Source organism: Homarus americanus, unplaced genomic scaffold (genome assembly GCF_018991925.1).
Source record: "Homarus americanus isolate GMGI-L3 unplaced genomic scaffold, GMGI_Hamer_2.0 scaffold54332, whole genome shotgun sequence".
Taxonomy (NCBI): Eukaryota; Metazoa; Arthropoda; class Malacostraca; order Decapoda; family Nephropidae; genus Homarus; species Homarus americanus.
In genome coordinates this window covers 548861-693039 of record NW_024744014.1, presented here as the reverse complement: position 1 = coordinate 693039, position 144179 = coordinate 548861, and the positions used below count along the sequence as shown (strand labels likewise).

Below are 144179 nucleotides of genomic sequence, written 5' to 3'. Positions count from 1 at the left end.
CTTCCTCCCTCTAGTGGTGAGGGGGAGGGAGGGGAGGAGGGGAGGAGGAGGGAGGGGGGAAGGAGGGGGGGAGGAGAGGAAGGATAAGAGAGAGGGGGTGATTACGGAGAGCCGAGGGAAGAAGGAATGAAAAAATAAATAGATAGACAGATAGATAGATAGATAGATAGATAGATAGATAAAAAAATAGACAGACACAGATAGATATAAAAAGACAGACAGATAGGACAGAAAGACAGAGACCTAGAGAGACAGATATATACAGACAGACAGAGAGACAGATAGTCCCCGTATGGTCAGCAGTAATAACAATAATCTATAACCCATCTGTACCCTGAGTGAGACGCTGGCCCCTCTAATACACCCCTGGGGACCTTACCTTACCTGTCTCCCCTTCCTCTTCCTACTGTCCTCTTCCTCCTCTTCCTACTGTCCCCTTCCTCCTCTTCCTACTGTCCCCTTCCTCCTCTTCCTACTGTCCCCTTCCTCCTCTTCCTACTGTCCCCTTCCTCCTCTTCCCTACTGTCCTCTTCCCTCCTTCCCACTGTCCCTCCTTCCTACTACTCGTCCCTCCCAACAAAGAGAGAGAGAGAGAGAGAGAGAGAGAGAGAGAGAGAGAGAGAGAGAGAGAGAGAGAGAGAGAGAGAGAGAGAGAGAGATGCAGTAATCTCCCCTTGTTAGTAGCATCGTGTACAAGCCAGACAGCTCAACACACGCTCATGCACGCGAACACGCAACATCCGCTACACATACAAGGGCGCGCAAGCATGTGTACATCTTAACGTATTATAACATCCAAGCACAAACACGGACATATGTAAGCACAAACACGTACATAAGTAAGCACAAACACGTACATATGTAAGCACAAACACGTACATATGTAAGCACAAACACGTACATATGTAAGCACAAACACGTACATATGTAAGCACAAACACGTACATATGTAAGCACAAACACGTACATATGTAAGCACAAACACTAAATAAACACTTAAGGTTGGTTTTACAGACAAACATGAACTACTGTAATAATCATAAATGCACACACAACCACACGCACACGCACACACACACACACACACACACACACACACACAAAACAGGACACACACATAAATAACTACACACACAACAACACACGAAAACAACAACTACACAAACAACAACATAACAACATAAACAACAGCACGTAAACAACTGACTCTTCACACATGCCTTCCTCCCCTACTTTTTTCCCACAAACACACTCAGGAGCCGGTAGGGGGGGGAGGGAGGGAGGGAGAATGTAGATGGAAAGGGGGAAGGAAAAGGTGAGGGAGGGAAGGAAAGAAGGGAGAGGTAGAGGGCGTGAGGGGAAGGGAGGAAGGGGAGGAGGGAGGGAGGAGGAGGCGAAGGTGGTGCTACGGGGTACTCCATATGTAGGATCACTGCACACAGCCGAATAATAGCTGGGGGAGGGGGGAGTGGCTCCCCTGGGGACCCCTGGGCGTGTGTAGGGGCCTGCCTGTCTGGGAGGAGGCAAGGCTAGGGGAGGGGAGTAAGAGGCAGGGGGGGAGGGGAGAGACGAGGCAGGGGGGGAGGGGAGACGAGGCAGGGGAGGGAGAGACGAGGCAGGGGGGGAGGGGAGAGACGAGGCAGGGGGAGGGAGAGACGAGGCAGGGGGGAGGGAGAAGAGGCAGGGGGAGGGGAGAGAAGAGGCAGGGGGGAGGGAGAGATGAGGCAGGGGGAGGAGAGACGAGGCAGGGGAAGGGAGAGGACGAGGGGCAGGGGAGGGGAGAGAAGAGGGCAGGGGGGGAGGGGAGAGATGGAGGGGCAGGGGGGGAGGGGAGAGAAGAGGCAGGGGGAGGGGAGAGAAGAGGAGGGGGGAGGGAGAGATGGGGAAGGGGGAAGAAGAGGCAGAGGGAATGGGAGAAAGGGAAGGGGTGGAGAAGGGAAGAGGAGGAAGGAAGGAAGGAAGGAAGGAAGAAGGAAAGGAGGGAGAAGTGAGAGAAAAAGTGAGGGGATGACGGATAAGAGGAATGAGAGGGGTGGGGTGGGGTGGGGTGGGGTGGGGTGGGGTGGGGTGGGAATGGAGAGGAGAGAAGGTGGTGGGAAATGGAGGGATGGGAAGTTGAAATGGAGGGATGGGAAGTTGAGAGGCAATTGGAGAAGGAAATAAGACAATGGGGAAAGAAGAAACGAAGAAGATGAAGAAAAATGAGGAGGAGGAAGAGATGAGCCTTAGGGGAAACGGAAGAGGAGGAGAAAAAAGTACGGGGAAAACCAATTACAGGTGTACACAACCAACTACAGGTGTACACAACCAATTACGGGTGTACACAACCAATTACGGGTATACACGACTAATTACAGGTGTACACAACCAATTACAGGTGTACACAACCAATTACAGGTGTACACAACCAACTACAGGTATTAACAACTAATTACAGGTGTACACAACCAACTACAGGTATACACAACTAATTACAGGTGTACACAACTAATTACAGGTGTACACAACCAATTACATGTGTACACAACCAATTACAGGTGTACACAACCAATTACAGGTGTACACAACCAATTACATGTGTACACAACCAATTACATGTGTACACAACCAATTACAGGTGTACACAACCAATTACAGGTGTACACAACCAATTACGGGTATACACAACCAACTACAGGTATACACAACCAATTACGGGTATACACACTCACAAGACAATATACTGCACCGGGACAAACACAATTACGGAGAGAGAGTGAGTGTGTGTGTGTGTGTGTGTGTGTGTGAGAAATGACATTTCTGAGTTTGTTCACGGACACATACATACATACATACATACATACATACATACATACATAGGCAGACAGACGGACATACAGACACACCGACGCACAAACGAACAGACAGACAGACTCACAAGCACACGGACACAGAGACAAACATACAGACAGATAAAACAGAGGCATAACACACACACACACACACACACACACACACACACACACACACACACGTAGAGACAGACAGACAGACACCACTATCCCCCTCAGGGTGTATGGGACAGTGTGACATAAGTGACAGAAGATGAGAGTGATAAAATAGAGGGAGAGGGGACAGAGAGGGAGAGAGGGAGAGGGAAGAGACTAGAGAAAGGGAAAAAATAGATGGAGTAGTAAAATTTAATAGAGAGAGAGAGAGAGAGAGAGAGAGAGAGAGAGAGAGAGAGAGAGAGAGAGAGAGAGAGAGAGAGAGAGAGTCTGTATGTGTTTGTACAGTACATATGTATATAAGAGTGTTTTTGCGTGCGTGTAAATGTCCTTGTATCAGTGTAGTAATAATAATAATAATAATAATAATAATAATAATAATAATAATAATAATAATAATAATGATAATAATAATTCACGGTTTATTGAAAGAGCATGGCAGCCGGAAGGATGAAAATATACAGTTACATAATTGGGGAATGGGTCTCTTGATTGACAAATAATATACAAGTAACATAAGTGATACAAATATATATAATAACTAGGTAGGGAGAAGGTCATACAACAGGGCATTTCAACATAGTGACAGTGCAAAAAGGTAATACCTGTATTGACTGGGAGTGAATACACTGCATGTGGTTGATTACAAGTTATTGATATTTTTTCAATGGTTGGGACTGGGCTGTTCTTATAGCGATCAGTACGTGCTCGTATGGGCTGGATGCAGTTGTGGTGTCGAACAGCAATTGTAGGACGAGGGATCTCGGGTGGTAGTAGGAGCAGGTGTCGAGGATGGTGCATAAGCTTCTCACCAGATTTGCAGATGAGGTCGTGGTGATGGTCAGTGAGAGCCGAGAGGGTCAGTGTGTTGAGCGCTTCTTGATATGTGGAGTAGGAAGGGGAGAGAATAATCTTGCCTGCCCTCTTTTGCACTTTTTCTAGGTGTTTACGCTGTGTGTGTGTGTGTGTGTGTGTGTGTGTGTGTGTGAGCCACCATAAGGTACGGGCAGGAGGTCACAACTGTTGTGGGCGTCACTATGATCATTATCTAAGTGACAATTACCACGATTCTATCCCCTCTCCTCTTTACCCCTCACCTCCCCACTCATCCCTCACCCTCCCACCTCACCTACCACTAACCCGTCACCCCCTCCCTCCCCTATTTTCCCTAACCCCTCACGCAACTTGCCCCGGCCGGCTGTCATGCCCGAGGGGAGGGGAAAGGGAGGGGAGGGAGGAGGAGGGGAGGGGAGAGGAGGGGAGGGAAGGGGGAGGGAGGTTAGGAGTAACAGAAGGTCTCTGATACGCCCCATAAACGGTACAGCAGCAACAGTGGGTTAAGGGGAGACAGCGGCAGTACACATGAACGGTGAATTGTTATATTACCTGCAGTCCTCTCTCTCTCTCTCTCTCTCATATACACACACACACATGCAAACCACCTCTCAACTCCCCCCCACCCCTCACTTCCCCTCCCTCCACCCCCACCCCACCCCCCTCAGCAGTCGTCCCCCAAGCGTCTGATTCAACACTAACTAATCGCTGAGATAATAAGCACCTCCCTTATCACCTCCCCCCCCCTGCAACACGGAAATCTCTCCCGGGGATCTCTAAGTCAACAGGGCAGTAATCAAAACGCTTTAGGTAATAGCTTGGAGATATTCATTTGCCGTAGAGATAAGAGAGATAAGGACGGGAGACACACACACACACACACACACACACACACACACACACACACACACACACACACACACACACACACACACACCTATTTTGGCGAGGCGTTTAATTTTTTTTATCTGATTACGCTGCACGCCACACGGCAATCTCTTGTTTATATTCGTGTTAGTGTGGTGTTCGTTTTATGGCTGACTCACGAACGAACGAACGATCTCTTGATGCATAAACGATAGGTAAATAAATCCTGTATGTGTGTGATAATTATTATATAATTATTATCTCTCTCTCTCTCTCTCTCTCACGAACGCTGCTTGATGAACACAATAAATATACCAATCCCGGAATGACGTCACTGTCAGTCACGAACGAGCAGCACCTATCACCCCACCTGAGAGAGAGAGAGAGAGAGAGAGAGAGAGAGAGAGAGAGTAAACACATCACAAGCCTCATATCTTACTACCAACATCACGCATAATTACCAACATATTTTCCTGCGATTTAATTCACAAATACTGTATGTATAAATGAATAACTTTGTATATCTATGTATAAATATATAACGCACGTATAAATGAACAGCTACAATATGTATAATTATGTATAAACGAATAAAATACAAATACATGAATAATTTATGTATGTATATATCAATAAAACACGTATCCATGAATAACTATGTATATGTATGTATAATGATTGATAATAAATAAACCAGGGAATAATTTATAAATAAGTGAATTAAACAAATATAAATAATACAAATAAAATCACATATCATAACAAACACAAACATATAATAATACAATAAACCAACAAATACAAACAAACAAAATTTCAATCACAAACACAAAAAACAAACGAAAATTCAATCATAAACAAACAAAAAACATTCAATCATAAACAGACAAAAAAAAATTTACCCACAAACAAACAAACAAACAAAAACTCACCATAAACAAACACTCAGAAACAAACAAACAATAACAAACAATATCCTCCCCCCCCCCACAAACAAATGACTTACGACTTCCTGAACTTATATACGACAGGTGAGGAGGAAGACGGACTCACCTGTCACTTACACACTACTCAAGGTACAGTAATTAAGGCTTAGGAAATAATGGAGAGAGAAATATATATATAGTGTATAATGATTCGGTTTTTATCACCCGAGGAATCTAGAACAAAATTATGGGCGTCAGTTTTAGTTAGAGGAATCAGAATTATTGAAGGGGTGGTGGTGGTGGTGGTGGTGGTGGTGATTATAGGAGGAACGGTTGTCAGGTGGTGGAGGGTGGTGGTGGTGAAGTGATGGTGGATTATACAGTAGAAAGGAGAGTTGCCTGGTGGTGGAAGCAGTAGCGATGGTGGATTATAATCCACCACTATCGCTATTATTGCTGGTACGTTGTCAGTAGTATATGAGATTGTTGTTAATAGTATTGTTGTTATTGTTATTTTATTATTATTTTACTATTGTTATTAATAGTATTATGCTAACATCATTAATACAATAATTACTATTTTCACCACTAATAGGCAAATAAAGGGCCAAACGTCGTGTTTTCCGCCAAATTAAAAAAAAAAGCCAAATTAGTTTTATACCGCCAACTTGAGCAAAAACCCGCCACTGAAGACGGTGATTGGTGAGGTGAGCCCTGATGGTAATAAGGAAGACGGTGATTGGTGAGGTGAGCCCTGATGGTAATAAGGAAGACGGTGATTGGTGAGGTGAGCCCTGATGGTAATAAGGAAGACGGTGATTGGTGAGGTGAGCCCTGATGGTAATAAGGAAGACGGTGATTGGTGAGGTGAGCCCTGATGGTAATAAGGAAGACGGTGATTGGTGAGGTGAGCCCTGATGGTAAAGGATGACGGTGATTGGTGAGGTGAGCCCTGATGGTATAAGACGGTGATTGGTGAGGTGAGCCCTGATGGTAATAAGGAAGACGGTGATTGGTGAGGTGAGCCCTGATGGTAATAAGGAAGACGGTGATTGGTGAGGTGAGCCCTGATGGTAATAAGGATGACGGTGATTGGTGAGGTGAGCCCTGATGGTAATAAGGAAGACGGTGATTGGTGAGGTGAGCCCTGATGGTAATAAGGAAGACGGTGATTGGTGAGGTGAGCCCTGATGGTAATAAGGATCACTGTTGCTTTATTTACAATACAGTATTTTCAGAATTAATTACTGTTTATTACTACACACAATTCTCTTCCTGGAAAATGACACAACGAGGTGATTAAAAGATTTCCTTAATTAAAAGATAAATATCAGAAGAAAATACAATATATACATCACCCAAGGCGTGTTACAGGAAGTGTTACAGAGGGCGTTACAGAGGGCGTGTTAGAGGGTGTGTTACAGAGGGTGTGTTACAGGACGCGTGTCACTGAGGGCGCGTTAAAGGTGTGTTACAGAGGGCGTGTTCGAGGGTGTATTACAGAGGGCGTGTTACAGGAAGGCATGTTACAGGAAGGCGTGTAACAGGAGGGAGTGTATCCCTTCTCGCCCTATACTCCCTCAAGGTGCGTTACAGAGGACGTGTAACAGGGCGTGTATTACCCCCTCCCCCCCACACACCCTCCCCCCACCCCTCACCCCCCTCTCCCCCCTCCTATCACACTAGTATCAACGCCTGTATTTACTAGCCATGGCGTGTTACAGGGAGCAGGTAATCTAAGTGATCTCATTTACAGGACAGACACCGATTACCGTCTACACAACACTCGTACATGCAACGATAAACAAGAGAATTTATCCTCACTCTGACAGCAATTCCGTGGGTTTGAGAATTTTTTGGTTAATTTTTTTTTAGGTTTTGTCAAGAATTTTTGGTTTGATTTAAGTGTTTTGGGGGTCTTCTTCTTCTTCTTCTTCTTCTTCTTCTTCTTCTTCTTCTTCTTCTTCTTCTTCTTCTTCTTCTTCTTCTTCTTCTTCTTCTTCTTCTTCTTCTTCTTCTTCTTCTTCTTCTTCTTCTTGTTATTGTTTTTTTTATTATTATTGCTATTTTGTTTATTTTAGGGAATGTTTGTTGGGTGGATTTTAAGCGTTGGGTGAGAGTTTGACCATAAATTAAGGCGCTTTATTAATTCGTTTGGTCAAGATTTTAAGTAATTTTTACGATTTTATTCAATATTTTGGTATTTCTTTTTTTATTAAGAATTTGTTCAAGATTGTTCGTGTTCTCTTCCTTCCCTCTCCCACTCACTCTATCTTCTCACTCATTCTCTCCCCTATCTCTTTCACTCTCTTTTCCTTTACTCTCCCTCCCCTTCATTCTCTCACCCCACCCCCCCCCCCGCCTCTCACTTCCTTTCCCTCACTCTCCCTCACCCTCACTCGCGACAGGGACAGGTTGGAGTAGGTGATGAAGTGTCCAAGTTTTGCTCAATAGGTGGCGAGGCGAGGCTCTAAGTTAACTGTGGTGGATGTGGTTGGTGGTGGTGGTTGTTGTTGTGGTGGTGGTTGTTGTTGGTGGTGGTAGCTTTGGTTGTTGGGGTAATGGTGGTGGTAGCTTTGGTTGTTGTTGTTGTGGTAGTGATCTGGGTGCAGTAGTGAAGACGGTAATAATAATAACAACAGCAATAGTAGTAGTAATGTCATAATAATTGTAGTAATATTAGTAATGATGCAACCAAAACCGTCGAAGAAGAAGAAGGGAGAGATGCAAGAAGAAGAAGAAGGGAGAGAGAGAGGGGAGGAGCAGGAGGAGAAGGAAGAAGAAGAGAAGAAGAAGAAGAGGAGGAGGGGGAGGAGGTGGAGGCGGACATAACTAACCAGGGCGGCGGGCAAGTTAATGGTCATTTCACAAACTAGTGGGCTGCAAGCTGGGAGGCGCCACGCCGGTGTTGGACCCAGTAAGTAGGATGTACACCAACATACACTGTGCTGCCGCCTCCGTTATGTACGCCCTGGCTGCTCGAGGAGGAGGAGGAGGAAGAGGAAGAGTAGGAAGAGGAGGAAGAGGAGGAAGAGTAGGAAGAGGAGGAAGGTGTATTAGCAGAAGCAGTGTGGAGGGTGTTGGAGGATTTGTATAGGAGGAGGAATTAGTGGATGTGTGGTGTAGAAGAAGAAGAAGAAGAAGAATAGGGGGAGTAGGAGGAGGAGAAGGAGGGTGAGGAGGATGAGGAGGAGTCGAGAAAGATGTATTAGCAAAAGCAGCAAGGAGGGCATTGGGGTATACAGTATGTACAGTACAGCAGGGAGATCTTCTAGGGTTTGTGTGAGGAAGTGGGAGGAGGAGCAGGAGGAAGGAAGTAACAGGAGGAGGAGGAGTAGTAGCAAGAGGAAGGAAGTAGGAAGAGGAGGAGGAGTTGTAGCAGAAGGATAGAAGTAGGAGGAGGAGCAGGCAGCGGTGGCGGAGGAGGCTGGTGCAGGGTCTCGCGGGTACAGTTAAGATTACACGGGCCGCCGCCTGGACTAAAAACCCGCCTCGTTCGTCTAACATACATTATTCAGAGGCGCAGCAAGGTAAAGCCAGATTCTTTATAATACCCAGGGGAACACAGCGCCGCGCCCACACCCATAAGGCGCCACCACTCCTAACGGGGGAGGGGGTGCCAAAGGGGTGTCAAGTGGGAGGACACTAGAGGATGCCAAAGGGGTTCCAGGGGGACACACAAAGGGTGGTGGCGGGGGGAAGAACAATTACCATGCTCATATCCAGAACTGGTCACGAGAGGACGAGAGAACCACTTTAGAGGGAACTAAGAGGTCTCAGGGTAAGGGGTCCCAGGGTAAGGGGTCCCAGGGTAAGGGGTCCCAGGGTAAGGGGTGCCAGGGTAAGGGGTGCCAGGGTAAGGGGTCCCAGGGTAAGGGGTCCCAGGTGGGGGGTGCCAGGGTAGGGGTCCCAGGGTAAGGGATGGGTAAGGGGTCCCAGGGTAAGGGGTCCCAGGGTAAGGGGTGCCAGGGTAAGGGGTCCCAGGGTAAGGAGATGCCAGGGTAAGGGGTCCCAGGGTAAGGAAATGCCAGAGGTAAGGGGTCCCAGGGTAAGGGGGTGCCAGGTAGGGTCCCAGGGTGGGGTGCCAGAGTGGGGTGCCAGGGTAAGGGGTCCCAGGGTAAGGGGTGCCAGGTAAGGGGTCCCAGGGTAAGGGTGCCAGGGTAAGGGGTCCCAAGGTAAGGGTGCCAGGGTAAGGGGTCCCAGGTAAGTCCCAGGGTAAGGGGTGCCAGGGCAAGGGTCCCAGGGTAAGGGGTCCCAGAGGAGTGCCAGGGTAAGGTGCCAGGGTAAAGGTGCCAGGGTAGGGGTGCCAGGGTAAGGGTCCCAGGGTAAGGGGTGCCAGGGTAGGGTGCCAGGTAAGGGTGCCAGGGTAAGGGTCCCAGGGTAAGGGGTCCCAGGGTAAGGGGTGCCAGGGTAAGGGGTCCCAGGGTAAGGGGTGCCAGGGTAAGGGTGCCAGGGCAAGGGGTCCCAGGGTAGGGGTGCCAGGGTAGGGGTCCCAGGGTAGGGTGCCAGGGTGGGGTCCCAGGGTGGGGTGCCAGGGTAAGGGGTCCCAGGGTAAGGGGTGCCAGGGTAAGGGGTCCCAGGGTAAGGGGTGCCAAGTAGGGGTGCCAGGGTAAGGGGTCCCTGGGTGGGGTGCCAGGGTAAGGGGTCCCAGGGTAGGGGTGCCAGGTGGGGTCCCAGGGTAAGGGGTGCCAGGGTAAGGGTGCCAGGGTAAGGGTCCCAGGGTAAGGGGTGCCAGGTAGGTCAGGGTAGGGGTCCCAGGGTAGGGTGCCAGGGTAGGGGTCCCAGGGTAAGGGGTGCCAGGGTAAGGGTGCCAGGGTAAGGGTCCCAGGGTAAGGGGTGCCAGGTAAGGGTCCCAGGGTAAGGGTGCCAGGGTAGGGGTGCCCAGGTAAAGGGTGCCAGAGTAAGGGGTGCCAGGGTAAGGGGTCCCAGGGTAGAGGGTGCCAGGGTAGGGGTGCCAGGGTAGGGTGCCAGAGTAAGGGGTGCCAGGGTAAGGGTCCCAGGGTAAGGTGCCAGGTAAGGGTGCCAGGGTAAGGGGTGCCAGAGTAAGGGTGCCAGGGTAAAGGGGTCCCAGAGGTAAGGGGTGCCAGGGTAAGGGTCCCAGGGTAAGGGTGCCAGCGTAAGAGACACCAAGGTAAGGAGTATCAGTAGATTATAGAAAGGGTGGTCTAGAGTACTGCTAGTGCCACTAACCTAAGAAGGGTGCCAGGGACACAGAGGGGCACCCGCAGTGGTAAGGGCGTACCAAACGGGGATTAGGAGGGCAAGAGAGGTTGTTCTAAGGGCAGTAGAGGATGGAGACACTAAGGTAAAGCACTACAAGATTGAGGAGTGCCAAAAGTGGGTGAGACACTACATTTGAGGTACACTGGGAGGCAGGAGGAGAGGAAGGGGAAACAGGGGTAGGGAAGGGGAAGAGAGGTAGAAGGGGAAGGGAAGAGGTGAGGAAGGTAAAGGAATGAGAGAAGGAAGGAAGGGAAGTACCTGGGAAGGAAGGGATGGGGAGAAGGAGGGGAGGAGGGGGGAGGGAGGGAGGGAGGATGGAGGGAGGAGGGAGGGCCAGGAACACCCAACAGCAGCGTTTAAAAGATTGAAGAGGTGGATGGTGGCGAGGCTGCCGTCTTATGACCATTCTTTATGGTGCAGACCCCAAGCCAGCCTGCTACACCCCTCCCCCACACACACCGCCCATCTACACCCAGGCCGCACGCACACATACACACACACACACACAGGTATACACATCGGTTAACTCCATATCAGATCTACACACACATATCCACATCCACACTGACACTCGGCCGACGATCACCGCCCTACACCACCTCACACACCCCTACACCTACACCTCACACACCGCCCTACACCTACACCTCACACACCCGCCTTACCTACACCTCACCCGCCTACACCCACACCTCACACCCGCCCTACACCCACACCTCACACCGCCTACACCTACCTCACACACCCGCCCCACCCACACCTCACACACCCGCCCTACACCCACACCTCACACCGCCCTACTACCTCACACACTGCCCTACACCTACACCTCCACACCCACTCCTTACACACCTCACACACCGCCTACACCTACACCTCACACCGCCCTACACCTCACACACCCGCCTACACCACCACCTCACACCCACGCTCATGAAGACAATCCCTCATAAAGACAATACGCTCATGAACAATACGCTCATGAAGACAATACGCTCATGAAGACCTATATGCTCATAAAGGCAATACGCTCATAAGACAATACCCTCATGAAGACAATACGCTCATGAAGGCAATACGCTCATGAAGACAATACGCTCATAAAGACAATACGCTCATGAAGACAATACCCTCATGAAGACAATACGCTCATGAAGGCAATACGCTCATGAAGACAATACGCTCATGAAGACAATACCCTCATGAAGACAATACGCTCATAAAGACAATAAGCTCATGAAGACAATACCTCATGAAGACAATACGCTCATGGGAACCAATACCTCATGAAGACAATACCCTCATGAAGACAATACGCTCATGAAGGCAATACGCTCATGAAGACAATACGCTCATAAAGACAATAAGCTCATAGAAGACAATACCCTCACAGAAGACAATACGCCCATGAAGACAATACCCTCATGAAGACAATACGCTCATGAAGGCAATACGCTCATGAAGACAATACGCTCATGAAGACAATACCTCATGAGACAATACGCTCATAAAGACAATAGCTCATGAAGACAATACCCTCATGAAGACAATACGCTCATGAAGACAATACCCTCATGAAGACAATACGCTCATGAAGACAATAATTCCCTCATGAAGACAATACGCTCATGAAGACAATACGCTCATGAAGACAATACGCTCATAAAGACAATACGCCCATGAAGACAATACGCTCATGAAGACAATAATCTCTCCTTAACTGTGAAATACCTTAAGACAATAAAAAATAAAAATAATTTGTTCTTCAACTTACCTTACTGAAGCCGCCATTCTCGTCCTGTAAAACAAAACAAAAACGTAAATTAACTGGGTTCTCTTGTAAATTGTAAAATACAGTGCGTACTAATGAATTTAAGTAAACATTAGAAAAAATTCTTCTCTGTTTATTTTATCTGAGATGTTTCCTTGGGGTTAGGTTTGGTTAGGTTAGGTTTGGTTAGGTTTGGTTTGGCTTGGTTAGGTTGGTTTGGTTAGGTTTGGTTTGGTTAGGTTTGGTTTGGTTAGGTTTGGTTTGGTTTGGTTTGGTTTGGTTTGGTTGGTGGGTTTAGTTGGGTTTGGTTTGGTTTGGTTAGGTTTGGTTAAGCTTGGTTTGGTTTGGTTAGGTTTGGTTAGGTTTGGTCAGGTTTAGTTAGGTTTGGTTTGGTTTGGTTTGGTTTGGTTTGGTTAGGTTTGGTTTGGTTTGGTTTGGTTAGATTGGGTTTGGTTAGGTTAGGTTTAGTTTGGTTTGGTTTGGTTTGGTTTGGTTGGGTTTGGTTAGGTTGGTTTAGTTAGGTTTGGTCAGGTTTGGTTTGGTTTGGTTTGGTTTGATCAGGTTTGGTTAGGTTTGGTTTGGTTTGGTTTGGTTTGGTTAGGTTAGGTTTGGTTAGGTTTGGTCAGGTTTGGTTGGGTTTGGTTTGGTTTGGTTTGGTTTGGTTAGGTTTGGTTTGGTTTGGTTTGGTTTGGTTAGGTTTGGTTTGGTTTGGTTTGGTTTGGTTTGGTTGGGTTTGGTTAGGTTTGGTTTGGTTTGGTTAGGTTTGGTTGGGTTTGGTTTGGTTTGGTTTGGTTGGGTTTGGTTTGGTTGGTTTGGTTTGGTTAGGTCAGGTTTGGTTAGGTTTGGTTTGGTTTGGTTTGGTTTGGTTAGGTTAGGTTTGGTTAGGTTTGGTCAGGTTTGGTTAGGATTTGGTTTGGTTTGGTTTGGTTTGGTTGGGTTTGGTTTGGTTTGGTTTGGTTTGGTTAGGTTTGGTTTGGTTTGGTTTGGTTTGGTTTGGTTGGGTTTGGTTAGGTTTGGTTTGGTTTGGTTAGGTTTGGTTGAAGCTTGGTTTGGTTTGGTTGGGTTTGGTTAGGTTTGGTCAGGTTTGGTTAGGTTTGGTTTGGTTTGGTTTGGTTTAGGTTGGGTTTGGTTTGGTTTGGTTTGGTTAGGTTAGGTTAGGTTTGGTTTTGGTTTGGTTTGGTTAGGTTAGGTTAGGTTTGGTTGAGGTTGGGTTTGGTTAGGTTGGGTTTGGTTAGGTTGGGTTTGGTTAGGTTAGGTTTGGTTTGGTTGGGTTTGGTTTGGTTTGGTTTGGTTAGGTTAGGTTAGGTTTGGTTAGGTTAGGTTTGGTTGGGTTAGGTTTGGTTTGGTTTGGTTTGGTTTGGTTAGGTTTGGTTTGGTTAAGTTTGGTTTGGTTTGGTTTGGTTAGGTTTGGTTTGGTTAGTTTGGTTTGGTTTGGTTTGGTTTGGTTTGGTTAGGTTAGGGGGAGAGGCGGTGAATAATAAGAATGACTAAAATCTGATCACTACACAACAACTACACAACAACTACACCCTAACAACTACACACAACAACTACACCCTCACTACACTACACTACACCTTCAGTATCAGCTGTCAGGTGCAAACAAAGCATGCTACAACACAACACGTAGAGAAATAGTGTAGCCTGTGACACCTCTCTCTCTCTCTCTCTCTCTCTCTCTCTCTCTCTCTCTCTCTCTCTCAGATAACCTAACTCTCACTCACTCTCTTTTCACTTACTCTCACTGTCATTCAAAAAGTTATGTTGTTGTACCACCATTAAGCTTCTTTATAGCTGAGAGTTCTATACCATTAAGCTTTCTTTATAGGTGAGACCTCTATAACATTAACCTTTCTTTATAGCTGAAACTTCTGTAACATCAAGCTTTCTTTATAGCTGAGACTTCTATACCATTAAGCTTTCTTTATAGCTGAAACTTTATGCCATTAAGCTTTTTTTATAGCTGAGAGTTCCATACCATCAAGCTTCTTTATAGCTGAGACTTCTGGCAATATAAGCAACACAAACTATAACAGGAAGTTTCTCCATTATAGGACAAAGTCGTCATCTGCTACACCTGTGGTACACCTTTACACCTGTGGTACACTTTTACACCTGTGGTACACCTTTACACCTGTGGAACACTTTTACACCTGTGGTACACTTTTACACCTGTGGTCACCTTTACACCTGTGGTCCCCTTTACACCGTGGAACACTTTTACACCTGTGGTACACTTTTACACCTGTGTACACCTTTACACATGTAGTACTTTTACATCTGTGGTACACCTTCACCTGTGGTACACCTTTACACCTGTGGTTACACCTTTAGACCTGTGGTACACCAACATGTAGTACACTTTTACATCTGTGGTACCTTTACCTGTGGAACACTTTTACACCTGTAGTACACCTTTACACCTGTGGTGCCTAACACCTGTGGCACACCTTTACACATGTAGTACACCTTTACATCTGTGGTACACCTTTACACCTGTGGTACCTTTAGACCTGTGGTACACCTTTACCTGTAGTTCACCTTTACACATGTAGTACACTTTTACATCTGTGGTACCTTTACACCTGTGATACACCTTTACACCTGTGAAGCACTTTTACACCTGTGAGTACACTTTACATCTGTGGTACACCTTTACACCTGTGGAACACTCTTACACCTGTGTTACACTTTACACCTGTGGAACACTTTTACACCTGTGGTACACTTTTACACCTGTAGTACCTTTTACACCTGTAATTGTACTTTTACATCTGTGGTACACCTTTACACCTGTGGTACACATACACGTGTGATACACCTTTACACCTGTGGTACACTTTTTACACCTGTAGTAAGCTTTTACACCTGTGGTGCACCTTTACACCTGTGATACACTTCTACACCTGTGGTACACCTTTACCTGGTACACCTTTACCTGTAGTACACATACACGTGGTACCTTATACACCTGTGGTCTTTACTTGTGGTGTGTGTGTGTGTGTGTGTGTGTGTGTGTGTGTGTGTGTGTGTGGAGGTGGAGGGGAATGAATGGGAGAGGGTGAATAGGGAGAGAACATAAGGAAAAAGAGGGATGAGGAAATGGGAAGAGAGGAAAGTGAAGGAAAGGGAAAATAGGAGAGGAAGTGAGATTAAGGAGAGGAAGAGGAATTAGGGAGGTAAAGGAGAAGGGATGGGGTGAGGAGGGGTGGGGGTGAGGAGGGGAAGCCACTTGCAGAATAAGTCACTGTCTTGGGCAGTCCCCGAGGCCTTCACCACTACCCTCACTCCTCCTCCTCCTCACCACGACCAATCCTCCCCTACCACCCACCAGCCTCTCCATAAACATTATGGCCCTCCCCCGCCACCACAACTACCACAACAACCACCATCCGGGAACAATGCTTACTGCGGATTTCAACCACTATTGTTATTATTATTATCAACTACTATTAGAACCATTACTATTAACACTACCATTTATTAACACTACTACTATTACTACTAGCACAACCACCACTACTACCACCACCACCCCAAACCGCATCTTCACCCGCAACGACATTCACCGCACACTACAAGGGACAAACCACTAGTATTGTTCCTAGTTGCTTATTGCGGTTAAGTTACGCGGTTGTTTGCGGTTATAAAGCCCAGGTACACCTTCTCTTGTGGCCTTGCGGTCATACTCCCTAAGTACCATCATTGCGGTCTCACAAAGTTACCGTCGTTGCTTGCGGTCCCAGATAACTGCTTGCGGTTATGAAGTACCTTCCTCAGACACGAGAGAGAGAGAGAGAGAGAGAGAGAGAGAGAGAGAGAGAGAGCAGAGAGAGAGAGAAGAGAGAGAGAGAAGATGTCTGCCACTACCCCCCAACATGTCTGCCACTACCCAACATATCTGCCACTACCCAACATGTCTGCCACTACCCAACATGTCACCATTACCCAATCTGCCACTACCCAACATGTATCTGCCACTACCCAACATGTCTGCCACTACCCAACATGTCTGCCATTACTCCAAAATGTCAAGTCCACTACCCAACATGTCTGCCACTATACAACATGTCTGCCACTGGTGTTGAAATAAGAGGCAGAAAAAGATGGCAGGATTATTTCTAAAAGTTGTGAAGGACCCGAGGAAAGTTAAACAATTGTGGATCTTATATTCATAACACTTGGCCTCCCTCCTCACTGTTGCTCCCCCACCTCCCCCTCTCACTGCTGCTCCCCACTCTCCCCTCCCTACTGCTCCCCCACTCCCCCTCTCCTCCTCCCCCTCCCCACTCTCCCATCCTCCTCCCTCCTCCCTGCCTGCTCCCCTTCCCCTCCCCTCTGCTGCTGCTCCCCACTCTCACCTCCTCCCTCCCTCTGCTGCTCCCCACTCTCCTCTCTCCCCTCCTCCTGCCTCTCCCACCTCCCCCTCTCTCTGCTGCACCCCACCCTCCCATCTCCCCCACCCTACCCCTCCTGCTGCCCCCCACTCACGTCCCTCTCCCTCTGCTGCTGCTCCCCACTTTCCCTCTCATCCCTCCCTCTGCTGCTGCATTTCCTCTCTCTCCCTCCCCATTCCTACCCTCTCACTACAGTACCCCCACCCTCCTCCCTTCCTCTCCCATCTGATCAGCATCCTACCCCTCACACACTCCTTCCCTCTCCTGCATAAGGGTGAGGGAGACAGGAGGCACAAAGGGAGGAGAGGAGAAGGAAGAGAGAGAGAGAGAGAGAGAGAGAGAGAGAGAGAGAGAGCATTCTTTACGTGGGAGGAGAGTTAGTGGGGGGTAAGGAGAGAGGAAGAGGGAGGGAGGAGGAAGGAGAGAAGAGAGCTGGGCACCTCATGTGGGGCGGAGGAAGGAGAGGAGGGAAGGAGGAAGAAGGGTGTTGGGTGTTCTTCATATAAGGGAAGGAGGGAAGGAGAGGTGGGGGGGAGGAAGGAGGATGTTCTTGATGTGGGAGGATGGGAAGGAGGGGACTGGGTTGACATCTTTTATACGAGGGAGACTGATGCTTTATATGAGTGAGGGAAAGGGAGAGACAAGAGATGAGGGCTGGGGAAGAGAAGGGTAAGGGGAGGGGAAGACAGGTAGGGTGAGGAGAGAAAGATGAGGGAATGAAGGGGTAAAGAAATATGAGGGGAAAGAAAGTTCTTTACATGAGGGAAAAAAAGGTGATGAGGGGAGTGAGTCGTTCCCCTAGACCTGTGAAGGGAAGAGGAGGAGGAGAGGGAAGAAAGAGGGTCAGGTGTGTGTGTGTGTGTGTGTGTGTGTGTGTGTGTGTGTGTGTTTTACGTCTCCCTAAATGGCCGCAGTTTGTTTCACCTTCTCAGCCAACACAGCAGAGTATAAAAAGTCCTTCTCTTCAGCCAATCATGGTAGAGTCAGGCGAAAACTCTCTCAGCCAATCACAGTGACAGTCAATGGTGTATTCTCTCATTTACAACCAATCAGAGAGGCAGAATTCAACTGCTCCCACTCAAGATTTACCTCCCCCACTCAGCCAATCAAAGTCACCTCCCCACTCAGCCAATCATATTCACCCCCCCCCACTCAGCCAATCATATTCACCCCCTCCCCCCACTCAGCCAATCATAGTAGGAGTAAAGTGAGCAGCCACAAAGTCTGGTGGCCAGATTTTAGTGCCGCTGGCCGCCATCCTGGCCAACCATCTCGGCCAAATTAAAACGTGTGTCTAGGGCGATACTGCACCCAGGGGCCCCTCTCTCCTCCAGCACTACCCAGGGGCCCCTCTCTCCTCCACCACTACCCAGGGGCCCCTCTCTCCTCCACACCAGCCTCACTACCCAGGGCCCCTCTCTCCCCCACCACTACCCAGGGGCCCCTCTCTCCTCCAGCACCACCAGGGGCCCCTCTCTCCTCCACCACCACCCCAGGGGCCCTCTCTCCACCACCACTACCCAGGGGCCCTCTCTCCTCCACCACTACCCAGGGGCCCCTCTCTCCTCCAGCCCTCTCCTCCACCACTACCCAGGCCCCTCCCCCCCACACACCCTCTCCTCCACCACTACTCAGGGCCTCTCCTCCACCACCCCCCCACACCAGGGCCCTCTCTCCCTCCACACCACCAGGGCCCTCTCTCCTCCATCACTACCCAGGGCCCTCTTCCCATCACCATCACCACCCTGATGGAAGGACCACTATTACACCATCTAGCTGTTAAGATGGAGGGATGATTAGCTTGTTACGAGAGAGAGAGAGAGAGAGAGAGAGAGAGAGAGAGAGAGAGAGAGAGAGAGAGAGAGAGAAAAAAAAAAAAAAAAGAGAGAGAGAGACTGTTATATCTTCAGAAACACTTAAGTTGATGGGGGTAGACTATGTCCGGCTATCAGGTGCTCGAGAAGATTGCTGGGGGAGGGGAGAGAGGGAGGGGGGAAGGAGAGGGAGGAGAAGGAGAGAAGAGAAGGAATAAGGATAATTCTGTGGGGATATGGGAGAAAAGAGAGGGGGGAGGAAGAAAAGGAAGAGGGAGGGAGGGGAGGGAGGAGGAAGGGAAGAAGGGGAGGGATGAAGGGAACAGAATAGGGAAAGAAGAAAGTGAAAGAGGAGAGAAAAGGAAGGAAGAGGAGAAAATGAATCTAACTAAAAAAAAAAGACTACAACGGTGAACAAATAAACAAATGAACAAAGACAACAAAAGAACAATAGTCAAACAGTACACAAAAACAATAACAAATAACAAAAACAATAACAAACAAAAACTGACAAATAAAACAATAAACAAAAACAATCTCATAAACAAAAACAATAACAAATTAATAAAAACAATAACAATATAACAAATAAACAAAAACAATAACAAATAAAAAAAGTAACATCCACATGAAAAAAAAAAGAACCAGAATGAACAGTGAACAAAAATGAACAAATAGCTCGGTTGGCCATATCATGAGAGGTCATTTGAAGCCTAACGACTCCTAGGTCAAGATTTTTAATTGGCGAAGCAGCTGTCGTTAAGCTTAATGGCTCAATGGGTCACCAGGCAGTTGTTAAGTCTGTGGAGATGATTGGTCGGATTTTACCAGTCTAGAGCGTGATTGGTCGGATTATCCGTCTGTGTGATGATTGGTTGGGATTTTACATGTCTAGCGTGTGATTGAATGGGATTTTACCCATCTGTTTCGTGAGTGGTCGGGATTTTAGTAATTTATAATGTGATTGGTTTGGACGAGCAGCCTGTTACGTTTGTTATATTAGCAAGTCTGTTACGTGATTGGTCTGGATTTTATCAAACTATAACATGGTTGGTTAATAATAATAATAATAATAATAATAATAATAATAATAATAATAATAATAATAATAATGAATAATAATGAATAATAATAATAATAATAATAATAATAATAATAATAATAATAATAATAATAATAATAATAATAATAATAATGAATAAAAAAAATAATAATAATAATAATAATAATAATAATAATAATAATATCAAATAATGTGATACTTAAAAAAAAGACATAAAATTTGTTTTTATATATTTTGTCATTAAAATATATACAACAAACAACACAACACACACACACACACACACACACAACACACACACACACACACACACACACACAGACACACACACACAGACACACACACACACACACACACACACACACACACACACACACACACACACACACACACACACACACACACACACACACACACACACACACACACACACACACAGACACACACACACACACACACACACACACACACACACACACACACACACACACACACACACACACACACACACACACACACACACACACACACACACACACACACACACACACACACACACACACACACACACACACACACACACACACACACACCATAATACTAAGTAAACTATCACCACCTGTCAACACCATCCCCCAACCTATACACTGACTCCACCACCTAAGACGAATTAGAAGTTAGGTTAGGTTAGGTTAGGTTAGGTTAGTGAGGAAATGTATAATATGTATAACTCCTATAATAACATCTATACAGCACCACCACACCATACACCATTTCACCACCACACCATCGCACCAAACACCATACCACACCGCCATTCCAAACCACACCCTACAACACCACACCACACCATTTATATGCAACAAATCACCACACCATTTCACCACCACACCATAACCAGTCTAACTCCACACCAACCACCACCACCTCCACAATATTACATCTTACACCTCTACCACACCACACCCCACTCTCCATCCCCACACACACATACACATGCACACACACACACACACACACACACACACACACACACACACACACAGCACCCCCACACACACACACACACACACAACACCCCCACACACACACAACATCTCCCCACACACACACATCCCACACACAACATCCCTCCACACACACACAACTCCCCACACACACACATCCCCCCCCCACACACACACAGCACCTGGTGGCCCCGTGGTGCAGGTTTTATGATACACGTGCGTCTCCATAATTTAAAACTGCAGAATACGCGGGTTGGTCGTTATACCCATAAAGATGTAAAAAGTCGTGAGCTCCAGAGACGCCATCTTGGTTACCCACCCCCCCCCTCCTGTAGCCCCGCCCTCTTGTAGTCTGTAGCCCCTCTCTTAGTCTGGAGTCTGTAGTTCTGTTATTCTCTAGTCCTTAGCCTGTTGCCTCTCCTTACTGTAGTAGCCCACCCACCACCACCACCTACTGTAGTCTGGCCCACCACCACCACCCTACCCACCCACCACCCCACTACCCGAGTCTGCCCCCACCACCACCCTCTAGTCTGTAGCCCCACCCACCACCACCACCACACCCTACTGTTCGATACCCCCACCCCACCACCACCCTACTGTAGTCTGTAGCCCCACCCACCACCACCACCACTACTACGGCGCACACCACTGTCTGTGCCCACCACCACCACCACCACTACCCTACTGTAGTCTGTAGCCCCCCCCACCACCACCCTACTGCAGTCTGTGGCCCCACCCACCACCACCACCCTACTGTAGTCTGTAGCCCTCAAAAGGACAATCTGTGATGCTGGAGAGGGAGAGAAGGAAGGAGGAAGAGAATAGAATGAGGGAAGAGGAAGGAAGAGGGAGAAAGGGAGGAAGAAGGAGAGGGGGGAGGGAGGGAGTGAGGGATTGAATGAAGGAAAGGAGAGAGTCATCAAAACTTCACTTCAACATGACTGACTGACTCACCTGTATATATGACTGTATAACTGTATCCAGCATCCAGTTAATGGAAGGAACTGACTGTGAGGTAACTGTAGTCAACTCCCTATATACTTTAGAGACGATATGAGACTGTGTAAAGGTTTCGCGGTGACTGTATGAAACTGGCCCTACTCTGTATGAAACTGGCCCATTAAGTGTATGAAACTGGTCTATTAACTGTATGAAAGTGGTCCATTAACTGTATGAAACTGATCCATTAATTTTATGAAGCTGGTCCATTAACTGTATGTAATAATGTAACTGGCGCGGTGACTGTTTGACTGTGTGGGAATTTCCGTATGTCACCTCAGCGCTCGGGTAGGGGGGGGAGGAAAAGACGGAGAGGAGGGAAGGAAGAGGATAGAGAAGAAGAGAAGGAGGAGGGGGGAAGAGGAGGGAGGAGGAGGAGGAGGAGGAAGAAGGAGGAGGGTTAAGAGGAGGGAGAGAGTACGCCTGTCTTATACCAGAGTACTAGTAGTGAAAGGCACACACACACACACACACACACACACACACACACACACACACACACACACACACACACACACACAGAGCACCTCGTAAATACCTCTTAAGGTTTGGCGAAGAAGAATATTTTTGTTTTAACTTAGGACCGATATCTTGGCCTATTACCGATATCTCTCTATTTACTACCGATATTTCTCTATTTACTACCGATATCTTGACATATTACCGAAATCTTTCTGTTTACTACCGATATCTCTCTCATTAATACCGATATATCCCTGTTTACTACCGATATTTTGACCTATTACCGAAATCTTTCTATTTACTACCGATATATCTCTCCTTACTACCGATATCTCTCTCCTTACTACCGATATCTCTTTACGTACCACCGATGTCATGTAATATACCACCGATATATTTACAACATGCAAATATATCGTCATGCCGATATATCTATACTCACCACCGATGTATCTTCACTAACTACCGATATCTCGACTACCGATATCTCTACCACCGATATCTCGACGACCGAATCTCGACTACAGATATCTCGACGACCGATATCTCGACTACCGATATCTTTACTACCGATATCTTTACTACCGATATCTCTACCACCGATATCTCTTTGACCAATCATAATGAAGTCAATATATTTATCTGTGCGTCTTAAAAAAAAATGGGCTTAAATCTTGATTATTTTAAACTAAGGCTTTTTTTTCCAAGGCAATTAGTGTGTTTGTTTGCTTTTGTTATTATTGTTGTTATTATTCATGTTTTTTTTGTTTTAATGTTTTTGTTGTGATTTTGGTATTTGATTTTTGTTGCACTTATTGTAGTTGTTGTTGTTGTTACTGATGTTGTTGGGAGTTCATTTATTTATTCTGCTGTTATTTCGTTATTATATTTTGCACTTTTTTGCTGTTGTTATTGTTGCTGTTATTGTTGTTGTTATTGTTGCTGTTGTTCTTGACATTGTTGTTATTATTGCTGCTGTTGTTGTTGTTGTTATTCTTGTTGTTGTTGTTGCTTTGTGATTGATAATAAAAGCTATAATGAATATTCCACTGTACATTAACGATGAATATTAACCCTTTAACACACACACACACACACACACACACTCAATCTACGTACAGTCGCTCTATGAAACAAAACACACATTCCCGGACCACAAGTTCAATAATACTCCACAATGCAACACGATTATAGCACCAGTAGCCAAAAGTAACACGATTATAGCACCAGTAGCCACAAGAAACCCTCTATAACACAACACGATTATAGGAGCAGTCAGAAGAGTTGGCCGGGGTCACCACTATAATGCAACTCAATTATAGCAGCAACATCCACTAAGAAACACTATAATACAACACGACTATAGCAGCAACAGTCTATAATACAACACGATTATAGGAGCAGTCAGAAGCGTTGTCCAGGGTCACCATCACGTATAATATCAAAGACCAATCATTGAAATAATTATAATAACAATACCGAGTGAATAATGTGGCGGGTGGGTCCTGGATTATCATAATGGCAGGGGATGTTATCTGGTCCACTGACTCTTTTATTGTGATTCCTCTTCCTTTTCCCTCTCCTCTTCTTCATTTACTTCCTCTTCCTCTTCCCCAGTCTCTTCTTCTTCATCTTCCTCCCTTCCTAGTCATCGTTCTCCCCCTCTTCTTCCTATTCCTCTTCTCTCCCTCATTCTCCTCTTCCTCCTTCCCCCCCAATCCTAGTCTTCCTTCTCCTCTTCTTTTCCTCCTCTTCCTCCCTTTCTTTTCCTCTTCCTCCTCCTCCTCCTCCTCTTCTCCCTCCCCCGTTTTGCTCCACCACCTCCACACTGATTTTGGCGCGCAAAAGCTTGACGCTCATTGGTTTAAAGATTTACCGGGAAAATTCGTCACCCTGGCAGCTAATCATTGACTGACAAATGGACCAATCATTGACGAGGAGAAGAAAGAGATATACGTAATTAATTCGACGATTACTTATGTTAGGTGTTTGACTAAGTGATGTGTTTAACCATCTTGATATATATTTAATTCTGACGTTTTATAAAGACTACAATTAATCACATGACTTTACAGAGAATTCAGATATATATTTAATTATACTGACACGACTAAAGATATATTTATATTTTAATAATTTACGAAACCACAAACAAATAAACATACATACATACATACATACACCCCTAACGTGACAATTTACCGGATCAATATCGCATTTAAGGGTAATTTTAGATCAGGTTCTTGGGTTGAGTTGGAAGTTAAATTGGCAAAAAAAAGTCAATATGAGAGAAAGGCGAGCGGCCGTGTGTGGTGTGAATCAGTCCTGATCACATATTCATTACGATTTGGCATTCCCTTTAGTGGGGTACTGGGGTACTGGTGAAGATGGGGAAGGAAGGGGTGCTAGTGGGGAGAGGAAAGGATGGGGTACTGGTGGGAGATGGGGGAAGGGAGGTGCTGGTGGGGAGGGGGAAGGTGCTGGTGGGGAGAGATGGGGGAAGGACGGGGTGCTGGTGGTGAGGCGAGATGGAGGGAGGGAGGGAGGGGACGTCTATCTGTTTGGTGAGGGGGAGGACAGGTGAGGGGGAAACAGGTGAGGGCGTATACCGAGTTAAGGAAGAGGGAGAGAATGGTATTGGAGACCAGTGAGGGGGTGATGGTGAGGGGGACAGTTTACCTGGTTGGTGAGAGGTTGGGGGGGAGGGGGAATGGGGAGGGGAGGGGACACAAACTTGCTGTCATTCCTTCCCCTGAATAGTTTGTCATCTTGTTAGTGTCCCACCTGCATCCCCTCCCCTTACCCCCTTATATCCCCCTCTCCTCTTTCCCCTCCCTTTACCTCCTCCCCTCTTCCTTACCTCCTCTCTTTGCCCCTCCCTCTCTTCCTCTCTTCACCTTTCCCTTCCTCTCTTATTTCTTTCCTCCCCTCCTCCGCTTTCTCTCTTCTCCTCCCCTCCTCTACTTCCACCCCGTTTCCCCTCCTCTTCCTCTCCTCCTCACCTCCCCTATCGACTCAGACAGGCAGTAATCACCTTTGAGTCATTTACACCTGTCCACAGTCGTTTACACAATCACTCCAATCATTTACAGTCACTTATGGGCGTTTACAGTCACTTACAAACAGTCAATAAGCATCAATAACAGATACTTACATTCACAGGACTTTCCAATCATTTACACTAATTTACAGTTATTTACACTTCCAATCCCTTAAATTAACTCCTAATCATTTACACCAACTTCCAGTCTTATTTATTTCCAGTCACTTCCAATCTTTCCCAGTCAACCAGTTAACACCTCGATACTATAACTTCAATAATAAGTGGATTATCAGATTATGACACAAGAGCCATCAGGTTCTCGTCCCCCACACTGATAATTACCTAACGGGTGATAATTACATGATAATTATAACACGATAATTACCTTACAGTTGATAATTTCATGAATGGGTGATAATTATGACACGATAATTAACTTACGGACGATAATTACATGAATGGGTGATAATTATGACACGATAATTACCTTACGGACGATAATTACATGAATGGGTGATAATTATGACACGATAATTACAGGAAAGGTGATAATCACTATACGGAACAAGAGATAATCGACCACTTACTGTATATAGCAAAGCGATTAGGTGATTGGCACAGCGTCACCCAATCAATTGTGAATCACCTGTTATGGGTTATAATTATTCGTGTGTGCTCTCACTTTACTTCCAATCTGGGTGTTACGGTGTTACGGGTCAGTGTGACGGATGGGTGGTTATGTTACGGCCTAGTGTGACGGATGGGTGGTTATGTTACGGCCTAGTGTGACGGTTCCACTGTGGCGGCCGCTGTTACGGACCCCCCCCCCTCTCCCACACACCAGGCAATGAAGGCAACACTCACATATCATTCTAGAACCTACCGGAGAGGAGGAGGAGGAGGAGGAGGAGGAGGAGGAGGAGGAGGAGGAGGGAGGAGGAGAGGAGGAGGAGGAGGAGGAGGAGAAAGAAGGGAAATAAGATAGGAGAGGAAGACACAAAGGAAAGGCTCAGGGGAAAAAGAGGGGAGGAAGAAGGGCGAAGACAGATGAGAAAGAGGAGGAAAGAAGGAAAGGGATGAAGGAAGAAGATGAAGGAGAGAATGAGGAAGAAAAGAGAAGGACAATGAAAGAACAGAAGGAAAACGAGGAGTAGAAAAGAGAGAGAGGAAAGAGAGGGAGGGGAGTAAAGAGGGGTGGGTAGAAGATGGAGATAGAGGAAAGGAGAGAGAGAAACTAGCGAATGAGACAGAGGAGAAAATAGATGAGGCGAGAGAGAAAAAACAAAAATAAGAGGGGGAAAAGAAGACGAGGGGAGAGGAGACGAGAAGAGGGGAGGGAAGGGGAGAATAGACGGGACGAGGGGGAGAGGAGAAATATACATGAGAGGAAGAAAGGGAGGAGAGACGAGGAAAAGGGAGGAAACAGTAGACACAGGAAGGGAGGGGAGAGAAGACAAGGGAAAAAGTATAAGGGTAGTGCAGGGGGGGGGGGGGACAGAAGACAAGGGGAAAGGGGAAGGGAGGGGAGGGGAAAGAGAGAATCATCATAATTCTTCAGTGGTCACTCTTGCCTTTATAACCCGGAAGATGAAAAAAGATCAAGTCAGGTCAGGTCAAGTCGCCCCCTTGAATAACTAACCCTTCGTGTCATCTTCAAATTGAAATACAAGAATAATATTGTCTTGAGCTGAATACCTGTAGCTTGTTATGTTACCTGAGGACCTGTAGCTTGTTATGTTACCTGAGGACCTGTAGCTTGTTATGTTACCTGAGGACCTGTAGCTTGTTATGTTACCTGAGGACCTGCAGCTTGTTGTAAGTCGCATTAACGTCAATTGTAACTAGTTTGCCTTTTTTGGATTTTTAGTGACGGATCGAGGCGTCCATGGGGGAACTGGAATGTCTTTAAGAGGTTTGAAACGTCTTTAAGGGTTCGATACGTTTTTAAGGGTTCGAATCGTAATTAGGGGGTCTAAAACGTCTTTAAGGGAACCAAACGTCTTTAAGAGGTTCAAAACTTCTTTAAGGGGTTCGAAATGTCCCTTAAAGGGTTCGAAACGTCTGTAAGGGATTAGAAACGTTTTTTAAGGGGTTCTAGATGTCTTTAAACCAAAAAAAATAAACCATAACTACCAACAGCAATTACACCATAAAATAATAATCACCATCAATAACCATGAACCCACATCATCAACCATCCCCACCACCCACACCTATATACTAAGCACCACCACCACCACCACCACCACCCACCATCACCACCACCACCACAACAACAACCACCATCACCACCACTCACCACCACCACCACCACCACCAACCACCATCACCACCACTACCACCACCACCACCAACAACAACCACCATCACCACTACTACCACCACCACCTCACCACCACCAATTAACCACCACCACCACCACACCACCACCACCACTACCACCACCACCACCACTACCACTACACACTACACCACCACCAACAACCACCATCACCACCACCACCACTACCACCACCACCACAAAAAACCCCACAACTACAACCCCCACTCCCTTACCAACCACAAACCAAGCAGCACACACACACACGCACACACACACACCAAACAACCACAAACTATCACTAACAACAAGAGTCTAATTAGCCACACACAGGTTCATCATAATTGGCTAACTAATAAACCGATCATTGCCAAATTTGACCGACAGATTAATCCAGCGTTTGAGGTAAAGGTGAAAAACTCTAACAAGCTTAATTACTAGAGCAAGCAAAATCTGCCTTTTCCAGCTTGGTGTGGTAATGAGTGTGTGACGGTGTGATGTGTGGAGGTGGTGAGTGTGGTGTGATGGTTGTGGTGTGGTGTAGTGTGTGGTGTAGTGTGTGGTGGTATGGTGTAGTGTCTGGTTTTGAGTGTGATAGTGTGGTGTGGTGATGTGGTGTGGCGCGGTGTGTGTAGGTGGAGAGTGTGGTGTGATGGTTGTGGTGGTGTGGTCTGATGGTATGGTGTGATGTGATGATGTGGAGGTGTGGTGTGATGTGGTGAGTGTGACGGGGTGGTGTTGAGTGTGATGGTGTGGTGTGGTGAGTGTGAAGGTGTGGTGGGTGTGCCGGGCGTGACGTGACGGGTGGCTGGCGTAACAGGTCAAAAACAGATCAAGACAGGAAAGAATGTTACGGGTTATGTGTTCCGTCACGTAACGCATAACGTAACGGATCACTGATGTTAAGTGACGGGTAGCGCAACAACATGGACCACACATGAATAAATCTTTCCAAAAGCCTCACTGTCTGACTACCTCAATATAATATCTATCTATTTACTCATCACCTGTCCTGGGTATATTGATCTCCGTCTAACTGTCTACCCGTCTCAACATTCACCTCTGGCCGGAGACAGTAAGGATGTCCCCCCCGAGGCCAAATTACAGATATTCTCGTATGAATTTTGATTTACGACCTAAACACACGCTGAGGACCAAACATCCACTCTCATTGGTCGTTAAAATATCAACAAAAGCCCTGATTGGTCGGCTGATGTTGCCATATCCCGCGCCATGTTTTCCAACGGCCAATTGGGTTACCTTTTTCCCTTCCCAATTGTCACTTTATGATTCAGATCATCTTCTTCATAAAACTTAACGTCGGGGCTATAAAATGCTACAGTCGAGGAGATTAGCGGAGCGGATTTGACCTTTATTGAATCCCACCACAGAGACTAAAATTTCCCCATTCCTTCGTTAGGGTTAACTGGGGAATTGACAGAGGAGTTGCCGAGTGCGAGGTTGTCTTTGGATTTTCTTCCCAGCCGTAAAAATATCCCAGTTCTATTTTTATGACTCGAAGAATTTATTATGATGCTATCGGGATTTCGGGAGTTCAATTTCCGGCGTTTTTTTTTTCCCCAACACCTGAGGTCTTAAAAGTGTGTGGCTGGGGAGAGGTATGGCGGGGTGTTGAATGTTTCCACACACACACACACACACACTTGGCGGCCGGAGAGAGGGAAGGGGCGGAGGAGGGGGTGAGTGGGTTACCTCTGTAGGCACGTATAACTCTTTCAAAGTATATCCGTAGAGCTGTTAATAATTATCTAAAGCCAAGATTTTTGTAGATTTGTTCAATAATCCCTAATCTCTAACCATAACACCAACTTAAGATGAACCATTCCTAAGATAGTTTACGAGTATTTTTTAAACCTTACTTATAAACCCCACTAATTACTTATACACACTTAATTATTGTTACTACGTATTTACATCACAAATTGCCAAAAAAAAAAACGATAATTATATATAAACAAAGTATTTTCATTTATTTATATTAACATAATAATAATAATAATAATAATAATAATAATAATAAAAATATGAGACTATCTTGTACAGTCTTTGGAAGGTGTTGCTATACCCCCTGTGTTATCCCCAGTCAAGATAATATACACTAGCATACAAGAAATGACTCGAAGCGCGGTCCTTGAAAGATTAGTCAAACCCCTCCCTCTACCATCCTTCCTCCCCCTCCTCCCACCATCCCTTCTCCCCCTCCCTCCTCCAACCCCCCACTCATCTCTCCTACCGGTACTACGACCCTCCTGCCACATTCACCTATCGGGTTCCTAGACTAGCACTTCACAGTACAGGTAACCCCTCCCATTTCCAGGTAGCCAATTAGCTACTGGGAATTACAACAAATACTCTCACTTGCTTTTCTCACCTGTTCCAAAATCCCTAAACCTGGTGTCCGAAGATGCTGTTTATTACCCCCCCGTCTCCCCCCTCCCCCCTCCACGCCCCCTTTACCCCCCGGCGAGGAAATTAAGATGCGATTAGTTCCACCTCTCCGTTAGTTTGTTTGTGTGTCGTTACGGGGGACAGACTGAGTTATATTACGGGTTGATATACTAATCAATATAACCCCGTTCTATACAGTTTACGATAATTAAAGATATATAATTAGTTTATTTTTTCAGTAGCGTGAAATATATTACAGGTATATTACTATGACCCCTTGTTAACTAATTATGTGTATTTTTAATGTAAAGGTTAAGAAATTCTTAATTCTAACCCTGATATATAAATGAGTGTAAGATCCACTCTGTATATATTCCAATCACTTCAATATAAACCGTAGCTATTTCTATTTATACCAATCTTAATCATTATTTAGACGTAAAATCATAAAAACTCCAACAAATCCCCAACAGCTAACAAAAGTAGAATACAAACTTGATATATAAAAGATAAAAAAGAGATGCCTTAGATCTAGCTTGCGTGAATGGTAAGGTAAACATCTTAGACCCAGGTTGCGTAAAAGATAAGGCAAACATCTTAGTCCCAGGTTACGTAAAAGATAAGGTAAACATCGTAGATCCAAACTGCGTAAAAGATAAGGTAACATCTTAGATCCAAGTTACGTAAAAGATAAGGTAAACATCTTAGATCCAAGTTACGTAAAAGTGAACACGGCGACTTTCTCTGGCGTTTGGTCGAGGTATATAATTTATGTGTCGCGGATGTTATAAATATACCTCGACCGCCTAATAGTTTATGTGTCGCGGATGTTATAAATATACCTCGGCCACCTAATAATTTCCCCCTCATGACACTTTATGAATCTAAAGTGCCAGTATAACTCATGGCGCCTAGACGAATAATCTCCACCCACCCGTCACTACCAATTTCCCGCCTAATCGTGCAAAATTTCGCGCCAACGGTGACTAAAGTTTTTTTTTATTCGCCAATGGGTAACAGTTTCCCGCCAATAGTCAACAGTTTCTCGCCAACGGTCTTCAGTTTCTCGCCAACAGTTAACAGTTTCTCGCCAATGGTCAACAGTTTTTCGCCAATAGTCAACAGTTTCTCGCCAACGGTCTTCAGTTTCTCGCCAACAGTTAACAGTTTCTCGCCAATGGTCAACAGTTTCTCGCCAATGGTCAACAGTTTCTCGCCAACGGTCTTCAGTTTCTCGCCAACGGTCTTCAGTTTCTCGCCAACAGTTAACAGTTTCCCGCCAATAGTCAACAGTTTCTCGCCAACGGTCAACAGTTTCCCGCCAACGGTCACCAAAACACAATACAGCCAACAAATCATGTAATTAGCGATGAGGGGTAATTGTAGATATATCAATAGGTAGAAATGTAGACAGGAGGCGGCAGTAGTGGACAGTAGACAGAGACTTGGGTTGAATGGGTGAAATTAGAAGCTGTGGTTCCTGGACAGATACAACAGATGGGAGGATTGGTGAAGACAGAGCCGAAAATGTTGGGAGATGTGGTCGCCAACCCTCAAACATGAAGCTGGCGCCTTAATTTATTATTATTATTATTATTATTATTATTATTATTATTATTATTATTATTATTATTATCATCATCATCATCCCCGCACTTACAAACGCAGGTAAACAAGTGACGTCACACCCTGGGAGGTCTTCTAGCAACATCTGGTAATGACCCTCCCATTATTTTTTTTGTTTACTCTGATATATTATTGCCTGTGACTGTGGGGATACATAAATCATCTTGAAAAACAGGTCAAATTTGGGTTTATATTCAGATTTTTACCTTAAATGTCAAATATTATTGTTGGTTTTAATGTAAGTGCCTTAACTAGCAGGTTTATTAAGCACTTTTCACTTGGCTTATATACTTAACAACATCCAATTTATAAATATAGCTTAAATCATTTTTTTCCCAGGGGAGTAGACGTAAATAAACAACTAAGTGTATAAAACATAAGATGGATGGCAGGGAACATATTGCTCTCTCTTATAAATGGCTGTAGCCTCACACTGTGTTCATCCTCTGGTAAAACACCATCACGCCCACAACACGTCACCCCTCACAACCTCCCTTCTTCACCACCTCACCTCCTCACAACCTCACCTCCTCACAACCTCACCTCCTCACCACCTCACCTCCTCACAACCTCACCTCCTCACCTCCTCACCACCTCACCTCCTCACAACCTCACCTCCTCACAACCTCACCACCTCACAACCTCAAAAACCCTCACCACCTCACAACCTCCACCTCCTCACAACCTCACCTCCTGCCCTCACCACCTCAAAAACCTCACAACCTCACCTCCTCACAACCTCACCTCCTCACAACCTCACCACCTCACTTCCTCACCACCTCACAACCCTCAATATCCTTCATTAAGTAACCTGTCAGAGTGGGTCCTACAAGCCTGGCGACCCTTCAGGAGCAGGTAGGATACAGGACTCAATAGGGTGGCCGGCATTACACTCGATCACCTTCACCTCCCCAACAGTACAGTTAGGTAAATATTCATAGTTGGGTGAGGTGTGGGTCCCCTGGGCTCGATCCAGTGACCCCGAGGACAGGAGGCGAGTGTTGTATCCACTCTGTTGTCGCACCTCATTAGTCTACTTAATAGTCCTCACTCCTTCCACCACCACCACTGTTATCACCATCACCGACACTAGACCGAACACCTCCATCACAACCACCATCACCATCCCTACACCACTATCATCCCTACACTACCACCATCACCCCCTCCATCACAACCACCATCCCTACACCATCACCATCCCTACACCACTATCATCCCTACACCACCACTATCACCCCTTACACCACAACCACCATCCCTACACCACTACTATCACCCCTTACACCACCCCCACCAAACCCGTACATCAAACCAGTTAGTTAACAAAGCCCTAACTCACCCAGCCTGACATAAGCGAACACAGGTCCCCCTCACCCCTCCCCCCCCACCATGAGAGTCGAAGAATTGATTAAAAGCTTCAGTGTTTAGCGAAAATTGCTTGTCAAGGGTGAGGTCATTTGTATATGTCGCGGCGGCCCGGGTTGGTAACATGGTCGAGGGGGAGCATTAGTAATAGTGAGATTTACGACCCTAGTGCAGTAGTGTTCAACTTACACCCCCCCTCCCCCTCCCCCTCCTTCCCTTACCCCTCTCCTTCTCTCCCCCGTGGCTCCTGGCCCTCATACTCTGGGGGAGGGGGAGAGGAGGGAGGTGTGCAGGAAGGTGATAGGGAGGAAAGAAAGAAGTGTGAGACGGAGGGAGGGGCGAAGGAGGGGAGGAAGAGGAGGGAGAGGAAGGGGAAGGGTGAGGGAGGAAGGAAGGAGAGAGAGGGTTGGGGAAGGTGAGGAGGGATGGGGTATGGGAAAAATCCATGGGAAAGGAGAGAGGGGAGAAAGGGGAAAGGAGGAGGGAATCTGGAAAGGAAGGTGAGGAAGGGAGCGGGGGAGGAGGGTGAAAGGGAGGGAGGAGAAAAATGTAGGGAGGGGGGAATGGCGGGGAGGAGGGTGAGAGGAAGGTGATAAAGAGGGAAGAGGAAGCTGAGAGAGAGTGGAAGAGGAGAAGAAGGTGGAAGGGAAGGAAGGAAGCTAGGGAAGAGGAATGTGAGAGGAAAAGAGGGATAAACGAAGGTGAGACAGAGGGAGAGAGAGGGTGGAGAGGGGGGTTGAGAGAGGGAGAGAGAGGGGCCACCACCACTCAATAATGTATCACCCGCCTCTGAGAAATAATGACGACGATCTACTTTTATTTTCTCATACTAACTCGAGTCTTTTGTTTATTGTGAGAGATTTTGTTTTTTCTTTTGTTGTCTTTTGAGGTTTTTTTTATTCCAAACGTTCATGACACATATAGATCATTATTAAACGTTCATGACACATATAGATCATTATTTAACGTTCATGACACATATAGATCATTATTAAACGTTCATGACACATATAGATCATTATTAAACGTTCATGACACATATAGATCATTATTAAACGTTCATGACACATATAGATCATTATTAAACGTTCATGACACATACAGATCTGCCTCGACATTCGCACAACCCACCTTCAGATCATTATTAAACTGTTCATGTACACAGATCAAATATTAAACGTTCATGACACATATAGATCATTATTAAACGTTCACTGACACATATGATCATTATTAAACGTTCATGACTATATAGATCGACCTTTAACATTCATGACACATACTGGAGTCATTATTAAACGTTCATGACACATATAGATCATTATTAAACGTTCTTGACATATAGATCATTATTTAACGTTCATGACACATATAGATCATTATTAAACGTTCAGCACATATAGATCATTATTAAACGTTCATGACACATAGATCATTATTAAACGTTCATGACACATATAGATCATTATTAAACGTTCATGACACATAACAGATCATTATTAAACGTTCATGACACATATAGATCACTATTAAATGTTCATGATCAATTGATAGAAAGAAAGATAGATAGATAGATGAATAGATAGATAGATAGATTGATAGATAGATAGCAAAGCCTTTAAAAACAGTGGCTCTCTTGGCACTGTCTGGCACCATCTACTTGAGGGTCATGCAGGTAAAGGGGAAGAGATTTCAGATTTTATTATATTTTCTCTCAGATTTTATTATTTGTCTCAGATTTTATTATATTTTGTCTCAGATTATATTATATTTTGTCTCAGATTGTATTATATTTTGTCTCAGATTGTATTATTTCCAATTTATTATTGCCAGAATAATACAAATTATTAATTATTGTCTCATATTTTATTTTATATACACACAAAACGAACCGGAAGGACAGACAGACAGACAAACAAACAAACAAAACAAACACACAAACACACACACACACACACACACACACACACACAAACACACACACACAAAACGAACAGACAGACAGACAGACAAAACGGATCAGAAAAAAACGAAAATCACTCTCGAAAATTGTGGGCGAAAATAGGAGAAATCTTGCCGGTTCTGGACTGGGCTAAAATAGGTCGTTTCATTCTGATATTAAATGGAAAAACTCTGGAAGGTCATCATATATGCATGAATGTCTGATGACGTCAAAACTGTTATGAGAGGGAGAGAGAGAGAAGAGAGAGAGAGTAAGTTAAGAAAGCAGGTATGGGAATTGGAAGAGGCAGGTAGGTAGGGGAGTAGGTAAGGGTAAGGGTAAGGGGTACAAGGGGGATATTAGGGAGCAAAAACTAGGGGTAAGGGGTAAAGGAGTATAAAAGGGAGGTGTTAAGGGGTACAAAGGGGTAGTTAAAGGGGGAGGTAAGAGTAAGGGGTTATAGGGGGGTATATGGGAATGAGGTAAGGGGGTGGGGGATTAGGGAGGTATGGGGATAAGGCTAGCGGGATTAGGTAAGGAATAAGAGGAATGAGGTAAGAGGGGGTTGTAAGGGGAGGGGTAAGGGCAGATGATAGGCACTAATGGTTCCTGCAGCATCATAAGCGGCCCTCTCACCCCAGTAGTCTTCATCTCATTACTTCTGTTCACCCTCCTTCCACTCCCTACCAATCCTCCCTAATTCCCAGTATTTTCCCCACCATCCCCCAACATGCTAGAGCCCTAAAAACGACCCCCAAAACAAGAATCAGGGCCTCTCAGACGCATCAAGATTGAACCTCTAGTGCGAAAAAAGGACAAACCCGAGCGGAAACGTCATTTTGGGAAAGGTGCGAAAGTAAGTGGGAGTTCCGCTAGAACGCCTCGACTGATTGAATTCAGCAAATTCCAGAAGATTCCAGAAGATTCCAGAGGCCGTCAGTGGCGTGATCAGAAGCAGGAATCATTATCATTGTTTGGAATTCATTTTCAGAGGAAGGCAGTTGGTCAGTATTCCTAAGGGGGAGGGAGGGGTGGGGTGGGTGTAGGAGAGGAGGTGTGAGGGTGGGAGGGCTGAGAGGGGGAGTAGGGTGGGGTAAGGAGGAAGGGGAGTTGAGGAGGGGAGGGTGGGTAAGGGAGGTGTGTGAGGGTGAGGAGGGTAAGGGGGGGGGAGAGGTGGGTAAGGGAGGTGTGTGTGAGTGGTGAGGGTGGAATAGGTGGGGTAAGGAGGTGAGTGGTGAGGGGGAATAGGGTGGGTAAGGGAGGTGGAGTGGTGAGGGGTGGAATAGGGTGGGTAAGGGAGGTGTGTGAGTGGGTGAGGGTGGAATAGGGGTGGGTAAGGAGGTGTGGAGTGGTGAGGGTGGAATAGGGTGGGGTAAGGGAGGTGTGTGGAGGGTGAGGGTGGAATAGTGTGGGTAAGGAGGTGTGTGGAGTGGTGAGGGTGAATAGGGTGGGTAAGGGAGGTGTGTGAGTGGTGGAGGGTGGAATAGTGTGGGGGAGAGGTGTGGAGTGGTGAGGAGTGGTAAGGGGGGGAGAAGTGTAAGGGAGGTGTGTGGGAGGGGAGAGAGGGGGTGGGAGAGGGGTGTGGGGGTGGGGTAAGGGGAGGTGTGTGAGGGAGGGGAGGGGGAGGGTGGGTAAGGGAGGGTGTGTGGAGGTGGTGGAGGTGAGTAGGGGTGGGGTAAGGGAGGTGTGTGAGTGGTGAGGAGGGGGAGAGGGGTGGGTAAGGGAGGTGTGTGAGTGGTGAGGGGTGAGGGTGGTAAGGGAGGTGTGTGAGTGGTGAGGGGTGAGTAGGGTGGGTAAGGGAGGTGGGAGTGGTGAGTGGGGGTGAGGGGTGGGGTAAGGGAGGTGTGAGTGGTGAGTGGAAGAGGGAGTGGGTGGGATGGGTAGGGGACTTGGGTTAGTGTGGATGTGGGGGTGATAGGAAGGAGAGAGAGAGAGAGAGAGAGAGAGAGAGAGAGAGAGGAGAGAGAGAGAGAGAGAGAGAGAGAGAGTAGAGACAAAGAGAGAGAGAGAGAGAGAGTAGAGACAAAGAGAGAGAGGGGAGATGAAGACTGGAAGGTGACAGGATATGAGGGGATCAGAGAGAGAAATTACTCACAGAGGGGAAGAGATAGTCCAGAGAGACAGGGAGAGATGATGACTTGAGAGAGACACGTGTTGGGAGATAATGAGAGACACTGACTTCAGAGATAGAGGGAGAGATACTGACTTCAGAGACAGAGAGATAATTAGAGATACTGACTTTAAAGACACATATAGAGATAATTAATGAGAAATAGTTGAGAGATACAGGGAAAGGTACGGTCATGAGAGACACACGATATGATTAGAGAGAGAGAGACACTAGTTCGAGAGACATGTGTAGAGACATTGAGAGACATTGAGAGACAGTGTATGAGTGTATGACAGTGTATGAGTGTATGACAGTGTATGAGTGTATGACAGTGTATGAGTGTATGACAGTGTATGAGTGTATGGCAGGTATGAGTATGACAGTGTATGAGTGTATGACAGTGTATGAGTGTAGGACAGGTATGAGTGTATGACAGACAGTGTAAGAGTGTATGTGACAGTGTATGAGTGTATGACAGTGTATGAGTGTATGACAGTGTATGAGTGTATGGCAGTGTATGGTGTATGACAGTGTATGGTGTATGAGATGTATGGTGTATGGTGTATGAGTGTATGACAGTGTGGTGTGACGGTGTATGAGTGTATGGCAGTGTATGGTGTATGACAGTGTGTGTGTGTGTGGTGTGGTGTATGACAGTGTATGAGTGTGTAGCAGTGTATGAGTGTGTGACAGTGTATGGAGCAGTGTATGACAGTGTATGAGTGTATGACAGTGTATGGAGTGTATGACAGTGTATGAGTGTATGGCAGTGTGTAGGGTGTGACAGAGGTATGGTGTATGACAGTGTATGTGATGTATGGAGTGTATGACGGTGTGTGACAGTGTATGAGTGTAATCAGTGTATGAGTGTATGACAGAGTATGGTGTATGGCAGTGTATGAGTGTATGCAGTGTATGACAGTGTATGAGTGTGTATGGGTGTATGGTGTGATGAGTGTATGAGTGTATGGAAGTGTATGAGTGTATGACAGTGTATGAGTGTGGAGTGTATGGTGTATGACGGTGTATCAGTGTATGAGTTAGGGTGTATGGAAGTGTGGGTGTGTATTGGTGTATGGTGTACAGTGTGTGGTATGTGAGTGTATGACAGTGTATGAGTGTATGCAGTGTATGAGTGTATGACAGTGTATGGGTAATGACAGTGTATGAGTGTATGACAGTGTATGAGTGTATGACAGTGTATGAATGAGTGTATGACAGTGTATGGCAGTATGACAGTGTATGAGTGTATGGCAGTGTGTAGGTGTATGACAGTGTGAGTGTATGGCAGTGTATGAGTGTATGGGAGTGTATGAGTGTATGACAGTGTATGAGTGTATGACAGTGTATGGTGTGTGACAGTGTATATGGTGTATGGGTGTGTGGGTGTGTGACAGTGTGGGAGTGTATGGCAGTGCATGAGTGTATGACAGTGTATGAGTGTATGACAGTGTGGAGTGTATGGAAATGTATGACGGTATGTGAGTGTATGGCAGTGTATGGAGTGTATGACAGTGTATGGAGTGTGACAGTGTGAGTGTATGGCAGTGTATGAGTGTATGACAGTGTATGAGTGTATGAGAAGGTTATACATGGGAGGAGAGGAGGGCCAGGGTGAATCATATACATTGAATAAACCAAATATAATCATACATTCACAGATCTGTGATGTATGAGAGGCAGGAGGAGAGGAGAGGGGTGAGAGAGGAAGGTCTTGAGGGACTGGTGAGGAGAGTGAGGGGTGTGTGGGGAGGGGGAAGTTTGGCAGGTGAGTCAGGGGGAGTGAGGAAGGAAGGGGAGAGGAGGAAGGGGTTTGGGGAGAGAGGAGGGGGGAGAGGGAGGGAGAGGGTAGGGGAGGGAAGGGGGAAAACTGGCAAATCGTAAACATTGAACGAACCAAAGGGGAAATCATCGCTTCGCCAGACGAATTCCAGATCACTGAAGCCAAGGATGATTGGAGAGGTGATAATCTCTCAGGATTGGATGATTGGAGAGGTGATAATCTCTCAGGATTGGATGATTGGAGGTGATAATCTCTCGGTTGGATGATTGGAAGTGATAATCTCCAGGATTGGATGATTGGAGGTGATAATCTCTCAGGTTTGGATGATTGGAGGTGATAATCTCTCAGGATTGGATGATTGGAGAAGTATATCTCTAGGATTGGATGATTGGAGAGGTGATAATCTCAGAAGTTGGATGATTGGGTAATAATCTCAGGATTGGATGATTGGAAGTTGGAATTTCAGAAGTTGGATGATTGGGTGATAATCTCTCAGTTGGATGATTGGAGAGGTGATAACTCTCTGGATTGGGTGATTAGAGGTTGATAATCTCTCTGGATTGGAGTGATTGAGTAATCTCTCAGTTGGATGATTAGAGGTGATAATCTCTCAGGAATGGATGTGGAGAGGTGATAATCTCAGGATTGGATGATTGGAGGTGTAATCTCAGTTGGATGATTAGAGGTAATAATCTCTCAGGTTTGGATGATTGGAGGTGATAATCTCTCAGAATTGGATGATTGGAGAGGTAATAATCTCTTGGATTGGATGATTGGAGAGGTGATAATCTCAGGATTGGGTGATTGGAGGTGATAATCTGGATTGGGTGATTAGAGGTTGATAATCTCTGGATTGGGTGATTAGGTGATAATCTCTCTGGTTGGATGATTGGAGGTGTATCTCTGGATTGGATGATTGGGTTGATAATCTCTGGATTGGATGATTGGAGGTAATAATCTCTCAGGATTGGATGATTGGAGGTGATAATCTCTCTGGATTGGATGATTAGGTAATAATCTCTGGATTGGGTGATTGGAGGTGATAATCTCAGGATTGGATATTGGAGAGGTGATAATTTCTCTGGATTGGATGATTGGAGAGGTGATAATCTCTCAAGTTGGATGATTGGAGAGGTGATAATCTCTGGATTGGATGATTGGAGAGGTGGTAATCTCTCTCTGGTTGGATGATTGGAGGTGATAATTTCTCTGGATTGGATGATTGGAGAGATGATAATCTCTCTGGATTAGATGATTAGGTGATAATCTCTCTGGATTGGGTGATTGGAGAGGTGATAATCTCTGAGGACTGGATGACAGGTGTGCTACTTCCTCACTACGGATTGGATGATTGGACTGTTATAATCTTGTATGTTTATTGGACAGGATTGGTTCTCTGGCATCATCCACGGATTATGAGCGATTATCTAACCTAATCTACGTCAGTTCTAATCACCAACGACAATGAGAGGATACATTGTCCGTACTTTTGTCTCACCACGTACGTACAAACTACGGACAAATATAACCAAATATTTAGATAAGAAATCAAAGTAAAATTAATGTCCCCCCAAAAAAAAAAAAAACAACAACAACAACTGCACTTCGGGGAAAAAATATAAACTTTTGGGGGAAAATATTGACTTTGGGGAAAAAATATGAACTAGTGAGAATAATTTGTTCATCCCCCCCACCACCCCACCCCATTAAACGTGAACACTGGCGACAAAATCTGAAAATTCTGAAAAAAAAAACATATTTGCAAAAACAAACAAACAACAACAAGTAAACAAACATTAGTCCAAAAGTATAAACAATTACTAAAAACAAATAAACAAATAAATAAATAAATAAATAAATAAATAAAATTGGTCTGCCCAAATATAAATCTATTTCAAGTTTCGAAACAATGAAATGTAAACGGTCCTATAGTCTTTATAACGGACTATTTGGAGATGAAGTCCGTTATATCGAGGTTCTTTAGATGTGAAACCTCCATCTAACGAACTGTATAAATAAAAGTCCGTTATATCGAAGGTCCGTTAGATGCAACACCCTCATCTAACGGACTATATAGAGATATAATTCCGCAATATGAAGGTTTCACATATGACCGGCACTGTACTCTACCATCTTCATATCCCCAACTGTATAGTAAGGTACCAGTTCACAGTTGGGTAGACCTAAGTATACTATTTTCACAAAGGTTAATGCGAGTTATTTTTCCCTATTCATGGAACAGAGGTTAACATGATCAAGTAATATATTTTATTTATTTTTAGATTAGTCTCAGTTCAATTTCTTCGCCATCTTGAAAAAAAATACGTTTAAACATCTATGGTCAGAGAGAATATCCATCGCCATCTTAGACAAATACTCGAATAATACCTCCAGTCATAAGGAAAATCCAGCGCCATCTTGAAAAACTGAAAACAAGGTTGAACAACTCTCTCAGTTTGTTGGGCCGTAACCAACGAGTTCCTTAACCAACGAGTTCCCTAACCAACGAGTTCCTAACAAACGAATTCCTAACCAACGAGTTCCCTAACCAACGAGTTCCCTAACCAACAGGTTCCTAACCAACAGAGTTCCCTAACCAACAGAGTTCCTAACCAACAGTTCCCTAACCAACGAGTTCCCTAACCAACAATTCCTAACCAACGAGTTCCTAACCAACAGGTTCCCTAACCAACGAGTTCCCTAATCAACAATTCCTAACCAACAGGTTCCTAATCAACGAGGTTCCTTAACCAACGAGTTCCTAACCAACAGATTCCCTAACCAACAGGTTCCTAACCAACGAGTTCCCTAACAACGAGTTCTAACCAACAGGTTCCTAACCAACGAGTTCCCTAACCAACAGATCCCTAACAGGTTCCCAACCAACCAGATTCCCTAACCAACAGGTCCCTAACCAACAGATTCCTAACCAACAGGTTCCTAACCAACAGGTCCCTAACCAACAGATTCCCTAACCAACGAGGTTCCCCTAACAACGGGTTCCCTAACCAACGAATTCCTAACCAACGAATTCCTAACCAACAAGTTCTAACCAACAGGTTCCTAACCAACGAGTTCTAACCAACGACTTCCCCAACCAACGGGATTTCTAACGAGTTCTTAACAACGAGTTCCTAACCAACAGAGTTCCCTAACCAACAGGATTCCCTAACAACAGGTTCTAACAAACGAATTCCCCAACAACGACTTCCCAACCAACGGTTTAACCAACGAGTTCCTTAACCAACAGTTCCAGCAACATAGTGCAGGGTGGCTACAAAGTGTAAATCAGACCACAATCCCATGAGTGTGACCCCCCCCTCTCTCTCTTCACCAGATACACACACAACACAGTCAGGATATTCCGGGTGTAGCGGCATTGACCTTCTGGGAAATCAGCAACAGTGTAGGAGCTGTGTGTGTGTGTGTGTGTGTGTGTGTGTGTGTGTGTGTGTGTGTGTGCCTCTTTCCCCTTCTTTCATCCCAATTTTTCTACCTCCTCTTCTTCTGTGGGAAAGGGGGGGAGAGGGGATCCCTTCTACTCTAACAACTCTCCTCTTTTCTTCTATGAGAAGGGGAGGAGCACCTTTTCCTATCTCTTCTTCTTCTTCTTCTTCTTTCTTCTTCTTGGGGAGAGGAGGACAATGGACAAGAGAAGAATGGGGAATGAAAAAAAAAAAAATCTGCCTTCTTTCATCTCTCTTCCTTTCTTATAAAAATAGAAGGAAGGAATAGTGGAAAAGAGGAAAGAAAAGAAGGAAAGAGGAAGTACTTTTGTTTTTCCTTCTTGAAAGAGAGGAAGAGAAAATAAGAAAGATGGAGAAGGAGGAATAAGAAGAAGGGGCAAAAGGTGTTCTGTCTCCTTCCATCTTTCCTTCATTTTCCTTCGGTAAGACAGGAGGAGGAGGAAGAGGAGGAGGAGGAGGAGGAGGAGGGAGGAGGAGGAGGAGGAGGAGGAGGATAAAAAGACGATAAGAGAAAAAATATGAAGGAGAGGGAAGGGTGGACACACACACACACACACACACACACACACACACACACACACACACACACACACTCAAATTCACACATTTACATATTGAAACATAAAAAACAAATTTAACACATACACACAAACACACACACACACACACACAAACATACAAAAACAAGCACATTCATATGCACACCAAGCAGACTACGCACAATTTGGGGCAAAACATTTTTTCATACTTTGATGTGCGTGATATGAGAAAGAGAGAGAGAGAGAGAGAGAGACCATATTTTTCACTACCATAATCTTTACCATACCTCTACCATACCATTACCACCATTCCATAACAAGCTGCTACCATCCTCATTTGCCGTTACCACACCACCACCACCACTACTACACACCCACCACCACACCTGGACAACACCGGAATACCTAAATCCTCCTTACACCCACTACCACCACCACACCACCCACATCATCACCATACAATCCACTACCACACCCACCACCACAATCACCATAACCACACATGCCACACCCACCACCACCACCATACCACAACCACACTGCCACAACACCCACACCCACCACCACCACCATACCACCACACCGACCAACATCACCATACCACCACACCCACTAACCATACACACAACCACATTACAACCCCGGAATATAAACGTATGGGGGTGGGGGTGAAATGAGAGTGGGGGGCAGAATGAGCTAGGAGTGGTGGTGGGCTGAGGTAGTCAACACCGGATCAACACATATTGCATTCAACAAAGTTCCACTGAAAAATAGCTGTTGTTGATTAAAAAATATTGAAGCGGCCGCTTTACCTGGACGGTCCGTAATATCCAATCAGGGTCATGATTCTGGTCACGTGACGCCCGGCCAGACCCAAACACATGCCGTATATGTGCTGTTCTGTTCACAACAATTTTGAATAAACGGATTTTTACAGGCAAAAATTATTATTATTATATATATATTTTTTTCTTTTATGTTATTGGTTTTATTTAGAGGTAAACAAATAAAATGACAACTATGCCATCAATGTAAACAACAAGAGTTTTTTGGGGGAAATACGTGTAAATAAACAAACTGCTTATACAAACAAACCGCAGTTTACGTCATACAATCAAACACAATCCATAATTAAAAGTAATATCAAACAAAACACAAACAAACAGGGTAACACCAAACACCTTAACAAACAAACAGAAAATATGATAAACCAAACATTTCAACAAACAAACAATCAACTGACAAGCAAACAAAACGCGGTGACCCAAACAATTCAAACAAACTGACAAACCAAACAACTGCAATTAATAAGCAGAATAAACAAACATCACTCCAGCAAACAATTCAAATATACCACAGTGCAACAAACAAACTGTGCAACAAACTCATACACAACAATCTACCAACCACACTATGCAACAAACAATTCAAACAGGTAAACGTACAAGTAAACAAACATACAAAACAAACAAACTTAATAGTGCGACAACAGAGCGCAACAAATAAAAAGTATAAATTAAAGCACATATTATAATAAACAAATGCAAACAAACAACTTGCAACAAACAAAACTAACACAAACCACCGCGCAACAAACACCTAAACACACACACACACAACACCAACAAGACGTACAGTAAGTAAGTGAAATATTCGTCCCAAAATCCCAAGAGTTTTCCAACTGTTTATTCAAACCTGGTGAAGAAGGACTTTGTTATGTAGATTATCTCTCCTGTCTCAGCCGGGTCTCTCACTCCTCCTACATCCTCACTCCTCCTCCAGTGGGTTATAAAACTTAAACTTCTCCAGCAATAAAAAAATCGTAAGTCCATTCCTTCAAAAAATAAATAAAAAACTATAATAAAAAAGTCGTAAGAAGTGACTCGTAAACAGCAATTAAGGTCTTTAAGAGTACCGACGACAGGCCGCTGGGGTTAAATACTGTACTGGAGGAACGAGTCTTAAGTTAACTTGTCAAGGTTGAAGGTCGCTTGTGTCTTGGTGAGTTGTCGTCGGCGTGTCTCTAAGTTATCGTTATGGTTATTGATGGTTATTGACTTGTGGATTGATTTTTGGTGATTTTACAAATATATATATAATACAATTTTTTTTATAACATAACCTATTTAAAAAGATACATTAAATTAATTAAAAAGTGGCTGTAATTATCTAGTATATGATAAAATAAAATCGAACAATTTCTAATTATTTCGAGAAAAATTTATTTATTGACGGCAAACTCGACAGCTATTATATATCGACAAGAATGGCGGGAAATATTCTTCACAAGGAGCAGATTTTTGTCGGGGTTTTTGTAAAGTGTTGTGGGAAGTGGTTGAAGCCACCGGCGGGCGACGACCACAAAAAGTATGAAAAATGGGCCGTCGTGAGCCAGCGCCGCAGTAATAACAAACGACGCCCGACATTAACTTCCTCCAATGACAGCAAATAGACACAAGAATCATTTTCCCGTCAAATTAATAGTCATTTCTCATACTATCACGTTAAATAACACGTCACCGAAAAAATATTGGAACCATTTTTCACGCGCAGGGTTGGAGGAACGCCTGTCTGAGGCGCCCACCGCTAATGAGCATTCCCGCCCAAATTTCTCTTTTCTATTCATTGTTTTGATCGCTTACACACCGAAGACTTACTGTTGCACGTTTATATGTCTCCATAAGAGGTACAATAAGAGAAAATGTGTTGATATAAATAAAAATAAAACAAATAAGAAACATAAGAGCAATGTATCTACAAGAGAGACAGAAAAGAGAAATAACGCTGCTCTCCCTCCTCCTCCTGTTTCAGCCCGCGCCACTATACACTAATGAGTCGGCAAGAATGCCATAATAAACGGCACATAAATCTTAGCATTGTTTCACAAGCTCCCAGCATTTTTCATCACGACAGAGGATTTTCTCTCCTACCCAGGGGATGGATGTCACGGGAGGGAGAGAGAGAGAGAGAGAGGAGAGAGAGTGAGAGAGGGAGGGAGGGGGAGGGAGAGAAAAGAGAAGAGAGAGGACTATCATTTTTGTGATAATAGAGGATGGTAATTTTTGGAGGCGGGAGAGATGGGGTACTTTTGAAGGTTTAATGGTACAGAGGCCAAGGTGAGGTACTGTAGTTCTTTCTCTCTTGGTTTCGTTCATGTGTGTGTGTGTGTGTGTGTGTGTGTGTGTGTGTGTGTGTGTGTGTGTGTGTGTGTGTGTGTGTGTGTCGCCCTCCTCCTCTCTCTTACAATTTTCTAACTCACTCATTATCATAAACTTGTTTTCATTATGTCTCTTACTATCTCTCTCTTATCTTTATTTTCCAATCTTTATTCATCTGGTTTCACTCATTATATTACTCTCTCTCTCTCTCTCTCTCTCTCTCTCCTCACCGTCACCCTGAACATCATGTCATACACTACACATCACCTGTCACACCACACATCACCTGTCATACACCACACATCACCTGTCACACACACCACACATCACCTGTCATACACCACACATCACCTGTCATACACCACATCACCTGTCACACACATCACCTGTCATACACCACACATCACCTGTCCCACACACATCACCTGTCACCTACCACATCCTGTCATACACCACACATCACCTGTCACACACCACACATCACCTGTCATACACCACACATCACCTGTCACACACCACACATCACCTGTCATACACCACACATCACCTGTCATACACCACATCACCTGTCACACACCACACATCACCTGTCACGCACCACACATCACCTATCCACCCCACCACACATCACCTGTCACCATCACCTAACACACCACATCACCTGTCATGCACCACACATCACCTGTCACACACACCACCTGTCACACACTACACATCACCTGTCACCCATCACCTAACACACACCACACATCACCTATCACACTACACATCACCTGTCATACACCACACATCACCTAACACACATCACCTGTCACCCATCACCTGTCACACACACAACACACCTCAGCTGGCCGCGTCAACAAGGCCTCCCGAACACCCTCTAAATCTCCCCCCACGACCACAATCCGCGTTTGATTTGTATCTATTAGTGGTTTGATGACACATGATACAGAGGCATTATGTAGGGGATTACCCTCACCCAACCTACCTGCCTGCCCTGATCCAACCTGCTCAACTTACCTGCCTGCTCTGACCTGACTCAAACTGCTCAACCTACCTGCCTGCCCTCACCCAACCTACCTCTGTGTGTGTGTGTGTGTGTGTGTGTGTGTGTGTGTGTGTGTGTGTGTGTGTGTGTGTGTGTGTGTGTGTGTGTGTGTGTGTGTGTGTGTGTGTGTGTGTGTGTGTGTGTGCCAGTGTTGATATAGTACACGGTATACTAAGTCTTCGGTACATTGGAGGCAGCAGCGTGGTCGGGCATTGCACTCGATCGCCTTCACTTCCCTATCTGTAAAGTCAGGTGCCCATTTACAGCTGGGTAGATTGCCATGACCCTTAGACAGGAGGCGACGCTGTACTCCTCGGCTGCCGTATAAGTTCACACATGGACAGACAGACAGACAGACAGACGAACAGACAGTAAACATGACAAAATTCGCACAACTTTACAAAAGAAACATTAAATCGTTGAAACACCCTCTCCCCCTACCCCCCCTTTCCTTCTTCCCCTCTCTCAACCTCCCTCCATCCCCTCACTTCCTCCCCCTCATCTTCATTTCCCGCCCCCTTCTTTCCCTCCCCACCTTCATTCACCCTCCTCACCCCCCCCTTCCTCTCCCCCCCCTCCGTATTACCCCAATATCAAAACTAATATATGAATAAACCAAATTACTGTATCATGAATTGTAGTGTTGACATAATAATAAAAACACACACACACACACACACACACACACACACACACACACACACACACACACACACACACACATTAATACCTAAACACTGCTATGAATCTATTACCACACACCCCCTCCCCTCCTCCCCCAAAAAAACAATACCCCCTAAAAAAAACCATAAAGAAATAATAGAAAAATAATGTAATATGCACCGCTGAATTTTATTTCGACACGGCTCTGCCAATCAGACACTGTTTGATTGAAAAATGGTAGAATTGGTATTTAATAAAACATTTGACACATCGGTATAATCCTATTTCATACGGTTTTTAGTTTGTGTGTATTTTATTTTTCAGATTATATTTATATGAACAGAGAGGAGGCTGTATTTGTCACCCAGTGTAAAAAAAAAGGAAAAAAAAAGCCTACCGTATTTTGTATTCATACGTTGGTCGGATCGTTGTGTTTTGATGATTAATTTACTTTTTTTTTGTGGGGGAGGGAGGGTAGAAGGAGTAGAAAGGGAGAGGAGAGTGGGAGGAGATATATTGTATCAAATTGGGAGTTCTTGTGTGTGTGTGTGTGTGTGTGTGTGTGTGTGTGTGTGTGTGTGTGTGTGTGATGCTTATTGGCTCGTCTCTGGACAGATTGATATTGAATCTACGTCATCAATTTTTTTGTTTGTGGGGGCGGGGAGGGAGGGAGAGGGAGGGAGGGAGGACAGAGAAGGAGGGAGGAGGAGAGTGGGAGGAGGGAAGGAGTGAGGAAGAGGTTTGAAGGAGGAAAGGTAACAGAGGGAGGGAAGAAGGGTGGGAAGGACAGGGAGGGTAGGTGAGAGGAAGGAAAAAAAAAGGATTTTTAAATATTACTCCCCCTCTTTCTCCCCCTTCCTCCTGTCCTTCCATCCTCCCCTCCTCCTACCCCCTCAATTTCAGTCTCTCCCTCCTCCCTCTTCTTCCAACCCCTCCCCACTTTTCTCCCCTCCGTCCTTCTCTCCTCTCTCTACTTCCATCTCCTCCCACCCCCCTCCCCTCCCCGCCGTATATACCAACATAAAAAGTAATTGGACACAGGATCAAACAAGGCGATTGGCGGGGAATTAAAACCTAACAATCTGTAACCTCAAACAACAATAAAAATAATAAAAATAAATCGCTCCTTATATATCGCACTTAACTATAGTCCCATTAACGATAGCCCCAGTAACGATAGAGTCCCAGTAACGACAGAGTCCCATTAACGAGAGCCCCAGTAACGATAATATCCCAGTAACGAGTCCCATTAATGATAGCCCCAGTAACGATACAGCCCCAGTAACGACAGAGTCCCAGTAACGATAGAGCCCCAATAACGATAGAACCCCAGTAACGATACAGTCTCAGTGTACTTTAGGAGACATTTTGACAGCGATATTTTCTGTTTCTGGGTTACTGAGTCACACAGATGGGGTCACCACAGGAGTTGACACCTGATCTTATTTCACCTGATGATTAGACTCCCTAACCTAACCTAACCTAACCTAACTTACTCTACGCTAATCTAACATAACCTAACGCTAATCTTACCTACTCTACCCTAACCTAATACTACCGTAACCTAATACTACCCTAACCTGACACTAATCTAACCTAAGCTACCCTACCCTTTCACTAACCTAACCTAACACTACCCTAACCTGACACTAATCTAACCTAAGCTACCCTACCCTTTCACTAACCTAACCTAACACTACCCTAACCTGACACTAATCTAACCTAAGCTACCCTACCCTTTCACTAACCTAACCTAACACTACCCTAACCTAACACTAATCTAACCTAAGCTACCCTACCCTTTCACTAACCTAACCTAACACTACCCTAACCTAACACTAATCTAACCTAAGCTACCCTACCCTAACACTACCCTACCCTAACACTACCCTAACCTACCCATACATCACCCTAACCCCCAGGTAGCGTTAGGGTGGTTAATCTTCAGTTAATTTAATCCATCAGATACGTTCTCGTGTTTTAAGATACCTTCTAACACGGTGCTTAATGGTGTGTAATGGTGTTTAATGGTGTTCAATGGTGTTTAGTGGTGTTTAATGGTGTTTAATGGCGTTCAATGGTATTTAATGGTGTTCAATGATGTTTAAATGTGTTTAATGCTGCTTAAAGGTGTTTAAATGTGTTTAATGGTGTCCAAGACTTATATACTTCCATACGTCTTTTCAGTATTATTATTTATGAGTAACAATAACTTTACATGCAGTTGAGGATACTGGTGTGTGTGTGTGTGTGTGTGTGTGTGTGTGTGTGTGTGTGTGTGTGTGTGTGTGTGTGTGTGTGTGTTTCAGTGGTTTATACGCGTGTATGCTTATGAGGGTGTTTTTAGGTTGCCTGTGTGTGTTTAAGTATGTATGTGCGTTTAAGTATGTGTGTGTGTGCGTTTAAGTGTGTGTATATGTATGTGTGTGTGTCGGGAAGGAAGGAATGATGATGGGGGGGGGGTGAGGAGGGGGAGGAGATTGCGCCATTTTGTGGAAGGTGGTGCGCGAGTCGTCCTGAGGGAGCTAACCAACAACACAAGGTGCCACACGCCGTTATTTCTTCACCCACCGACTCTCTCCCTCTCCCCATCTTCAGCTATTGGTCATATCCAGGCGGTGTATGTTTAGCCCTGCCCCCCCCCCTCTTAACACACATACATACAGACACACATACACACGGTTGCTCTGGTTAACGTTGAGGATGTGGTAGTATTTTATGATGCCACTAAAACCCCCCCGAAATGGTAGACAAATTGAGTGGGAGAGGAGCTGGGAATTGATGCTGTAGCGCCACCAGACTCGTGCATTTGTTGCTGTCAGCCGGCAGCCTCCGGTTAATATACCACACGGGGCCTCACCACACAATCAATACCCGAAACGACTTCCATTGGGTACCCAGAACGTTTACGGGTACACAGGCATCATACCCGCAACACTTCCCGAGGCGATGATCAAGTAGACTCGGTAGTTTACCCGCATGACATTAACCAAGCGTTGGAAACCCGGGTGAAGTCTACCTTTTGGCGGCGCTCAAAACCGACTCTGGCCTCTATGTCGGGGTTGTTTAGGGTCGTAGTCCCCCTGGCGGCAGCGGGGAAAGTAAACAAACCTTCTCCCAGTCGATGAAAGCTGCGGGGAGTCAGAGACAAATGAATCGGCGAGTTTGTTGTGATAATTGCTTTGTCTGCGAGAAAAGAATAATCACTATTTGGTGGGTCAGAGTCAATACTTGTCACTGTTGATAATTGGCGCCACGACATATTGCCTCGCTGTCCTCCTCCTCCTCCTCCCCCCCCCCTTCCTCTTCTTCCTCCTCCTCTTCCTCCTCCTCCTGCCTTGCTTGTTAGTTAGTGGTGGAGGGGGTGATGATAAACAGGGAGGGATGAGAGAGTAGGGGTGAGGGGTGAGGGGGTGAAAGAGATTGTGATGGAATGGGTAGTGGGAAAGGAGGGTGAGGGAAGGAGGGGTGAGAGGGTTGAGAAGGTAAGGGAAGGGGTAATGGTGAGGACAGTAGCACGGGGAAGTAGTGGTAACGAGTACTAGCTATAGGGATAGTGACGAGAGAAGTGGCAGAGGGTAATAGCTGGGGAAGTGGCTGTATAGGAAGGAGAGGAGAGGAAGCAGGAGTTAATAGCAGCCACCCTTCCCTCTTATTAAGTGGCCCACCGTCCCTTACCGCACTTTTAAAGAGGACCACGGAACAAGCATTCCACCAAACACTTACTTTTGTTTTGTTTTTTTTACACTTTCGAGGCCACTTACTTAACACTTAGCACTTTAACTCACTCATATCAACAAGCAGGATCCCTTAAGTGGTCCATCACCGCCTCTATACTCTCGGTAAGGTCTTAGTAAGAGGTTTAGAGGTTTTTAAAGACCTTTAGTAAAGACTTATCAAGGGGTACTTAACACTGTTTTTAAGAGGACCCTAAAACAATTGTCACCGGTGTTAAGAAGCTGCTGTGAATGTACTACTAGTTGGTTGGGGCTAGACAGGGCTGGGTGCTGTCTTAAAGAGGGCTAGACAGGGCTGGGTGCTGTCTTAAAGAGGGCTAGACAGGGCTGGGTGCTGTCTTAAAGAGGGCTAGACAGGGCTGGGTGCTGTCTTAAAGAGGGCTAGACAGGGCTGGGTGCTGTCTTAAAGAGGGCTAGACAGGGCTGGTGCTGTCTTAAGAGACTAGACAGGGCTGGGTGCTGTCTTAAAGAGAGCTAGACAGGGCTGGGTGTTGTCTTAAGAGGGCTAGACAGGGCTGGGTGCTGTCTTAAAGAGGGCCTAGACAGGGCTGGGTGCTGTCTTAAAGAGGGCTAGACAGGGCTGGGTGCTGTCTTAAATAAAACTTCAATGAACCATAATACGGCTTCAATGGACCAAATAAAACTTCAATGGACCATAATAAGGCTTCAATGGAACATAATAAGCTAATGAACCATAATAGACCTAAATAAGACTCCAAGGACCATAATAAGAATTCAATGAACCATATTCATAATAAGACTTAAAATGTCTAATAAGACTTCAAATGGACCATAATAAGACTTCAAATGGACCATAATAAGACTTAAAATGGACCACAATAAGACTTCAGTGGACCATAATAAGGCTTCAATGGACCATAATAAGACCTCAATTTACCATAATAAGACCCTTTAAATACCCCTTAAGGTGAACACTTGAGGCAGTTTAGTTGGGTCTTAAGACTCATCCCAGGGTGTTTATTTTCTGGGCTTGAAGATGAAAGTTAGCTAAGACTTGAGCTTCTCCTCCAAGTAGTTCCCACCGTCTTAACACTCTCGAGGAGGAGGTCAGAAAAGCGTCATAATAATGCTCTTAATAATGCTCTGTAAAGGCTAATAATGCTCAGTGTAGTATAATAATGCTCAGTGTAGTCTAATAATGCTCAGCAAAGGCTAATAATGCTCAGAAAGGCTAATAATGCCCAGTAAAGGCTAATAATGCTCCAGTAAAGGCTAATAATGCCCAGTAAAGCTAATAATGCTCAGTAAAGGCTAATAATGCTCAGTAAAGGCTAATAATGCTCAGTAAATGCTAATAATGCTCAGTATAGCCTAATAATGCTCGTAAGGCTAATAATGCTCAGTAAAGGCTAATAATGCTCAGTAAAGGCTAATAATGCTCAGTAAAGGCTAATAATCACTCGTAAAGGCTAATAATGCTCAGTAAGGCTAATAATGCTCAGTAAAGGCTAATAATGCCCAGTAAAGGCTAATAATGCTCAGTAAGGGTTAATAATGCTGAATAAACACAACTAATAATTACATAACGCTGTGTCGTAGCCAGGCGAGTATATGACAATCTAGTGACAGGTGGCAAGTTTCATGACATATAACACGTTCCATATGACAAGTGGCAAGTTTCGCGACAGGTGGCAAGTTTCATGACAGGTGGCAAGTTTCATGACAGTAGCAAGTTTCATATGACAGGTGGCAAGTTTCACGACAGGTGGCAAGTTTCAGGTGACAGGTGGCAAGTTTCTTATGACAGGTGACAAGATTCAGGTGTCAGACGGCAGGTGAAAGGGTTGTAGCGGCAGGTGGCAGGCGACGGGAAGGTGTCACCTGTCCGGGAGCAATGGGGAGGCTCGTTAGGTGGTAATTGCCGGCAGGTGTAACAACCAGGTGCCACTTGTCAACACCCCGCCCCACCACACCCACCTGTCTCTTAATTACCATAACGAGACCCCTCCTCACACCTCGCCCCTCCCCTCACACCACCTCATCCTCACACATCACACCCCCTGCCCTCACCCTCACATCACACTCCCTCACCCACACACCTCAAACCCCCTCATCCTCACACCTCCCACCCCTCACACCCCCTCACCCACATCTCAACCCCTCATCCTCCACCTCACCTCACCCTCCAACCCTCACACCTCACCTCCACACCCCCTGGACACTCTGCCGTTACTCATAGTGTGGCTGTCTCCCTCCACAGCAGGCAAGAGGGGAAGAACTAGAGCAGATATAGGGCGTGATATTGACCAAAACTCCGACACACACACACACTAATGGTACGATACAGTTATTATATACTATGGGGTGTTGTGTTATGTATACCGTGTGGTGCTGTGGTAGTGAGGGAGAAAGGAAAGAAAGGAGGAGAAAAAAGAAGGAAGGGAGAAATAGAGGAAGAGGAGGGAGAGGAAGGAGGAGGGAAAAGAAGGACGAAGGACGAGAGGATGAGGATGAAGAGGAGGAGGAGGAGGAGGAAGGAAGAAGAAAGAAGAAGAAGAGGAGGAGGAGGAGAGGAGAAGAAGGCCACCCCAGGAGGCGCAGGTCTCAGCAGGGATAATATCCGGCCTGGCCCCAAGTTCTTCAAGCTCTCCTCCTTTACTATCTAGATTATCCCACACACACACACACACACACAGCCACTACATCATGGTATTAAAGATTAACTCCCAACGTTTCTGCAATGCTTCGGAACTTAAAAAAATACTGTAGTCTTTTTCACAATCTTTCGTTAAGCGTTGTGGTCTGTTTCTAATCTTTCGTTCAACACTTAACTCCCAATTCCAAAATATTTAGATCTAATGTGTGTGTGTGTGTGTGTGTGTGTGTATTTCATAATTGGTCCAAAAGACATAACATTACATAAAATAACTTAACACTCACATAACGTATAACATAACATCACATAACATAACATAACAAAACATAACAAAACATTACATTACATAACAAAAACTGTAAATATCAACACGAATTTTTTTATTAAACTCCGGATGTCCAGAGATGTATCAATGTTATAAAATTATTTAGTGTTGTGCGGATGGGTGTAGATGGGTGTGGATAGGTGTGGATGGGTGGGGATGGGTGGAGGTGAGGGTGGGGAAGGGTGTGGATAGGTTGGAAGGGGTGGGGTCATCGCAGTACTGAGAAAAAAGAAAGAAAAAAAGAGAGGGGAGGAGGTCGCGCCGGGGAGTCAGCCAGGCCGGGATTACCAGAAAGTGTCATGTCCGTCGACGCCACCACTTGACGGTGCCCGGCATTAAGAGGTTGTTGGAGATCCTGTGTGACTTATCCTCCTCCTCCTCCCTCTCCCCTCCCTCCCTCTTTCTGGCTATTTATTCACTCCATCTTATCCTCATTCTCTCCTCCTCCCTCCTCTTTATCCCTCCTTCCCTGTGATCATTTACCCTCTCCTCTCTCCTTTCCTTTTCCCTCCCTCTTTCTCTTTCTGACCATATACCCCCCTCTCTGTTCCTTCTTCCCTCTTCCTTCTTTCTCTCCTTCACCCAATCTCTCTCATCTCTCTCTCTCTCTTCCTTCACCTCTCTCCTTTCCTTCAAGCTTCTCCCACATCCTCCTCTTCCTCTGCTTCCTTCCTCTTCTTCAGTCTTTCTCCTGCTCCTCCTTTCCCTAATTCACTTTTTTTCTTCTTCCTCCTCCTACTTCTTCTCCTTTCTTCCCCCCTCTCTCATGCTCGTCCCCTTCCTTCTATACTCTATCTCCTCCTCCCCCTCTTCTTCTTCTACCAGCTTCCTTCATTACTCCTATCCCACCTTCCTTCTTCTTGTCCTCGTTCACTTCCTCTTCCTCCTCCCTTCCTCCTCCTCTTCCTCCTCCTTCCGTCCGTCCTCCCCAGAGATCTGGTGTCGAGGTTAAGCCACACAACAATAACCGGTGTCCGGCCTGAGCTGGGATGATCCTGCACCTCCCCTGCCCTGCCTCACTCTGCACCCCTCTCTGCCTTGAACCCTCACCCTGCCCCCCCCTCTCTGCCCTGCCCCACCCCTGCACTTTCCTGCTCCTTCACCCAGTCATTCCTCCCTGCATCACTCTCCTGCCTTGTCTCATCCTGTACTCCCTCTGCCCTGCCTCTACTTGCCCCATCCTCTGCCCTGCCTCGCCCTGCCCCATCTCCTGCATCACATCCATGCCCTAGCTCACCTGCACCCCTCTCTAGCTTGCCCCCTGCATGCCCCTCTCCTTGCCTCACCCTCGCCATACCCCTGCCTTACCCCCCACCCTATCCCTGCCTCACCCCCTTATCCCTGCCTCACCCTCATATACCCTGCCTCACTCCCACCCTATCCCTGCCTTACCCCTACCCTATCCCTGCCTTACCCCGCCCCTACCCCCCTGCCTCACCCCCCCCTACCCCTGCCTTACCCCCACCCCTATCCCTGCCTCACCCCCGCCTTATCCTCCCTCACCCCCGCCTTATCCTGCCTCACCTCCTCCCCTTTCACCATCAGTTCATTTTCAATACCATCACCACCACAACACACTACAATCGTCACCATCACCACCACCACAACACACTATACAATCGTCACCATCACCACCACCACAACACTATACTACCGTCACCATCACCACCACATTACACTACATCACCATCACACCACATTATACCACCATCACCACATCATACCACCATCACATCATACTACACCACCATCACCACCACACCACACTATACTACTAACATCACCACATCACATAACACCATCACTACTACCACCACCATCACCATACCAAACTTAACACCACACAACACCCAACACTATATACCACTCAAACCACTACCAAGCTTCCTGCCTCAACCAACTCAACCTCCCAACCACACACACACACACACACACACACATACACACACACACTAATACCACCATTTCTCCCATATCACACATTCTGCCACCACCACAACCAAATGGACGTGCAGCAACCCCCAACCGCATACCACCACAACCACACTCGCTACCACTACAATCACCACACTCATCACCTAGCACCATACTTCCCCTCCACCACACCATACTACACCACCAAGACACTTCAACTTATCTCCTCCCCCACAACCACATCACCATCCTCCTTCCCCACCACAACCACACCACCCTCTCCTTCCCCACATCACCCACTCCTCCTCCACCACCACAACCACACCACCCACCCATCCCTCTACCACCCCTCCAGCCAGCCACCCACCCCTCTACCACCCCTCCAGCCAGCCACCCAGCCCTCCAGAGCGCCACCCGCCTCATAATCTCAGCTCACGAGCGCTGGGACGCACAAATTGGAGGCATAAATCTGGTGGGAATTTCAAATCTTGATGGGAGCTCGTGCGAGTCCATGTTCAACTTGCCGCGGCCACACGCCCCTTGGCTTCTCCACCCACGCCTTGGTGGCTTGTGTCTGGGTGGATGGTTCTGTGGATAGTTATGTGGATATATTATAGACTTTGTGTTGTGTGTGTGTGTGTGTGTGTGTGTGTGTGGAGTAGGGAGGGGTGGCCTCTGTGTGGATGGTTTGGTGGCTATATGTGTGTGTGTGTGTGGATGGCTCAGTAGGCTAGTGTATGAATATGTGGATAGTTCTGTGGCTTGGTGGACCAATTATTATGTGGAAGACCGTGTGTAGATGGCTTACTGGCTTGCGTGGATAGCTTAATAAATTATTCTGTGGATAAGTGGACGGTTCTGTAGTACGGTGGATAGGTGGATATGCGGATGAATTTACGTGTGGCTTACTGGCCCTCTGGCTTAACGTGTGAATATCTATGGATGTTTTGACGGCTGTGTGGATGACTGTGGATATCTTGTCGGTTGAGTGGATGACTGTGGATATCTTGGAGGCTGTGTGGATGGATGTCTTAGTGGCCATATGGATGGATGACAATATAACCGGATACTTGTGTGTCTGTATTACAAACTTATGTGTACACTGGGTCGATATGTACACACCCGCGCTGGAAACTGACAACAAGTGTATGAAAACAGCAATAAAAAAACACTATTGGAAGTAAGCGTTTATGTCTCGACCAATCACATCAGTTAGTGCTTGTGTGATCGTGTACATCTTGACCAATCACCGAGAGAAGAAAAAAACAATAACTAGGTGGCGTTTGTGTCTCTCTTTCTCTCTCTCTCTCTTTCTCTCTCTCTCTCTTTCTCTCTCTCTCTCTCTCTCTCTCTCTCTCCGCTTCTGCAAATAACACAAAGGCCACATATCACATATATAAACTGAAAACACACACACACACACACACACACACACACACACACACACACACACACACATCCCTCTCACTGCTGTGTGATACAAGTACTTTTTAACCTTTGACCTGGGGAGAAATATATTTATATCAGTGTTATATATTGTAATGTATAAGTGTTAGTACAGTAGAGGCAGCGTCATATGTCGATTAGTTACAGTGCTGTATTCTCCACTGTAATTCCCCCTCCCCTTCCCTCATCTTCCCCTTACCTCCTCCTTCCCCCCACTCATCCTCCTAGTTCCTTCCACTCCACTCATCTATCACCTTCCCCTCCTCCTTCCTCCTTCCCCTCCCCTCATCTCCCTCCATCCTCCTTCCACTCCCCTCTCTCCCCCCTCCCCTCCCATCCAATCCCCCCTCCCTTCCCCTCCTCACCATCACTGTTGTGGGCGTCAAGTTGTGAATACCCAGAACCTGATCGTTATTCTTTTTCAATCTGGCATCGTGTGGATGTGTGCGTGAGGGTGGATAGGTGTGGGTTGAAATTTGTGTGGAGGGTGGGTGTGGGTTGAGGTAAAGCGGGTATGGAAGGAAGGTGGGTGTGGGTTGAGGATGGGTGAGTGGGTGAGTGGGTGAATGTGGTAATGTTGGTGCTGTGAACTGACCAATCATATGTGGCTGTGAACTGACCAATCATATGTGGCTGTGAACTGACCAATCATATGCGGCTGTGAACTGACCAATCATATGTGACTGTGAACTGACCAATCATATGTGGCTGTGAACTGACCAATCATATGTGGCTGTGAACTGACCAATCATATGTGGCTGTGAACTGACCAATCATATGTGGCTGTGAATTGACCAATCACACATGCCCCTGTAGGTGTGTTGGTGGCTGTGAACTGACCAATCATATGCGGCTGTGAACTGACCAATCACATGCCCCTGTAGGTGTGTTGGTGGCTGTGAACTGACCAATCATAACCCGCGTATTACTAACATATCCCTGGCATATCTGAACCCGTGGATACAATATGACTTAATTCGTTTTGGTCATTCAGTATATTGGTGTATGACCCGAGGAATATATTGTGTGTGAATATATACAGTGCGGGTATATTTGTTGGCCATCTTTTTATGTATGTTGGTCTACTATCATCCTCTCTCTCTCTCTCTCTCCTATTCTCTCTCTATTTCTTAATTTCGTCTCTCTCTTCCTTTCTCCTTTCTCTTCCATCCCTCCCCCTCTTTTCCATCTCTTCTTTTCCTTCCTTCCTTCATTTATTTTTAATCCCTTTCTTTCCTTCCTTCCTTCCTTTCCTCTTTTATCTTCCTTCCCTTCCTTTCCTCTTTTATCTTCCTTCCCTCCCTTCCTTCCTTTCCTCCTTTATCTTCCTTCACTCCCTCCCTCTCTCACCCTTCCTTCAACCACCTACACCATCTCTTCCGTCTCTCCTCCCTTCCACACAACTCTCTCATTCATCCCTCTCCCCCTCTCTTTCTCTCTCTTCTTTCATTCTAAACTTCCTCCCCTCTCATATATTCCTCTCTTTACTCTCACCTCCCTCACTCTTCCCTACCCTCTCTACCTCTCTCCCTTCCATAAAACCTTTCCCTCACCCCCCTCCTTCCCATCTCTTTCTCTCATTTACACTATCCTCCTCCTTTATCTTTTCCTCTCCTTATATCTTTCCCTCATCTCTCTTTTTCATTTTCTTTTTACCCCCTCTCTCCCTCTCTCATCCGTCCCCTCCCCTTCACCCCCCTTAACCTCTCTCTCTCCCTTTCTTCCCCCTCCACCCCTACCTCCCTCCTTCCCCCACTACGTACCCTCCCTACTCTCCCTTTCTTCCCCCTCCACCCCTACCCTCCCTCCCTTTCCCCCTCTACACGTACCCTCCCTACTCTCCCTTCCTCCTCTATATTCCACCCCTCCCTCTCCCCCTCCTCATGGTCGTGGTCTAAGCCGTGGTCAAGGTGCGGAAGGCGTGGGTCGGGACGAGGCTGGAGGCAGTAATCGGCATGTCATCGTTACGAGAGGAAGTAATGGTCGCTACACGGATATTAAATCCCTTCCCGACCCCTCTCTCTCTCTCTCTCTCTCTCTCTCTATCTCTCACTCTCCCCTCCCCATCTTCCTCTCTTATCTCTCCCACTCTCCTCGCTCTCCCCATCTCTCCCACTTACTGCCTTCCTTCACTACTCTTCTCACTCATAAATAGCTCCTTATACTCTATCTCTCCTTCTCCTCCCCCCCCTCCTCCCTCCCCTCACTCTCGCCTTCCCCATCCAGCCATTCCCTCCTACCCCCTTTCCCTCATGTTACCTTCCTCCCATCACTTATCTCACTCCCCTTCCTTTCCTCCCTTGTTTCCCCTCATCATTATTCTCTCTTCCCTCATTTTTCACCTTCCCTCCCTCTCTTCCTTCTTTCTTTCACTAATTTCTACATACCTTCTCCCCTCCCTTGCCCCATTCACTATCTGTCATTCTCTCTCACTCTCTCTCTCTCGGCTTTCTGTTGCTGCAATGATCACCTTCCTCTAGTAGGCCTGAAGTACCTACACCAGGTGGTCACACACACACACACACACACACACACACACACACACACACACACACACACACAGTTCATCCTCCGCCAGGTGAATACGGAACAGATACCGCCAGTAAGTCGTTCCGTCGACTCGTGCGTCCTTCCGTGCATCCGTCCGTCGACTCGTGCGTCAGTCCGTCGACTCGTGCGTCAGTCCGTCGGCTCGTGCGTCGTATTATATTGCTTTCTTCAGCCGTATGCTTGTTTGGCTGTCAGTCTGTCCATCTGTCTGTCTGTCTTTCTATATCGCGAAAATATCACCCTTATCTGTCTGTACATATTGTAGGTGTTATGACCTTCGTCGAAGCTTCATATGACCTCTTCAGTGACCTAATTTAACCTCTTCGGTGACCTAATTCTACCTCTTCGGTGATCTTATTTGACCTCTTCAAAAACCTTATTTAACCTCTTCAGTGACTTTATTTGACCTCTTCAGTGATCTTATTTGACCTCTTCAGTGATCTTATTTGACCTCTTCAGTGACCTAATTTGACCTCTTCAGTGACCTTATGTGTCCCTTCTAAAACGATCCAAATACAGTTTCAATTCAATAATATTACGGTAACTTAACAATAATAATAATAAATAAATAATTCTCAGTATTTACTCCTGACGAAAAAAATTAAATTCTAAACACTTCTAAATTCTCAAAGGAATTTTTAAGAGGCCCACCAGTCTTTTTTCTACAAATTCCCAGATTGAAAAAATTAAAAAATAAATAAATACAAAATAAATAAATAAATAAATAAATATACTATATATATATATATATATATATATATATATATATATATATATATATATATATATATATATATATATATATATATATATATATATATATATATATATATATATATATATATATATATTCTTGAGTATTACCAAATTCTGAATGGAAATTTTTAATGCCACAAAACAATACCTTTTTTTCCGGTAATTCCCAGATTGTAAAATAAATGTGAAAAATATTTAAACAGATTTGACCAGGATATATGATAAATTAATATATTACCCAGATTTGACCTTTAAAAATACACAATAATTAGTCATTGTCCCAGATTTTACCCAAATAAATAAACGGAAATATTTCGTGTTTATAAATAAAAGCGCTCGTCTCTTGTTATAATGCGTATGTAAAAAAAAACTCTAACACAACCTGGAAATAATAATAATCATCTCCAACACAACCTGGAAATAACAATAATCATAATCATCTCCAACACAACCTGGAAATAACAATAATAATAATCTCCAACACAACCTGGAAATAACAATAATAATAATCATCTCCAACACAACCTGGAAATAACAATAATCATAATCATCTCCAACACAACCTGGAAATAACAATAATCATAATCATCTCCAACACAACCTGGAAATAACAATAATCATAATCATCTCCAACACAACCTGGAAATAACAATAATCATAATCATCTCCAACACAACCTGGAAATAAACATTCATCGTTGTATATCCCTCCGTGTATAAAATATCCCCCCCCCCATTCATTATACAGTACATCATATACACACCGGCTAATGTTATTTGGGTTAGGTTATAAATGCCATGAACACAACTATATAAACCGAGCCAAATCTAATATAAATTACTCGTATTAATGTATATATATATATATAAAAATCTATAACTATATACGTGGTTTTATCTACAGTAGGTTATATTTATTACTTGGTATTATTATTCGGGGTTGGTAACATTGTATATGAACATCGGGAGCGGTTGGTAACACTGATGGTAGTACAGATGGAACACTGACGGAACACAACTGAACACTGACGGGACACGATGGAACACAACTGAACACTGACGGGACACGATGGAACACTGACGGAACACAACTGAACACTGACGGAACACAAACGGAACACTGACGGAACAAGACTGAACACGACGAAACACTGACGGATTACTGACGGAACAAGACTGAACACGACGAAACACTGACGGATTACTGACGGAACAAGACTGAACACGACGAAACACTGACGGAACACAACAGAACACTGTCGGATTACTGACGGAACAAGACTGAACACGACGAAACACTGACGGAACACAACAGAACACTGTCGGATTACTGACGGAACAAGACTGAACACGACGAAACACTGACGGAACACAACAGAACACTGACGGAACAAGACTGAACACGACGAAACACTGACGGAACACAACAGAACACAACAGAACACTGTCCGGATTACTGGTGAACAGGAGCGAACACGGCAAGCACTGACGGAACACAAATGAACACTGACGGAACACAACAGAACATGACGGACTACTGACGGAACAAGGCTGAACACGACGAAACACTGACCGGAACACAACGGAACACTATCAAAGCACAGCCTTAATTATTATCGGCAAGCAAAAAAAAAAGCCTCGTTTGTAAATTCACAAAGATTTATATTCATTATTCAATATTGTTTATATACGTGGATAATATAATGATATTCCTTACCTCGACGATAATATGCCATTGTGAGAGAGAAAGAATCAATGTGTGTGTGTGTGTGTGTGTGTGTGTGTGTGTGTGTGTGTGTGTGTGTGTGTGTGTGGGCTTCAATCACGGAGTAACCTGAGCCGTGACACTCCACCCACCGTGTGGAGTTTTCTCATTAGGGAATGATCGTGTGTTTGTCCAGCCACACTACCACACCCTCCCTCTTCCCCTTCCTCTTCCCGTTTCAATATCCACCCACCTACCCTCAACTCCTACCTCCTCCACCCACTTTCCATCCCTACCTCCACCCCTACGTTCACAATATTCCCACCCTTTCTCTCATCGTCACCACCCCCTCCACCCTCACATTATCTAACACCCACTTCACCATCATCCCTACTACACACTTACCTACACCACACCCTCCACCCTCGCCACACCCTCCACCCTCGCCACACCCTCCACCCTCGCCACACCCTCCACCCTCGCCACACCTACACCCTCGCCTCACCTACACCCTTAACAACCAAGTGTCTTCCACTACATAAAGTAAACGTACAGTAATGGCAGTTAGGTCACTGTAGCTCACAGTAACATAAATATAATGGTAATTAAAGGTGAATCATGTCACGTACAGTAATGGCAGTTAGGTCACTGTAGCTCACAGTAACATAAATATAATGGTAATTAAAGGTGAATCATGTCACGTGGTACATAATCATATTACTGATAACTGTGTGTGTGTGTGTGTGTGTGTGTGTGTGTGTGTGTGTGTGTGTGTGTGTGTGTGTGTGTGTGTGTGTGTGTGTGTGTGTGATGTGTGTGTGAGATGTGTGTGTGTGTGTGTGTGAGATGTGTGTGTGTGTGTGTGTGTGTGTGTGTGTGTGTGTGTGTGTGTGTGTGTGTGTGTGTGTGTGTGTGTGTTGTGTGTGTGTGTGTGATGTGTGTGTGTGTGTGTGTGTGTGTGTGTGTGTGATGTGTGTGTGTGTGTGTGTGTGTGTGTGTGTGTGTGTGTGTGTGTGTGTGTGTGTGTGTGTGTGTGTGTGTGTGTGTGTGTGTGTGTGTGTGTGTGTGTGTGTGTGTGTGTGTGTGTGGTCCAGGTAAATCCAAACATTACAATAATTTGCCTGAGTGTTATCATGGGTTGCTGGTTGTGGCGACAGGGTGGACACAGTACAGTTCTCGCAGTCTGGTCTTCACCTGTGAAGGAGTGACAGTTCGGGGAGTGAAGGCAGCCGAGTGCAGTGCCGACCAACCTGTCTTTTTGGTGGACTCATAATGAGTTTAGTCCAGGGCTGTACTTTACACTAAATTGTTGTTGTTGTTACAGTATAGTTAAGTGTTCTCAGTGTTACAGTATACTTGAGTCTGTACTAAAGTGTTGGTGTTGTTGTGTTACAGAGGTGGAGAGTGAACCCCGCTTCACCAGTCGACCCCTCAAGCCCGATACTGTGCCGTCCTCAAGGTCATCCTTCGAGAGGTCCTCCTTCACTATCTCCTCCCTAGTGGGCAGGAGTCTGTCGCCCTGGGCCAACCACGTTGACAGCCACGACGCCCAGGAGAAGACTAAGGAAGAGGAGGAGGACGACGACGAGGAACATATCGAAGTAGTAGACAGCGTGGAGGAGGCGCCCCTCAATGACTCCCAGGACACGACGGGTGAACAGAGCAAAGACGACGGGGACAAGTCTCCCGTGCCCCGCCATCTGTCGCCACCCCCAGCGCGAGACGACAGTCCCGTCGTGTCGACGAGTCTCTACGACAAAATGTCGCCCGGGATCACCAGAGTCCCCATGCCGGAGTTCAGCATGGCCCTGAACCTGTCCTCCAAGCCAGACGAAGGGACAACATTTAGTTTACGTGAACCTCTAGTTACCAGCAAGATTAGTGAAGCGGGCAGTTTAGTCCCTTCATTGTCCCCTCGTGAGGCGCACAGTTTCCCCATCTCCCGGCCATTTCTCCCCTCCCTGCCCCTTCACGCCCGTGAATCTCTTCTTGATCTGCCGCGGCCGCCCAGCCTGCCCCTAGGGCTCTACCCGCCGCCGCCTCTCGTGCTCTTCAAGAAGGACGGCGAGGCGTCTTCCTCGTCGAGTCTGGACGCCAACCGTAACAGCCTGGTGTCGTACCCGTCGTCCCTCAGCTATTCCTTCCCCTGGAGCATGGCGGCGTCCGACAGCCTCTTCCCATGGTCTCTCCCAGGTCACGGCTCCCTGCCCCTGGACGGCTCCCTGGTGAAGCCTCTGCCTCTGGGCGACGTGTACTCGTGCATCAAGTGTGAGAAAATGTTCAGTACGCCCCACGGCCTCGAGGTACATTCACGACGCTCACACAACGGCAAGAGACCCTTCGCCTGCGAGTACTGCAACAAGACCTTCGGCCACGAGATCAGCCTCACCCAGCACAGGTAAGACACTGTTGTCTCTCACCAAAGGTTCCTATGTGTCTCCGTGACTAGTGAGAGAACACATATTGTGGATGTCATTTCAGTCGCCAACTTTTGTCGCCCCTTGAGTCAGACACATGTGTTCCTCAGTCGAGCATCACGGCGGCAAGACACTTGACGTGAGAATCTTGGTGGCCATCTGGACCCAGCCAGGACCACCTTGTTATACACTCATTCCTGCTAAACAATGACCTTTAAAGCGCCGATCGTCAGTCTAACTGCTGAGTACCATCATTACTAAAAGTGTGACCTGAACTTAACAGTCAGCCTACACCTGTCATAACACCTGAGCTGGAATTAAATCACAAAAAATTACACAATCAAGCAACTACACCTGTTAATACACCTGTATTCACACAATCTACACCACAACAACTACACCGTCAGGCAGGTTAAGGCACCAACCACACCTATTATAACAGGTGTACTTGTGTCCCCCAGAGCGGTGCACAACGCGGAGAAGGTGTTCGAGTGTAAGCAGTGTGGCAAGTGCTTCAAGAGGTCCTCCACACTCTCCACACACCTGCTCATCCACTCAGACACCCGCCCCTACCCCTGTCAGTACTGTGGCAAGCGTTTCCACCAGAAGTCCGACATGAAGAAGCATACTTATATACACACTGGTGAGTACCCTTGTCCACACATTATGTACGTATTCATGCTATGTACGTATTCACACTATGTACGTATTCATGCTATGTACGTATTCACACTATGTACGTATTCATGCTATGTACGTATTCACACCACAGGTATGTATGTATTCACTATGGTGAGTACCTTCGTCCACACATTGTACGTATTTATGCTATGTATTCACACCATGTTCGTATTCACACTATGAACGGATAAGGTATTTATAAATGATTACCATAACTACACTCTGTATACGTATTCACTATGATGGATGAATAATCTCGCGGAAATTTTGTCTCACGTTATTCACAAGAGCAAGTGTATAGGAGAGAAGGTTTTATTCATGTTTATTCACAAGAGTAAGTACACCAAGCGAAGATTTATTCGGGGTTATTCATAATGATGAGTAAATTAACACTGGAAATTTATCTGAGGTTAGGTTAGGTTAGGTTTACCACAGACTTAAATCTCCCACACACTCTTACCGACGCACTCGAAAAAAATATATATTAAAAATTAAAACTCACAATATTCTCAAAAAGTAATGTGAGGGAGAACCTGTGTATATTGATGGGTCGCACCTGCACACACCTGTAATAATAAAAGTAACAATCATTCACCTGTTCCGTATATCTCTCCCTTCTCCCTTCCATCCTTTCTCTCACCTCTCCCTTCCATCCTTTCTCTCACCTCTCCCATCCATCCTTTCTCTCACCTCTCCCTTCCATCCTTTCTCTCACCTCTCCCTTCCATCCTTTCTCTCACCTCTCCCTTCCATCCTTTCTCTCACCTCTCCCTTCCATCCTTTCTCTCACCTCTCCCATCCATCCTTTCTCTCACCTCTCCCTTCCATCCTTTCTCTCACCTCTCCCTTCCATCCCCTTTCTTCACCTCCCTTCCATCCTTTCTCTCACCCTCCTCTTTCCATCCTTTCTCTCACCTTCCTTCCATCCTTTCTCTCTACTTCTCCCTTCCATCCTTTCTCTCACCTCTCCTTCCATCCTTTCTCTTACCTCTCCTTCCATCCTTTCTTCCCACCTCTCCCTTCCATCCTTTCTCTCACTTCCCCCTTCCATCCTTTCTCTCACCTCTCATTCTCACCCTCTGTCGACGCTTATTCTCATCTCACTTAATTCTCAATTTTAATTCTTCTTCTTCATCAATCTCCTTCATTTCCTATTATCTTCTCTTATCTCTTCTTCCTGCTGTTACTGTCACTCACCTATTTCCTCCCCTTCCTTCCTTCCCTCCCTCTCTCTCTCCTTCTCACTGTTATTGTCTCTTACCTATCTCCTCTCTCCCAGCCACCCTCCCCTCCCACACTCTACCATCCTTCCCTCCATCTTCTAGTCTCCCTCCCTCCCCATTGACCTCCTTCATCAGGCCTCCTTCCCTTCCATTTTTTCCTCCCTCTACCCACTGTCAATTTCTCTCACCCATCCCCCTTTCCTCCCTCCTATCCTCCCACCCCATCACCACCCTCATCAGCACCACCACCCCCCTCCCCCCACCTAAGACAGCCATCACAGCATCCACCCCCCCCACTAAGACAGCTCACCCCCTCCCCACTAAGACAGCCATCAGCACCACCCATAAAGACAGCTCACCCCCCTCCCCCACTGACAACCATCACTCCACCCCTCCCCCCACTAAGACAACCATCAACACCACCCCCCTCCCCCACACTAAGACAGCCATCAACACCACCACTAAGACCTCCCCCCACTGACAACCATCAGCACCACCCCCCTCACTCCCCCCACTACTAGACAGCCATCAGCACCACCCCTCCCCACTAAGACAGCCATCAGCACCCACCCCCCTCCCCCACTAAGACAGCCATCAGCACCACCCCTCCCCCACTCAAGACAGCCATCAGCACCACCCCCTCCCCCACTAAGACAGCCATCAGCACCACCCCCCCCCACTACAGCCATCAGACAGCCATCAGCACCACCCCCTCCCCCCACTAAGACAGCCATCAGCACCAGACAGCCATCGCCCCCTCCCCCCACTAAGACCCCAGCCCATCCTCAGCACCACCCTCCCCCACTAAGGCAGCCATCAGCACCACCTCCCCCCCCACTAAGACAACCATCACCACCCCCTCCCCACAAAAGACAGCCATCAGCACCACCTCCTCCCCCCACTAAGACAGCCATCAGCACCACCCTCCCCCCCCACTAAGACAGCCATCAGCCCACCCCCCTCCCCCCACTAAGACAGCCATCAGCACCCCTCCCCACTAAGACAGCCATCAGCACCACCTACCTCAGTCTCCCCTCACTTCCTTTTTCCCCTCGTCAGTAGTGGTTCATAAAGAAGGTCAAGTGTTAGTTTTAAATGTTTACGGCCGCGTTCCACAGCTCTGAAGTCGACCATCCAGTGAATCAACACCAGATACACACACACACACACACACACATATATATATTCTTCTTCTCTTCGGCAGCTTATTATTTACCTGTTGTTCTTTTTTATTTTATTTTCCTTCGTTTTTCTTTTCGGGTTCTTGTTCTTCTTCATCTTCTTCATATCTTCTCCTCCTCCTGCTCCCCTTCTTCATTCATTCCTTCTTCTCCCCTCTTCCTCTTCTTCTCCCCTCTTCCTCTTCTTCTCCCCCTCTTCCTCTTCTTCTCCCCCCTCTTCCTCTTCTTCCTCCCCTCTTCCTCTTCTTCCTCCTCCTCTTCGTCTTCTGCTCCACCAAGTCTCATGGCTCTATTTTCATCATCTTTATCTGTTTTCTTTTGAAATTCTTTCGGTCGTCTTCCAAAACTTCACAGTCGGAAATTCACTAAATCATCACAATTATTTCCGCTTCTTCTGCTTCTTTGTAGTTTTTGTTTTTCTTCTTCTTCTTCTTCTTCTTCTTGTCTTCCATTAAAACTAATTCTAAATCAACTGACAAACACAAACTTTTTTTTTTGCTTCTTCTTCTTCCTATTCTTATCTTCTTTGTCTTCGTCTTCTCTATATTTTTTCTTCTTTTCCTCATCTTCTTCCTATTCTTATCTTCTTTGCATTTTTCTTCCTCGTCTTCTTCAACTTTTTATGGCCGTCTTTCAGAGCTCCTGAGATGGCCGTCCACTGAATTAACAACGACAAACACTTTCATCCTTCATTCGCTTTCTTTCTTCTTATTATTATTCTTCTTTTCCGACAACATCTTCCTTGTTTCCTACCACTTCTTCTTCCTTCTTCTTCTTGTTCTCCTACCACTTCTTCTTTCTTCCTATCTTCTTCTTGTTCCAAAACCTAACTCAACAGAGAGACAAATAACCACCATAAGTTATAACACACAAGATTAATCTGTCCCAATCAATGAAGAGTATAATTATAACCTCGAGTTCCCAGTCATTCTCATCAACCCAATCCAGGTGTTTTGTTTTGATCTGGCCAAGAGTGTCGCTGTGGGTGTTTGTGAGGACGGGCTGGAATATATACCCCCCACACCCCCACACCCCCACCCACCCCACCCCTATCCCCATACTCCGGGAATCAGTTAGTTAGTTGGAGTATTGGTCAACCTCGTCGACTTGGTCTCTGAGCTTGTTGTTCCATCATCTCTTGTCTGGATGGATTATATACATGACCTGTGACCGCTACACGAACACGCCACTTACGTCTTACACACATACACACACACACACATACACACACACACACATACATACATACATACATACATACATACATACATACACACACACACACAGACGCTACATACACACAACACATACACACTGTACACACAACATACTACACACACACACACACACACACACACACACACACACATACATACATATACACACACACAGACGCTTACATACACACAACACATACACACTGTACACACAACACACACACACACGTATTAATAAACCACAAAATAATATCTCCGCGGAGTCAATACATGAAACAGGCTGAGCCGGATAAGTAAAAAGGGAAGCCGGTGCTTTTAAAGTCTCATCCGGCTGCTCTTTTGTCAGGCCGGAAACCGAGTATGAAATCCTATTTGACAAACCACTGACTTGAAACCCGCCATTGACTCCTCCCTCCCTCTCTCCCTCCCTCCTCCCTCCCTGTGCCCTCCACTCTCCCTCCCAGCCACTGTCCTCCATCCCTCCCTTCGACTGACTCCACTCTTCCCCTCCCACTGGCTTCACTCCTTCCCTCCCTTTCATTAGTCCCTCCTTCCCTCCTAATGCTCCTCTGCTCTATCCTAACGTCCCACTCTATCTCTCTCTCCACACTCCCTCTATCCCACCCCTCTCCATCTCCCCACCCACTCTCTATCTCCCCACCCCTTTCTATCCCCCACCTCTATCTCCCCACCCCCTCTATCTCCCCACCCTCTCTTCTCCCCCCCACCAGAGCCACAACTACCCAGGCAGTTCCTCCCCATCATTACACATGAGAGGCTGAATCATACTTGTTCATCCCAGAGTGAAGTGAGTCTGTACCAGCTATCTGTCTGTCTGTCCATCCGCCGTCCGTCCGGTTCATCTGCCTGTCTGTCTGTCCTTCCGTCCGTCCATCCGTCTATCTGTTCTGTCTGTCTGTCCTTCCATCCGTCCGTCCGTTCATCTCTCTGTCCTTCCGTCTGTCCGTCCGTCTGTCCGTCCGTCTGCTGTCCTCTGTATAATCTACCTATAGGTTGTCTATTTATCATTTCATTTATCTATTCCTATTCCTGAACTTTCAAAGATTTTTTTCCTCTGTTGGCTAAATGGTGTAAGATTTTAAACACCTACTTTGGGTTACAGGGTTCGATATTACAGGGCTCTAATTAGTGCAGGTTCATTATTCCTAAATTATCCACAGTAGGTTCAAAACTGTACTTACCCACTGAAGGTTCTTAATCATCCCCCACTAAAAGTTCACACTGACCTTGAGGTAGAGCTGGACCTGTAATGGATCATGGTGAGTGTTAGTACAGGGACCACGGTGACTACAGCAACATTACTACATGAACGAGCACACAAAATAAAAAGGGACGATATTGCCATGATAATAATATTAATAATAATAATAATAATAATAATACGCAAAATATTAATAAAATGTATAATATAAATAACAACAATAATAACATAAAACAGTGTCAACAACAATAACAACAACAATAATAATAAAAATAACAACAAACAATAATAATAACAAATAATAATAATAATAATAACAATATCAACAATAACAACAACATAACACAGTCAACAACAATAATAATAATAACAATAACAACAATAATAATAACAACAACAAACAATAATAATAACAACAATAATAATAACAACAACAACAATGACAACATAACACAGGGTCAACAAGAGGCCACAACACACAGGTGAATTATTATGAACTAACGAGAAATAGTACCTGCTTGATTAAGTCCAGGTGTCTCAGGAAATTGAGTGGACACGGACCTTGTACACACCTTGTAAGCATCAGGTGTGGGCGTGGCTGTAGGCGTGGGTGTAGGCGTGGGTATTGGTGTTGGTGTAGGTATAGGTTGGGTGTAGGTGTGGGTGTAGGGGTTTAAACATGGGTTGTGTGTGGGTGTAGGTGGGTTGTGTTGGTGATAGGTTGGGTGTGTGTGGGTTAAACAGGGTGTGTGTGTGTATGGTGTGGGTGTAAGGTTGGTGTAGGTGTGTGTTTTACATGGGTTGTGTGTGGGTGTAGGCGTGGGTAGTGGTATAACGGTGGGTGTGAGTGAGGGTGTAGGGCTTTAAACATGGGTTGTGTATGGGTGTAGGTGTAAGCGTGTGGGTGTGAGCGTGGGTGTAGGAATTTAAACATGGTTGTATGAAAGTAGTTATGGGGGTGAGTGGCCTCTCTCTCCTTCTGTTATCTCATTATCTCTACGTTGCAATGTTTCCTCCTCTCTTGTTATTCCTCCTTCGTCTGTTCATCCTTGTTTATTATTTCTACTATCTATATCCAATGTTTAATAGCCACGTATGTAAAAATATTAATCCTAAATTATGCATTATTCACCTAAGTTCCTTTTTTGTTTTTAACCTAATTATATCTTTTATCTTACGAATCTTACTCCTAAATTATTCATAATCAATTTGTGTTCTGTTTTATCTATTCTTCCTTTGTCTTCTTTCTTCTCTTTGTATCGTATTTTCTTCCTATAGCCGTTTATTGTTTCTTTCTATCTTGCTTCTGTCTCACTGTTAGTTTGTTTCGATCACCTGAAGATTAGGCACCCCAGCTTATAACCCCTGATGATGAAACACCCAAACGTTAATCTAAGCTAATCTAACGCTAACTTAATCTAATCAAACCTAATCTAATCTAACTTAATTTAACCCCTCCAGTTAGCGTTAGGATGTTTAATCGCCAGGTGTAGCAAGCTTGGGGGGGCTAATCTTTATGTGACCCCAATCTTGTTGAGTTATGGTGAGTGTGGTGGTGGTGACTGGAGGGTAAAGTGAACACAGCAGCACCGTAAAGGCCGCCGTAGCTCACGTAAATACCCGCTACTAATAAGGCTATAAAAACCGAGCAGCAGTATAAACCAGAGGAAACATTAACCATGTGCACGACGGCTCACGTTAACCTAAACAATAGCCAGCAATCAGCAGCCGAGTCGACTCTGGCCGGCTCAACAAGCGCCAACTATTAGCGACGTCTTCGCTAACTATGGCCCCTGACGGCGGGGGATCTCGCTAACTGTAGCGACTAATGCGAGCGTGGCCGGGCGGCGGGGCGAGGTACACGCTCGGTTTATCAGGGAGGTGCAAGGTGCAATCATCAGCTTGCTCAATTTGACGCGCCATGTAAACAGCGGCAACTTATTACCCAGGCACAATATTGCTCCATTATGCTAATTCATTTACACAACCCTGTCGCCCGCTTCTTCACAACCCTTCGTCCTGTTTCCCTAGGTTTCGTGCGCCCAGTCCGCCGACCTTTACGCTAACTTAATGTATTTATGGTAATTTGAAAGATGCCTCGTTCATCTAGTACATTTTACAAAAGGGAGTGAATTAAATGAATAATGCATGGGAAGCCGTGCATCATACGTGAGAGAAAAACTCACTAATATCACTGCAACCGTCGCTCGCCGCGCTACACCGGCCACCAGCCACGCATTTGTTCACTTGACAATTTCAGCTACTTCCAAATTGTTCTCTGAAGGTGCATACCCTAACTGTTCCGCCCTCCTGAATGGCGTAAATCTTTTGATAGTTCAATTTTGATGTTACAATTTTCCGCGGCATTTTGAGGATTAGGGAGCGGGTGTAGCGAGGGGTGTAGGTAGGTAGTTAAGGTGGCGGAGGAGGAGGAGGAGGGGAAGCGGGGCGCCTAACCTGAGGGCTGAGCGACTCTAACATCTGCTTTTGTCCCACCCCGCCACGGCCACGCTGCCCCGCGTTCGATTAGCTGCCTCACCCTGACTTCCCCGCCCCACAACCCTCCCCTTAACACAACCCTAACCCATCACCACTCCTTCATACATCATTCCCTATTTACCAACTTACCAAAACCAACATACACACACGGGAAGGACGGCGAGGATGGCCCAGAGTTCGACGTTAAAGCCAGGCTGCAGGTAATCGGACGGGCGTAATGGCGTGCGCTGAGAATGGTCGTCCGGTGACCACTTTGTATTCAATAAGCATGTCGGTATCAATGTAATTTACTAAACTGGAAAATAGGTCGGGTCCAAATTGAATTGTAGAAGGATGGAGAGGAGGAGGGGAGGGAGGGAGGGGTTTAAATTCATCATGACGTTTATTCTCGCCACCCTAGGGAGGAAGGAGGGAAGGGGACTTTAAAAAACCTCACGTCACTAACTACACACAATCACCCCTAAACCCCCACCCCGCTCCTCCTCGACGTTAACGACCCAATTGGAGGGTTAAGAAATCTTATGGCCTTTTTTTTACTCTTTAACCACTAGGGAGTGATAGTTGGCGGAGGGGGTGGATGATAGTTGGCGGGGGGCAACATTGACTTTAACTTAACCTGATGTCACATTATTTAACCTAACCTAACCTAATCTTATCTACCCTAACATAACCTAACCTCGCCTAACCTAATCAAAACGACCGTAACCTCACCTCACCTGAAATCCTTTAACCTAACCCTTCTTCTAACCTAACTTTACACGAAATTACAACTTAAATTCGACCTACTGGCAACTGGGATCACTTGAAGATTAGCCAATTTCACCTGCTAATTAAACACCCTATCTCTACCTGAGGGGATTAGGTGAAGTGAGGTGAAGTGAAGTGAGGATGGATCAGGTAAAATAAGCTGGAGGGGATAATCTTCAGGTGATCCGGAATTTGTCCAACGGGGAACTGTCGGGATGTCAGGTACTTCGGTAAGCCTCAATGGGTCCACGAGGAAGGAATCGACTGGACACATTAGTAAAATTATTAGTAAAATGGTATTGATGTAAACAGACTTTTATTGGGATAATAATAATAATAATAATAATAATAATAATAATAATAATAATAATAATAATAATATAATAATAATAATAACAACAACAACTAAAACAATAAGAATAACAACAATAATAATAATATAACCTTTAACATTACTTTCCCCATAAAAACAATACCCCTAACTCCTCACCCACCATCACCCCCACCACCACCCCTCACCCACCATCACCCCCACCACCATCACCCCCACCTACCACCCTCACCCACCATCACCCCACCACCATCACCCCCACCACCCCTCACCCCATCACCCCACCACCATCCCCACCTACCCCTCACCCCACCCACCATCACCCACCACCACCCTCCCACCTCCCCTCACCCACCATCACCCCCACCTACCTCCCCTCACCCACCATCACCCCCACCTACCCCTCACCCACCACACCACCATCCCCCCACCACCATCACCCATCAAACCTCACCCTTCCACCCTCTTCCCAATGAATAAAATCAACTAGTTATTGCCAGTCTCATCAATAAGGTCATCACAGCGAACCCATTGATAACTACCACTCACTCACATACATACATACATACATACATACATACATACATACATACATACAATTATTGAATATCATTATCGGTATCATTGAGGTATACAGTAATAATAATAATAATAATAATAATAATAATAATAATAATAAAGGTTTTCTTATCATTATTTACAGCCGTTTCTTTGTCACACTTATACATTATACATAAAAAGAAAGAATTTTATTATGATTATTCACTGCATTCATCATTATTCCTACAATAAAAAAGGAATAATTCGTATGATTATTTACTGTCATTCATCATTATCCATACATATAAAAAATAAAGTTTGTCGTATGATTATTCACTACCATTCACCATCACTCATACGCCAACCAAATAAATGAGTAACATGATGGAAGGTTTCAATAAGACCCCCTACCGTCACTGTTGGACAGAGGTTGAGGCAATTGGCCCACGGGATGTTAGTCGTCCCCCAGGGTAGTACAGTGGTCCCCCGGGGTAGTACAGTGGTCCCCCAGGGTAGTACAGTGGTCCCCCGGGGTAGTACAGTGGTCCCCCAGGGTAGTACAGTGGTCCCCCGGGGTAGTACAGTGGTCCCCCGGGGTAGTACAGTGGTCCCCCAGGGTAGTACAGTGGTCCCCAGGATAGCACAGTAGTCCCCAGGGTAGTCAGTGGTCCACCGGAATAGTACAGTGGTCCCCGGGGTAGTCCAGTGGTCCGCCGGAATAGTACAGTGGTCCCCCGGGGTAGTACAGTGGTCACCTGGGATAGCATAGTGGTCCTGCTAAAATACCTTTATTGTGGCGCAAGAGGTGTGGTTATTGTGGTATATAGGGTGTGGTTAAGGTCCTGTGGTTGTATTGTGGCGCAAGAGTGGTTATTGTGTTAGGTGTGGTTAAGGTCCTTGGTTGTATTGTGGCAAGAGTGTGGTTATTGTATTATATAGGGTGTGGTTAAGGTCCTGTGGTTGTATTGTGGCGCAAGAGGTGTGGTTATTGTGGTGTATAGGGTGTGGTTAAGGTCCTGTGGTTGTATTGTGGCGCAAGAGGTGTGGTTATTGTGGTGTATCGGGTGTGGTTAAGGTCCTGTGGTTGTATTGTGATGATTGTATTTTGGGCGGTTATGATTTAACCACTATACTACTACTACTACTACTACTACTACTACTACTACTACTACTACTACTACTACTACTACTTCTACTACTACTACTACCACCAAGAATATGATAACCTACGGATACCTGAGTTCACGTTTCAGTGTGTTGGCTGACTAACCTTGTTCCTGTGACTATCTTATTAACACTACTGAGAAGGGATAAATGAATACTACTACTACTACTACTACTACTACTACTACTACTACTACTACTACTACTACTGCCACTATTACTACCGCTAATAATAATAAATGAACGGACAAACGGAAGAACCTACGGAAGGACGGATAAACGAACGGACAGACGGACGGTTAAAGATCCATCCATCCGTCCGTCAAATTCTAAACGTAGGCATAAAAATGTTGAGCTAAAATAACTGTTTTGTTTACATATATTCAACATGATACACGCCTTGCCTGGTTACTGTCCGCCCGCTACACACACCTGCCCGCCCGCCACACACGCCCGCCCTAAACATACGCCCGCCACGCACACTCACCCTCGCCACACACACACGCCCGTTTGCCACATACAAATAACAACAGTAAAACATTATACAAACATACATGATAAATATATGAATAAATCCATGTGTATGTGTGTGTGGGGGGGGGACCGTTCACACACTTTTACCAGTACAATGATTCAATGATTTACCTTATTGAATAGTTCTTGCTGGGTACATCTCTTTCACACACACACACACACTGCCCCTCCCCCACACGCCTCCAATCCTCGCCCCCTCCCTCACACGCCTCCAATCCTCGCCTCCTCACACGCCTCCAATCCTCGCCCTCCTCACACGCCTCCAATCCTCCTCCTCCCACGCCTCCAATCTCGCCCTCCTCACACGCCTCCAATCCTCGCCTCCCTCACACGCCTCCAATCCCGCCCTCCCTCACACGCCTCCAATCCTCGCCCCCCCTCCCTCCACACGCCTCCAGTCCTCGTCCCCACACACACACACACACACGCCTCGCCTCCCCCCTCACACGCCCCCACGCCTCGCCTCTCTCCTGATCGCCCTTACAAAATGCTAATGGCCTAAATTGACCTTTGATTGGGTCGTGAGCCGCCGGCACTTGGTAACTGGCGCTGGTAGAGGATTGACAAGCGTCGCCCACTACCATTTTAGCCCAGTTAGACTTTACAAGGGGATTTTCTCTTTGCATCGTAATACCCGGCGTAATTTGCCTACCATCTGGGAGGGTCCGGCTGCTGCTCGTTCAGATGCGTTTAATTTGCTGTCTTTTGCGGTCGTTGGTTTTATAGTATGTATGTATTCATTTATTTATTTATTTATTTAGTTAGTTAAATTGTTTTGTATTTTTCTTCTTCTGAGAGTTTATCTTCTCCTTTTCCCCCTTTATACTCGGGTAATTTACGTATTATTTATCCATTTGGTGTCTCGGTCTAATGTATTTATTGTAGGTTTTGAGGTACAGTTTGTCTTCCGGGCTTATTTATTAAGTTATTCTTGTCTTTGTGTTTTTTCTTGCTCTTACTTTGGTGTTTATCTCTGACTCCTTTATCTCTAGTGCTTCGTTTTTCCTGATATTTATTATTATTATTATTTTATATTCGCCACACACACACACACGCTACTCTAAATAACACATAAGGTTGACCTCCACCTTCACTATGGTACAGACCTCAAGGGCGATGTGCAGTATTTTATACTCATGGAAAATTCAGGCCAGGTCAGGTCAGGTTAAGGTGATGATTTTAAATTAAAAATAAATTAATAACCAGCTATTTAAATTACATCTACCGGAAAATTCATCTACCCCATTAAGTCTAACCTAACCTAACCTATCAATCCATCCAGGTGTCATAATTATATCTGAGGGTTGGCGACTACGGCCCTCCACTTCACATATTTTTTACGGGTCTGTCTCCACCAATTATCCCTGATGTTGTATCACTCCGGGGACCACAGCTGCCTCACCCTGGCCCTCCTATCACCCATTAACATTACTATCATTTAGTCTATCAGCGCCTTCATTAACACCGCCTCTCTCTCTCTCTCTCTCTCTCTCTCTCTCTCTCTTCAGAAAGTTGACCTGCCCTCTACCCCCCTCCCATGTCTGTTTCTCGTAATAGTCAGGATTCCGGAGGTAGTTTGGAAGGGGGTTGTGGTAGGGGGTTGTGGTAGGGGGTTGCGGTAGGGGGTTGTGGTAGTAGTAGGGGTGCGGGTGTGGAAGGGAGGGGGTCATGAGAGGTCAACTATCAATCTCCTGTTGTCCACGTGTCCAGGAGGTAATTATTCATCATGTCTCTGTTTTCTCTGATGCTTTAGCGGATATAATGACATTTAACTCTTGTTGCCAGTGAAAGAGGGAGGAGCTTAGAGCTTCTAATTCATGGTGATTGGCCGTGAAAACGTGTGAAGGAGGAGCCTGGTGCGCTTTCTTTATTGTAATTGGTCTACAAGCTTTTGTCGGAGGAGCTTAGTAAACTTACTGATCAGGTAACAAGTGTGGGTGGGATGAGCTACATGCACTTTTTTCATTGTGATTGGCCGATAAGCGTGTGTGGGAGGAGCTTAAAATGTTTATATCATACTGATTGGCCAATAAGCATAAGAGGGAGGAGACTGTCGTGTTTACCAATTTTTTTAATGGCTGACTGGCGAAAATGGGAGGAGTTTATGACTATATCCCACTGTGACTGTCTTGTGGTGGACCTCTCTCTCTCTCTCTCTCTCTCTCTCTCATTTCAACCTGAATTTATCCGCCATTGTGATATAAGTGTCTTAATCTACCGTTGCAGTGACTCTCTCTCTCTCTCTCTCTCTCTCTCTCTCTCTTAACCCACACTTAGTGACACACACACACACAGGCATAAGAGTGACCCTATCCACCTAATTTCTATACCTGAGTGACTGGATGAGAGAGAGAGAGAGAGAGAGAGAGACACTAATTCCTATTCAGGCTGATGTTCCCCTCCAGTCTCCAGTGTTTAAGGTAATGCCAGAAATATCATTACGCCAAATTTACACACACGAGTTTAACAGCTAAATTACTGACTGCCAACCTCCCATGAGTCTCCCTCCCCACCACTCCCTCTCCCTCCTTGACCAATCATCTGTGAGTTCTGTTTATGGTGAGCCAATCATCTGTGAGTTCTGTTTATGGGGAGCCAATCATCTGTGAGTTCTGTTTATGGTGAGCCAATCATCTGTGAGTTCTGTTTATGGGGAGCCAATCATCTGTGAGTTCTGTTTATGGGGAGCCAATCATCTGTGAGTTCTGTTTATGGGGAGCCAATCATCTGTGAGTTCTGTTTATGGGGAGCCAATCATCTGGGAGTTCTGCTTATGGCAAGCAATCGTCTGTAAGTTCTGTTATGGTGAACCAATCAGCTCTGAGTTCTGTTTATGGTGAGCCAATCATCTGGGAGTTCGGTTTATGAAAGGTTGAATACCTCTGAACACTGTCCTCGACTAACCAATCACAACCAGTTTGGGTTCTTCCTCTCCCTCGACCAATCACGCACGAATTTTCCCTTTCCCTTGACCAATCACCGGCGAATTCTTCCTCTCCCACGACCAATCACGCACGAGTTCTCCCTCTCTCTTGGCCAATCAGAAAAGCGATGTCTTCGAATTCAGAAACCAGCTATTACATAGAGAAATATTAATAGTTATGTGTGAGTTGACGTCTCCAGGCGAAGTGGTGTGAACTCTCTCTCACTCTCTCTCTCTCTCTCTCTCTCTCTCTCTCTCTCTCTCTCTCTCTTATAAAGTACTTTCTAATACATACAAGTACTTCAGAATGTATTACTTCCTTGAGTAATTTCCTTTCAGTTAATAACCTACGGAAGTACAATTACCTGTGGGTACTTTCCCCCCCGGGGGTGTAGGTACCATCCTGTAAGTACTGCCACTCTCCCATAAGTACTACCCATATCAATGAGTACTATCGCATTTGTGTACTATTTCTATTTCTAAGCACTGTCCTTCTTCTCGTGAGTATTACCAGTACTTACCTCCTTTCCTGAGTACTATCCCAATGAGTACTACCACCCCAACTACCCCTTCTACTAATAGTACTATCCCCCGAATACTACCTCACGAGCACTGCCTCCGAGTACTACCCCCCAGGTACTACCCCCTCCCTTCACAACACCGGACTAATGACGGAAAATAGACATTCTGGAAAGACTGGAATCTGGGTAGAGTCATTTGGTCTTGATTCACCCGCCTATCATACCCCGTCTATCATCCACCCCGGCCTATCATCCACCCAGCTTCATCACCCCCCTTCCCTATCATCACCCCGGCCTATCATCACCAGCCCATCATCCGTCCATAATCACTTACATCAACCTCAATATTGTCCCTTCAACAACTATGGTCACTCCCCATACTCTCTCTCTCTCTCTCTCTCTCTCTCTCTCTCTCTCTCTCTCTCTCTCTCTCTCTCATCTCTCATTATATATCTCCCCTCATCTTCACCTCCCCCTCCTCTTCTTTCATATCCTCTTCCCTCCCGTCCAACCTCCCTTCCTCTTCACTATTACCTTCCTTTCCATCCTCCTTCTCACTCTTCTCCTTAACACCCCCTTTCCCTCCCTCCCCACCACCACTCTTCCCTCTCTATTACCTCCCTATCGCCCCCCCCTCACCACTTCTCTCCCTTCACCTCCAACAAGACAACAGGTATCTCCCACAATCTCCATCATCCCTCGTTAGTTACCAATCTCTTCTCCCTCCCTGCCTCTCCCCTCTCTCCTCTACTTCTCCCTCCCTCCCGCTATACCGACTTTTCCCTCCCTCCCCATACCTCCCGCTATACCGACCTCTCCCTCCCTCCCGCTATACCACCATCCATCTATACAACATGGTCGCTTACCTCCTACACCTATCACATTACGCTACAACGATCTACATATTAAGCGGTCCACGTACCCACATATCCATATTGGACCACATATCCATATTGGTTCACATACTCAGCAGTCCACATATCCACATAACTAACGGTCCACATATTCACCTAACCAATGGTCCACATATCCACATTGGACCACATACTAAACGGTCCACATATCCACATTGGTCCACATAGCCAGGACAGGCTCTTCACGGCTCCCCATTCATTAACACTCACTTCACCTCTCCCGACCATCCCACTACACTAATTAGTTGCGACCACTCCACTCCATTAAGGGAACATCAAGTAACTTTTAATGACCCTTACGGAACATTAAGTAACGTATAATGACAATTACGGAACATTAAGTAACTTATGACCCTTACGGAACATTAAGCAACTTACAATGACTTAGGGAAAATCAAGTAACTTATAATGACCCTTACGGAATAATTAAGTAACAATTAATGACCATTTCAGAACATTAAGTAACTTATAATGACCTTTACGAACATTAAGTAACTTATAATGACCCTTACGGAACATTAAGTAACTTATAATGACCCTTATGGAATATTAAGTGACTTATAATGACCCCTTGTGGAAAAATAAACATAATGACCCTTGCGCAACATTAAGGAACTTAAAATGACAATTACGAAACCTTAAACCCCTAATTACTCTGAGTTGATTAATTAGCCTCCAATTAATCTCTTATATAGTTAATTACCCTCTAAATACTATCCCATATAATTAAATAACCTGTAATTACTCTCTCATGTCGTTAAGATTAATTAGAATGTTGATTGATACTTGACCTCATTAACCTCACCTGACCATCCTACCCACCCCTGTAATTAACCTCACCTGACCAACCTAAATATCACCTGACCATCCTAATTAACATCACCTTACCATCCTAATCAACCTCACCTGACCACCCTAATTAAACCCACCTGACCATCCTAATTAACATCACCTGACCATCATATCTAATCACCCTGTAATTAACCTCACCTGACCACATTAATTAACCCCACCTGACCACCCTAATTAACCCTACCTGACCATCCTAATTAACCCCACCTGGCCATCCTAATTAACCCCACCTGACCATCCTAATTAACCTCAACCAACCACGGTAATTAACCTCATCGAACCCTCATTAGCAGAACAGGACAAATTACCAATCCAACCATTCGCTAATTAATGGCTTAATCATCTATTCAGTACAACACTCACACCCAAAATTGCACATCCATTATGACATCGTGCGCCTAATAACCTTTACTGGGAGGTGAGGGGGAGGTGAGGGGGAGGTGAGGGGGAGGAGGGGAGGTGAGGGTTTGGGAGGGGGAGAGAGGAGGGAGTTTGATGGGGTAGGTGGTGGGGTAGATAGAATTTGATATTTTGGGTTATTATTATTATTATTATTATTATTATTATTATTATTATTATTATTATTACGGGTTTTATTTTTGTTTGTTTTTATAAATTTTTTTTTAATGTATATTTTTGTTTGTTTGCATTTTTGTATATTGTTTGTTTTTCTGTTGGTATTTGTTTACCTTTAGTGAATTTGACTACTATGATGAAAGTGGGATTACGTAGGATTGTTTATACTCTCTCTCTCTCTCTCTCTCTCTCTCTCTCTCTCTCTCTCTCTATTTATCAATCAATCTCTGTCTATCGCTATCTGTCTGTCTGTCTGTCTGTCTCCACGAAGATGAAACTCAAGACAGGCAATTTGGTGATTACTGATAAGGTATGAGGTAGAGGAGGAGTTAGGGGGACTCCTCTATTAGTATGGGAGGGGTAGGGAGGGTAGGGTAGGGGGCTGGGGTAGGGGGATGGGGTAGGGGACTGGGGTAAGGGGTAAGGGCCTGGGGTAGGGGCTGGGGTAGGGTAGGGACTGGGGTAGGGGATGGGGTAGGGGATGGGGTAGGGTAGGGGTAAGGGCAAGGGCCTGGGGTAGGGGCTGGGGTAGAAGGCTGGGGTAGTAGGGGGCTAATAAAGTCTCCCCAGGCCTCCACAATTGTTCTTAGGGTGACATTACCGATACCATCTATGTCAGGATCAGTTGTCACCAGGGTATGGGGGTGGTGGAGGAGGGTATGGGCGAGATATGGGTGGTGGAGGAGGGTATGGGCGAGATATGGGTGGTGGAGGAGGGTATAAGGAGATATGGGTGGTGGAGGAGGGTATGGGCGGGACATGGTGGTGAGGAGGGTAGGGCGAGATATGGGTGGTGGAGGAGGGTAAGGGAGATATGGGTGGTGGAGGAGGGTATAAGGAGATATGGGTGGTGGAGGAGGGTATGGACGAGATATGGGTGGTGGAGGAGGGTATAGGGACATGGGTAGGAGGAGGGTATGGGCGAGATATGGGTGGTGGAGGAGGGTATGGGCGATATGGGTGGTGGAGGAGGGTAAGGGCGAGATATGGGTGGTGGAGGAGGGTATGGGCGGGATATGGGTGGTGGAGGAGGGTATGTAAGGGACATGGGTGGTGGAGGAGGGTATGGGCGAGATATGGGTGGTGGAGGAGGGTATGGGCGAGATATGGTGGTGGAGGAGGGTATAGATATGGGTGGTGGAGGAGGTATGGCGATATGGGTGGTGAGGAGGGTATGGCGGGACATGGGTGGTGGAGGAGGGTATGGGCGAGATATGGGTAGGAGATGGGTAGAAGGAAGGGTGTAGTAGAGCAATTAGGGCAAGACGATGTAGCAGGAAGATAAGTGACGGAGGGTGGATAGGCGTGAATTGAGGAAGGCATTATTATTATTATTATTATTATTATTAATATATTATGATTATTACATATATTATTATTATTATTATTATTATTATTTTCATTATCATCATCATTACCGTCATTATCACAAAATCTACAAGACACACACACACACACACACACACACACACACACACACACACACACACACACACACACACACACACACACACACACACAACATGATAACAGTGGCCCCCCCAAGCGTGAGGGCAAATTCCTCTCAACACATTTCACCAAGTTTCCTCCCTAAGGGCAGATATACCATCACCATAATTACGTGTCCTGGTGAATTATACGTGTCCTGGTGAATTATACGTGACCTGGTGAATTATACGTGTCCTGGTGAATTATACGTGACCTGGTGAATTATACGTGACCTGGTGAATTATTTTCGTGACCTGGTGAATTATTTTCGTGACCTGGTGAATTATACGTGACCTGGTGAATTATACGTGTCCTGGTGAATTAAACGTGACCTGGTGAATTATACGTGACCTGGTGAATTATACGTGTCCTGGTGAATTATACGTGACCTGGTGACTTATACGTGACCTGGTGAATTAACGTGACCTGGTGAATTATACTGTCGGACGAAATTCAGCCAATGGGAGTCATTTGTGTTAATCATCCCAATAATTAACATCATTAACTTACTATGACAGTAATTGAAGTTACATGAACGCACTCTAGCCCATGTAAGTCAACGCACCCTAAGGCATATACAGTATACACGTCAACGCACTTTGAGACATTTAAGTTAACGCTAAGTCCCAAGTCAACGCACTCTAAGTCCAAACCAACGCAACGCACTCTAAGTCCCTCAAGTCAACATACTCTAAGTCACTCAAGTCAACACACTTTAAGGTAGAATAAGTTAAATAATGATGAAGGCTATGATTCACACCAATGCAGTCAGTCAGTCAACAACTGTCAGTCAGTCAGTCAGTCAACTCAGTCAAGCAGTCAGTCAGTCAGGTTCTGGTTGCTTGGTTCATGTGTACGGTGGTGAATTGAATTGAAACAGTTTATTTAGCCAGAAAAACACAGGTACAGAGTCGATAATAATAACAATATTAACATGGCTGAGCCAGTTGAGAACCTGAGCTTCCCTTTAGGCACCTGATATATGGTGACAGTCAACCAAATGGTGGTTAACATTGTCTTACTACCATCATCACTATCTTTACTACCACTATTACTATTACCACCGTCACCACCACTACTACTACCACTATTACCACAACTACCACCACTACTACTACCACTATTACTATCACCACCGTCACCACCACCACTACCAATATTACTATCACCACCGTCACCACCACTACTACTACCACTATTACCACAACTACCACCATCACCACCACCACATCCCTCATCTCATCTCATCTTGTACCCTCTCCTTCTCCAGTAGAGTGGGGAAGGAAGAGGAGGAGGAGGAGGGAGGAGGGGAGGAAGAGGAGGAGGACAAGGAGGCTCACGTCTTGTTTTGATTGCTGCCATTAGAGCGGGTAGTAGGGTCATTAGTGCTTTGTTATAACACAATCCCCAGGCAAGCCACCCATTATGTCTTTAATTAAAACTCCCGCGCTGAGGACAATTTTCCTTCCCTCTTCCTCTTACCATTACTCTTAGTATTCTTCTTCTTACTTCTTTAATCTTCTTATTCTTCTTCTTCTTCTTCCTTCTTACGCTTATTGTTTTCCTGCTTTATTCTTCTTATTATTATTCCTTATTCGTGTTATTATTTTCTCTATTCTTATTTTTCTTATTCCTTACTCCTGTTGTTTTTTAGTTAATATTTCTGTTCTTCTTCTTTAATCTTCCCTTCTATTATTATTCCTTATTATCGTTGTTCTTATTCTTAATTTCTTTTCTCCTCTTTCCTTTAATTCTTCCTTCACATTTTTGTTTATTTCTTCTGATTCGTCTTATTTTCTTATTGTTTTCATTCATCATCATCATTATCTCCTTCTCTCTCTTGTGTGAACGGTGACAGGAGAGCATGACAATCAACTACAGATCGACTGACCTGCGTGACAGTGAGAAGTGACAGCACCCTCAGTGTCAAGACCTGACATAATAGGCAAACTGTACTACAAGCTTTGTCAATAAATTTGTTAAACGTTAACTCTTGTGTGATACAGGGATGCGTTGGCTGTCCGTCCGTGTATTCCGTCCGTTAGTGTGTCCGTCTATTCATCGAACGCCAGCCAGCTCTGTCTAGCCACCGTCCGGACATGACTGATGCCTGAACTATACGGCCAGTGTACCAAACTATCGTACAGTATTCAGACCAGGTTGGACAATACAATACAATACACCACAACACAAATGCAATATAATGGTTGCCCTTCGTGTAACGAGGATGGCCGACAAAACCACGTAGGAGTGAATTTGTTTAGAGTGTAGAAGCTGTCGCCAACACAACAACCACACCCTGAGTTAGCGAGCTACATGACCCAGTGTTAAGGAGAAGACCGGACAACTCGCCAACTGCACTGGCTAACCAATATTCTGGAACACGATCCGCAAATCGATTAACATCCAGGTTCCCAATTACTGCTGGGTAGACAAAGGCAAATGGCGTAAAGAAACTTGCTCATAGTTTCACCCTGCCCAGGATCGAACCCAGGTCCATTTGCTTGCGAGGCGAGCACGCTGCCCATTACACCACAAAATGTAAATAACAATAAGACTATTTAATAGTGTCACTCTGAAAATAATAAATACTATACTGAGCTAATATTATATTCATCCACTTTCCATTATTAAATATCCCAAGAAAATGTATTAATCCATTTTAAAACCATATCACTAATGTTTAAGTAATACTTGGCTTTTAAGAAACATTTTTAAAAACATTACAAGACTTGTACATTAATACACCAAAATACTCTACTAGCTATATATTACCAAGAGTGAGTCAGTTATCCCTCAACATTATCAGCATCATAAAAAACGGGTCGAGTCTTGTACGTTTGTTTTGTATTATATTCATAAGTAACTTGGCAGCAGCTAACTCAATTACACATTTTCTCTCTAATCAACTTAAAAATAAAGTTGTTATGTTAATGTGTATACATAATATAATGTAGGTGGTGTAAGTGGTGGTACAGGTGGTGGTGTAGGTGGTGCAGGTGTTGGTGAAGGTGGTGTAGGTGCTGGTGAAGGCGGTGTAGGCGGTGCAGGTGTAGTTGAAGATGGTGTAGGTGGTGTAGGTGGTGTAGGTATAGGTGAAGGTGGTGTAGGTGAAGGTGGTATAGGTGAAGGTGGTGTAGGTGAAGGTGGTATAGGTGGTTTCTTTGCTATGTGTGACCACCAGTTTTAAGATAAAGAGCTGAAATTTGGCAAGCATTGTAAACAGACCCGAGCGTGTTCATTATGGAGGGAGGGAGTGGAACTTATGGGGGGGGGCCTTGTGGGGTGGGGCTTTATGGGGGTCCTTGTGGGGAGGGGGCCTTGGGGTAGGGCTTTATGGGGGGTCCTTGTGGGGAGGGGGTCCTTGTGGGGGTGAGCGGCCTTGTGGGTGGGCGGCCTTGTGGGGCTGGGGGCCTTGTGTTGGGGGCTTTGTGGGGGGCCTGTGGTGGGGGGGAGGGCTTTGGGGGGGCCTTATTGGGGAGGGGGGGGGAGCTTTGAGGGGGTGCTTGTTGTGTTATACAGGCTTTAAGCTGACCCTCGAAAACAAACCCGGCTAATCATCATCATCATCAAGCTGACCCTCGAAAACAAACCCGGCTAATCATCATCATCATCATTATTATTATTATCATTATTATTATTATTATTTTAGTACCATTATCATTACTATTATCGTTAATACTACCATCATTAATTATTACCAGTGCTACGACCAGGGCCGGCAGTGTTACCAACTCTCCATCAGGAAACAAGCACATTGTCCTCCCCAGCTTCCCCATAAGCACCATGGCCACTCTCGTTACTGCCCGCCTTGCCATTCTGGTAATACTGCCACTATCACCCTTACTGTCTAGCCTCCCACACTAACACCACATTCCTGACACCACTAAGTTAACCACCAATTGCTGACACCATGCTGATACTACTGTTATGTTAAACCTCTGCTGACACCAGTTCTGACACCACCAACCGCTAACATCATTGTTGACACTCTACCTTCATAATTCCATACCACAACTACATGCCATTACCATACCACCACATCCCAGTACACACCATCACATACCATCACCATGCCACCACATCCCAGTACACACCATCACATACCACCACCATGCCACCACATCCCAGTACACACCATCACATACCATCACCATCATATACACCACCACAATCACACACCACCACATGTACCATCATGCCACATCACACACCACATACTACCACATACCACCACCCACTACATCACATTATCACACACCACCAGCAACCTTCACAAATCATACTTGCCACCACATACCAACACACACACACACACACACACACACACACACACACACACCAGCACCCCCAAACATATGGCCACTATACCACACACACCCAACGCACACACCACACACTACCACACCCCACATATACACACACACCTAATCCCCCCACACACACCCAAAGTCCCAAACACACACACATACACACCTCAACACACACCCATCACCCCCACACACATATCCACCAAAACCCCCCAAACACACACACACACACCAACACACACATTCAACCTCACACACACATTAAAACCCCAAACACACACACACATTCAACCCCACACACACACACACACATTGGTTGACTCAAACCCCCAAACACACACACACACACACTACACACACATTCAACCCCCCACACACACACACTCAAAAACCCCCAAACACACATACACACTACCACACACCCACCACACACTACCACACAAAGGCAAAACCCCAGCTTTCTGCACATTCACAAAATCTAATATTCAAAATAAATCCCAACACACAAGTAAGCCCTGAATCTTGGTATAATTTGATCAACACAGCTGGTAAAACGATTTCAATTTGATTTGCTCGCGTCGGCTCGTCAGGGCGCAGAAAGGATCGTTCAGGCGGGGGAGTCGGACAGGTAAGGTAGGGAGGGCGGGGTGAGGATGACCGAGAGTATCTGGGAAGAGCGAAGAGGACCACGTGTCACGCCCACCAGAGATTTCCATCTAGATTCTGTATAAGGAGGGGGGGGGGGGGCCTCCAGCCAGGGTTCGAGTGGTACCAGTCAGTGTTCAAGGGGGGAACCAGTCACTTCAAGTAACACTAATCAGCGTTCGAGTGGTACCGCGCACCAGTCAGCGCTTGAGTGGCACTTCAGAGTGAGGAAGGGCTATATTCGCTACTTGAGAGGATACCAGTTAGGGCTCGCGCCATTTCAATCACCGCTTGAATAAACCCAGTCACCGATTAAGTGGTGTCCAGTCTTTGCTTAGGTGAATACAGTCAGCACTTGAGGGGGGTAGAGAAGTTAGTACTCTGAGGGGGTAGAGAGTTAGTATCCTGAGGGGGGAGAGCGGTACTTGGAGGGGGTAGAGGAGCAAGGGCTTGAGGGGGTAGAGGAGTTAGCACTTGAGGGGTAGAGGAGTTAGCACTTGAGGCAGGAGGAGATAGTACTTGAGGGGGTAGAGAGTTATACTTGAGGGGGTAGAGGAGTTAGTACTTGAGGGGGTAGGAGGAGATAGTACTTGAAGGCTGAGGTAAAGAAAATGGAGGGGGTAGGGAGAGTTAGTACTTGGAGGGGCAGAGGAGTTAGTACTTCTGAGGGGTAGAGGAGTTAGTACTCTGAGGGGGTAGAGAGGAGGATAGTACTTGAAGGAGGTAGAAGAGTTAGTACTTGAGGGGTAGAGGAGTTAGTACTTGAAGAGGGGGTACGCAACCCACTACCCCCCCCTGGAGTGGAGTGGGAGGTGCAGAGGAGTCGGCACTTGAGTCTTATGTATTACACACCACTGGCTGGGTGTGGCGCGTGTAGCAACAGCTGAGTAGATCAAACACAGCGCTGGATCAGTGGACAGACAGACACACGTATCCAGAAGCGTCCAAGCTGAGATACGAGGAGCACACACACACAAAGTTAGACAGGGTGATATAGACTGGATGCTGACTGTGTGTGTCTCCAGTTCCATCTAAAGCAACATCACTATCATCATGACACTATCCTCATAAGAGTCATCACCATCATCATGACACTATCCTCATATATGAGTCAGCCTACCATTATTACTATCTTTTGTCACCAAGTCCACTCACGGCGGCAATCCCATATAACATTGCACATCATCATCAATATCATCACACACACACACACATACACACACACACACACACACACACGAAAATAAAACAAATAAAAAACACAAGGCACCATGAGAGAAAACAAATAAAAAACACAAGGCACCATGAGAGAAAATTATAGTCAAACAGGAGTGATCAAAAATGGTGTGTGTGGGGAGGTGGGTGACGGAGGCGGCGACGACGAGATTGCCGGAGCGAGGTAGCCACTCTGAGCAAACAGGTCAAGTTGAGGGTAACTCAGTTATGGCGAGAGGAAAAATATTTAGGCTGGGGGAAGAGACGAGCGACGAAGACCCGGGATGTGGTGGAGGTGTGGTGAAGGTGTGGTGGAGGTGGTGGTGTGGTAGTGGAGTTGTGATGGTGAGATATGGTGGTCGGAGAGGGGAATCATCGTGGTGGTATGGTGGTAGTGGCGGTGGTGTGGAGATGTGGTGGTGGTGTGTGGTGGAGATGCTGACAGGTCGATCCCCCCCCTCTCTCTCTCCACTCTCACACTCTCACTAGCCCCCCTACATCTCCTCTCCCACACTCACCTTCTCACACACTCACTCGCCACCCCTCACTCACCATCCCTCACCCACTCCTCCCCCACTCACTCCCCTCACTCAACACTCGAGGAAGGGTGACAAATGTAAGGGGTGAAGGAACAACAACAGAGAGACACAATACAGAAGATACAGTCATGTAATCATTGTCTGGTAACTGTATCATCGACCTACAGTAGTATCAAAACACCTCGTGGTTAGGGTACAGTCGCCTTTTACCCTGAGATGGTCGCTGGTTCCTGTAGTTCACCTTTTACAGTGATATTGAAACTATACAACTACTACTACGATGACAACAACAACACCGGCTACTACAACAACTACATCTACAACAAGAACTTTGACGATGAAAACTACAACAACACCGGCTACCACAACAAATACAACAATGACTAAAACTACAAAAAAAAACATAAAATACAACTACAACAACAACTTCTACATGTTTCCATCTACAACAGCAAACTTATAAAATCAAATGTGAGTCAGACGTGAGTGTACCAAAGGCCACCTGTTATCGAGGTGTTGATCACAGGTGTGGTGTGTGGGAGGTGTAATGACCAGGTGATGCTGGGGACGGATGAGGCAGCACAGATACACACACGGACAGTTTGTGAGGGTTTTTCTGGGTGTTTTTTTTAAATAAATCACGAGTGTTTGTTTAGTTTTGTTTTGCTTGTTTGTTTGGAAATGTGTTTGGTGTCTGTGTGTGTGTCAAATAAGGATTAAGGTGGTTAGGTAGTCTTAAGTGTGTAGTGTGTATATTTATGATTATACTCTCTCATATATACACATACACTCACTCACTCACACACACACACACACACACACACACACACACACACACACACACACACACACACAAACAGGCCATTCACCAAGAGATTCCTGTTACCAGAATTTAGCCACATTTGAACAAGACTGCTCACTAAGTTTGTTGGTAATTCAATCTGGGATATTCGCCAGCCTTAACACGGGGAATAATTTTTGCATCTATTCGCCAGGATTTTCCCAGCAAGGAGAGAATTCTTTTATCTTTTATTCGTCCTTTTTACAATTGTTTCGTCTCTTTTTTTTTGGGGGTTAAAATTTGCGTTTGTTTGTTTGTTATGATTGTGGAATATTTATTTGTGTGTTGTTGTTGTTGTTGTTGTGTTTTTTCCTTCGTTAGTGTTGATGTTATTGTTGTTGTTGAAAATGTATCCTTTTTATATATACCATTATTATTATTACTGTTGTTATTATTATTGTTATTGTTATTATTAGTGTTAGAGTGTTAAACAAATTGACATACAAGATACCAAGTTATTTAAGTCTTGTTGGTGTGTAGAACAAAATGGAGTAGAAGGGAGAGGGAAGAACAGGAGGAAGAACGTACGAACAGAGAGAGAGAGAGAGAGATGACTGACTGACGACCAGACGACCATAACCACTACTACCACCATCACTACAACATTACCACCCAACTAACACCACCACTACATCACTATAACCACCCAAACCCCTAACACCACAACTACCACCATAACCAACAACACCCCTCCACCACCACCAACACTTCACCACCCCCACCAATGTGCAACAACAACAACAACAACAACAACAACAACAACAACAGCAGCAGACGACCGTGCACGCCAGAGAGGAGCGGAACACAGCGGTCAACTTGTGATGACCGTAATGAATACATTATAGTGTGTTATAACAGGACTGGGGCTACCATGGTCGACCCTTATGCTGCCGTCACCACTGATTGTAGCCACGGGAGGGAGGGAGGGAGGGAGGGAGGGCTCTCTCTCCTTCTCTCTTCCTCTGGTTGTTGGTGTAAAGGGAAGGACAGAGGAGAAAATATCACGGGTCTCAATATAACAATAAATAATAATAACAATAATAATAATAATAATAATAATAATAATAATAATAATAATAATAACAACAACAATAATAATAATAATAATAATAATAATAATAATAATAATAACAATAATAACAATAATAACAATAATAATAACAATAATAATAATAATAATAATAATAATAATAATAATAATAATAATAATAATAATAATAATAGCAATCATAATAACTAGTACACGCTGATCGGTGGACAACATTAAGCTGGTGAACACACTAAGGCTCTCACACCACTCTATGAAACTTACCATGAATTATAGATACGAAGGAGGGCAGGGTGAGGGCAGGGTGAGGGAAGGTGAGGGCAGGGTGAGGGAAGGCAGGGGTGAGAAGGGAAGGTGTGCAGAGGTGAGGGAGGGTGAGGGACAGGGTGAGGGAGGGTGAGGGAAGATGAGGGAAGGTGAGGGCAGAGTGAGAAGAGGTGTGGGAGTGTGAGGGGAGGCGTAGCAGGGTGAGGGGAGGTGTAGCAGAGTGAAGGGATGTGAAACAGGGTGAGGGAAGATGCAGCAGGGTGTAGCAGGGTGAGGCAGGGTGAGGGAGGGTGAGGTGTAGCAGGGTGAGGGAGGGTCAGGTATGGTTATGAGGGGAAGTGAGGAGTGGCATGAGGGTAGGTGAGAGAGAATGAGAGGTGGTACCTGGTGAGGGAGAATGAGAGGTGGTACCAGGTGAGGGAGAATGAGAGGTGGTACCAGGTGAGGGAGAATGAGAGGTGGTACCATGTGAGGGAGAATGAGAGGTGGTACCAGGTGAGGGAGAATGAGCGGTGGTACCAGGTGAGGGAGAATGAGAGGTGGTACCATGTGAGGGAGAATGAGAGGTGGTACCTAGTGAGGGAGAATCATATCACAAATTATGAGACAAGACAAGACCTGTCATCATGAGGCCCTCTGAGTAAGTCACCTATGAGAGGATAACCGCCATAAGCTGTGTAAATAAATCATGAGGGGGATTATGAGTAAGATTATGACTCAATGGGGGGAATTCCTTATGAGTTACTGTAATATGAGGGATTATGAGTAAGATTATGACTGTAATATGAGGGATTATGAGTAAGATTATGACTCAATGGGGGGTATTCCTTATGAGTTACTGTAATATGAGGGATTATGAGTAAGATTATGACTCAATGGGGGGTAATTCCTTATGAGTTACTGTAATATGAGGGATTATGAGTAAGATTATGACTCAATGGGGGGTATTCCTCATGAGTTACTGTAATATGAGGGATTATGAGTAAGATTATGACTCAATGGGGGGTATTCCTCATGAGTTACTGTAATATGAGGGATTATGAGGGATGGTCAAATATCATGGGGGTTCTTGAATTATAAGCCATATTGTTATGAGGAATTATGAGATGTAAACAAAGGCTCCTGAGTATTATGAGGTAACTATAGGCATGGTTATATTATGAGACGTGTGTAGTAACAGATTATGAGAAGGAATGAGTGACTCACAGATATTATGAGAAGCAATGACAGACTCGCATATTATGAGGAATTATGAGTGGTAAGTTTGGGCGGCATGGGGTGGTAAGTGGGCGGCATGGGGGTGATAAGTGGGCGGCAAGGGTGTGGCAAGTGGGCTGCTGGGGGTGGTAAGTGGGCGGCATGTGGGTGTTAAGTGGGCGGCAAGGGTGTGGTAAGTGAGGGCGGGAAGTGAGTGGCAGGGGGCGATAAGTGAGCGGCAAGAGTGTGGTAAGTGGGCGGCAAAGGGTGGTAAATGGGCAGCAGGATGCAGTAAGTGGGTGGCAGGGGATGGTAAGTGGGCTGCAGGATGTGGTAAGTGGGTGGCAGGGGGCGGCAAGTGAGCGGCAGGGGCGGTAAGTGAGCGGCAAGAGTGTGGTAAGTGGGCGACAGTGGGCGGTAAGTGGACGGCAGGGGGTGGTAAATGGGTGGCAGGGGGTGGTAAGTGGGCTGCAGGGTGTGGAAGTGGATGGCAGGGTGTGGTAAGTGGGCGACAAGGGGTGGTAGATGGACAAAACAAGCAGAGAGAGAGAGAGAGAGAGAGAGAGAGAGATATCTCTCCTCCCTGGGAATATTCTGAAGATTAGTTGAATCAGTAATAACAGTGACGAAGGGAAGAGTAATGATAATGTGGCCAGAGGGGAGGAGGAAGAGGGGGGGAAGAGGGAGGAGGAGGAGGAGGGGTAACGGAGGAGAAGGAGGGGGGTAAGGGAGGAGGAGGTGGAGGAGGAGGTAAGGGTGATAGAGGAAGAAGGGGAGAATATTGGGGAAAGAGGAAGGAGGAAGAGGAGAGGAGGTGGAGGAGGGTGAAGGAAGTGAGATGGAGGAAGTGGGAAGGGGAGATGGTGACTGAAGTGAAGAGAGAGAGAGAGAGAGAGAGAGAGAGAGAGAGAGAGAGAGAATCATTAGTATCACCTATGACAGGACAAGGCCCTCTCGCCCTTGTAATTAACTTTCATAATTAATTCTAATTCTTGACCTAACCTGACCTAACTTAACCTAACCTGACCCAATTTAGCCTAACCTAACCTAACTTCACCTGACCTAACTTAGCCTAACTTAACCTTTCTTGACATTGACCTAACTTAACCTAACCTGACCAAATTTAGCCTAACCTAACCTAACTTAGCCAAACTTAACCTTCCTTGACATTGGCCTAACTTAACCTAACATTGCAGATTATAAAACTATATTATTTCTATACACAAATAATTAAATTATTATTATTATTATTATTATTATTATTATTATTATTATTTCATCTTCCTTGTTTTACTCACTACTTAATCTTTCAATAAATTGGTTCCTCATTCAACATTATATCGACCACAAAAATTCGCCATCATATTTTGGTATAAACATTACACATCAGCCACGACACAAACACATTATTATGACCAACATCATTCAACATTATCATTATTCTGACGCGAAACACTCAATATTACCACCACTATTACTACTACCACCACACCATCACCACCAGTACTACCACAACCAACACAACCGCTCCCTCCAACACCACCACAAACCACCAACACACCCATAACCACACCTACATTTACCACAACCACTCACCACACCGCCAGCACCACACCACCACAACCACACCACCATCAACACCACTCGTTCATTCTATTCCCCTTGTTTGTTATGTAGCAATAAACTGTTTTCTGATTTTGCGCCGCCAACCTTCAAACACACACAAAAATCGAGATGCAAATTGACAAAGTTATTTGAATAATAAAAACATATCGGTCATAATTGATAATGTGTGTTGATGCGTCACTCTGGAATCCATACCACCCCAGCTCTGATTACCTCCCCGCTGGCTTTGTGGGCGCTAATGTGTACACCCACCGGTATGTATGAAACTGTGTATGTATTGGGTGTATGTTGTTAAGTTTAATGTGTGTACACCTGGAGGTATGTATGAATATGTGTATGAATCGGGGTATATTGTCTACCTTAATGTGTAGTGTATTTGTTGAAGTATTCCAATGCTAGTTGTCTCTGGTATATACATAAAGTATATATATATATGTGTGTATATGTGTGTGTGTGTGTGTGTGTGTGTGTGTGTGTGTGTGTGTTCGCTCATTAGTAACGCTAATAGCCCAATCGCTATATGTAAAATTTCACATCAATCATTAAAAAAAAATAATGATTAAACTGTCAACACGCACACTAAAACACACCTTTCACACTCAACACACTCCATTACCACACCTTTCACACTCCACACACTCCATTACCACACCTCTCACACTCCATTACCACACCTTTCACACCCAACACACTCTACCACCACACACTCACACCCAACACACTCCACCACCACACCCCTCACACTTCACACTCAACACACTCCACCACCACACACTCACACCCAACACACTCCACCACCACACCCCTCACACTTCACACTCAACACACTCCACCACCACACACTCACACCCAACACACTCCACCACCACACTCAACACACTCCACCACCACACCCTCCCAACACCTCCACCACCACACCCCTCACACCACACACTTCATCACACTCCACCACCACACCCCCTCCCACCCAACACACTCAACACACCCCTCACACACACCACCACACACTCACCTCCAACACACTCCACCACCACACCCCTCACACTCAACACACTCCACCACCACACTCCACACCCAACACACTCCACCACCACACCCCTCCCCTCAACACACTCCACCACACACTCCCCACACACTCCCCCACCCCTCACACTCACACTCCCTACCATACCCCTCACACAACACCTCCCATATCTATAAAAAAGGCATATTATGATTGGAAATACATTATAAAATTGAATTGGTATTATACAGTATTTCCATCTTCGCACACACACACAGACACACACAGACACACACAAACACACACACAGACACAGACACACACACACACACACACACAGACACACACAGACACAGACACACACACACAGACACACAGACACACACACACAGACACACACAAACACACACAGACACACAAACACACACAGACACACAAACACACACACACACAGACACACACAAACACACACACACACAGACACAGACACACACACACACACACTAATAATAGCCCCTCTAAACGTCTCTACTATAACACTCCCGGAAGAAGAGAAAAGAGCAGTACTAATAAGGCAGGTCACTCATTTATCAGACGTCACCGGGCCTATAAGTTACCTCGAGGAGTGAGGAAAGGTAGGAGAGAGGGGGAGGAGAGGAGGGAGAGGGAGGGAGGAGAGCATCGTCACCCCTTGTATGTAAATGAGTTGTATACCACACAAGGCAGGACATGGCCAGTCATCACGAGGGGGGGGGAGGAGGGGTGAGGAAGATGAAGAGGAGGAGGAAGGTGGAGGAGGAGGAGAATCAGAGGGAGAGAACTATGAGAGAAAGGAAAGAAAGCGAGGAAGGGAGATGAGTAAAGAGGGAAGACTAAGAGTGGGAAGGAGTGGAAGACGTGGAGTGGAGGACGAGTGGGTAGGAGAGGAAGAGGGACGAAGAGGAGGGGGTGGAGAGGGGAGGGACGAGGAGGAGATGGGGATGGAAGGGAAGGGACGAGGAGGGCGATGGAGAGGGGAGGGACGAGGAGGAGGTGGGAATGGGAGAGGAGGGGAGGGGAGACGGAGGAAGGGGATGGAGTGGGAAACGAGGAACATGGGAGAGGAGGAGAGAAGGAGTAAGAACCAAGGAGGGGGAGAGGAGGGTTAACGTAAGGCGGCACCTAACTGTACAGTTGAGGAAAAATGGTGGTGGTTGAGTGACGTGCAGTGTAATTTTTGGTGGTAGTAGTAGTAGTAGTAGTAGTAGTAGAACATCATAACTACTACAACGTGGAATAACAGCGTGTGTGTGTGTGTGTGTGTGTGAGTGTGTGTATGTTTATCTACCTGTGTGTGTTAGGTCAGACAGGTAAAGCTGGGTCAGGTAGAGGAAGGTGTTCATCCGTGCGTCACCCACTGGTCATCCCTCGTAATAATAATAATATTCTGAATTAGAGACCACCCCTTCCCCCCTCTTACCCCTCCCCCCATCACAGGGTCTCGGTGAAACCAGTTAGAGTCAGGGAGGGAGGGAGGGAGGGAGGGAGGGAGGGAGAGAGGAAGGGGGGGGAAGGGGTCTGTTGTTAAGTGTGGTGATGGGTCTCGTGTGGCGGAGATGGTTGAGTTGTTAGTGATGGTTTATTATTATTATTATTATTATTGTTGTTGTTGGTTATTATTGTTGTTGTTGTTCTTGTTGTTAATATCACTACTGTTACAGACATCACCAATCACCATCATAACCAGCACCACCATCATCACCACTATCACCATCCTCACTATCACCATCCTCACTATCATCATCATCATCACCAACATCACCATCATCATCATCATCACCAACATCACCACCATCATCATCATCACCATCCTCACCACCATCATCATCACCATCACCACCATCATCATAACCATCACCACCACCACCATTATCACCAAAATCACCATCACCACCACCATCATCATCATCATCGTTATACCACCATCACCACCATTATTACCATCATCATCACCATCATCATCATCACCATTACCACCACCATTATCACCATCACCACCATCACCATTATCACCACCTTCACCACCATCATCATCATCACCATCACCACCATCATCACCACCATCACCATCACCACCATCATCATCACCATTATCACCACCATCATCACCATCACCATCATATACACAATACAAGAGATCAGGGAACACAGTCACTCCTTAATGATATACGTCACACTACCGACCTGTCAAGACGAACGGACACCATATGGCTCCTCTCTCTGACGTCGACACTCAAACAGGCGTTAATTGGTTAAGACGTCACTATTCCTATTCACGTGGTCTCTGATTGGTCAAGACTTCACCACTCAAACAGCCACTGATTGGTCGGGACTTCATTCAGGTGGTCTCTGATTGGTTTTAGACGTCAGCACTAATGCCGCCACTGAATGGTTGGGATGTCATCACTCATACGACCACTGATTGGTCGGGACGTCATCACTCACATGGCTACTGATTGGTCAAGACGTCATCAGTCAAACGGCCACTGATTGGTAGGGACGTCATCACTCATACGGCCAATCATTGGTCGGGACGTCATCACTCACACGGCCTCTAATTAGTTAAATCCAGACATCCACCAAATCACAGTTATTGTGAGCTAAGCTAAACGTGATTGACATTTCTTTGTGATTCAGGTGATTGAACTGGACATCGATTATAGCTGTGAATGATAGATGAGTAGTGATTATTATAGATATAAGTGATGATTGGTGGTGATGAAGGGAGGGGGAGGGAGGGGGAGGGAGTAACCTGCTTTGGTACACATACAGTACACACATACGGATCTTCACTGACACAAACAAGCCAACCTACAGTCACAGAGACGAACCAACATTGACACATTGATTCCTGGAGGGTAACTGGATTAACCCGACAGTGTGCTAGTGTATCAGTGTATTCATCAGTTATATATTATACAATACACACGGCCCAGAAATCCCACCTCTCGCCCACTGAATAATTTATATAATAATAATACTATCAGGTTGTAATATTCCCACCAACAGCTGCACTGACCAGCGGAGTGTAACCGACCACAACATTCTTATTTAGCGGGGGTTTATTTATTTATTTATTTTTTTTTTTGGGGGTTACCTGTCTGTCTGTCTGTGTTTGTTTAAGCATCTGTCTACCTTACCTGTTTGTTTGTCTGAGTTATCTATCTATCTACATATTTGTTGAGTTTCGACTATATGTGCATAATAGGGAGGGCGGCGGGGGGGGGGGGGAAATGGAAGGAAGGAAGGAAGGATAGGTAATATAATCCGCCGTTCTCGTTATTAGATAGTTTTAGCGTCATTGTGTGGCCGGTGGACGGGCGGAAGGAAGGAAGGAAGGACGGACGGACGGACGCAAATTAAAATGCGTCCGCTCTCCTCAACACCAACAATAACACTGACTGCCAGACGAGATCATAAGGTCCTATAATGTTTACAGCCAAAACAAAAGACAGTCGATACACTATAATACATTTCATATATCTTCAGTAATAATAATAATAATAATAATACTCAAAAGGTTAAACAATTATCCTCAAAGGGTTAAACCATCATACTTAAAGGGATAAACCATCATTCTGAAACTGTTAAACCATCACCCTACAGAATGTTGAGGACTGGCTAATACATATACACCCAACCTAACCCCCAAGGTAATGTTAAAGGGTTAAATCATGTGAAATAAGTTGGGGTGTCTAATCCTCAGGAGATGTGAGGACGTATTAAACTATCTCACAGGAACTAAAACTAAGATGGTCGTCCAAAATGGCGTCAGAGCATCACACAGACTTTAGAGGTTTACTAGATACGTTTTTATTTTAACAGTTACGATAAAAAGCAACCTAAGGTATTTGGAGAATCTGTCTTTGTATCGTAACTTAGGTGAGTTGTTTAGGTACGTTAATACATCATTGGTTATATGAGATATGAACCTAAGTGATCGCCCCCCTCGCCACCACCCACCATCCTGGCGGCGAGTTACCATAGTGATCGCCCCCTCCGTCACCACCCTACGTCCTGAGCAGCGAGTTATCATAGTGATCGCCTCGTCACCACCCACCATCCTGGGCGGCGAGTTACCATAGTGATCGCCTCCGTCACCACCCTACATCCTGAGCAGCGAGTTATCATAGTGATCGCCCCCTCGTCACCACCCTACGTCCTGAGCAGCGAGTTATCATAGTGATCGCCCCCTCGTCACCACCCTACGTCCTGAGCAGCGAGTTATCATAGTGATCGCCCCCCTCGTCACCACCCTACGTCCTGAGCAGCGAGTTATCATAGTGATCGCCCCCTCGTCACCACCTACGTCCTGAGCAGCGAGTTATCATAGTGATCGCCCCCTCCGTCACCACCCTACGTCCTGAGCAGCGAGTTAATATAGTGATCGCCCCCCTCCGTCACCACCCTACGTCCTGAGCAGCGAGTTATCATAGTGATCGCCCCCTCGTCACCACCCACCATCCTGAGCGGCGAGTTACCGGTGATCGCCCCTCCGTCACCACCCTACGTCCTGAGCAGCGAGTTATCATAGTGATCGCCCCCTCGTCACCACCCACCATCCTGAGCGGCGAGTTACCATAGTGATCGCCCCCTCCGTCACCACCCTACGTCCTGAGCAGCGAGTTATCATAGTGATCGGCCTCGTCACCACCCACCGTCCTGAGCGGCGAGTTATCTTAGTGATCGCCCCCTCGTCACCACCCGTCCTGAGCGGCAGTTATCTTAGTGATCGCCCCCCTCGTCACCACCCACTATCCTGAGCGGCGAGTTATCTTAGTGATCGCCCCCTCGCCACCACCACCGTCCTGAGCGGCGAGTTATCGTAGTGATCGCTCCCCTCGTCACCACCCACCATCCTGAGCAGCGAGTTATCATAGTGATCGCCCCCTCCCCCTCGTCACCACCCACCATCCTGAGCGGCGAGTTATCGTAGTGATCGCCCCCCTCCCCACCACCCACCATCCTGAGCGGCGAGTTATCATGTGATCGCCCCCCGTCACCACCCACCGTCCTGAGCGGCGAATTATCGTAGTGATCGCCCCCCCCGCCACCACCCACCATCCTGAGCGGCGAGTTATCGTAGTGATCGCGTGTGATCGCCCCTCGTCACCACCCACCATCCTGAGCGAGTTATCATAGTGATACCACACCATCCTGAGCGGCGAGTTATCGTAGTGATCGCCCCCTCGTCACCACCCACCGTCCTGGCGGCGAATTATCGTAGTGATCGCCCCCCTCCCCCGCCACCACCCACCATCCTGGCGGCGAGTTATCGAGTGATCGCCCCCCTCGTCACCACCACCATCCTGAGCGGCGAGTTATCGTAGTGATCGCTCCCCCCTCGTCACCCACCGTCCTGAGCGGCGAATTATCGTAGTGATCGCCCCCTCCCCCGCCACCACCCACCATCCTGAGCGGCGAGTTATCGTAGTGATCGCCCCTCCCTCGTCACCACCCACCATCCTGAGCGGCGAGTTATCATAGTGATCGCCCCTCCCCGCCACCACCCACCATCCTGAGCGGCGAGTTATCATAGTGATCGCCCCTCCCCCACCACCACCATCCTGGGCGGTGAGAAAACAAAAACAAATTGGATTAATGAAATCATATCACCATGAAGGGTCGAGGGGGGACAAGGGGGAGGGGGGTGAGAGGGAAGGAAGGAGGGAGAGAGAGAGAGAGTAGTTGGAAAAAATAGGGAGTGGAGAGAGAAAAAGAAGGGAGGAGAAGAGGGGAGAAGGAGACAGGAAGGGTATGGATGTTGGGGAGGCAGGACAGGTGTGAAGAGGGGAAGGAAATGTATTCTTGTTGTCCTCTCCCTCTCCCCTCACCTGTCCTCATCTCTCTTCATCTTAACATCTTCCTTTTCCCTCTTCCTCATTCCTCCGCCCCCATTCTTCCTCCTCTTCCTCATTCCTTCATCTCTCCCCACACCTCCCCTTTCCTCCGTTTCTTCCATCGTCTTCTCCCCATTGCTCTCCCCTCCCCAACTCCCACCACCCCTCAATGATCCTTTTACCTCCCCTCCCCAACTTCGTTCCTTCCCCTCCCCTCTCACCCTCAACCTCCACTACCCCTCAATGATCTCCTTACCCCCCCCCCTCCCAGGATCAGTTGTCCCAGGGGGGTGTGGCGGGGGTCGGGTTCCTCCAGTAGTGGGTCTCATGCCATTGTATTTGCAAATGTTTACTGTAAGGTCGAGTTACACGCCGCCTCTACCACCACTACTATCCCTGTCACCCATACTACTACTATTACTACTACTACTACCATTCTACCACCACTAGGAACTCATTTAATTCCCGACACCTAACATAACCTAACCTAACCTCCCGTTGGCACTGTAACAGAATGAGACGGATACTTATAAACACTTATAAAATTAAATTGAGATTAGATACTTTTAGAATCAACCAAAAATATATATGTGTGTGTGTGTGTGTGTGTGTGTGTGTGTGTGTGTGTGTGTGTGTGTAAAATAATAATATTAATAAACGGTTTATTAATAGAGTTGCAGCCGGTGGCTGAAAATATACAAATTACATGTGATTTAGACATAATAATATACGTCCAATGCATTTACAGGGCTGTACAGTACATAAATCAGGCGTTGTTTATTATTTTAACAATAGATGGGATGGTGCTATTCTTATACTATCGGTGCGGGCTCTTATGGGCTGAATTTTGTTGTAGTGGCGGACTGCGCGAGGTGGGCAGGGGGACTGCCGGTGGCAGTAGGTGGCGTTGACGAGGATGGTGCAGTAGTCCACTGCCAAACCCTGCTCGTGCGCGGTGGTGGAGGTCACTGAGGGATGGCATTTCCAGGGTGGAGAGAGCGTTGTTGTAGTCTGCGCCGAGCATGATTCTGTAGGCTCTCTTCTGTACCTTCTCTAGCTGACGTTGTTGGGTGGAGTTGAGAGAAGACGACCAGGCTGGTGATGCATACGTTAATTTGGGGAGAAGAAAGTCGTTGTAGATAGTCCTCAGCTCTGGTGTGTGTGTGTGTGTGTGTGTGTGTGTGTGTGTGTGTACTGTAATTAACATAAAAGAACCGCTGCTGTTGAACTAAATAGCTTCCTCCTTCCTTTTCCTCTATCTCTCATTTCCTCTCCCTTCCTCCTCCTTTCCCTAATTTCATCATTCTCTCTCTCTCTCTCTCCTACCCCACTATCTCCCCTCTATCCTACCCCAACCTCATTCCCTCCCTCCTACCCCCACCTCTCCAACCCCCATCCCTCCCTTCCCACCCTCACTCCCTCTCTCCTACCCCTCCCTTCCCCACCCCTTATCCCTCCCTCTCTTATCCCCATTCCTCCTTATCCACAACCCCCCACCCCTCCCTCTCATACCCTCCCTGCTACCACCTTTCCATCCCCCACCCCTTCCGCCCCACCCCTCCCGCCCATCCCCCAGGCAACAATACAATACCATGCAAGTTCCCCTCTCGCCCTAAAAACAGCCAACATTTTTCTTGCAATTTTGCCCCTCCCGCACACCACAAATTTGGAGAAATCTGGTGAGTGTCGGGTCGTGTCGGGTGAGGGATGATGATGATGATGATGGTGGTGGTAGTGGTGGTGGTGGAGGTGATGATGGTGGTGGTGGTGGAAGTAATGATGGTGGTGGTGGTGGTGGTGGTGGAGGTGATGATGGTGTGGTGGTGGTGGAGGTGATGATGGTGGTGGTAGTGGTGTAGTGTGGTGGTGGTGGTGGTGGTGGTGGTGGTGATGGTGGTGGTGGTGGTGATGATGATGGTGGTGGTGGAAGTAATGATGGTGGTAGTAGTGGAAGTGATGGTGGTGGTAGTAATGGTGGTGGTGGTGGTGATGGTGGTGGTGGAGGTGATGATGGTCGTAGTGGTGGTGGTGGTGGTGATAATGATGATGGTAGCGGTGGTGGTGATGATGGTGGTAGTGGTGGTGGTTCTATCAACACTACTACTACTGCTACCACTAACCATACCACTACCATCACCATCCATTGTTATTATTACCACTACCACCACCATTATTACCACTACCACCACCACCATTATTACCACTACCACCACCATTATCACTACTACCACCACCATTTCTCCCTCCTTTACCACTTAGCCAACAACACCAATAGCCGAGCCCACCTACAACCATATAACAACCACCTATAACCTACCTACAACAATCTGTGTGTGTGTGTGTGTGTGTGTGTGTGTGTGTGTGTGTGTGTGTGTGTGTGACATACCAGAATGGAGAAGGTAGTAGTTGTTGTGGTGGTTTATTGGTGATGGCAGTGGTCGTGTTAGAAATAGTTGTGGTGGTTTTGGTTGTGTAGTGGTGACATGGCCGCATGTCACCGTAACCTAGCTCTCGATGAGGCACACAGGAGGAACGAGAACGACAAGATAAGGGCATACGGGGAGAGAATTCAGAACGTTGATCAAGGCAGCTTCACTCCTCTAGTGTTCACAACCTCTGGTGGGATGGGACCAAGTGCAAGTGGAGGTGATCTCTGAACAGAAGCAGCAGCCCAGAAGTTATGTTACAGCCTGGATGAGATGTCGACTGTCCTCTCTCCTTAGGTCGGCTTTGCTCTGTCTCGGGGGAACGAGAGCATCGGCCCCAAAGCCGAAAACAGTTGCAGATATTGACTATGAGGCAACAGTCACTGAATGCCGCATAGATCTGCGGCTCAACTAACTCAACACAGCTAGGATAGCTACTTATGTATTAGGATATTTAATTTTAGGGTCATAAAACGGCGGCGAAGGTATGACTATTAGGGGAGGCTGGAGGCCACTAAAAAAAAAGTAGTAGTAATAGCAGGAGGCGTACTGTATATAGGTGATGGTGGTGGTGGTAGCAGCAGAAGTGGGCGTACTGTATATAGGTGATGGTGGTGGTGGTAGCAGCAGAAGTGGGCGTACTGTATATAGGTGATGGTGGTGGTGGTAGCAGCAGAAGGAGGCGTACTGTATATAGGTGATGGTGGTGGTGGTAGCAGCAGAAAGGGGCGTACTGTATATAGGTGATGGTGGTGGTGGGAGTAGTAGAAGGGCGTACTGTATATAGGTGATGGTGGTGGTGGTAGTGGTGGTGGTGGTGGTAGCAGTAGAGGGGCGTACTGTATATGGTGATGGTGGTGGTGGTAGCAGCAGAAGGGGGTACTGTATAGGTGATGGTGGTGGTGGTAGCAGAAGGGGCGTACTGTATATAGGTGATGGTGGTGATGGGAGTAGCAGAAAGGGCGTACTGTATATAGGTGGTGGTGGTGGTGGTAGCAGCAGAAAGGGGCGTACTGTATATACTGTAGGTGGTGGTGGTGGTGGTAGTGGTGGCAGGGTGTTGGCAAGGTGATAAAATTGGTAGACAAACGGGAAACATAGAGGTGTGTAAAAGTTTGGCAGCGTTGAGGGTGGCGGGTAATCCAATACTGTGATGAGAGGCCAGGGGGGGGGGAGGAGGGAGGGTGGCTGTCCTTGTGTGTGGCTGTTTATGTTATCAGGGCTGTCCTAGTTTGAGTCTGTTCTTGTTTGTGCCTGTTCTTGCTTATGTTAATCTCGACGCTATTGTTTGTGTTTGTTGTTGTTTGTGTCTGTTCTTATTTTGAATGTTTTCGTTGTTGATGTACTTGTTGTTGTTCTTATTGGGGTTGTTCTTGTTGTATTTGTTCACCTTGTCTGCTGTTTTTGTAAGTAATTTATCTGGCTGTTCTTGCTATATTTCTCGATGCTGATTTTGTTCTTGTTTTTGCTGTTTTTGTTGTTAATATTTTTGTTACTGTTGTTAGTTTTAATTGTTGTTGCTGTTGTTAGAGTATTGTTGTTATTGTTTTGTTGATGATGTTGCAGTTATTGTTTTTGTTGCTGCTGTTCTTGTTCGTCATTGTTCTTGTTATTGGTGTTATTGTTGTAATCATTGTTGATGTTGTTATTGTTACGGTTCTTCTTGTTGCTCTTCTTTCATGTTATTGTTGTTATTGTTCTTGTTGTTGGCGTTATTGTTGTTATTGTTCTTGTTGTTGCTGTTATTGTTGTTATTGTTCTTGTTGTTGCTGTTATTGTTGTTATTCTTGTTGTTGTTTTTGTAAGTGTTTTTGTTGCCACCACATTCAACTCATAGTGAAACTCATTAATAAAAACCAAAGCCAATTGACTCACCAAAAAGTTAATCTTCACAAAGGCCATTTAACTTGCATGGACAATAATGACCATTTATCGTGCCATGAATATAATGACCATTTATCGTACCGTGAAAATAGTGACCATTTATCGTACCGTGAATATAATGACCATTTATCGTACCGTGAAAATAGTGACCATTTATCGTACCATGAATATAATGACCATTTATCGTACCGTGAATATAATGACCATTTTATCATTACCGTGAAAATAGTGACCATTTATCGTGTGAATATGACCATTTATCGTACCATGAATACAGGGGGTGGCCTAAGGTGGGTTGGTGATAAAACCCTCCTCCCTCACCATCTCCACCTCCACACCACCACCACCACCACCACCACCACCACCTCTACCACCACTCCACCTCCACCGCCACCACCACCTCCACCACCACCACCACCACCTCCCCTTGCCACCACCACCACCTCCACCACCAGCATTTCACCACTACAACTACATTCCCCCACCACCCATCACAACACAACCCATCACCACCCCTCACCTCACCACACTCACAATATAATAATAATGGTTGCCCCTCGTGTAACGAGGATGGCCGGCCCAAAGGCCACCTAGGCATGAATTTGTTTAAGGTGTAGAAGCTGTCACCAACACAAGAACCACACCCTGAGTTAACGAGCTGCATGACCCAGTGTTAAGGAATAGTCCGAGAAGACCGGACAACTCGCCAACTGCACTGGATAACCATTACTCCGGAACACGATCCGCAAATTGATTAACATCCAGGTCCCCAATTACTGCTGGGTAGACAGAGGCAAATGATGTAAAGAAACTTGCCCATAGTTTCACCCTGCCCGGGGATCGAACCCAGGTCCGCTCGCTTGCGAAGCCAACATGCTGACTATTACACTCACAACATACCACCTTTCACAATACACCCCAACAGAACTACCCGTCACAGCACCCCCCACACACCACCCCTCACCCCTCACCACCTCCTTACCCCTCATCACTCCCCACACCTCCCCTTACCACCCGTCACAGGACCCCCTCGCCCTCACCACCCCACACAGCACCCCCTCGCCCTCACCACCCCACACAGCACCCCCTCACCCCAGCCAGGAGAGCCCTAGATACACGAGCCTGACAGCAGTGGGGGTGAGCAAGGATAAATTGCATTGGTTTTCCAACTGAGATAACTAGATTTCAGTGTTCAGCCTTTTTTTTTTACTTAATTTGTTATTCATGTTCAGTGGGCGGAGAACACACAGGCCCCGGGGGTCGTGTTCATCACAGCTAAATGAACACGTCTGTCTGAACCTTTCTTTCATCGTTACCCAAGTCTGCAAATGAGGGCGGCTGTGTCTGTCTGTATGTGGGTGCATGTGTGTGCGTATCTCTCTGTATATATGTATGTATGTAGTGCATGTGTGTGGGGCCATGTATGTGTACGCACGTGCAAGTGTGTATGTGTGTATATTTGTGCAAAACGTACTACCACAAAACCCAACTTGGTGTCCTCTGCTGCTACGATTTTTTTTCTATCTATTTTTAATTTTAATTCCATTTGGTAACGTGATACATTTCATAAAATTACCACAAAACCCGACTTGGCATCTCTACTGTTATTTTATATATTTATTTTTAATGTCTATTTTTTTTATTTTAATCTGTACTACTCTTTTTTGGGGGGGGGTGACAGAAGTGTAATATAACTCCTAACAGAGGCTGGAGTTAAGTTTTATTTTGTTTTATTTCACCGGTTTAATGTTATTGTGCGGCCAGATGTTATATTATGTGATACTGTGTTGTTATTATTATTATTATTATTATTATTATTTATATGTAGTAGTAGCAGTAATAGTTACACATGTTTCTTCGATGTGTGTGTGTGTGTGTGTGTGTGTGTGTGTGTGTGTGTGTGTGTGTGTGTGTGTGTGTGTGTGTGTGTGTGTGTGTGTGTGTGTGTGTGTGTCCTATGTATCCGTCTTGTGTCTCTGTATCCGTCAATCTAGTATCTAAGCATCCGGCCATAATGTGTCTTGAACAGTATATCCGGCAATACCTTGTAAACGTATCCGGCTAACTCTTTTATGTATCCGGTCGCTATATACTATAAAGAATCACACAAGTCATCATACACTATACAATACCATACAATGTCATCATTGATTATACACCACCATCATACACCACTATACACCACCATCATACACCACTATACACCACCATCATACACCACTATACACCACCATCATACACTATACACCATCATACACCACTATACACCACCATCATACACACACTATCCACCACCATCATACACTATACACCACCATCACACACCACTATACACCACCATACACCACCATCATACACTATACACCACCATCATACACCACTATACACCAGCGAGCCTACCGCAACATGATATACACTGGCAGACACTGAAGGCCAGGATAGAGAGGGGTGGGTAGAGGGGAGGGGGCAGGAGGGGAGGGGAGAGGGAGTGGGGAGGGGAGGAAGAGAGGAGAGGGGTAAAGGAGGGGAGAGAGGGGAGGGAAGAGGGGAGGGAGAGAGGAGATGAGTGAGGGAGGAGGGGGAAAGGGCTGTAGGAGAGAGAGAGAGAGAGAGAGAGAGAGAGAGAGAGAGAGAGAGAGAGAGAGAGAGAGAGAGAGAGAGAGAGAGTAGAGAGAGAGAGAGAGACGTAGAACAGGGCCAAAAGAGAGAAAACGACATATAAAAGGGAGACTAAGGAAAAAATGAAATAAAAGCGAGGGTAAGGGACAGGGGTCGATAAAAGGTGTGTGAAGGAATGCAGAGAAAAAGGGTGAATCGTAACAGGTGATAAAAAGTGTAACAAAAATAAGAAAGAAGATTATTGGGGTGATGGACGAGAGGGAGGGGAAGGGGAAAGAGAGTGGCGAGGGAGAGGGAGGGAAAAGGGAAGAAGAAGAGAGGGGAGAGAGAGGGTGGCGGTGACAAGGAAGAGGGAGGGGGAGAGACAGAGGGAATGAAAGAAGGATGAGGGAGGAGAGAACGTAGGGAGGAGGGAAGAGGGTAGGGATAGAGGAGAGAAGGAAGGAGAAGGAGGGAGGTAGGAGAGGAAATGGAAGGGGAAAAAAGTGGAATGTCCCCGTCTTTGAATACCCCCCCCTACCCCCTCTCCCCCCCTTTTCGGTTCCCCCATGGATACGTCCCTGTAGCTCACGCCCCCTCATCTGTCCCTTCTCCCCATCTTACCTCCTGTGGCTCTATCACCTCCTCCCCCATTCCACAATCTCTCTTACCACCCAACATCATATCCCCCTCCCTCCTCACTTCTCCCAGGTGGCGGGTGTGGGCGGGGCGATGAGGGGTGAGGCAGGCCATGTGGAGCGGGGGTGAGCGAGGGGTGGGTGTAGAATGTGATGGCACCTGCGGCAGAGGGGGGAGGAGGGCGACGTGCATATGTATGGGACAAGGGAGGGGTCACCCGCCACTGGGCTACATGACACGACCCTACCCCCTCCCCCTGCGATGGTAGAATACACCTCGACCCTGCGCCCTCCATTCCTCCACTCCCTCCATGCCTCCACTCCCCGCGCCCTCCATGCCTCCACCCACATGCCCTCCGCACCACTCCTTCACACCTGGCCGGTATCTTGTCCCCTCCATCTACCTGGCCTGGATTACCTCAACTGTACCAGATGTGTGACACTACCACACACCTGAGTGCTAACAGCAGTAGAGTATCATAAACAGTGTCAACAACAGCAGCAGACCACAAACAGGAGAACAGTACCACTAGCAACAGATCAGAAACAGCAGAGCACAAGCAGCAGAGCAGCACCGGCAACAGCAGAGCAGCACGGGCAGGAGCAGACCGCCAGGGGGCCATGCAGCATTTCACCGGCCTAACACTGGCTGCCCTTTGAATAAATCTATTGGTAACCTTTCCAAGTGATTTATAAATTCCGGGCGGGGGGCGGCGTGCCCCTGGGGACCCCGCGGGCGTCCAGCCTGATTACTCGCCCCACATATCCCTCTCCTCCCCCTCCCGTGACCCATCGCTGGAGGGGCGAGGAAGCTGGAGGTGGGAGAGGAATAAGTGGGAATGGAGGAAAAACAAAAGAGAAAGAGAAGGAGAAAATGGGGACGAATACAAGAGAAGAGAGGGAAGGAAAGGGAAGAAGGCGAAAGAGAAGGAAGAGGAAGGGAAAAGAGAGAGTGGAGGAAAGTGACGAGCGAGGAGGAGGAATCAGAGAGAAAGGGGGATAGAGGAGACGAGGAGGAGGGTGTGGGAGGAAGAAAAAATAAAGAAGAGAAAGAAGAGGAGGAAGATCATCTATCCCCCACCCCCCCACACGACAGATAGAGAGGGGGGGATGCCATACGCTGCCTCACCCCCCCCCTCACTCACTATTAACATAATCATTTCATTGTCTGACAGAGGGAGGCTCCGGTGGTCACTGTATTATCGAGGTATAGTGACACCCCCCCCCCCATAATCTGACACAATACACCTATCACTATATCTACAGGACCACCCCATCACATGAAGAGTATTATCAAGAGGAGCATAGAATAAAGAGCATCACATGAAGAGTATTATCAAGAGATGGTTTAAGTCGTGTTGTATTAGAGGGTGTGGCCACGTGTCACCTGGTGTAGTGTTTGTAAACAAGAATCAACTGATAGCCTTAGTGGCGGCGTAATGGATAGCCAGTTATCTCACACACACACACACACACACACACACACACACACTCGGGGTTGGGTGAGGTTAGGTTAGCATAAGGATGGTTAAGAGGAAGCATTTGAATCACCACCCCCCCCTCTCACCATTCCCCCCTCTCACCACCCCCCTCTCACCACTCCCCCCTCACTGGGTCACCACAATCATCACCATCAGCCGCCTAGTGTGGTCATGATCCTCTTAGTGTTTATTTACACATGATTGTGAGGGAGGAACAGCTGGTGGTGGCCCGGGGGGAGGGGGGAGGTCGTGGGTAGGGGGGTGGGGGTGGAGGGGGAAGGGGTGACGCCTCTCTACCCCACCACAGCTCTTATTACACCAATACCATTAAACACTTTCTTAAACAATACCACCTTGCTTCTTATTGTTATGCTTTAAAATAAACATCTCTGAGCTTAACCTAACCTAACCTAACAATACTTAACCTAACCTAACTTAACCTTACCTAATTTAATCTAACGTAACCTTATCGAATCTAAAATGGTTAGTTACGTTATATTACTCAAAATACTGAATCATGGTGTGGGGGAAACAGACGCACGGACACGCCTCTCTGTTATATCCCCAACATCTGTTTATAACAAACAAACGCTATTTTATATAAATACTCAATTCCTCCACCCTTACACCCCCTTACCCCTACCCTCACCCCTCACCTCACCTCCACCCCCACCCTCACCCTCACACCCCCACCCTCGCACCCCTCACCCCCACACACCCCTCACCCCCACCTTCACACCCCCACCCTCATAACCTGCTTCAACATCCATTACTGAGTTATTTATCTTGTTACTTTTTATACAATTATTTAAATTATTTTTTTGTTTCATCAGTCAGCTCTATGAATACCAATTCTGACTAACTAACTGACTTACTGAGCGTAAACTGTCTCACTGAAAGTGGGTCCCATAGGCATGACTGTCAGTTAGTTTAGGTGCGGATACAACACACTGTATACCCAGCCTTCGGTACACAAGGCCGGTACTGCTCTAGACCGCCTTCACTTCCCTATTTAGAGCTGGGTGAAGTGAGAGCGCTCGGGAATCGAACCACGGACCCCTGGAACACAAGGCGAGCGATGTATCCACTCGACCGCCGCTTAAAAGACCAAATACTTCGTTATGTTCAGTTTTTCATTACACACAGAGCAGAGAGATCCTGGTGTTTACCTTCAGCCACTCAGTGTGCCGGTGGGGTGGGACTACTGTAGTACACGTCTAATGTCGGGGTTTCGATTTTGATGTCTGTCTGTCTGACTGTTTGCAAGATGTATTGTATTACCTGAAGACTAACCACCAACTTATTTCACCTGATGATTAAACACCCCAACAGTAACCTAATCCTCCAGGTAAGCGTTAGGGTGTTTAATGATCAGCTGGTGAGGCTAATCGTCAGGTGATCCAATTTCTTCATGAAAGTAAACAACACAGGACTGAACCTCCAAGATGGCGCCACAACTCGGTAGTCATGAACGACAAAAGAACTAAACATCACACCCAGTACAGTACAGTACCAACAACTCCCACTACAGCTGTATATCAACAATTACGAGGTAATGTATAACCCACACTGTTCTCTGATTGGTTCATCAACCTGACGCCATAGTTGTGACGTAATAGTTCAGTGTAAGAAGAAAAATTTCCCCGGTAGGTAACTCTCACTTCCCCGGTAGGTAACTCACTTCCCCGGTAGGTAACTCTCACTTCCCCGGTAGGTAACTCTCCACTTCGATGGTGCTCACTTCCCAGTGGGTAACTCTCACTTCCCAGTAAGATAACTCACTTCCCCATTGGGCCACTCACTTCTGATGAGTAACTCACTTCCCGATGAGTAACTCTCACTTCAGTGGATAACTCACTTCGGTAGGTAACTCACTTCCCCAGTGGGTAACTCAACTTCCCCATTGGGTAACTCACTTCCCCAGTGGGTAACTCACTTCCCCAGTAGGTAACTCTCACTTCCCATTAAGATAACTCACTTCCCCAGTGGGTAACTCACCTTGCCTTCTGATGGGTAACTCACTTCCCCAGTGAGTAACTCACTTCCCGATGACCTTTCTGCTTCAGTAGGTAACTCTCACTTCCCCAGTAGATAACTCACTTCAGTGAGTAACTCACTCCCCAGTGGGTAACTCACTTCCCGGTAGGTAACTCACTTCCCAGTAGATAACACACGATTCTGAAGACAAAATTAATGTAAGATTGGCCTCTTTGCAACAGCCAGAAGTGGGGATAATCTTACAGCAGTTGAGGTTATCTATGAGGTGTCTGAGTAGTGACATTTTTTCCAGATTTTGGCACGTATCGCGGGCAGGCGGGCGTGATACATGGGCACGATAACTACTGATGCCCCCCCATTATATTTTAACGCTTTTAATTTTAGGGAACTGCGCCACATAATTCAGAGGTATATCAGGTATTGCAGCATATTTTTACTCTAATTAATAGTACCAAATGAGGAGTAGTTATTTTCACATTTATTAAATAAATGATTCTGATATTTGCATATTGTTAATTGGAGCACAGACGCACAGAAACATTTATATACATAAGTTTGTACACACACACACACAGTATATATATACAGTATATACTGTATAGTGTGGAGAGTGTATATTGTGCGTGGGGTTGTGCAGATTTTGCGCGCGCGCGCGCGCGTGTGTGTGTGTGTGTGTGTGTGTGTGTGTGTGTGTGTTTACTATAATTAAACACGAGCAGAACGGAACCTGTATAATAACCTATCACCCAAAAACTAAACTAACACTTTAAACAACTGTTAACACCACTAGATACAAAATTAACACCAGCTCAACATCCCCGGCCAAACATAACCTAACACAACCAAAACACCACCTCACCTCACCACCCGAGATACAACACCTCCAAACATTAGCTCAACAATAACCACACACACACACACACACACAAGGATAGCAGCAGTAGAGAGTGAGAGAATCTGGTGGTGTGAAAATCTGTAGCAGGAGCAGCGGCAGGGAAGGTCTCCAGGGACTTGGGTTCTCGCCAGCGCCCTTGTGTTCGTAATGGAGGCTAATTGTAGAAAGGATTTTTTCCAGGATCCAGCCTCTGATCCCCTCGCCGCACCCTCGGGGTCTTTATGCCTCCTCCGCCGCCGCCTCCGCCAACACCGACTCCGCTACTCAGCAGAGTCTGGAACACCGGAAGGAACATTTCTGGAACGTGGAGGGACTGGGTCTGGAACACCAGAAGGAATACCCCTGGAACGTAAAATGACTGGGTCTAGAACACTGGAAGGAACATTTCTGGAACGTGGAGGGACTGGGTCTTGAACACCAGAAGGAACATCCCTGGAACGCAAGGCGACAGGGTCTGGAACACTGGAAGGAACATCTTCGGAACGTAAAACGCCTGGGTTTGGAACACTGGAAGGAGAATCTCTGGAACGTGGAGGAAGAAGACCAGGAAAATAGTGCTTGTGAAACGTGGAGGTTTATTCCTTCTCCCTCCTCCTCACCAAGGTCTGGAAAACTGGAAGGAGCATCCCTGGAACGTGAAGGGACAAGGTCTGGAACATTGGGAAGGAGCATCCCTGGAACGCAGAAGGACAAGGCCCGGAAAATAGTGCTTGTAAGACGAGGAGGTTATGGGAGGAATAACTTGGGGAACTTGATTCAATACGACTGGAATGGTATGGAACGCAGAGTGGTGTGGGGGTGGGGGGGAGGAGGAGGGAAAGCTTGTGTGAATGGACGTCTGTCTCTCGCCTCTTACACAATGCTGTTTGGAAGATTAATGCCGTTCATGTGTTTATATTCACATAGAACGGTCTTGGAAGAATCTCTGTAATATTTAATGGGTGGTGCCAGACCGGTGCTCTTACAGGACCTCTGGAAGATTTAAGGAGGTTGGTGACTGCTACTAGATCTTACTAGTTACAGACGAGTACAAGATCAGCGGCGTTCTTGGGGGTGGTGAAACTGTGATCCTGGAGAGATTAGTTCGACCAGCTGCGGGAAATTCCTGGAAGGTTAATCGGAACCAACTACTAGAAGATCCTGGAAATCTTACTAAAACAAAGATAAATAATACCGAGCAAACAATCAATAACGAAATAAAAGAAAGGAAAGACAGACAGACACAACAAAAGCCTTGGTGATGATGATAGTAACACCTCATCCTCGGTGTGTGGCGGCGGTGTATAACAAGGCAATAATAAAAACCTGTGACGCTGACAAGACAAATAAGATGATGAATGTAAATTACACAATGAAAAACAGTACACACACACACACACACACACACACACACAGAACATGACCCCATCATAATACAAATAAATTAACTCCTGGTGTACTGGGGTCTGTCTCTGTGCTGAATATAATACTCACCTCACCTAATCTAACCTAACCGAACTTAACCTAACCATACAACGTCTTATAATTAAGAAACAGAACAAACTCAACATATATAAATTAATTTTAAGTTGTAGCAAAAAGAAAAAGTTATCCCTATTTGGTCCAAAAACGTCAATTGCTTTTGAAAGTTTAATACTAATTTAACGTATAACATGGACAAAAAAAAAAAAACATACATACATACACACATACATACATACATACATACATACATACACACATACATACATACATACATACATACATACATACACACATACATACATACATACAGACATAATAAAAATAATAATGGTTGCCCCTCGTGTAACGAGGATGGCCGGCTCAAGGGCCACCTAGGCGTGAATTTGTTTAAGGTGTAGAAGCTGTCGCCAACACAACAACCACACCCTGAGTTAACGAGCTGCATGACCCAGTGTCAAGAAATATTCGAAGACCGGACAACTCGCCAACTGCACTGGCTAACCATTACCCCGGAACACGATCCGCAAATCGATTAACATCCACGTCCCCAATTACTGCTGGGTAAATATATCCATGCGTACTGTACATACATACTGTACATACCCTGTACATACATACATACATACATACATACATACATACATACTGTACATACATACATACATACATACTGTACATACATACATACATACATACATACATACATACATACATGTTGATGTTACGCATACATACTGTACATACATACTGTACATGGCCCTGTAAAATATATATACATACATACATACATACATACATGTAATATTACCGTACATACATACATACATATCGTACATATATACATACTGTACATACATACTGTACATACATACATACATACATACATACATACATACATACATGCTATTACATATAAAAACAAATTAGTAAAGGCAGGCGACGCTTAACACCTAGTGGAGTAAAAAAAAACGAAAAAATAAAAATAAAACAGTGGAGCGCAGATGACTTCAGCAACTCGTGACAACAATACAACGGCGGCGGCGGGTAACATAAGGCATGGAGAGAGGGCCGCCACCACCACACCGCAGACCGCAAATTAACCAAATTATAACACCTGCCTCTAGCATAACCTTACGAGCCTCACTAACAAGCTTGGGAAAAAAATTAAGTAAAGCAAAAAAAAAAATTATTAACAGCCTCCCAGTGTGCATAATGATTCGGTGTAGACGAGAGAGAGAGATGGTGATGTTAAAAAATGGTGAAATAACTAACATATATTAACAAATTTAACATTGAAGATGATAACGAATTTAACAAGCTGGGAAAGTTTTGGTGAATTTAACATGAGGTATATTCTAATGACTTTAACATGAGTGTGTGTGAAGAATTTTAACACGAAGGGAGGTATTTAACACGAAGGGAGATATTTAACACGAAGGGAGATATTTAACACGAAGGGAGATATTTAACACGAAGGGAGATATTTAACACGAAGGGAGATATTTAACACGAAGGGAGATATTTAACACGAAGGGAGATATTTAACAAGAAGGGAGATATTTAACACGAAGGGAGATATTTAACACGAAGGGAGATATTTAACACGAAGGGAGGTATTTAACACGAAGGGAGATATTTAACACGAAGGGAGATATTTAACACGAAGGGAGATATTTAACAGATATTTAACACGAAAGGAGATATTTAACACGAAGGGAGATATTTAACACGAAGGGAAATATTTAACACGAAGGGAGATATTTAACACGAAGGGAGGTATTTAACACGAAGGGAGATATTTAACACGAAGGGAGGTATTTAACACGAAGGGAGATATTTAACACGAATATACAAACACAAAGACTAGTCCTACACCCAACATTGATTTGCTTTACTATATATACCTGGCCTAAAAGACTAACAAACAAACACACAGATTAACAAACAAAAACAGATCAACAAACACACAGACAAACAAACAAAAAATAATGCTTATACCCAAAAATCCAGGCGCAGTAAAATAAAATAATAATAATAATAATAATAATAAACTCTTTCTCAGACAAAAAAATCATTTAAAACAATAACAACAAAACAAACAGATTTTTTATAAGGGAAGGAAACTCAAACACGGACGACAAACAAACAAACAAAAACAAACACAAACATCTTTCTGACATCTATAAATGAATATGAATAAATTTTTACCTGACATAATTTTTTTAAATTTTAGTAGTTTTTTTGTTTTTTGTTTTTATACATTGTGTATTTTAATGTTGTTGTGCCTCGGTCTGTGTTTGTTGTTTTTGTTATGTTGTTGTTTTCGAGTGTATGTTTGTGTGTTTGTTTCTTGTTCATCTTGTTCTATGCTAGATGAAGCCTCTCTCTCTCTCTCTCTCTCTCTCTGGTGTTCCAGCAGGGTGTAGGGCATGTGTGATGGTGGTGATGGTGGTGATGGTGGTGATGGTAGTGGTGGTGGTAGTGATGGTGGTGGTGGTGGTGGTAGTGGTGGTGGTAGTGGTGATGGTGGTGATGATGGTGGTGGTGGTGATGGTAGTGGTGGTGGTGGTAGATGGTGGTGGTGGTGATGGTGTTGGTGTGGTGATGATGGCAGGAGACCAACCAACCACAACCCCCTACATCCTCCTCCCAATACCCTGCAAAATACTGTACTTACCCAGCACTCACCACACCTTCCCCACTCACCACCACAACCCTCCCCACTCACCACCAAACCCCACTCACCACCACCACCTCCACCACACCCTCCACTCACCATCACCCACTCACCACCACACCTCCCACTCACCACCACAACCTCCCACCTCACCACCACACCTCCCCACCACCACCACTACCACTCTCCCACTCACCACCACTACTCACCATCCATCGTCTACTGCACTACCTCACCTGACTCACAATACACCGTGGATAAACACACTCATGACCACACACAATCGGGATATTTTACGGCACAACAAGCTGCTAAAATGGAGTGCCTCTTTTCCTCTTTTTCTCATTTTCCTCCTTTTTCTTATTTTTCCTCTTTTTTTCTTCCTTTCCTTTTTACTCCTTTTTATTTTTCTTCTTTTTGTTCTTGGGGGAGGGAGGGGAGGGGGTTGTGTGGGCCAATTACTTGTAGGCAAATATAAAGACGTAGGTGTAGTATTTCAGTGTTTATCTCTCTCTCTCTCTCTCTCTCTCTTCTCTCTCTCTCTCTCTCTCTCTCTCTGTGTCTGGGCCAATTAATTGTAGCCAACTATGAAATGGATGATCTCTCTCTCTCTCTCTCTCTCTCACAAGTTTTCACCTTCAAGTCAGCTAATCCGAAAGTTAGACCGTAAATCTCACGGATGAAACGAATGAAAAATAAACAGGTGTATCTTCTTGCATAGAGAGAGAGAGAATAAAGGAAAGACTTAAGAGAGTGAGAGAGAGAGAGACAATGTAAGGCAGAGAGGGATGGAGAGCTCAGGTCACCAACAAAATGGTCAACACACACACACACACTTCATGGGTGAGGGAGGGATGAGAGGGGTGTGAGTGGGGTGTGAGTGGGGTGGGGCCTCAACTCCACTAGATATCATCTGACACAAGAGCTCCTCTGATCTTCAGGGAAAAGAAGCGGTTCTGATTGTTGCGTCTGCCGTGCCTCAATGTTTCAACTCGTCGACCTTATGACCCGGGGAGCAGAGGGTCGAGAGTCCCTCAACCCAGGTGGAGAAATCCATGCCCGGTTCCTCCCGAAAATCTTAATACGCTGCAAGTCCCCCGGAATCCGTTTTGTTTTCACCTGTCTCTCGTTTACACCGGGTTTATTTATTTCTCGTTCTCTGCTTCTCTCCTTTACTTGTCGACGTGTGTTAAGGGCAGGTGTAAGCGTCGCCCTGTGTGTATGTATGTGTATGTGTGTGTATGTGCGTGTATGTGTGTGTGTGTGTGTGTGTGTGTGTGTGTGTGCTCGTCGGGACCACATTGAAACACACCGTCTGGCCCTCCTCACCTCCCCCAGGTTGCGGGAAAGGTATAAATCGTAAGTTCGTACATCTGACAAAGGGAATCAGAGGCTTGGGGGTAGGTGGAGGAGGGAAGAAGGAAAGAAGGGAGGGAAGGAGGAGGAGATGGAGGGAGGGAGGAGGGGGTATCACAGAAACTCGAGAAACCAAATTCTCCCGACATTTATTTTTAATGTTCTAAACTCCTTCGGTTTCCTCCACCGACCCCAATTACGACTTAACCTCCTTTAAAAAAACTCCTTTCATACCCCGGCCCTCGGGTCGTCTCTCTCACATATAGAAAGTAAAAAAAAATAAAATCGATACAGAAAGCGCGCGCGGGAAAGACTTAACAACGAACGGTGTGTGTGAGTGAGTGGGGGGGCAAAATGGACGCGCGTATGGCAACAGTGAGAGAGAGTGAGAGGGAGAGAGAGTGAGAAGAGGTCTGGGAAACTTGGCCGTTGGTTATGATGGAATAAAATTTGCCAGATCAATCTAAACTTGTGAAGTCCGGGAGAGCGTTCTAACTCTCCACGAACAATGGTGCCCCTCCCTCTCCCTCCCTCCTCCTGCCTGAGGAGGGTGGAGCAGAGGGCGGGAGGTAAAAGATGTGGGCGGGGTGCAGGAGGTGGGCTGGCCCTGCTGGGGTACAAAGTGTGCCTGGAGTATACGGTGAGGGTGGGGTGCAAAGTGTGGGTAAGGCATCAGGTGTGGGCGGGGTACACTGTATGGGCGGTGTACACTGTATGGGCGGTGTTACATAGAGTGAAAGGTACACCATGTGGGTGAAGTACATTGGGTAGGGTACACAGAGTGGACAAGGTATAAAACAACATGGAGTGGGCTAGAGGGTGGACAAGGTACACAAGAGTGGGCTGGATGAAGATTCGTTAGGGTCCTGGCGGCTAAGAAGTGGGCGGTGATCACGGTGAAGAGGACGAGAGTGGGCGGTGATCACGGTGCAGGACGAGTGGGCGGTGATCACGGTGCAGAGGACAGTGGGCGGTGATCACGGTGCAGAGGACGAGAGTGGGCGGTGATCACGGTGCAGAAGAGGACGAGGAGTGGGCGGTGATCACGGTGAAGAGGACGAGAGTGGGCGGTGATCACGGTGAAGAGAGTGGGCGTGATCACAGTGCAGAGGACAAGTGGGCGGTGATCACGGTACAGAGGACAAGTGGGCGGTGATCACGGTGCAAGAGGACAGAGTGGGCGGTGATCACGGTACAGAGGACAAGGTGGGCGGTGATCACGGTGCAGAGGACGAGTGGGCGTGATCACGGTACAGAAGGACGAGTGGGCGGTGATCACGGTGCAGAGGACGAGTGGGCAGTGATCACGGTGCAGAGGACAAGTGAGCGATCACGGTGAAGAGGACAAGAGTGGGCGGTGATCACGGTGAAGAGGACAAGAGTGAGCGGTGATCACGGTGAAGAGGACGAGTGGGCGGTGATTACGGTGCAGAGGGACGAGTGGGCGGTGATCACGGTGCAGAGGACGAGTGGGCGGTGATTACGGTGCAGAGGACGAGAGTGGGCGGTGATCACGGTGCAGAGGACGAGAGTGGGCGGTGATCACGGTGAGAGGACAGAGTGGGCGGTGATCACGGTACAAGAGGACAAGAGTGGGCGGTGATCACGGTGAGGACAAGAGTGAGCGGTGATCACGGTGCAGGACAGGTGGGCGGTGATCACGAGTGAAGAGGACGAAGTGGGCGGTGATCACGGTACAGAGGACGAGAGTGGGCGGTGATTACAGTGAAGAGGGACGAAAGTGGGCGGTGATCACGGTGCAGAGGACAAGTGGGCGGTGATCACGGTGAAGAGGACGAGAGTGGGCGGTGATCACGGTATGAAGAGGACGAAAGTGGGCGGTGATCACGGTGCAGAGGACGAAGTGGGCGGTGATCACGGTACGAAGGACAAGAGTGGGCGGTGATCACGGTGAAGAGGAGGACAAGTGGGCGGTGATTACGGTGCAGAGGACAAGAGTGGGCGGTGATTACGGTGCAGAGGACGAGATGGGCGGTGATCACGGTACAGAGGACGAAGTGGGCGGTGATCACGGTGAAGAGGACGAAGAGTGGGCGGTGATCACGGTGCAGAGGACAAGAGTGGGCGGTGATCCGGTGAAGAGGACGAGAGTGGGCGGTGATCACGGTGCAGAGGACGAAAGTGGGCAGTGATCACGGTGCAGAGGACGAGAGTGGGCGGTGATCACGGTACAGAGGACAAGAGTGGGCGGTGATCACGGTAGAAGAGGACAAGGTGGGCGGTGATTACGGTGCAGAGGACAAAGTGGGCGGTGATTACGGTGCAGAGGACGAGAGTGGGCGGTGATCACGGTACAGAGGACGAGTGGGCGGTGATCACGGTACAGAGGACAGACAAGTGGTGAGCGGACGAAGAGTGGGTGGGGTTGTGAACGAGGAAGTGGGCGGTGTTAGGGTGCCGGAGGAGGGTTGAAAAACCGTGGGCGGGTTCAGACAAAAAGGCAATAATTAAGGTAGAAGTGGCGGGCTCTATGGGCGGGTTTTGGGTGGCAGGGGTCATCATCAGTGGGCGAGGAATGGTGGTGGGTGGGAGGTGATGTGGTCAGGAATAAAGTGGGTGGAGGTAGGATGAAAATATAAAAAAATGGGCGGAAGAATAGATGATGTTGAGGGTGGGAGAAATTATCACAGGTGAGCGGGGAAGTTGTGGGTGGACGTACACCCACTGCGCCCTCAACACCACCACCACCACCTCACCACTACACCACCACCACACCACAGACACCAACCACCAAAAACAGCATGAAAAAACTGGCACAGGTCAGGATGGCTTGCTGGATTCATTATGTACTCATTACTGCTTTATTACAGTTACATTTACCCATTACCCCGTTAATAGATACGTCCGACAACACCCAGTGAAAATGACCCCGTGCCCACCCATCCCTCCCCATACCCACCCTCACTCTACCCCATCCCCTCCCCGCCTCCTCCCTCCCCACCCATCCCTCACCCCCCACCCACTCATTCCCCAACACCCTCCTCCACCCCACCTCCCACCACGCCCACCTAACCTACTCAACAAGACATAAATACCTGTACCTGATGATTAAGCACCCCAGCTTATTTCTACTGACAGTGAAATACCTACTGGTAACCTGCTAACCTAGCAAATCAACATAGCTAACATAACATAACCTAGTTTAATCCAACCTCAATCTAACATAACTAGTTTAATCTAACCTAACGCTAATCTAACATAACCTAGTCTAATCTAACCTAACGCTAATCTAACATAACCTAGTCTAATCTAACCTAACGCTAATCTAACATAACCTAGTCTAATCTAACCTAACGCTAATCTAACATAACCTAGTCTAATCTAACCTAACGCTAATCTAACATAACCTAGTCTAATCTAACCTAACGCTAATCTAACATAACCTAGTTTAATCTAACCTAACGCTAATCTAACATAACCTAGTCTAATCTAACCTAACGCTAATCTAACATAACCTAGTCTAATCTAACCTAACGCTAATCTAACATAACCTAGTTTAATCTAACCTAACGCTAATCTAACATAACCTAGTTTAATCTAACCTAACGCTAATCTAACATAACCTAGTCTAATCTAACCTAACGCTAATCTAACATAACCTAGTCTAATCTAACCTAACGCTAACCTAACCTAACCAAACTCTCCCAGGTATAGCGTCAAGGTGTCTAGTGTTCAGGTGACCCCATCATATTACCATCATCTTCGGCAACATTTATGTCATCTGTCGATTAAATTCTTATTAAATTATTTATTCACAAAGGAGAGAAGGAAGGGGAGAAGGGGTGAAGGAAGGGGAGGAGAGAAGGAAAGGAGGGAGAAGGAATGGGAGAAGGGGTGAAGGAAAGGAGAGAAGGAAGGGGAGGAGAGAAGAGAGGAAAGGAGAGAAGGAAGGAGAGGAGAGAAGGAAGAAGAGAAGGGAGAAGGAGAAAAGAAAGGGGAGAATGAGAGAAGGAAGAGAAAAAAGAAGGAAGAGAAGAGAGAAGGAAAAAGGGAAACGAAGGAGAGAAGGAAGAAGGAGAGAGACGCCATATTTTGATCGTCATCGAGGAGGGAGGGAGTGAGGCGGGTAGCTAGCTATATTGGATCCACTCAAAATAGACAACAACAACAATGTAATTACAAAACCAAAATTTGACATTCTTGATTTGACAGTCAGTGTTAAATGGGACAAGCAACACGCGGCTCGTCCAGGTATGAAAATGCCCATGATTGCAGCAGCCGCGCGACGTTCCCACTCTACCTGTGCGGCACCCGACCAGGCTCCAACAGCTGGGTTTGTGATTGGTCAACAGACGAGCCACCGGGCAATCACTGTAAACAAACCCGCCAGCCAACTGCGGTGAAGTTATCCGATCTATCTGCGTTTTCATTGGTCAGCGAAGTTGCTCCAGGAAGGAAGGAAGGCAAGTTTTGCGAGTGATCAAATAGTATTATTGGGTCTAGTTCACGTGTTTACCTTGGAGATCTTCGGGTGGGGTGTGTCTGTGTGGGCGGCTTCAGGGCAGTGTGGGCGGCTCTCCCCTCCCCCACATGAATATAAAGTGAGATGCACCACACACACACACACCTGGTCATCAGCGAGGGGGGTAGGAGGTGAGGATGGGGTGATGGGGGGAGGGGGGGTCAGTATCGCGCATGATGACACCCATGACGCAGTCAACACCGTCACTGACTGGCTGATTGACTGGCTGACAGGCTGACTCACTCTGCCACGGGCCGCAACTAACGTCAGCTTATTAAGTGCTCCGGCTCGAACCCGCGTCCACCCGGTGATGGAACGAGTTGAGTGATTGAAAGGCCGCCTCAACTGCTATCTATTGACTGACTGACTGACTGACTGGCAAGCTGGATGGACCAACAACTACTGCCTGACAGAATGACTGATTGATCAACTAACTGACTGAACTGAATGACTGCCTGACTGAATGAACTGAATGACTGTCTGATTGACTGACTGACTGAACTGAATGACTGCCTGACTGACTGACTGAACTGAATGACTGCCTGATTGACTGACTGACTGACTGAACTGAATGACTGCCTGATTGAATGACTGGCTGAACTGAATGACTGCCTGCCTGACTGACTGACTGAACTGAATGACTGCCTGACTGACTGACTGAACTGAATGACTGCCTGATTGACTGACTGGCTGAACTGAATGACTGCCAGACTGACTGACTCAACCAACAACTACTGACTGGTTCAACACAAACCAACAACTGATTAACTCACATTCCCAAACTCTGACAACACCTGACTGATCCAGTATACAACATTAACTGATTCACTGACTGCTTACCTGATTAATTAACTGAAGGAGTTATTAGTTGTCTGAATGTTATTGTTGACTGCAGGTGTTGTCAGATCTCGGTCATTGCCGCAGTGGGATTATAACAACAACAACATCCATAATAACAACAATAAATATAATAATAATAGTAACAACCACAATAATAATGATAATAATAATAATAATAATAATAATAATAACTCATTCCCTTTTTTACTCTCTCTCTCTCTCCCTATACCTTTTCTTCCCACCCATTCACACACACCCACCCACACATACACCCACCCACCCACCCCCACCACCACCACCCACCACCCACACACACACCCACCCCACACACCCACCACACACCCATCCCCACACACCCCCACTACACACCTATAAACAGATGCACCAGCCAACCTGTACAGTATATATCAATGCATACCTGTAAAGCAATAATAACGCGCCGTAGTGTCCATAGTAATTAAATCACGCATTACAACACTGAGTTTAATACCCTTTATTAGTTTAGTGTTTGGCCTGAAATTATTTAAATGCTCGCCTGTGGATTTTTTTTATGGGGGGGTAATAAGATGAGTGGTTTTTGGGTGTTTGTTTTTGTGGTTTAGTGGTTTATTGTGGTTGTTTTTGGTTCTGTGGTTTAGTGGTTTTGTGTGATTGTTTATTGTGGTTTTGTGGTTAATTGTGATATTTTTTTTGGGGGGGTGGTGGTTTATTGTGGTTGTTTTTTTGTTTTGTGGTTTAGTGGTTTTGTGTGATTTTTTTGTGGTTTTGTGGTTTATTGTGATTTTTTGTTTTTTAATCTTGGTTTTGAGGTTTTGTAATTTTGCGAATGTTTTTGTTTTGTTTTCTTCAGGTATTTATCTTTGTATCTTTCCTCTTATCTATATTTTCTTCTTATTATTATTATTATTATTCTCTTCTCTCTCTCTTCCCCTCCCCCCCCTAAGGCCGTCAGTTTCCTTCCATACATTCATTCCCCTCCCAGCATAGCCAAACCCCCTCCCCCTCCTCCATCATACCCATCCTCTTTTCCACCCTTCCCTCTCTACCCCGTCATATCTCCCTTCCTCCCTCCCCACCCTCATATCCTTTCCCTTCTCCTTCACCCCTCCACTCGTACCCTCCTCCTCCTCCATCACCCCTCCCTTAACCTTTCTCCCTCTCCCCATCCTCCATCACCCCTCCCCTCGTCCAAACCTCCTCCCCTCTTTACCCCTTCCCCACCTCTACCTCCTCCTCCCCTACCTTCCCCTCCCCATCACCCCTTCCTCACCTCCCCCTCCCCGTGATAGGTAGCCGTGAATCACGCCCCACCGACTCCCCCTGGCCGGGATTCGACAGGCGGCTGTTGCTGTGAATTTAAATGTCATGTTACATTTTTCCCCGGGACCCAGAGCATCGCCGGGATAATATGGAACAGGGAAGGGATGGTAAATGGGAGGGTTAGATTCCTCCAGACGTCTCAGAGGGAAAGGTGGGATGGAAGAGGAAGGGAGGGTAGAGGGGAAGTGGGAGGGATAGTGGATGGGTGGGTAGATGCCTTCAGACGTCTCAAAGGGAGAGAAGGGGGAGAGTGGAGAGGGATGGTGGATGGGAAGGCCAGACTCCTTCAGACATCCCAAGAGGAGGGTGGGAGGGAAGAGGGAAAGGTGGGAAGGAAGAGAAAGAGAGGGGGGTAGAGATGTTTGGCTGGGGTGGTCTAACACATAAATAAAACGATACATTATCATCTAAAAAGTGACGACCATTTGAACACGAAAATACGGACCACAGAAAGCTTAGACCTCAGCTTATTTCACCTGCTTAAGATTAGCAAACCCTAACGACAAACTAACTTAACCTAATCTAACCTAAGCTAACCCAATCTAACTTAACCTAACCCAGTCTAACCTATCTAATTTAAGCTAACCTAACCTAATCTAACCATCAGGTGAAATAAGCAGGGACGTGGACTGAGAAGTGTGTGTGTGTGTGTGATGACAGATAGATAGATAGATAGAAAAAAAAACAGAGAAAACAGACAGAAAGGAGACAGAAAGACAAACAGACAGAAAGAGAGAGATACTGGATATATACAACACTCACCTCTCGTCCTGATTTGCGCCGGAGCACCCAAGACCATCCAGCTGTGAACGGGTACCTAACTTTACAATACAGTAACGACCACAGCGCCACCAGGTGCACCCGAGGCTTAGTACATATACAGCGTGGGCCACTCTCACCACACCTCTCTCACCACCCTCACCTCACCTGGACACCTCTCTCTCACCCTGCCTCACCTCACACCTCCCTCTCTCACCTCCTCACCCCACCTCACACCTCTCTCTCACCTCACCTCACCTCACACCTCTCTCTCACCTCACACCTAACCTCACCTAACTGATCTGTTGTGTTGGTGTCGGAATCACAAAGAGAAATGTATGTAAAGGTTTAAAGTACAGGTAAAGTTACTTACTCTTAGGTGAGACACATACATACAAACACACATATAAATACACACACACACACACACACACACACACACACACACACACACACACACCGGCTCAGTAGGTATTTTTCTCAAGACAACTGCGTCGTTATGGCCGCTTCTTCTCCTTAGTATTTAACATTTAACAGATAAAAAGACTTCAGTATATACTTCTACGTGTATAGTGAGGTTAGGTTAGATTAGGTTAGATGAAGTAAGCTGCAAGGATATGCCAAAGACTCCCTTCACACAGCCAGTAAACTAACACACACAGGTACACATAAACTAACATCACAGGTACACACAGCACATACAGGTACACATAAACTAGCATCACAGGTACACACAGCACACACAGGTACACATAAACTAGCATCACAGGTACACACAGCACACACAGGTACACATAAACTAGCATCACAGGTACACACAGCACACACAGGTACACAGAAGAACAGACTACATACACGGACAGGCAAAAACAGAAACGGTGAATAAAAACAAAATAAAAAAAAATAAAAAAAAGGAGAATATAATATTTCTGGGCGTGAATCCTGCCTGCAGAGTTCAACTTTGGTCCCCAAGCATAAAACACTGACTGAGATTTATTGACACATCTGCAATATGACTGCAACAAAACAATAACACACACACACACACACACACACACACACACACACACACCCTCCACCTCACACCTCACCATGGCCCGAGTCTCTCTCTCTCTCTCTCTCTCTCTCTCTCTCTTTGCACTTTCTGATTTTCTGATGAGTTAAAAATACAGTTTATGTGATTTTCTCTTCTATCTTTATCCCCCTAACGGATTACCTGAAGATTAACCACCCTAACTTTAACCTAACCTAACACTTCGCCTAACGCTGACCCAGCTAAACCTAATGCTGAACTAGCCGAGTCTAACGCTAACCTAATGTAATGGTAACCTAAAATAATACCTACCTAACTTAACCTAATCTAAGAAACCGTCACTTGAACCTAATTAAATCTGACAAAACCGAACCTAACTTAACCTAACCTACTTTAACCCCACCTATCGTAACCTACCCTACCCTAACCTAACACAACCTATCCTAACCTAACCTAACTTAACCTAACCTACTTTAACCCCACCTATCGTAACCTACCCTACCCTAACCTAACCTAACCGAACCTAACTTAACCTAACCTACTTTAACCCCACCTATCGTAACCTACCCTACCCTAACCTAACACAACCTATCCTAACCTAACCTAACCTAACTTAACCTAACCTACTTTAACCCCACCTATCGTAACCTACCCTACCCTAACCTAACCTAACCGAACCTAACTTAACCTAACCTACTTTAACCCCACCTATCGTAACCTACCCTAACACAACCTATCCTAACCTAACCTAACCTAAACCCCCCCCCCTAGGTAACGTTCGTGTGATTAACCATTAGATAATAGATCTTCACGTGACCTTCACCAAATACATCCATATCGACAAATTCTTCTTCATTCGTGTATCATGAAGAAGTAACATTAACTATATCACTTTCCCTCAATACATCGTTCACAGTGAATATCAAATGAGATAAATCAGACCCATACTAAACAATATTATGGACGATACGATATGAAACTTCGACCGGGGAATTCTGACAGGTGGACAATCCTCAAAAAAAGTCCGTTTATCTTTTCAAAGCTTTTTATTGTTTTTGTTTTGTTTTTTCCTGTCAGAGGTTGTCTATCAATGCAGGAGATCCCAGGTGAGCTGAACCCACAACAGGTGAAATCCCACTGGTTATGCTGGTCCTGTGGTTAATGTTGGTCACCCTGGTTAATGTTGGTCCTGTGGTTAATTGGTCCTGTGGTTAATGTTGGTCCCTTCCATCTCCACAAACCCTTAGCATTCCCCTCCTTTCCTCCATCACCTTTCCCTCCCTCCGTCACTATTCCTTTCCTCCCATCACCACCGTTCCCTCCCATCACCACACCACCTTTCTCTCCCTTTCTTCCCATTACCACCATTCCCTCCCTCTCATCACCGCCTTTCCCTCCCACCCATCACCACCATTCCTTACCTTCCTCTACCACCATTCCCTCCCTCCCACCCATCGCCACCATTCCCACTCTCCCATCACCACCTTTCTCTCCTTTCTTCCCATTACCACCACCCCTCCCTCTCTCATCACTGCCCTTTCCCTCCCACCCATCGCCACCATTCCCACTCTCCCACCACCACCTTTCCCTTCCTTTCCTCCCATCACCACCATTCCCTCCCTCCCTCCCATCACCACCCTACCATCCCACTAAACACTACCATTGGTGTTACTTTAGCCTCGTTATGTTGCCTCTTCCACATTACCATTCCGGCCGCGTGGTGCTCAAGAGGCCCCTTAGGCTCCTCTAGTGCCACTGCTTGCAAGAAGGTGGCCGATGGTTCGTCTGGCGGAAGAGAATGTCAGACGGTAGTGATTGTTGGGTGTTGCTGATTGCTCGGGCTGGCGTTAATGATTGCTCTGACTGACGTAAAGTTATTCGCTCGGGCTGGCGATAATCACTGTTTAGACTGGCGTAGTTATTTGCTCGAGTTGGCGTTAATGATTGCTCACTGACGTATAGTTATTCGCTTGGGTGTGGCGATAATCACTGCTTAGACTGGCGTAGCTATTCGCTCGAGTTGGCAAACCACTAATCTTGACCTATAATTCAACTCCTTACATCATACACAACTACCCTCCCCCCCCCTCCCACTATCTGTATCCCGTCAACCAATTAAAACCCCCGAATTAATTCACCAATCATCGTGCAAATTGTGTTTTGAGCGGAGGGTAATGTGCTAATGACGTCACTCGCTCCTCGCCCTGGCTGACGGTCATTAGCAGGTCGTTACGAGACAATAACGAGTAATTATCAATATTACCCCGTCGTTCCCGTGTTAATAGGGCCAACCACCCTCTCACGCCCCTTAACTGCCTCCCTCCTTCGTCTCCTCCCGCGTTAAGTAGGCGCTGGGATTGTCTCGCCTGCCACTTGGATTATGGGATTGTCTATTATATTACTGGGATTGTGGGATTGTCTCTTCTACTACTGGGATTGTGGGATTGTCTATTATATTACTGGGATTGTGGGATTGTCTCTTCTACTACTGGGATTATGGGATTGTCTATTATATTACTGGGATTGTGGGATTGTCTCTTCTACTACTGGGATTGTGGGATTGTCTCTTCTACTACTGGGATTGTCTCTTCTACTACTGGGATTGTGGGATAGTCTCTTCTACTACTGGGATTGTATCTTCTACTACTGGGATTGTTTTCCTTGTACAAATACCGACACAATCTGCTCCTTTCCTTCCCTACTCTAGAAAGCTCGCCTAATCCTCAACTTCCTAGCTCTCCCAATCCGACAACAACCACCCTTACCGTTTACCAATCACACAATCACCACCACTCTTTACCAATCACCCAATCACCACCACCCTTAATACCCACTCTTTCCCAATCACTCAATCACCATCACCTTTAATACCCACCCTTTACCAATCACCCAATCACCACCACCCTTAATACCCACTCTTTCCCAATCACTCAATCACCATCACCCTTAATACCCACCCTTTACCAATCACCCAATCACCACCACCCTTAATACCCACTCTCCCAATCACTCAATCACCATCACCTTTAATACCCACCCTTTACCAATCACACAATCACCCTGTAGACTAACCCAATCGTCATCTTCCCTAATCTACAAAAATAAAGGTCGTCTAATCGTTAACTTCCCTGTACTGTACTGACAATCTCACACTAAAATCAACCCGGCTGAACATCTCCCAAAATTACTGCAACTTTTCCAATTACAATTTCAACAACTTTGGGCGAGGGAGGGAGGGTGGGCGGGAGGCGAGCTTGATGACTGTCTGGACCTGTTTCTCTCAGTCACCACCAGAGGTCCTTCCTGTGATGGTTCTCTCAGTCACCACCAGAGGTCCTTCCCTGTGATGGTTCTCTCAGTCACCACCAGAGGTCCTTCCCTGTGATGGTTCTCTCAGTCACCACCAGAGGTCCTTCCTGTGACGGTTCTCTCAGTCACCACCAGAGGTCCTTCCTGTGATGGTTCTCTCAGTCACCTCAGAGGTCCTTCCCAGGATGGCTCCCTCAGTCACCACCACCAGAGGTCCTTCCTGTGATGTTTCTCTCAGTCACCACCAGGAGGTCCTTCTCCCCAGAGATGGTCTCTCTCAGTCACCACCAGAGGTCCTTCCCTGTGATATTCCTTCAGTCACCACCAGATGTCCTTCCTGTGGATGGGTTCTCTAATACCAGAGGTCCTGTGATGGTTCTCAGTCACCACCAGAGGTCCTCCCTGTGATGGTTCTTCAGTCACCACCAGAGGTCCCTTCCCTGTGATGGTTCTCTTCAGTCACCACCAGATGTCCTTCCTGTGATGGTTCTCTCAGTCACCACAGAGGTCCTTCCCAGATGGTTCTCTAGTCACCACCAGGAGGTCCTTCCCTGTGATGGTTCTTCAGTCACCACCAGAGGTCCTTCCCATGTGTTCTCTCAGTCACCACCAGAGGTCTTTTCATGATGGCTCAGCCACCACCAGAGGTCCTTCCCTATGATGATTCTCCAGTCACCACCAGAGGTTCTCCTTGCATAGCCTCTTGTCACCACCAGATGTCCTTCCCTGTGATGGTTCTCTGAGTCACCACCAGAGTCCCTCCTGTGATGGTCTCTCTTCAGCTCACCCCACCTCTAGAGGTCCTTCCCAGATGGTCTTCAGTCACCACCAGAGGTCCTTCCTGTGATGGTTCTCTCAGTCACCACCAGAGGTCCTTCCTGTGATGGTTCTCTCAGTCACCACCAGAGGTCCTTCCTGTGATGGTTCTCTCAGTCACCACCAGATGTCCTTCCTGTGATGATTCTCTCAGTCACCACCAGAGGTCCTTCCTGTGATGGTTCTCTCAGTCACCACCAGAGGTCTCGTTATAATGCTCTGTGCTTCTCTCAGTCACCACCAGAGGTCTCGTTATAATGCTCTGTGCTTCTCTCAGTCATCACCAGAGGTCTCGTTATAATGCTCTGTGCTTCTCTCAGTCACCACCAGAGGTCTCGTTATAATGCTCCTCTAACCAACGCTCTTCCTTACCTCTTTATTCCACTTCTACAATCTCTTCCTTTTTTTATTTTTCCTTCTGATTCCTCATTCTTTCTGATTTTTTATTCCCCCTTCTTTCTTGTTTTCTGTCCTCTCTCTCTCTCTCTCCTACACACAACACCCATTAAGTTGAAACAAAATTCTCCACCAACTTCACACTGATAACGACCTTGTCCGCTGCTATTTCTCATTATTCTCACTCTCGCTTCATAATGAGAGGGAGAAAACGAGGAGTGAGGGAGAAAGGAGTTGTGAAGGAGAAATGGAGGTGAGGGAGAAACGTGGAGGGAGAAAACGGAGGAGGGAGAAAATGGAGGTGAGGGAGAAACGGAGGAGGGAGAAAAGGTGTAGAGGAGAAATGGAGTGGGAGGAGAAACGGTGGAGGGGAGAACGGAGGAGGGAGAAAATGGAGGTGGAGGAGAAAACGGTGTGAGGGAGAAAACGGAGTGAGGGAGAAAATGGAGTGGAGGGAGAAATGAGGAGGGAGAAAAAGGAGGTGAGGGAGAAAATGGAGTGTGAGGAGAAACGGTGTGAGGGAGAAATGGAGGGAGGGAGAAAAGGAGGAGGGGAGAAAAGGAGTGAGGGAGAATGGAGGTGAGGGAGAAAAAGGTGTGAGGGAGAAAACGGAGTGAGGGAGAAAATGGAGGTGAGGGGAGAAAACGGAGTGAGGGAGAAAACGGAGGAGGGAGAAAAGGAGTGTGAGGGGAGAAATGGAGTGAGGGAGAAAACGTGAGGGAGAAACGGAGGAGGGCGAAAAGGAGTTGTAGGGAGAAAACGGGGTGTGAGGGAGAAATGGAGGAGGGAGAAATGATGTGAGGGAGAAACGGTGAGGGAAAAAACGGAGTGAGGGCGAAAAAAGGAGTTGTGAGGGAGAAAAAGGGGTGTGGGGATCAACTGACAGACTCACTCACGCACAGAACGATTACAATACCCTTTACCTCTGCAAAATATCTGGTGTTATTGTCGTTATTGTAACCAAAATTATACCCAACCATCACCACTACCACCATCTTCACTATCACCATCATCACCTAAACCATCACCTCCACCATCATCAATACCACCACCACCATCACCACCACCACCACCACCACCACCACCACCATCATCATCACCACCACCACCACCACCACCATCATCACACACCATCATCACCACCACCAATCATCACACCCCCCCACAACAACACCATCAACCCTACACAACAAATCACCACCCCCAACAACACCATCAACCCCGCTACAACACTACCACCCCAACACCATCAACCCTGCTACAACAAATCTCCAACAATCTGCCTCCCCAACAAAATCGACCATTAATTAATCTTTGCCCCCAGGCGGCTCAGGCCATCTTCATTTGCTTAAACCCTACGAGTTTTTGTCTGAGCACAAATTTTTGTGTGAGACTCCGGCCCAACTTTGTCGGTGCTACTGCTGCTAACTCCTGCCACCCGGGACGTAATGGTGATGATGGTGAGGGCGAGCTGGTGCTGATGAAGGTGAGTAAGTGATGACAATGATTGTGAAAAATGATGATGAATGGTGGTGCTGATGTTGAGTGTAATGATGATGATGATGATGATGGTGACTGCACTTTCTTGACCACCAACACACACACACACACACACACACACACACACACACACACACACACACAGCAGGAAATCAAACGGTAACTTAAAGTATACATACATACATACATACATACAAACTAAACACTACTACAAAGACGAAACACTGAGCAAATAAAATAAACAAAACGAGTGATTTGTAAGGAATAGAGAGAAGAACGAAAAGAGAGGAAGGGAGGAGGAGAATGGAAGATAGGAGGACTGGGGAGAGGTTTATTAACGGTTAACAGCTTCATTGGCAAAGCTTGGAGTGCAGTTTCGCCTGAAGTAATTCAGTCAGGTCTTGACACTGAAGGTACTATCACGTCTCACTGCCACACAGGACAGAGGTTCATACACAAAGACGGAGGAACGGATAAAGAGGGAGGCAGAGGAGAAAGGGAGGCAGGAGGAGGAGAAAGTGGGAAGGACAGGGAAAGAAGAGAGGGAGGGGGAGGAGTGAGAGTGGGAGTGGGGATGGAAGAGAAAAAAGAAAGGAGAAAAGAACAACAATTTAAAAAAAATATTAAGATGGAAAATAAAGGAAATCGAGACAACCAAAACTAACTAGACAAGAACGACAGACAGACAGAGTTGTGGTCCCTGTCTGCATTAAGCTACACTTGGAAAATATATAAACCTCCACCCGACCTGAAGGTATACTGTATATCTGTGAAGTCACGAAAGGCGGAATAACAAAACATGTAATAATAATAATAATAATAATAATAATAATAATAATAATAATAATTATAAATATAATAACAATAATAATTATAATACTACTAATAATATAATATAAATAAATATAATAATAGTAATAATAAAAATAATAATAATAATTATAAAATAAGGAACAGACAGAATATTAATATATATTTTTTAGTAGTCAACCTAGCTCCGCCATCTTGAATTATCTAACTTTAAAGAAGTATTTTCTAAAGGGATATATCATTTTTTCCCAGCTCGGTCAACGTCGCCACGATCCACTGTTTAATCTTTCCCCCAGGAGACACAACGTAGCCATATGATTATTTTTCCCCAGGAGACACAACGTAGCCATATGATCATTTTTTCCCCCATGAGAGACAACTTAGCCATATGATTATTTTATTCCCGGGAGACACAACGTAGCCATATGATTATTTTTTCCCGGGAGACACAACGTAGCCATATGATTATTTTTTCCCGGGAGACACAACGTAGCCATATGATTATTTTTCCAGGAGACCTGGCATATAGCCATATGATTATTTTTCCCCAGGAGACACAACGTAGCCTTATAACCAACTATTTATTTTTTTTCCCTGGAGAATTAACGTAACCAAATACTTAAGTTAACCCAGCTATCACAGTTAACAGGGGGGGGGGTGTAGAGGGGTGAGTTAATCCAGGTATTAACTGGTAAAGAGACAAGATTAACACTGATGGGAACTTGTACTGTGGGGGGGGTTGAGTTAACATCTAAAGCTGGAAATTTAACAAACAAGTTAATCTGTTCAGAGACATGAGTTAACCGCGGCAGCAATTAACAGGTGAGAGATTTACATGGATAATCTAGCTAAATGTTAATTAACCACACTAATAACTCACACAAGAGGAACAGTTAACAGAGCCATCTTAAACAGTTAACAGAGCCATCCTTAACGGTTAACAGGCCCCCCAAGAGTTAACTAACCTAGGCAGGCAGGGCCACTCAGCCTCATCTACTAATTCCAGCCTTTTTCTCCTGGCCGGGTCAAAAGTTAGCTGGGCCATGTCAAAATTCGGAAACTAATTAGCAAATTACTTTTACATCTAGTTGGGGCTTAGTTGTGTGTGTGTGTGTGTATGTGTGTGTTGTGTGTGTGTGTGTGTGTGTGTGTGTGTGTGTGTGTGTGTGTGTGTGTGTGTGTGTGTGTGTGTGTGCTTTTTATCTCTATTTTCTTTATTTTCTTTCTCTATCTTTAACTCTCTCTCTCTCTCTCTCTCCTTTTATCCAACTCCCTTTCTTCTCGCACCCCTATCCTTCTTCCTCCTCAACCTCTCACCCTACTCCCCTCAATCCATCCCCTTCCTCCTTCCATCCATCCCTCACCTCCTTCTACCTCCTCACCCCTACTCCCCTTCACCATCCCCCTCACCCTACTCCCCTTCCACCCATCCCCCTCCCACCTACATCCCCTCCCCCTACTCCCCCTCAATCCCTTCCCCTTACCCCTCCTCCATCCATCCCCTCACCCCCTCCCTTCCACCATCCCCTCCTCCCCTTCACCCCATCCCCCTCCACCCCCTCCCCCACCCACCCCCCTCACCCCTACTCCCCCTTCCACCCATCAATCCTTCCCCCTTACCCACTCCCCATCCTTCTTCCCCCTTTAATCCTCTCCTCAGTTCCTCTTTATCCTGGTTGTGGGGGTTAGAGAGGGATTCTAGAGAGGAGGGAGGAGGGAGGAGGAGGAGGAGGAGGCAGAGAGGGAGAGTGGGAGGAGGAGGAGGGATGAAGGAGTGGGAAGGACTGGGGGGATAGAGGAGGGGTTAGGTTGCAGGGTGAGTGGAGGGGTGGAGGATTAGAGGGGGAGGAGGATAGGGGATAAGTTAGGATGAGGATGGTGGGAGGAAACAATAAGATGGTAACGGGGCAGGAAGGAGAGAGTGGATGAAAGGGGAGGAAGGAGGATGTGAGGAGAGAGGAGATAAGGTGAGGGAGGAAGATAGGAAGGCAGAGGTAGAGGGAGGGAGGTGACGGAGAGGGAAGGTGGTATAGAGACGGAGGTGGGGGGAGAGGTAACAGAGAGGGAGGGAGGAGGGAGGGAAGGAGGTAGAGAGGGAGGGAGGGAGGGTGAGGGATTACAGCGGGGAGGAGGAGGAGGAGGAGGAGGAGATGTAGTGTTTGATGTTGATGGTCATTTAGTGAGAGTGGAGGGAGGCTCGCGGGGTTCCACACACACACCTTGATCTGCCATCATGTGTAACCTTTTTTAGAGGAGTGAGGGAGAGAAAGAGGAGGGGGGGGAGGAGGATGAGAGGAGAGGGAGAGGTAGGGAGGGAAGGAGAGGGAGAGGGATGGGAGAAATGGAGGGAATAAGAGGAAAAAGGGGTGGGGAGGGAAACAGAAAGAGAGGGAGGGGATAGAGGATGAAAAGATAAAAGAGAAGGGTAGGAGGTAGGAAGAAGAGAGAAAGAGAGGAGAAAGGGAGGGAGGTGGTGGGGACGAGACACAGAGAAAGAAATTGGGGAAAAAATAAAGTATCAGGGGAAAATATTGGTCTATAAAGACGGAAAAACACAGAAGATGGGAAAAGAAAATGAGTAAAGAGACCAAAGAATAAAGTTCAAACAGAGAAAATTGACTTGAAACCTTAAAAAAAAGTTATTGTAAAGAAACTAGGAGTGAGTAAAGAACTGAACGGCTCTATTAAATTACTATGACACACACGAACCTATCTTTATATCGGCGGCAATTCAATGTTATTATCTCCTCTCTCTCTCTCTCTCTCCTCACTCACTCCCTCACCTCACTCCCTCTCTCTCACTTCCTTCTCTCTCTCCTCCCCTCCTCTCCTCCCCTCCCTCCCCTTGTTCCTCTTTTTTTTATGTGTGTGTGTTTCTCTCTCTCTCTCAGTTCCCCTCACCCCAACCCCTTATTCCCCTCATTATTGTTAATTCCTTCATACGCCCTTTCCTTCCCCCTCATTACTCCCCTCTCCCCACACACTCGTTCTCACCACTTCCCTCTCTCCTCCCTTCTTTCTTCAGTTCTCTCTCCGCGTGGACAGCAATATACGTAAATTTGCTGATGACACTAAAATAGGGCGAGTAATTAAATCTGACGAGGACTCCGCAAAACTACAGGAAGATCTGAACAAAAAATTCGAATGGTCTGAAAATGGCAGATGAAATTCAATGTGGACAAATGTAAAGTACTTGGTCTAGGAGATGTAAACACAGTAACCGGATATTAGATGAACAACGATGTTATAGAGAAATTTGACTGTGAGAAAGATTAAGGAGTAATGATAAGTAGGAATCTTAAACCAAGTCACCGTACTACAGAATGGATATACTGTAGATCCCTAGAAAAATTTCAAAGGAGAATGACAAGACTAATCCCGGGCATTAGGAACCTTGAGTACAGAAACAGGTTAACGCATCTTAATTTGCACTCTCTAGAGAGACGTAGAGTGAGGGGCGATATGATAGAGGTGTATAAATGGAAGTCAGGGCTAAACAAAAGGGGACATAACAAAGGTACTCAAACTATCCAACCAGGAGCGAACTCGTAGCAATTGTTTTAAATTAGACAAATTTAGATTTAGGCGCGAAATAGGTAAACACTGGTTTGGAAATAGAGTAGTGGATGAATGGAACAAGTTACCAAACATCATCATTAACTCGAATACGCTGGACAGCTTCAAACATACAGTAGGTTGGGTGGATATATGACCGATAGGGGTTGGGAGTAAACGGAACTGCCCAGTATGGCCAATGAGCCCGCTGCAGTTTCCTCCATTCTTATGTTCTCTCTCTCTCTTCCCGTCACAACTCTTCTTCCTTTTCCCATTCTTTTTTCTCCTCTTTATCATCCCTCTCACCACCCCTCTATCCCTTTTTCCCACTTTAGTCTAAAAAAATTCCCCTCTTCCATCTTTAGCTCCCATCACCACCCTCTTTCTCATCTCCTTTACCTTCAAAACTCCCCTCGCCTATCCTCCCCTCACTTCACCACCCATCCCTATCCTACTCTCCCCTCACCACCCACCCCTATCCTCATCACCCATCCTCATCTCCCCTCACCACCCACCCTATCCTCCTCTCCCCTCACCACCCACTATCTCCTCCCCCCCTCACCCCACCCCTATCCTCCTCTCCCTCACCCCTATCCTCCTCCCCTCACCACCCACCCTATCCTCCTCCCCCCTCACCCCACCCCTATCCTCCTCTCCCCTCACCCTCACCCCCTATCCTCCTCTCCCCTCACCACCCACCGATCCTCCCTCTCCCCTCACCACCCACCCCTATCCTCCCTCTCCCTCACCCCTCCCTCTCCCCTCCCCACCCACCCCTATCCCTCTCTCTCCTCCCACCCACCCCTATCTCTCCCACCCACCCCTCCTCCCTCTCTCCCCTCCCCCACCCCTTCCTCATCACCCTCACCTATCCTCATCTCCCTCACCCACCCTCCTCCTCTCCCCTCACCACCCACCCCTATCCTCCTCTCCCCTCTCTTCCTCCCCACTACTCTTAGTAATTAGGTAGTGACGTTTAACTGCGGTAATTCACTCAGGGGCATTAAAATGATTAGTTCATCCTGAATACTCCTAACGACGCCCGCCCTTCCTAATAAGACAAGGCCCACCCCGCTCTCACCTCCAACTTGCATGGAATTACAAATTGCGAGTGAGTGAGAGGGCAAGGAAGGGGTGGTGGTAGGAGTGGTGGGAGTGGTGATGGAGAAGGGATTAGGTAGTGAAGGTGAGTGGATGAAGTGAGAAGAGTGTAGTGAGGAGAGGCGAGAAGGTGGTGGTGATTGAGGGGTGGGAGTGAGGGGAAGGAGGTGAGGTGTGAGTGAGTAGATGAGAGAGAGAGAGAGAGAGATGTGTGGTATGACTGAAGCATGTGCGTGTGTAGTGAATTTTTCCTATAATAGCACTATTTACACTGTAACACACACACACCCACGAAGCACAGTAGACATCATCACTATCACTGAAGACGTACAGTACAGGAACTGGGGAGATACAAGGTCGAAGTTCAAGGTCACGATGATGCCGGGGGGAAACTGTCTGGGGGATACTCCGCGGATTTCGTGGCTAATATCATCATAAATGTTGGTTTATTCTATAACAGTTACTTTATTGATACAGGTATTATTGCAGTATTATTATTGTCACTATACCTGTTACTATTACTGTTGTTATTCTTACATTATTGTGAGCACTATGCACTAACACGTGACTCTCCCCCGGCAGGTGAAGCCCACAAGTGTACGGTGTGCGGGAAGGCGTTCAGTCAGTCCTCCAACCTCATCACTCACAGCAGGAAACACACCGGCTTCAAGCCCTTCTCTTGTGACCTGTGCGGCCGAGCCTTCCAGCGCAAGGTGGACCTCCGACGACACAAGGGGCCCAGCACACTGACCTCCGCTCTCAGCAGGTCAACGATTGCGCCCAGGTCACCGATCTCAGGACACAGGTCAACGATATGCGGTCGCCTGTCGCCGATCTCAGGTCACAAGTTACCGATATGAGATCCCCCGTTGCCGATCTCCGGTCACAGGTCGCCGATATGAGGTCGCAAGTTACGGATATCAGGTCGCCCATTTCGGACATGAGGACGCAGCTGACTGACATAAGGTCACAGATGTCGGAGGTCCGGTCACAGGTGTCTGAGGTGCGCACCAACCCGGTCACCAGCCTCAGGAACCACGTGACCGACCTCCATCCCCATGTCAGTGACGTCAGAAGTCAGGTGACCACGCACGTTACCGACATCAGGAGTCCTATCAACGACATCCGGCCGTCGCTCAATGACCTCAGGTCCCCAGTGAGCGACCTCAGGTCCCAGGTCACCGATATACGACCTAAAGTAAGCGAGCTGGGGCCGTCCGGGAACGGCGGGGAGGTGAGGGACGCCCTTAACTGAGTTTAGATCACAAGTGCTTGACCTTCGACCCCAGGAGCTGCGGCCCGTGAGTTAGGTGGAGCTGACACACCAAGACTTCCCCTAATGCGCTGTCTTGTCCCCTGCACCTCCACCCACTGCTATGAGGCGTCTGCTCTCTGCTGTGGAGGTGCCTAACCCTGCTCTCTGGAGGCGTCCGACCCACGTGCCACAGAGGCATTCACTTGCTACTGTGGAGGCGTCCACTGGCCCCCGTTGGGACGTTCACCTGTTATTAATGGAGGGTCCAGCCTCTACTGTCTCACCTGGCCGCTGCTCTCTCACAGTCGTCGTTCATCTGAGACCACACACAACCTCTGCGAAATCTGAAGCCTCCTGGGCATTTCACTGACGTATTTCCTATTATTTCACAGCAGTATACAAAGTGACGCGAGTGATAGCAAAGGCAGAGCTGCTGTGTGCTGGATGATGTATCAAGCAATCAGAGCCACACAGGCAGGGCCCGGCACTATCAGGTCTGTCATCCCGAAGGGTAAAACATTTATTGCCATTATTTGATGGAAGGAAACGCCAGTAATTGAGGTGGTGAGCGCTTGGCACAAGACTACCAGGATGTCACCTTCCCGCAAGGACCGGGTCACCGTGTTAACTGACCCGTCACCGTCTAGTCATGCACACCTCCCGGAGGTCACAATCTCATCCTATTGAAGCACTGACAAATTTGTCACCTGGTGTTGACCAACTCAGACGTGAATGATGATAATCCTCGCTTTTATGTGGTGTTACGGCCTGGTCCCTCTCGGCCAGGCTACCCTGGCACTACAGCAAACTTGGCCGAGGTCATGTGCTCCCCACCCACAATATTGACCAAAGAAAATGCCAAATAAAGGTTATATAATACTGTACTTTGACTTTTTTGAAGAAAAATAACTTCTATACTCTCATGTTTCTTATGACGGACAAACTGTTAGGTTATCATAATCGCAGGGAATTTCCAACAACGAATTTAGTGAGTAGGTGAGAGTTACGGCAGTTATCCCCGAGAAACTTCCGTTTTCCTTCTGGCTCCGCCACAATCCGTTGCCACTGCGTTGTTTCTTAGGATCGTTAGCCAGCCAGTGAGATAACGACGGCTTAAGGAGTCGAAGGAAAAGAAAAAACACAAGAAATGTTTCTCTCAGAGCATCGCTCACAACACCTGTGGTTTAGATCTTTACCTGTTCGTGTTATCTTCATTTGTAAGTGTTGCATTCGTCTTACATGTTCCTATATTTTAAACCAAAAATCTCCTCACACATCACTTCCGTTTTCGTCGTCCATGGTATGAATTCTGAACTACACCCCTTGAGGAACTACTGTATAGTACAGTACACTATAGTACAGCTGCTACCACTGTATATCCAAACATAACCCACCACCACACACCCCTACCACCACCACCTACCACCACCACACCTACCTACACCCATACACCACCATCCATCTGCCCCCACCACCACCTCCCAGCCACCACCCACCTCCCCACCACCACCCATCTCCCCAACCATCCACCACCACCCACATCACCCCCCACAGGGCACCCCCAACCTCCATCACGTTTAAAACAAGTCTTCAACCTGTTTATACACATTTAAAAGCTTTTTCACCGAGGACCCCCGTGTAAATAGCCCCCCCCTCAACCAGTTAAGAACACACACACCAACGATAGTGCTCACCTCGCCGCCCACCTCCGTTTACAAGTGATTTGAGTATTTTACAGTATTTACAGCGACCAAGAGTGATGTAAATAAACCTCCCAACCCTTCAACACACACCAAGATTATACCACCTCATTTACACCGATTTACAAGTCATTTACAATATTTACAGCTTTCTCCAACAAGCGCGGAAGCCCCCCCCCCTTCCCGCCTCCTTAAAGGTTCCCCTATAATGTAAATAAGCTCTCAACCAATCAAAATATCCATAAAACCAAACCAACAACTCATTTACAAGATTTACTTTTCCCTGAACAAGTTGGATATATATATATACCCACCCCTTCCTCCCCCTCCCCAACTTCCCCTCCTCCCCTCAACAACCTCCCCCCTCCTCCTCCTCCTCCCCTCTTTTACAGGTGGGATGCAACGAATCAAAACACACCAAATATACCACCTCACCACCTCCGATTTACAAGTCATTTACAGGTCATTTCAAGGTCATTTACAGCTTTTCCTCCTAATAAATGGACCTCTCTCTCCCACCACCCCTCTCCAAACCCCTCCTCACCCCCCCAAGTGGTGTCACAGAATCCAACGCCATCAGCTTTATCTTAACCTATTTAAGCAAGGAGGTCAGGATGTTTACAGTCTCTATATATAAACAGGATGTGGGCACCGAGGTCGTACTTATGAGATCGTAAGCTTGAGGTCGTACTTACATATTCACAAGAGATACTACATGGAAGGTCGTACTCATGAGGGTCGTACTTACTGATCTGGTCGTCACGTGGGAAGTCGTCCGCGGTGGTCAACTCGAACTGTAAAGAAAGGGAATAATACTAATGAAATAAATGAATAATTTTAAAAAACACTGATAACTTAGATCTGTGTAAATATCCAAAAGAGAAAGAGAGAGATAAAGAGAGATAAAAAAAGAGTAAGAGAGAGATAGAGATAATAAAGTAGGAGAGAGAGGACAATAAGAGAGAAAGAGATTAAGAAAAGAGGCAAAAAAAGAAAGGAAGAGGATAAAGAATGAAAAAGAGAAAAATAAAAAGAAACAGATAAAGAAAGAGAAGGAGAAAACAAGAGAAACATACAAAGTAGAGAAAGCGAAATCAAAACAAGCATAGAGCAGCAGAACTATGAACACAGATGATGTTTATATATATATATCAAGAACCACAACCTTTAAAATATCCATTAAAATCAACTAAAACAACTTATTCTTTATATTAGATCAAGCGGGTGAAACAAAATCAACACAGATCATAAATGCAATAACCTTCCCCTAACAGTAAAAACAAATGACAGTCAACTCTCGGCCAAGTTGTTCAGATCTTTAGAATATCTATAGTTCCTCTATCAATCATTGCTATAAAAATATGCCGAGTTAAGTATTTTGAATATTTATGAAGCTTATAAGAAAAC

At 46.2% G+C, this 144179-nt stretch overlaps 1 protein-coding gene across 1 annotated transcript; it reads left to right on the top strand.

Moving 5' to 3' along the window:
- Positions 1–35538: 35538 nt before the first annotated feature.
- On the top strand, positions 35539–115415 carry LOC121877611 (zinc finger protein 358-like). Its single transcript, XM_042383416.1, has 7 exons — positions 35539–35543; positions 35842–36065; positions 64274–65276; positions 65757–65963; positions 114579–114747; positions 114913–115110; positions 115305–115415. The coding sequence occupies exons 1-7, from the start codon at positions 35539–35541 to the stop codon at positions 115413–115415; spliced, it is 1917 nt and encodes a 638-aa protein (XP_042239350.1).
- The last annotated feature ends 28764 nt before the right edge of the window (positions 115416–144179 follow it).

Excerpts from the sequence above, each read along its gene's own strand:
- LOC121877611 (XM_042383416.1), top strand. Across the intron at positions 65,277-65,756 it reads ATCAGCCTCACCCAGCACAG|AGCGGTGCACAACGCGGAGA; the intron begins GTAAGACACTGT and ends TGTGTCCCCCAG. Across the intron at positions 65,964-114,578 it reads TACCCTTGTCCACACATTAT|GATCCAGCCTCTGATCCCCT; the intron begins GTACGTATTCAT and ends GATTTTTTCCAG.